The 121896-nt window shown below is 39.7% G+C and overlaps 1 protein-coding gene across 4 annotated transcripts; it reads right to left on the reverse strand.

Annotated features, from left to right (window-relative positions):
• Positions 1-27649: 27649 nt before the first annotated feature.
• On the reverse strand, positions 27650-120523 carry Atp6v1h (ATPase H+ transporting V1 subunit H). 4 transcript variants are annotated; one of them, XM_060385914.1, is made up of 15 exons: positions 120382-120516; positions 119320-119463; positions 119004-119151; positions 114362-114464; positions 112969-113058; positions 105774-105887; positions 102385-102489; positions 99619-99672; positions 88746-88843; positions 85353-85545; positions 65939-66117; positions 65154-65279; positions 57475-57576; positions 53794-53907; positions 27650-27979 (listed from the first exon to the last, which is right to left on the reverse strand). In XM_060385914.1, the coding sequence occupies exons 3-15, from the start codon at positions 119114-119116 to the stop codon at positions 27919-27921; spliced, it is 1452 nt and encodes a 483-aa protein (XP_060241897.1). In that variant the 5' UTR covers positions 119117-119151; positions 119320-119463; positions 120382-120516; the 3' UTR covers positions 27650-27918. The 4 variants fall into 4 exon arrangements, with proteins under 4 accessions (XP_060241897.1, XP_060241896.1, XP_060241898.1 ...); XM_060385913.1 differs by lacking the exon at positions 119320-119463 and having other exon boundaries at positions 120382-120523; XM_060385915.1 differs by lacking the exons at positions 119320-119463; positions 120382-120516 and adding an exon at positions 120066-120206.
• Positions 120524-121896: the final 1373 nt, after the last annotated feature.

A 121896-nucleotide genomic window follows, 5' to 3' on the forward strand; every position in this document is an offset into this window, starting at 1 on the left:
TTGGTCTCCTTGTGGATGAATTCTTATTATTTTCCCATGTCACTGGTCTTCCAAGCTGTCTCATATGACAGAGAACAAAGAAATTCTTGAGAAAAGAAAGGATTTATAACCAAGATGATCCTGGTGGCTCTCTACAGGATTGGAATGTTTTACTATAGTGGTGACTGTAGCACTCAGAACATGAACTACAGGTCAGCATGACTGGGTTTTCACTGTGTGCAGGAAAAGGACTGTACCACTGCCTGGGGCAACACATTTTCTCAAGTGAATGTGGCAAAACCTGTCTCCTGGGTCCAGGGAGGATTTTTCAGTCTGGTTTGTCTTTTCATGTTCATTTTTTTCCCCTTGGGATTTGGGGGGAAAAAAATCTTTTTCCCTTTGTTCCTTGAGGCTGTTGAATCTATAGTAGAGTCCTTCTACTCTTTCCTGCCTTCCTTACCTCCCAGAATATGTGCCCACCCAAAGCCGCCTCCATACTCTTCTTTCTTCCTTCTCATGCCTTGAACAGTTTCTACTGGTGTCTTTAGGAATGACATTCTCCTGTGCAATGTCTAATCTGTTCTCAATATACTCAGGTATGTGTCCCATTTCTAAGAACATCTCTTTTACCTCTGAAAGCCACATTTTTTACTTCCCACTATCATATTGAGCTTTTTCCCTATATTCTTGAGTTCATGCATTTGAAACATATTACAATTTTTAAAATATTGTTGTTTATAAATATTCTCATTTTGTCATTTCTAGGTTTATTTATCATGGGTCATTTTCTTCTCCATAGTGGAAATTTGGATGCTGAGGGCCAGGGAGGTGGCTCAGAGGATAGAAGTTGCCAAGCGGAAAAAGGAACTGATTAGTAGTATGTATCCATCCCTCTTTGCTTCCTGATTGTGAATATGATGTGATCAGCTGCTTCAAGCTCCTGCTGCCTTGACCTCCCACCTGAGATGATCTGAACCTTGCCACTGTGAGCTCAAGTAAATCTTTTCTCCCTTAAGTTGCTTTTATCAGAGTATTTCCCACAGCAACAAGATAAGAAACTAAAATATAACAGAATTTGGCAAAGGTGAAACACTGCACCATGTTAGCTAAGACGATGATGCCCATCTAGGAAGGAGCTACTCTCCCTCCCTGACTGACTTTGGATAAAACAAGGTACCAGCTACCAAAAACATGAGATACCAGCTGCAGGCAGACAACATGAGCCTCCTGTCCTTCTTTCACTTTATTACAAACAACTGGCCCCTTGATATTATTCTACCACTCATTGAACTCTGATCATAATCTTCAAGAAACATAATCAATCACTCAAGCCAAATTATGTGAAAATAGATTCCACCCCAAACTCCAGATGAGACCACACTTCTTTGGCTTGCCAAGTTCATGAGAAAATTAAAATCAAAGGCTGGCTGAGGTCTTTCAAGAGACTAGGCCATGAGGACATGAGAGACCTGGCTTCAGCCATTTCCACCTCTGACACGCTTTTGACCTGAGCAGCCCACCCTTACTCCCCTACTTGTTTGCTCCACTAGGCTCTGAGTTCCTCCTGTGTACATGACCTTAATAAAGTTACTCTCTTGTTTTCTACTCTTCTTTGCATTCTAGGTATTTGAACAACATAACCACATGTCACCCCCATGATCAGCCAAATTTGCTCTCTTCCGGTGCAAAGCTTTAGTTAGAGAAGTATGGCTGATCTGATGAGCAACAGGAGGGCACAGTCAAGAATACTGCATCACGTATTTCGAGATTGCTGAGTGGGGAGGTTTGAAACACTTGACTGCAAAAGCGGTGAAAAGGCGAGGGTCCCTGTAGTGAAGGGCATAACTGCTGATAGCTGCCTCTCCTCGCACGAAGCCTCCCATCCCCTTGCTGCTAGAGGAGAAGCTGCATGCTTCAGCTTCTGTTGAGTCTGCTTGGTTGTAAGTGCTGAACTGTTACAGAAGCAAGAACATTGTGAGTGTGACGCTGTGGCTGCACTTTGATTAATTACGGCTGTCTGAAGTTGACCATGTCGTACTCCGTCGTACACTAGCCACCGAACTCCACACATGCCCAAGCAGTGCACTGCAAGTTCTGGTGTCCTTTTCAGCTGTCCCAGCAACCCCACAGCATCATGCACAAAACCTCAGACATGATCACTTACTTCCCCCGTACTGGTGCTATCTCCAGGAAACCTGCATGCAGCCCTTTGTCTAGGTCACAGGTTCTCACCCTGAGGGGGAACTCGTTCCACTTCCTACTTGTCTAGTGAATGCTGTAGCCTCCAGTACCCAATTTCTGAGCTTGTGAACAAGTCTAGACCTCTTGTTCTGTTTGATTCACTTTCTTTCACAGAATCCCATCTAGTTCATCAAGGTAGACAGCTTATGCACCTTTGGTTTACATGTAACCTCTTCATTGCGAAGGGGCTCAGTGTCCCAAGATGCACCATTCTAGCCTCTGTTGATGAGAAGACCCAGACCCTGGGAAGCACAGAAAAAGTTAAGCATGTGAGATCCAGAGAAATGAGTGGAACAAGGAAAGCATGGATGTTGGGCACCTTCAAAGCCTTCATCATCATTGAAGCACTCTGCTTTACCTGCCTACTGTGATGTCACTTCATGGCAGAAAAAAACCAACAAATGGTTGTTTCCTGACATTCCCATCAGAGACTAATCCTGCTTGCCATTCATTAAAAGCAAGCAAACAAACAAACAAACAAAAAATCAAGTCCTTTCATTTTTCTTAATCCATGCTTTTCACACACCCCTGGGATTCTACCACCAAGGAAATAAATACCTGATGTCATTTCCTGAGTAGTTTAGTTTCCAGAGTGAGTTGGGCAAAGCCTTACAGCGCATCTTTGCTGTTACTAGAGAATTGGGGTTCCTTTTTGTGGAGTCTTAGTTTTGTTAATAGAATAGTTTAAAAAGAGTCTTAGAAGAAAGCCTGAGGTCCCCAGAGAAAAACAACAGAGCGAGCAGGTTGTAAATATCAGCAGTTTTTGAGAGGAGAGAGATGGATTAGAGGAAGAGAGACAACCATGCTTTATGCATTAGGGAAAGCAGGCAGCTTGGGCAATGGGGGTTGGCAAGCAGCTTCTTTGGGAAAGAGAGGAGGGACTTCAGAGAAAGAAGAGAATGTCCAAAGCACTGAGGATATCCTCCAAAGTACTGAGGATATCATGCTTAGACCTGGGCCTGTATCTAAAGAAGAAATGGGAAGAAGGAAGGTGAAAAGTGATACTTTTTGAGTTGGAAGTCAGAAAACAGTCAGCTCTAGCAGTAAAGATCTGCAAGCAACTCAGGAAGAAGCTTCTAGAAGCTGTAAGCATGTTATCCTACTAAGGACATAACTGTGCCTCCCATCTTCTTAGCATAAATTCAGGTTGAGAAGCTTTCCTCCTGGGTGGTCTCCTCGACAGGTAACTGACAAGCCTAATTGGACAAAATTTTCAGGGACAGGAAGATAATATATAATGTTCTAAACCATTTGGAATGTTCGTTCTAATGTTCATTCACCCAGATCAGTAGCAGAACTCAGATCCTATTCTTTTGACCAGAAGAAAGTAGCTTTCTCTTAATGGGTCTAAACAAAGCCCTCAAACACCCTCCATTTCATAAGGTTTTCAGTCTTAAGAAGGGACAAAACTCAGCCTGGAGAGATGGCTCAGCCGTTAAAGGCTAGGCTCACGACCAAAAATAAAAGAAGGGACAAAACTGATAATGAGGTAAGGGTCTGGCCTCAGTGGACTCCAGTTCTGCTAACACCTGTCTACCATTAAAGATGGCAATGCCACTAAGGTTTTGATCATTGCCCAATATGGATCAAAGACAGTCCCTAAGTCCAGAAGTCATAGGAATGGTTATTTTGCACCTACATGTTAGTAAGGTTATTAAGTTCTCTTGCCTGAGAAGTTAGGTGAGACTGAGGTTCACTGGGAGAAAGTAGGCCATAGAGATCTAGAGGCACAAGGTGATAAATGAGTCAGAGCTGAGAATTCTGAGATAATGGGCCTTGATGTCCCTTATCATAGAGAGAATCAAGAGCTGGGCTCTGACAGAGCCTTCCACTGCAGTCTATTACCAAGCATGCACGTAAGGCAACCACGGCTCTGAGCAGCGGCAAGGAACACAGCCTCAGTAGCGGCCTCTGGACAACATGGGAACATACAGAGAGACCATTGTGTTAGCCTCTATTCACAGCAAATATTTGAGATAATCACTTTGTAAAGAGGAAATGTTTATTTTGCTTAATAATTTCCAAGGGTTCATCCAAGGATTGTACAGCTCTGTGGCAAGGCAGCATGCTGTGGAAGGCAAACTATGGCAGAACAAAGCCCCTCTCCACGTGGCTAGGAAACAAGAAGAAGACAAAGAAGTACACAGCGCATGCCTCACAGTCCACTCCAAGGACACTAATACCTCCGTAAGGCCCCACCCCTTACATGCTCCACAACCACCCAGCAGCAGCACCTGGAGGACTGTTTGCCACACAGGCTTTGGAGAGAGTATTCCTGTAGCATCCGTTGAAAAGATACTTAGCTACCTGAGGATACTGCCCCCATGATGCCAATGATTCCATTCAGAGATGAGTCATTCAATAGGGAGCATTCCTTTCTTTTGCAGTCAATGTACTTAATCGATACCTGCTTGGGGCTTTTTCAGTGTTTCCAATGATATCGTAACAAAAGCTTCAGCATGTTTTAATGATTAGGAAAGATAGCTACAATTTTGAGGGGTTGTTTTGTTATTAAATAGGGTTGTCAAGATGTCTCAGCAGGTAAAGGTTCTTGCCTCTAAGCCTGATGACCTGGGCTCTGTCCCCAGAACCTATATGGCAGAACAAGAGAACAGATTTCCCCAAATTTTCCTCTACCTTCTATACATGTGCTGTGACATGCACAAATCCACACAAATAATAAGCTGTTATTATTATTATTATTATTATTATTATTATTATTATTATAAACATTTAAAATAAGTTAATTTTTTTTGAAATTAGAGCACAGTTACATTATTTCAAGCTTTCTTTTCGTCTCTGCAAACTCTCCCAAACCCTTCCTGCCTCTTTTTCAAATTCATGACATCTTTTTATTATTATTTTTGTGGTTTGAGTAAGAATGGCCAGGATAGACTTGTATGTTTAAATGCTGGCCCCAAAGTTGGTGGAACTATTTGGGAAGGATTAGGGGGTGTGGCCTTATCAGAGGAGGTGTGACTGGACATGGGTTTTGAGAGTCAAAAAAGTTCATGTCATTCCCAGTAAGTTCTCTCTGCCTCATGCTTGTTAATCAAGATATAATCTCTCAGGTACTTCAGAGTACCTGAAGCAGGTGTCTGCTTGCCACCATGCTCCTGGCCATGATGGTCATGGATTTACCCTCTGAACTGTAAACGCCCAATAAATTCTTCTATTTGTTGCCTTGGTCATAATGTCATATCATACACAGCAGCAATAGAAAAGTAACTAAGACAATTGTTGTTGCTGGTGGTGGAGGTGGTGGTGGTGGTGGTGGTGTGTGTGTGTGTGTGTGTGTAAATAAAATATAAGCTGCTCACTTGTATGTATATGCTTTCATGGCTGGTAAAACCAATTCGTGTGCTCTTCCCTGGGGAAGACCACCTGTCCTGTTTGCAGCATTCCTTAGCTGCCTGTAGTCTTTGTGTAGGAATCAGGCTTACTGAGTTTTTTTCCCTATCCACTATTTGGCATGGATAGTGGTGTCATTCTCATTCAACTCACATTTGGGCAGTCACATTAGTGTGACCTTATGGATGGAACTTCTGATGTTACCAAGAGACAGAATCTCACAGAAAACTCCCTGATCCTCTGGCTCTTACACTCTTCCTGCCTCTTCTTCTGCAATGTTCCCTGAGCCTTAGGTGCAAGAGTAATTATATAGATGTATGCATTGGGACTGGGCTCCATAACTCTGCATTTTGATCAGTTATGGTTTTCTGTAGTGGTCTCTGTCTGTAGCAAAGAGAAGTTTCCTTGATGAAGGGTGGGGACTACACCTTTCTGTGGATATGAGGACATCCTTAGAATGTAGTTAGGGATTATGCTGCTTAGTGAAGTGATGGTTGTGATTTTCCTCCAACATCTGTGACTTCACCTGCCTTAGTTTTGTTTGATTGTTTATTTGTTTGTATGTTTTTGTTTTCTATTTTCAGCAAGTAGAAGTCCATGACAAGTTTGACTTTTATTCTACTGCCCTGTTGCTTCAGCTGTAGCTTGTTTTTCCTTAGCTAGATTATTATTAAATGCCGCCTTCCAGGATCAGTAACTGCGATTAAAAATGAAGCCTATGATTCAGCCTTTGTGATTTAAATGCAAAGGAAGCACTAGAAATACTTAGGACCACTTAGAGAAGAAGAAAAGGCTAGAAAGAAAGAGTATGGGGCACTACAGAACTTCAGTAATCAGCATTGTTTTTATGTTTCCGTAGTAAAGATCAGGAACAAGACCAAGATAGGTTAAAATAAACTCTTAACACCAAACTAATCCAGAAAAGGACTTACTGTAGTCTCAAATAATAGTATCTCTGTGCTTAAATTGAGGGTATAGTCAAGTTCCTAATTTCTGGATATTTGCCTTGAGTTCTCCAAATAATAAGAAATTAGGGTTTCCGCTTTGGGTTCTTAGACTTAGTAATAAAAAAAAAAAAGAATAGATTCAAAAGGAAGCTTGAGGACAATTTTATTAGAGCTAAAAAAAAATCAAGAGGGCAGAAAAGCTGTAAATTTCAGCAGTTGCTGGATTAAAAGATGTGGAGAGAAGGAAGGCAGAAAGCCATGCCTTTTAGGGTTAGTGCCCAATAAAGTCAGCATGTTCAGCAACGGAGGCTGTCAAACAGTTACATGGCAGAAACTAGGAGAGGAGACCGCAGAGAAAGTGAAAAGGCCCAGAGTGTCAGTCAAGGAAAACATGCTTACATTTGGGCTGGTATCTGCAAAAGAGATAAATAACACAAAAGGCCTTCTGAGAACATGCAGTCAGTCCTGATGAGACCTGACAGGCTAGGGTCAGATGGAAGGGAAGGAGGAGGGGAAGGGACATGGGAGGGGAAAAGGAAGGGTGGGTAGGATTGGGAGGGGATAAGGGAGGAGGCTACAGCCGGGATACAAAATGAATAAAGTGTAATAAATTTTAAAATAAAAAAAAACTACTACTTTGGAAGCTTTCTAAAATAAAAACACGTACATGTATAAAAATAGTTAAAATGGTGTTACCCCTAATAGACACACCAAGGTTAACAAATAAAAGTTGAAATATCAGGGTTGGGTTACCTCTATTGGAGTTTTTGACCAGTGAGGTCCCATATACCCCAAACATTACAGGATATTGCATTGCTCCTAGTTACCTTGGAGAACTTCATAATAAGACTCTAGTTCCAAAGATATTACATACTTGATTGAGACTTAGAACACGGAACAATCACAATTGAATTGGCCTCAAAAAATTGGCCAATCTTTCATCCTGACTACCTAGCTTTCTTAGTTCTGGAAATTTCTATGCATGCTTCCAAAGGAGAAAAGTAATCACCAGTCTTATCTAGCTGGGAACCCTGGAAGCTAATATAACAACCTTCTTGGCAAGATAGGCCCACTGGTACAATAGTGACATAAATGTCACAGGAGTAACCAACTATATTTTGATTGGATTTAAGGAGGCTTCACAAGATTAAACTCATGCCTGACACAGCCATCAGGGCCAATAACCTGTAGCTAGAATGGTCATATCGTCTGGAGAAGAAACTATTACCATTACTCTGCTAATGGGACACAGTATTAAGCCAACTCCTACGGTTTCTTCTTATACATATAGATTTACGCATCTCTTAACTTGCATCAGAGAAGCTTCTTTTTGCAGGAGATGGAAGCTAACACAGAGACCTGCAACTGGTCAAGGTACAGAGAATATGTGACTGGAAAGTGTTTCACTCTGAGTGGGAAATCTGTACCCTCCCCTCCCCTCTCAAGGCTCAGGGATCCTTTTGGAAAGGGTGGTGGAAAGACTTTAAGAGCCAGACGTAGTGGATGACTAAAAGGAAAGTGTTTTCCAGGCACAATAGGACAGTTGCACATATGAAATTACAGTGAGGTGCTTTCCTCATGAGGCTGTGCTTAGCGGATAAGACCCATAGGCCTTCTGCCACGGAATGGGGTTCAGGTACTTTTCTCGCCTTAGTCTTCTATCTGTGTACTTAGCCCTGGTTCTCTTGAGTTGGGAAGTGTAGGGGCAAGCTCAAGCCAGACGAAATCCTACTATGGAGTAAGGAAAGCAAAAAGTCCCACCTCTAGCTGAGGAGCAGCTTGAAATTGATAGCTGCTAGAATAAGAGTTAGGTTTCATTTTTTTCTCAGTTTTTTAAAATTATTATTATTTATTACAATTTGTTCACTTTGTATCCCAGCTGTAGCTCCCTCCCTCATCACTTCCCAATCCTACCCTCCCTTCTTCTTCCCCACCCATGCCCCTCCCCTAGTTCTCTGATAGGGGAGGTCCTCCTCCCCTTCCAACAGGTCTTATCAGGACTGGCTGCATTGTCTTGCTCTGTGGCCTGGCAAGGCTGCACCCTCCAGCAAGAGGTGACCAGAGAACCTGCCACTGAGTTCATGCCAAAGACAGCCCCTGCTCCCCTCACTAGGAAACCCACTTGGAGACTGATTCTATAGGCTACATCTGAGCAGGGGGTTTTGATTCTCTCCATCCATGTTCCTTGGTTGGGATATCAGTCTCTGCAGGGTCCCCAAGGCCCAGTTTTTTTGGTTCTGTTGTTCTCCTTTTGGAGCTCCTGTCCCCTCCAGGTCCCAGTTTTTTTGGTTCTGTTGTTCTCCTTTTGGAGCTCCTGTCCCCTCCAGGTCTTTCTATCTTCCCCTTCTTTCATAAAATTCCATGCATTCTGCCCAAAGTTTGGCTAGGAGGTTCAGCAAGAGTACATTTTCTTTAATGGGGGTATCTTCTCTTAGGTCTAACAAGCTCCTGTGGATGGACATATGCCCAGAAGTATGTAGGCAGCACAAATTGAACTCAATGGGATTTTTTAAAATAATGAGAATATAACAAAAGAAATTTAAAATAAAAACAATCAAAAGAAAAAGTTATACTTTCTTTTTAGTTGGAATTAAAAAAAAAAGTAGGCTTGGCTTGGCCATGCTGCATGGGGCAAGGGCATCTGGCAAGTATCAATATAATTATCTCGAGGCAGAGATTATTCCTCCCAGCACATTAGCCCGTTTTCATGTGAGTCAACTTTCATGTGAGATCAGTTTGGGTGGTCTTCTGGACAGGTGATTGTCAGGCCCAGCTAGATTCAATCTCACAGGAGGCAATATTAATATATAATGTTCTAACCTTTGGAGCAGATCAGAATGTCATGCCTCCATGGAGCCAGGGAAAGAACTCAGATTCTATTTTTCTAATCAAGTTTAAACATAGACCTTCTTACAGGATATTTTATATACTAAAGAGCAGCAATGGAACTGATTCTCTTTCTAGTATTGCTGGAAAAATCAGGATGGAGGGCTTGAAAACCAACTATGAGGAAAGGATTCATCCTCAATGTCTTCCAAGGCTACTAATCCCTACCTAGCAACCCAAGAGAACCAAGGTTAAATACACAGATAAGAGAACAAGGCAAAAAAAAAAAAATACTCAAACCCTATTCTGTGGCACAAAGTCACAAGGCTCTTATCAGCTAAGCACAGCCTCATGCGGAAAGTACCTCACTCTAAAATTACCTGGCAATTTGGACCGGATAGTGCAATAAGCCCATCATTCAAAGTCATATGCTGAAATCTTTCTCTTCCTACATTTATGATAAAAGAAAATAAATCAGAACTTCAATACCTGCCAAAATTTTCCAGATGCAGAAAGACCTTATTTAAGATAATAATCATGACCTAGCCTTAGAGGATGAGGAGTGACAAGCCGAAGGATCTGATGCTTCTTCATTAACTCAGTCCTGCTAGAACAGTGCTACTGGAAGGTAGCGGGGTCCATTTATAAGTATGAAATATAAGGACCCCTTTGTTACTCTGCAAATAAACAATGCTGTCCCTGAGTGTAGACTGAGGTGGACTGCTCACGCGGAGTCTTATGCTACATCCTGAGCCTGGATACTGCAACACCAGCCAGGGCCCCTCAAGCGTGAGGAGCCTTCCTGTATGTGGGGCATCTCTTAGTATAATGTTCTTCTGGAATGTATACAATTTACCCTTGTTCATTCAAATGGTGATTTCTCTCCCCTACTATCTGGTTTCAATCCAGACAATGCCTTGTGGTACTTATTCTAAGCATCACCTGTCTCAAGTTTGTGTAAACATGCCACCAGTTGTTCTCTATATTGTCAATTAAAACAACCAGCCAATGCTGAGCAATGGAGAGAATAAGGTGGGACATCCTTGTCTGGAGTGGGAGGAAGAGGAAGAAAGCAGGAGAAGGGATAAGGAGAATTGGAAGGAGAGGTCTTAGAACCACGTGGAGAAATGAACCGGACCTAAGACATGACTAAAAGCAAGTATAATTGGTGAAATCTGAAAGGTAGAAAACTAAGCAGGCTTGGAGGTTTAGGATGGAGTAACTATTGCCCAGCATTGTGCTCTAGGTTAATTAAATAAATCCTAGTTTTTGTGTGGTGATTTGATTATACAGCTGTTTATGAATAACCACTGCTTAACTAAAAGATATATTAATAGTAAATATTTAATATACCACAACAGGCATCCCTACCTCTCCCAACACTGCAAAGAGAAAAGCGAAGCCTGGATGACTGCCTACCTTTCTGAATAAGCAGCTGACTTCATGACAGGCTGGGAAAAGTAATTATTCCCTATGATTGAGACTTCCAGAAACCAACTTTGAGCTGTTACTGTTAGCTATCTCATATTTGTTGGAGCTCCTCATCTACTTCTTTCACCATCTCACCATCATCTAGATGCCAAAGACTCCACTCTTGCATCTCATCCACTTCTCTTAGATCTATGAGCATCTTTTCTCCCCCGAACTGATTTTGATGAAGACAGCCTCTTCTGGCTCTTTCTCTGGGTTTGTATTTCCCAGATTCTCATTCCAAGCTCTGTTAAAGAAACCACACCACCTCTCCCTTCCAATTCTAATATACAATGCATGTATCCCAGAAAAACAAAGCTCAAAACCTTGACATCCCCTTCCCCAAATCATCTGATCAGTCCCCAGTTCTATAGGTTCTCTCTAAAGCATCTAAATGGTTTAAAGCAGTGGTGTTCAACTTGTGGATCCTGACCTCTTTGGGGATTGAATAACCCTTTTGAAGGGGTTACCTAGGACTATCAGAAAATATAGATATTTACACTACAATTCTTTTTATTTTTATTTTATTTTTATTAATTACAGTTTATTCACTTGTATCCCAGCTGTAGCCCCCTCCCAATCCCACCCTCCCTCCCTCTTCTTCTCCTATGCCCCTCCCCCAGTCCAATGATAGGGGAGGTCCTCCTCCTCTTCCATCTGACCCTAGTCTATCAGGTCTCATCAGGACTGGCTGCATTGTCTTTCTCTCTGGCCTTGTAAGGATGCTTCCCACTCAGGTGGAGGTGATCAAAGAGCCAGCCTATGAGTTCATGTCAGAGACAGCCCCTATTCCTATTACTGGGTAATCCTTTTAGACACTGAGCTGCCATGGGCTACATCTGTGCAGGGGTTCTAGGTTATCTCCATGCATGGTCCTTGGCTGGAGTATCAGTCTCAGAAAAGACCCCGGGGCCTAGGTTTTTTGGTTCTGTTGCTCTCCTTGTGGAGCTTCTGTCCTCTCCAGGTCTATCTATCTCCCACTTCTTTCATAAGATCCCCTGCACTCTGCCCAAAGTTTGGCTATGAATCTCAGCATATATTTTGATACCCTGCTGGATAGAGTCTTTCAGAGGGCCTCTGTGATAGGCTTCTGTCCTGTTCCATTTTCTCCCTCTTCCAAAGTCCGTCCCATTTGCCTTTCTGAATGAAGATTGAGCATCTTACCCAGAGTCCTCCTTGATTAGGTTCCTTAGGTGTACAGATTTTAGTATGATTATCCTATATTACATGTCTAATATCCACTTATAAGTGAGTTTATACCCTGTGTGTCTTTCTGCTTCTGGGATACCTCACTCAGGATGATCTTTTCTAGATCTCCCCATTTGCCTCCCCATTTCATGATTTCCTTGTTTTTAATTGCTGAGAAGTATTCCATTGTGTAAATGTACCACAATTTCTGTATCCATTCCTCAACAGCACAGGCTCTAAAATCAACAATCAATAAATGGGACCTCATGAAACTGAAAAACTTCTGTAAAGCAAAGGACTCTGTTGTCAGAACAAAATGCCTACCTACAGATTGGGAAAGGATCTTCACCAACCCTATATCTGACAAAGGGCTAATATCCAGAATATATAAAGAACTTAGGAAGTTAAATAGCAACAAATCAAGTAATCCAATTAAAAAATGGGGTACAGAGCTAAACAGAGAATTCTCAATAGAGGAACATCGAATGGTAGAGAAACTCCTAAAGAAATGTTCAACATCCTTAGTCATCAGGAAAATGCAAATCAAAACAACCCTGAGATTTCACTTTACACCTATCAGAATGGCTAACATCAAAAACTCAAGTGACAACACATACTGGAGAGGATGTGGAGAAAGAGGAACCCTCCTCCATTGCTGGTGGGGAATGTAAACTTGTACAACCACTTTGGAAATCAATATGGTGCTTTTTCAGACAATTCGGAATAGTGCTACCTCAAGATCCAGCTAGATCGCTCCTAGGCATATATCCAAAAGATGCTCAAGTATACAGCAAGGACATTTGTTCAACCATGTTTGTAGCATCTTTATTTGTAACAGCCAGAAGCTGGATACACTATGATTCTTAACAGTAATAAAATTACATTTATGAAGTAGCAACAAAATAATCTTTATGGTTGGGCCTCAGCATTAAGAAAATTGAGAACCACTAGTCTAAACTTATCTCTTTAGGGGCAAGACAGTGAACAAGTAATTTAAGAGAATGATTTTTCCCATATATAAAATGAGATACATAGTGTTAAGTATAGGGTATTGTGAAGAAGAGCTGAGTTACAAAATGTGATGATTAACCTTGATTAGTTACTTGATGGATTTATAATCACCAAGAACACACAGCTCTGAATGCATATTTGAGAATATTTCCAGAGGGTTTTAACTGAGCAGGGAAGCCCCAACATGAATGTGGGTGACCCCATCCCATGGGATGAGCTTAACAAAAGAAAAAGAGCAGAGCAGAACACCAGCATTCTTCTTCCTGTTTTCTGGCTGTAGATGTGACCTTTGTCTCCAGCTCCTGCCACCATTTTTCCTTCCTATTGTCCAAGGGACATATAGTCCTCTTAGAAGTCTTAACTGTGCCTTGTGTTCTGTTGTTTTGTTTTGACTTTTCTTTTTTGACACTATGAAGTGGCTTTCTGATGCTAACACCCCATTTCTAGAACCCCATTTGAGGCTGGAGCTAGCCTCAAATATCAAAGCACAAGATGGAGAAACAGCATGGTTGGAAGCTGTTCACTGGCCTCACAACCACCTTGTCTATAGGCAAATGGACTGCCCCCGACTCAACAGCCCTGTCTTGGGTCCAGGAGGCAGCACTATGCAACTCCATGAACTTAACTAAACAAATTAACTCATCAGGAAGCCATTTAAAAGGCAGCTAGTACTCATGAGATCTCTCTCTCTCTCTCTCTCTATTTCTGTGTGTTTGTGTGTATGGTAAAGGGGTATAACAATACTCTTTGAGGAAAGCTGTGGAGTTAATGGAGTATTTTTAGTGTGTAGAGCTATTTCAGCTATAGTCCTCTTACAAAGAACAGTTTTATTATAGTAGTATTTGGTCTAAATATCTATATTCTGAGAGTGTGTTAAAATACTGTTTCATTCATATTGTCTGATATGAAAGACCACAGCACCTGAAATTAAGAGGAGTCATTTGTGTTCCCATCTGCTGTACCTTTCCCCCATCTGAACTCACAGTGGCTCAACATCATCTCAGAATAGGGCCCAGACTTATAAAGAAGAAATGATTTTTAAAATAACAAAAAAATCAAAATTGTACTCACCAAAGGCATTATATGTACTTTTTGCATTTGAAGATGTGAAGAACCCAAGTCAAGAAAAATCTCTCAACATGTATGAGTTTTACTCTCCTATCCTGAAATGCACCATGGAGTTCATTCCCAGAATAGATTTCTTCCAATATAAGAGTACTGCCATGTACAAAATGTTTTAGAAGCTAAAAATAATTTGACATGTGCACAGGCCCCAGCCTTGAAAGCACAATGACCTGCCTTGCCTTGTCAGCAGTGGTCTAAGGATGCCATGCACTGCACAGATGCCAGAAAAGGAAGAACAGGGTCCTGGGGCATTGACTTCCAGTCTGCCTGAACTTACATAAGGACTCAGTGCTGCAGAAGCCATCCTTGGACATTTTAATCATATTCAGGCCCTGTCTCCTGGGCTGAGTATGTGGGCTTGTCTCTGGGTAAGCCATCCAGGCAGAAAAGAATGAGAGTACTCCAAAAAAAAAAAAAAAAAAAAAAAAAAAAGCCCAAGGCAAATGGGTTCTGGACAATTTGCTATGACCATATATGATTTATTCAAAACCACAAAGATATATCATAGATTAATTTGAATTCACCATAGGAGATCAGAGAAATGGGACAAACATGAACTTCTTTCATATAATTCCAATAGATATCACAGAACGTTGAAACTTCAAATTTCCCACTTACTGGCGAAAAATTTAGAGTAAACCATGAGCTGTTGTGTTCCCCTTCTGATGTCACAAGCCAACAACTCTGTTTTACACAAACAATGTAGCTCTAGGAGCAATGAACGTCCTATCAAAGAGCAAATTTCCATGAGTTCTAACCAACAGAGTAATTAGTAAGAGGCAACTTGAGTGTTTATTGCTTAGTCTTTCCACATTTCAGGGGGTTCTGTCATGTTTCTATTTTATCAACAATGAAGTCCAAAGAAATTTGATAGTGACTGGTAAATAAGGCAGAATTTACAGTTAACTTAATTTCTCTATTAAAGTTTAAACTCAAAATAAAAGATAAAGTCTTCAGATAAAGTCTATTAGAAGGAAGGAAATAGAAGTGTCATCACTTTAAAGATAAGTGATTGTAGACCAAGAAAAAGACCAGAAATCTATTCCCCCAGAAACAGAAACACAACTAGCATCTTCGCAAAAAGTGAAGTCTGAGAACTGGCCAAGGCGTGATGTTTTACCACTCTTTAGACAAAGAACGTACATTTGTGATGGAATGACATGACACATGGACATCCAAACTAGAGCAGCACAGGCTGGGGATATTGCCAAGAGATATATGTGTAGTCTAAGCTAGGAAAACAAGGCTTGCTCAAGAGTTTGTCACATAGACTCACTGAGCTCTAATTACCAGTCTGTAGTAATGAAGGCCATGTTCCAGTCATGGGATATAAGAAGTGCATCTCTTCCCAAAAGAATCTTTATGTGTCTGTGTATGTAGTAAAGTCAGGCCAAATGGCCCTTTCTGAAATACAGTTCCTCAAGTGATTTCACCTAGAAATAATCAGCGTATCAGGTGTGGTTTACTCCGAGATCTTATATCCTTAATTTCTTCAAATAATAATATGAAAGCTTCCCAAACCAGTGTATAGATCACATAAATCAATGCAGAAATCTTTTGAAACCTGAAAAGTTATTCAAGTTTCTTCTATAAAGCTCCCCTTTCCCCCCCCCCAAAAAAAAAGTCTAGGGAAAAAGGGACTATCACATATTTAGATAAATTATAAATACCAACAATTAAGCCAGTGCTGACCCAAGTGGAGGTATATGGTACCCTCTTGTGTTTATTTTTATATTGTTTAATTTGCAGAATTATATCAAAATAAAAAATAATATTGTATCAAAGCAACTTAGCCTATACACTGCAAAGACTAAGGAAATAAATAGACTAGATCTCAACCACTGGACACTGAAAGATCCTGCTGCACAGCAGCCCAGTCACCACTTGGAAGCCAGAGTTCTGTGGATATTATTGTTAGAAATCACTGTTATATTTATACAGGGGGACGTGGGGACTGAAGAGGTAGGGCACAGATGCCACCTTTTGGGCCACATGAGGAAAGAGGCCAAGTATATTTTCACAATTTCCAGAATATCCCCTAAACCAGTGGCAAGGAAAAAAACTATGATAAGATAACCCAAATATAGCTGCAAAGCACATTAACAAGGATAAAAGCCTACGTAGGTGGCCCGAAAGGACTGCGAGCTCTTTCTACTCAGACTTCTTTAGGATCCCTTATGTTCAGCATCAACCTGACCTCCCATATGCATGGAACCCTATCTGGTGTTTCCAAGACAACTTCTTCCGTCTTACAGACTCGGTTGCTGCACTTTCTCATCCTCCCAGTGTGGGTCAAGGCCACACTAGGGCACTCTGTGTCTTTCGGCATGTTTTGGGCTCCTTCAGGTGAGCCCAGGCAGTGAAAACGGGTAAAATCAGCGCACGAAGGCGGGAGGGCAGGAGAGGTCCTCTGCAGAAGCAGGGACCTCTTGGTCAGAGCCAAAGAGCAGCAGCGTGATTCTCAAACGCTGCGGTGTTCTGGGACACACAGAGTGTCAAAAGGCAGCAAGGGCAAAGCGTCAGTACAGAGTCTAGACAAGGCCGCTCTTGGGCGGCACAGAGATGGTCTTCGCGTGGTTTGTTGCAGTTTTGTGGAATCCTGCTTACAGCTTCGCTTGTGAAATAATTTCATCAAGGAGCCCAGGAGGAGCGTCACTGCCCACGTGGTTTGACCGCTAGCACGTGACACAGTTTTGTCTCGCCTTTGTATGTCCAAAGGTGATCTAAACTTTGAAGTAGAAACATTTCAAATGACAAACAAACAAACAAAAAAAATAGTTTTGTTTTGTTTCTTTCGGTTGAAGTTTTTGTGGGTGGGTTGGTGTTCCCGTCCCTCTGCTAGGAGACTAGTCTAGTTAGAGGGTGTCCTCTTCAGTCTCTACGGCCTCTGCTACTAGGGGTCTTTGCTTGAGTCCTCCTCATAACCTCGCAGGAGCCTACCCTGACTTAGGTCTCCAGCTTGTCACAGAGACAACTCTGTGATAGAGAGATAGAGCAGATAGAGCAGAGACTGAGGGAATGCCCAACCAGTGCCTGGCCCAACCAAAGACCCACGCTATGGGAGACTGCCAACCCCTGACACTATGAATGATACTCTGCTAACCTTGCAAGCAGGAGCCTGTCAGAGTTGTCCTCTGAGAGGCTCTACCCAGCAGCGCCTCAAAACAGATGCCAAGACTCACTGCCAAATATTGGGCAATGTGCAGGAAGTCTTGTGGAAAAGTGGGAGGAAAAAGAAAAGGACCTGGAAGTGACAGGAGCTCCACAAGGAGACCAACAGAGCTAACTAACCAGGGCTCATAGGGGCTTGCTGAGACTGAAGCATCAACCAAGGACCATGCATGAACTGGACCTAGGCCTCTACAAAGATGTAGCAGCTGGACAGCTTTGGCTTCATATGGGTCCTCTAGAAACGGAAGTGGGACTGTATTGGACAGGAAATCCGTTGCAAGCTATTTATCACTTCTCCCTGGAAAGACCTTGCCAGGCCATAGGGAAAAAGGAAATGCTCAGTCCTGATGCAACTTGATGAGTTGGGGAAATGGAGCTCCTCTTTTCTGAGGAAAAGGGGAGGGATGAAGAGGAAGAAAGGAAGGTGGGACTAGGAGGGGAGGAGGGATGGGGCTACAACAAGGAAGTAAAGTGAATAAAAAAATAAACCTTAGCTAACTAAATGGAGATATCAGAGTGAAAAAAAACTTCATAATAAATGTTTAAAAAGAAAGACAAGATTTTAGACTGAAACTTTTTCTATTTTATTCCATAAACTTGAGCAGCCAAATGAAAACCATAAGAAACTAACACAAGATTCAATCAAAGAGCTTTCGAACCTGAACTGTTTACAATAAAATAAGGTACCTGCCACTGGTATATGCCAATTAGAAGATATGCACCCCTGCCACACTGCAGGAAATAATTACTGGACCCACATCTCATAAAGATTTCAATCTCCTTGCAGCCTTCTGAAGACATGCTAACTTTAATTCTCCCAACTCGAGAAGCGAAAAATTGTTAGAATGTGTAGACTTGGACATCTTTCCAACTCGACACCCATATTCTGGTACATCTGCCTCCTTGTTTTCAATTTAAGCTAGGCTTATAGTTACTGGACCCCACACAACAACACTGACCAGAAAACTCCACCTTCAAGATTCAGCTGGAACATAAACTGAACACATATGCTTGTTTCTGCTCCTCTAAAACTTCCCTTGAAAGACTAGAAATAGTTAAAAGAGTAGACACAAAATAAACACAAAAACAAAGATAATACACGTGCTGTGCTATCAGCACGAGAGTCCAAGGACAACAGTGACAGAAAGGTTTCTGCTTCTTCGCTCTGTTAGTAGCCTGCAAAGAGGCAGGTGAGACTTTAGCAACTCAGCACTCCCAAAGAGCTGCAATAACAGTTCTTGAAAACTGGAGATGTGTTCTTCTTGTTTTGTTTCTGAGGTGGTCCCACTGAAAAAGCCAGCCCTAGAGTGAGAGGGAGACCTGGTGCCCACATGCTGCTGCCACCATTGTTTTCTCCCTCTCTTCCAGTACTGGGGATTGAAGCTAGGACCTTGTGCCTGCCGGGCAAGCGCTCTGCCATTGAGCCACAGCGCCAGCACTGTCACCATCATTATTGTGGGAGTTAGGTCTACGTCCAGTTCTTTCCTGGGCTTTCCCTCAAGTACTTTCAGCATTCCGTTTTGTCACTACTAGAGTCTCTTTAGCTTCACTCCCAGGTTTGGGTTCACTGGGTTAATGATGAATTCAGTCGTTAAATATGCAACCTGAACTCACTGCAGTCTACTTTATAGTAATGTTATGCCACTTCAGGTAGAACATAAGCCTGTCTCTTTAAAACCATGGTCACTGTTAAAAAGCCAGATCCCACAGCCTGAAGAGATCAGGATACAGGCCCTGTATCTCCCTCCCTGGGACAAAGAAGCTATGCTGTAGCTCATAGCTCCTAAATACCATCCTCAGCAGTAACTGGCTCCTCCATCCTATTATGCATGCTTTGTTAAACCACAAAGTGTAAACTTTTCACCATCCCTTGAAAGGTCAGATGCTCCCTGTGTTGGGGAAGATTTATCTGACTTGCATTCCTCTGTGCCCCCACCATCCCTCAACCAACTGCTTTCTCTGTTTCTCTTATTACTTCTTTTTCACACTTTATTCATTATATATCCCGATTGAAGCCTCCTCTCTCAACTCCCCCAAAACCCACTCACCCTCACTCTTCCCCTCACCCCCTTCCCCTAGTCCACTGAAAGGGGGAATTCTTCTCTGCCATCTGCCCATAGCTTATCAAGTCTCATCAGGACTGCCTGCATCCTCTTCTTCTGTGGCCTGGCAAGGCTGCAAGTGATCAAAGAGCAGGAAATGGAGTTTATGAGAGGCAGCCCCTGCTCCCCTTACTCGGAAACCCACATGGAGACTGAGGTACCTATCAGCTACTTCTGAGCAGGGGGTCTAGGTCTCTTTATACATGATCCTTGGTTGGTACATCAGTCTCTTCAGGACCCCTTGGGCCTGATTTTTTGGCTCTGTTGGTCTCCTTGTGGAGCTCCTGTCCCCTCCAGGTTCTTTTAGCCACCTACTCTTCCATAAGACCACTGCCTTCTGCCCAAAGTTTAGCTGTGAGCCTCAGCATCTGCTTCAATTCCCTGCTGGGGTGGAGTCTTTCAGAGGACATCTATGTTAGGCTCCTGTCCTGTTTTATCTCTTCAACCACTGCTGGTGCCTATTCTATTTGCCCTTCTGAATGAGATTTAAGCATCCTCCCTAGTGTCCTCCTTAGTGTTTAGCTCTGTAGAAATTGTGGCACATTTACACAATGGAATATTACTCAGCTACTAAAAACAAGGAAATCATGAAATTTGCAAGCAGATGGATGGAACTAGAAGAAATCACCCTGAGTGAGGTAACCCAGAAAGACAGGCACTTATAAGTGGATACTAGCCATATAATATACAATAGCCATACTAAAATCTACAGACCTCAAGACGCTAAACATTATTACTCTTAATGAAGCTCCTCTCCAAGTTTTCAAAAAAAGCCTCTCCTTCCCTTTAGGCTCGGTTATCTCAAGGCCCTTCTCCTAATAAACTTTATTCCTGGTGGCAATTAAGTGACTTTCTTTCACTGAATATCCAAACAATGGGTCTTTTTCTCTTTCTATATTTAACAACTTGGCATCAAATTTAAGAACCTTATGAAAAAACAAGACCATGGACTGGCGCCCCCCATCCTCCTCCATCTTTGTATCACGCTGAAAAGATATCAATTCTACAAGTTATCTTGTTATTCAGTATTCCTTGTACACTGAACAAGCAAGCCACTGGACATTCCTTCTTCCTTGGATGGATGAGACATTTGAAAGTACAGCAGTTTGTTCAGTTATTGCTTCCATCCAAGAAGGGATTTTTTTCCCTCCTTGTATGTGAGAGGGTGAAGTAAAGAAACTGCCAACAAGAGCACTCCATTATTAAGGGAAAGGTTTTTATTGTGATTATGAGAGAGAAAATACACAAAGGCATCTGGAAGAGTCCAGAACAGACAGAAAAAAGTAGGCTGGACATGACCAGGGCTGGGAAACATGGCAGGAGAGCCACGGAGAACCATGAAAATAGCTCTCTCCATCCTTGCTACAAGGGATAAAGAATAACATGAGCCTAGTCTACAAAGTGAGTCCAGGTAAGCCAAGGCTACACAGAAACCTTTTTATTTTTTTTATTTATTTTTGTCTCGAAACAAAACAACAACAACAAAATAGCAAGAGTAACTGGGTTTACTGTAAGGAGGATGAGTAGTTGGGGAGGGAAGCATGGACTAAGCACTTGTGACTAGGGACTAAGGGAGCCAGGAGGCTTGCATGAGCTTTGATATGTTGACAGGTGCCATAGATAGGCCATATGCCCCTTCTACCAGAGGTAAGAGAAAGGATTCTCTTTAGCAGGTGGGAATTATTTTCACAAGTTCCTAAGGAATGCTGGCTTTTTATCTTACTGCCAGAAATCCTCCTATAGTCCAGCTTGAGCTCATTTCTGGATATATACTGCCTGAGACCTAACACCCACTTTTATCCTGTTTTTGAAAGAATAATCAACATTCTTTGAAGAGCTGAAAGACAAGGTGAACTTGTTATAATTTTTGCATACAATGTTAAAAAAAAAAACAACCCACAAAAACATTCACAGTTCTTTCATCTTTCCAACTGACTTTGCAACTGGCAGCTGGTTTAGGAAGTTAAAGAAGACCTCCTCATCAGAACAGAACATGATGAGGACAAAATGAGAGAAATTTCAAACTAAAAAGATTTCATCACCAGTTCAAGCAACTTTGTCACCTACTTACAGTCACTTCAAATTTTAGTCTCAAATATTCTTTATTATTAAAGGCAAACAGTGAGAACAGAGAACCTTTTAAGTAATTTTCACACAGATCAAAAGTATTAATAATTGACATTGTGCTTTCCAAGATTTGATGGCTCGAGGTTGCAAAATTATTGAAATTTTAATTATATGAGAGTTAACACCAATAAAAGTAGATAAATAAGAAGAAAAGGAGAGGAATTTTAAGTGGAGGCCTTCTGTACTCTAATACTCATGATGACCAGTTACAGTAAGGGGGAGAAATGCCAATGCATGCATCTTTTAAGGTAGGAAGGTCAACAAGCCCTAGCAGGAAGCAAGGGCTCTCACTTTCCCTTCTATGTGATTGTTTGCCTCTCAGATTCTTAACTTCTCAAGTTTTCTTTCTGGAAAATGACCACGGATCCATGCTCAGGATAATTTCATTATAAATGATTGACAACATTTTAGAAACTGGCTTTTCTTAGATTTCCTGTCAGACTTTAGAGGACCTATTATGCCTTCAACAAGAAACAATAAAATGCCTAAATTCTTCTGTGAATGTGGTGTACATATGCAAAGGCCATACATTGACTTTAAGTGTCTTTTTCTATCACAATCCATCATATATCTTACATAATTTTATTGTAATAATCTCCAGAACATTTTAAAGGCAGGGTCTCTCTACTGCACTTGAGGCCCACTGTTTCAACTACACTGGCTAGCCAACAAGGTCAGAAACCACCAGCCCCAAAGCTGGGATTACAGGCCAACTATTGAAATGTGTTTCTATGTAGATGCAGGAGATAGAAAGTTAAGCTTTCCTGCATAGAAACACCTTACCCATTCAACCATCTCTCCAGCCTCCAAATACCTACCTCTGTACTTGTTTTTGTTTTCCAATTGAGACAGATGGTCAGAAACACAAAAGGATTTAAAGATACAGAAGGGGAAAATGTCTCCTAAAAACATAAATCACATAATCCAGGGCAAAAATATCATGGAGATGGATGATGCCTAATTACTTGAAAAAGGCTGTAAAAGTTATTTCCTCTGATAAGGGGCCAAGAGCCATTTCCAAGCCTTTCTAGCTCTTTCTGCATTGGTTCAACTGAGCTGTTCTGGGCCAAACTCTTCTCCAGGCAGACAGATTCAAACTGACTTCTCTTGGCTTCTGACAGAATTGCTCTGCCTAGCCTCAAACCAATTCCGGCAATATTTTAATCTTCTGGCTTCTTCTCATTCTGTCTTCATGCTTGTTCTCTCTACAACCTGTCTTTGTAAAACTTCCATAGTAAACAAAACAAAACAACTCTTGGTAAAAAAAAAAAAAAAAAAAAAAAAAAATTCTCCTCTCTCCTTGCACTGCTCATAAGTAGTCTCTCTTTCCTGTCCTGGTCTCCTGAGGGTTGGGTGTAGCCTATTCTGACTCACTGGGAATCTTTCTCTGATTTGTCGCTTTGTTTGCCCCTCAATAAGATATCATTTTCAAACATGGCTGCTTCATTCTATAAACTAACCTTATCTTCATGGTCTTATTCCAACCAGACCATAGTGTAATCCAGAAAGTGCCTGCATTCAACCGGATAACACAGACCTTTGGATGCAATCTCTTACCAAAGCAGCCACGTTGCTGGATTAGACTTCCTCTTTAAAAGCCCTTCAAATACTAGATTGCAAAAGGGGGAACATTTTAGGTTCTGATTAGAGCCCAACTATAATGTATGAATTTTAAAATCCAGTTTTAAGAGTTCGGGAGGACTGTGAGAGTGTCTTCTGAACATATCAAGACTGTTACACCTATGAACTCACAGCACTTGTGGTAGCCTGCATAAAACCAAGCCAGTCAACATTCCAGGATTGATGAGGGAAGGACACATAAGTCCCCACTCCTAGCTGAGAAGCTAGTGGCAGTTGATGGCTACTAGAGGAGTCAGCTTTATTTAGGATGTAGCCAAAGTAGGACGGACTGTACTCCTGTATATAGCCCCACAGTATGTGTGTATGTGCAGCACTAACTGGACTTGTGTGTTTGTCTGTTTACTTCTCTTTTTAAAGAGCGTTGGGAGGGTAGAATGGCAAGCAGAATCCAGAAGATGGAGGGGTAAAAGTTTAGGAAATAAAAAAAAAAAAGAAAGAAAGAAAAGAAAAAGGAAAAGAAAATGACATGACTGCTCCTTAATATAATGAAGAAAGTTTATTAGAAATAATGTGGGAAACAGTACTTTAAAGAAGGCCTAATAGCAATATTCCTCAAACTATTCCACAAAATAGAAATATTGCCAAACTCATTCTATGAGGCCACAGTCACCCTGATACCTAAACCACACAAGACCAAACAAACAAACAAACAAACAAGACCAATTTCCTTTATGAACCTCTGCCCTGCAGACTATCAATGCAGATGCTGAGACTTATGGGCAACCTTTGGGCAGAGTGCAGGGAATCTTAGGAAAGAAGTGGGAAACAGTAAGATCTGGAAAGGATGGGAACTCCACAAGGAGAGAAACAAAACCAACAAATCTGAGCACAGGGGTCTTTCCTGAGACTGATACTCCAACCAAGGGACATGCATGGAGATAACCTAAGACCCCTGCACAGATGTAGCCCATGGCAGTTCAGTATCCAAGTGGGTTCCATTGTAATAGGAACAGGGACTGTCTCTGACATGAACTGATTGGCCTGCTCTTTAATTACCTCCCCCTGAGGGGGAAACAGCATTACCAAGCTACAGAAGAAGACAATGCAGCCACTCTTGATGAGACCTAATTGACTAGGATCAGAAAAAAGGAAAAGAAGACCTCCCTTATCAGGACTTGAGGAGGGGCATGCATACAGAGGGTGGAGGAATGGGAGGAGGGAGGGAACCACAGGGGGGAAACAAAGTGAATAAAGAATTTTTTAAAAAATGAAAAATTAATAAAGAATTTTTTAAAAAATGAAAAAATATTCACAAACGGAGTTCAAGAACACATCAAAAAGGTCACCCAACATGATCAAAAAGGCTTCATCCAAGGCATGCAAGGGGTGATTCAAGATAGGGAAATCCATCAATACAATCTGCCACATAAACAAACTAAAGGAAAGAAAAAAAACTACAAGAGCATATCAGTAGACATTGAGAAAGCCTCTGGCAAAAACACACCCCTTTATGTTAAAAGCCTTGGAGAGAACAGGGATATCTAACGTACCTAAACATGATAAAGGCTACAAACAGCAAGCCTGTAGCCAACATCAAACTAAACAGAAAGAAACTTAAAGCAAATCCACTGAAATCAGGGACAAGACAAAGACTCTTTCCCTATTTTTTCAATATAGTACTTGAAGTCCTAACTAGAGGAATGAGACAACTACAGGAAATTAGAGTAATTAAAAAAAAAAAAAAACCGGGAAGGAAGAAGTCAAAGTATCAGTATTCATGGATGATATGACAGTATATATAAGTGAGCCCAAAATCCTACTAGGAAACTGCTGATCAACACCTTCAGCAAAGTGGCTGGATACAAAATTAACTCAAAAAACAAAACAAAAGAAAACAAAACAAAAAGAATCAGTAGCACTCCTGTATACAAAAGACAAATGGGCTGAGAAAGAAATTAGAGAAACAACACCCTTCAGAATAGCCACAAATAATAGAAAGTATCTTGGTGTAACTCTATCCAATCAACTCAAAGACCTGTATGATAAGAACCTCAAGTCTCTGAAGAAAGAAACTGAAGAAGATATCAGAAGATGGAAAGATCTCCCATGCCCATGGATCGGTAGGATTAACATAGTAAAAAATGGCCATCTTACCAAAAGCAATATAGATTCAATGCAATTCCCATTAAAATACCAACACAATTTCTTTATGGACTTTGAAAGAACCATTCTCAACTTCATATGGAAAAACAGAACAACAACAACAACAAAACACACACACACACAAAAAAACCCAAGAACCCAGAATAGCTAAAACAATCCTATACAATAAAAGAACTTCTTGGGGTATCTTCTTCACCCTTGATCTCAATCTGTATGAGCAACAGTAATAAAAACTGCATGGTACTGGCATAGAAACAGATTGGTTAATCAACAAAATTGAATCAAAGACCCAGAAATAAACTCACATACCTACGGACACTTGATTTTTGACAAAGAAGCCAAAACCACACAACGGAAATATAATAGCATCTTCAACAAATGGTGCTGATCTAATTGGATATCTACATGTAGAAAAATGCAAATATATCCGAATTTTCCACCCTGCACAAAACTAAAGTCCAAGTGAATCAAAGACCTCAACATAAAACCAGACACACTATTAAAAGAGAAAGTGGGGATCAACCTTGAATTCACTGGCACAGGAGACAACTTCCTAATCAGACCACCAACAGCTCCAGCTCTAAGATCAACAACTGATAAATAGGACCTCATGAAGCTGAACAGCTTTTGTAAAGCAAATGAGACTGTAAACAGAACAAAACATCACCCTACAGAATAGGAAGATCTTCACCAACCTTCATCTGGCAGGGGCTAATAGCCATAATCTATAAAGAACTCAAGAAATCAGACACCAACAAACCAAATAACTAAATTTAAAACATTGGGTACAGAGCTAAACAGAGAATTCTCAACAGAGGAATCTCTAATGGCTGAGAAACACTTAAGAAAATGTTTACGGGGGGCTGGAGAGATGGCTCAGAGGTTAAGAGCACTGTCTGTTCTTCCAGAGGTCCTGAGTTCAATTCCCAGCATCCACATGGTGGCTCACAACCATCTGTAATGAGATCTGGTGCCCTCTGCTGGTGTGCAGACACACATGCAGGCAGAACATTGTACACATAAAAATAGCTTTAAAAAAATGTTTACCATTTAAGTCATCATGGAAATGCAAATCAAAATGACGCAGAGGTATCTTGTACCTGTCAGATTAGGTAAGATAAAAAGCTCAAGTGACAGCATATGCTGGAGAAGATGTGGAGCAAGGGGCACACTCCTCCACTGCTAATGCAAACTTGTACAACAACTGTGAAAATCAACCTGGAGGTTTCTTAGAAAACTGGGAATAGACTGACCTCAAGACCCAGCTCTACAACTCCTGGGCATATACCCAAATGATGCCCCACCATACCAAGGACACTTGCTCAACTATGTTCATAGCAGCTTTATTCATAATAGCCAGAAACCTAGATGTCCCTCAACTGAAGAATGGATAGAGAAAATGTACATTTACATAATGGAATACTACTCAGCTATTAAAAACAAAGAAATCATGCACTTTGTAGGCAAATAGATGGAACTAGAAAAGATCATCCTGAATGAGGTAACCCAAATCCAGAAAAACATGCACGGTATGTACTCACAAGTGGATATTAGCCATAAAGTACAGGATAACCATGCTACAATCCACAGACCCAAAGAAGCTAAGGAAGGCCCAAGGGAAGATGTTGAATCTCTCAAAAGGAAATAAAATAAGACATGTGAGTAGAAAAAATAAAATTATACAAAGTCTAATAAAATTCATTCAAGGTTTACATTTTTTCTAATTACATAGTTATTCACTGTATAACAGACTACATATACGATAATCCCATAAAATCACAATGGAGCAAAATGTCCTAAGCATAGCAATGTTGTACTGCAGAGCTTGGCCTTGCCCACCTCTGTGATGCTGCTCACAACAGAATGAAGTGCTGACTCACAGTGTAAGAATGCAACACAAAATTACGTGCAGTACACAACACTTAATGACAACAAACAGCCATGTTATCTCTGTATTTACTACTTCTGTCATTAGAGTATGATCATATTTATCAAAAAAGTTTACTGTAAAACAGTCTCCCATACTGCACTAGCAGAAGCCTTATCCACCTTCTACTGTCTTCATTGCATCAGGAGGCCAAGTCAAGAGCGGGTATGAACATGTACTCTGTAATATTTGCAAAAAGACTAAATTGCCTACAGATGTATTTCTCAGGGCATACCTGTGATTAAGTGATTAATACTGTATAGGTGTAGAATGTATAAGAGTGTGTGTATGTACGAGAGAGAGAGAGAGATATCAGTATTCCTTTCAAAACTTTTACTTCCCATCATCACTTGGGAATAATTCTTCCAACTTTGGAAATACTGTAAATAGTGACTTTCATTCACAGTCTACAACAGGAATAAGCAAAATGAAAGAACATGTTTGGAGCGAGAAACCTTTAATTATATTCATTCCAGAGAACAATAAATACAGAAATAAGCAATATAAGTAACAGTACTATTTCCCTAGATGCAGACAGCACCTACTTTTATACAACTTAACAAGCAAACACTTTTATTCCTCTAGGAGTTACCACTGGGAAAAGCTATACAACAGAAACAGCATTAAAAATTATTCATTTTTGACACTAAGGACTGAGGTTCTCACTCCAGTGGTCCACTGGATGTGCAGAGAAGCTGAAGGTGTGCGCTCAGCTACGGGCGGCAGCAGTCTGAGGCTGCTCCGACTGGAGCTGTTTACCAAGATATTCCCTGGAAAACAAGAACACAGAACATGACATATTAGGATTTCAATACAGAGAATCACCGTCAAGACTCAAAACTTATTAATAAAATAATCCCTGGAACCTACATTTTTCCAACTTTGAAAAGCCCCCATGCTACAGGAATGCTTCACATACAAACAGGCCATGGAGCACACAGATGGTAGGTCTTCATGCAATGGGACTGGAGGGTTAACTCCCTGTTCACATAAAGGACTTGTTACCACTTCTGCAGTCTGAATTTAGCAACGAACTTATGACTCTAAGAGACTTCCTCATACATGAAAATTAAAGTCTCGTAGTGTTAGAAAATGCTCACATGGACAGCCTGGAGTGAACCCAGGGCAATGAAAACAACCTCATGACAACAAAATCAAAAGACAGAACTCTAACAGGAGCTACTGTTGTAACCTCTTGCTATGCACTAGAACATCCTTAAACCTACACAAAGACCACAGTATTGAACACACAGCTAAAACAGGCTAAGGAGCAGTTTTCTCATTCTACATATGGGCCAAATGACTCAGAGTGATAGTCTCCAAACTGTTTAGATCCTTCAAGAATAAAACTGGTTATAGAGCTGGTCATAGAGGGACAAGCCTACAATCATAGCACTCAGTAGGCAAAGGCAGAAAAATTGTTAGTTCAAAACTAGCTTGAGCTACATAGTCACTTTTAGTTTAAGCTGACCTGTGAGAAAAGGAATTAAACATGCACCTTCCATATGTGTATCCTAGCTTGAAGACCACACATCACGCGTGAGAAGCACTGCAACAGAGGGTGTGGGTATGTTCTTCACTCCTCCCGCCCCCAACCATCCACTGAGAAGGGCCCAACTTTTTTTTTTCACAATCAACAAATAAGGAAAAGAAACTATTTTTAAAGACTCCTAAATTTTTATTTCCTCCAGTAAAAAAGAAAACAGCTTCAGTTTGGAATCGAGAGATTGGTTTGCACTAGAGCTCTCTCCTATCGCAATCATTCTGAGGCCATAGAGTACATCTTTCCACAAGGACTAGCGCAGACATTGTGTGTGAAGCACACTGCCTGACAAGGGAACAGGAGGCACATTCTTCCTGGCCCTACTACATCAACCACTGCTTGAGTGAGTACCACCAGGAAACCATCTTTGAGTGACACATAAAAGTGCTTTGTTGTCGATTGTTGTCCTTAATTCTTAAAATTGACTCATTGATTTTTGGGTGTTAAAGCATGTACTATTATTCTTGTGATCTGAGGAACTACTCTGACATATGTATACAATGAGGTTATTATTTCCAGCAAAGTATTCATGTCTAATATAAATAAAGGGATGATTTTGAAAGAGCTTATGCTGAGATCTTCGTGATCACAAGTATCATTGTAATCTACAAGACTCTTTAATCATGTCCACCCAGGTCAAAGAGAAAATATATCCCCTGATGGCCCACTGGTGGTCTAATGTGACTAACAGCCACAAGAGACTTCGTTGTAACAAGTATGAACAGCCTTTCATTTATTTACACAAAGGTCTTCTCTAGTTGATACAAATACTTTTTTGACTATAAGGCTGTTGGATCACCTTAGCAGTGGCATCTTACTAGCTACACTGGTGGTAGAATATTAGGCTCAATAATTCTCTCAAGTGACCTATTCTCTACTTTTGATCTCTTTAGTGGTGTGAGCTTAGCTACTGATACGATGTGAAAGAAGGGTACTACAGCAGCAGAAGTAACTGCAAAATTTTGTAAAATTGACAGATAGTGACCCAGCAATGACAGAAACAACTAAGAAGAGCAGAAGTAAAAAGGCAAGAGAGGGTTGGGAATTGTAGCTAAGGAACAGAAGGCTCTTAATAGTGGCCCCAGTGGATAAAGAAGAGCTTAGTCCTGATGTGACTTGATGTGCTGGGGTGAATTGGGGGAGGGGGCTCTCCTTTTCTGAGGAAAAGGGGAGAAGGGATAGGGTTAAGTAGGTGGGAGGGAGTCACTAGGAGGAGAGAAGGGAGAAAGCTATAACTGGGATGTAAAGTATATAAATAAAAAAAAAGTTTTAAAAAGAGGGGGAAGAAAGGCAAGAAATGGAAGGCCCTGGGTGTTGGCAGAGTTCCAGAGAGCTACCAGGCTTTATAAGTCAAAGATCTCAGATACTCATGATCCAGGAGCTGAAACATTAGTCATTGTCAGGGGCTAGAGATAAGTTTGGTATCATTTTAAAGATATTTAACTACATTGATTAAAGTTGTATAATTAGCTTTCATAACTCTAAAGTCAAGTGACATAACAATCAAAGTGATTTAATGAGCCAGAAATCACTCACACTTGAAAAAGTCTAGGCTAACATCTATATTTACCTGACTAATGTACTCACAATTCATATCCTGCTTACTTCTAAAAACATCTGGAAAGGTGCTTAACTCTTGCAGAGTTCATATTTCCCTAGAAATCTTTTGTTTATCACAGAGAAGGCCAGGTTACTTTCCTTTTGGAGGTGACAAAGCCATTATCCTAAAGCTAAAGTCACACCAGGAAATGGGGATAGAAAGGCATCTCTTTCCATCAACAAAGAGCAGAGAGAAGCAGGCAATGATTTAAAACAAGATAGAAGGCCAGGCTATCAACCTACTGGGGCTGACCATTAAACAGCATTAGTTCAGGCCTTACGAAAGCAGCTGATTGCTGAGCAAGACCTGCACACAGTCAACCTTCTTCACAAAAACAAGGTGTAGAAGGAGACAAATGGAGAGAGGGGCAAAATAACACCACCACCACCACAATGATGATGATAATAGAAATAAAAATGGCAAGGGTGTGTGGAAGGGAATGGAGATGTAGGGAATAAACAGTCACGGTGATGACAACATGAGAGAGCTCCACAACCATAGCCACCTGCACTAAAGGGCACTTGGGTTAGGGTGGGTACAAGCAACGCACATCCATGAGTTCCAGGAATCTTACTAAAGATGCGAAGCACATCCAGAACTTGGGATACACAGATCTAGGTTCTAAGCTAAGACCCATAAGTCAGAGAATTTGGGTAACATTCTAACCATCCTTATGGCCAGGCTTCCTGTCAAAGAACATGAGAAGGGCATATATTATGCCCCAGGCAGTTATATCTCATTTATGCTAATCTTATCCTTCCCAAGGCCTTGAATTGGACTGCCCACTCCATCCACACAGTAAGAAACAGGGAGTGAAGAATACGCTGTGTATCCATAGAGAACTATTGCTTACTACTCATTATTTGGTATCATTTCCAACCCCCAAGTTGCAAGTTTGAACACAAAAAGTTAAAATGTTTAGTTATGAAGAAAACAACATGTGGTGTGGACTGGACACTCCATCTACCCAACCTCAATTTATCAATACATTTTAATAAATATTTTCTAAAACTTAGCCCAGACAGATGTTTCATCTATTAATATTACTGGAAAAGAAACTTCTCATTTACTGGTAGAGGATGCCCACCTTGTGTCTTTTCCTGTTTAAGAATCCCACTGCCACACTTGGACTTTCCATTTTTTAATTACCTGGCCTTGAATTCTTCCACTTCTCCCATTCTAAATCACTTCTGCACACTTAAACGTCTAACTTAAAATAAATGATAACACAATTCCAGCATCTACCAGAAGAATCCTCCTCTCACTACCTCAATGCTCTAATGAAGAAATGCCCACCATGAGTGCCCTGACTGGTCTAAGTCATTCATGCTTCCATGGACCTCCCTTTCTTGTTTCCTCAGCTTTCTTTTAACATTGCTCACTTCAAAGTCCTTCCTCAAATATACTTTTTCTTTGCTTCTCTAATATCACATTACTGGTTTTACTCCAAATTTCCTGACACTTCTTTTGAGCGCTCACTGTTATTCCCATGTAACACTGTGCTAGTTGGTCTGCGAAGTTGGCACAAACTAGATTTATCTGGGAAAAGGAACCTCAGTTAAGACAGGGCCTCCATCAGATTGACCTCAGTTAAGACAGTGCCTCCATCAGATTGACCTATACACAAATATGCAGGGGTATTTCCCCAGCAATGATTGAGACTGTGAGTGCTGCCTCCCCTGCGCAGGTGGTCCTGAGTTGTGTAAGAAAGCAGTAAGCCACGGAGAACAAGCCAGGAAGCACCATTCCTCGTGGCCTCTGGTTTACTTCCTGCCTCTGGATTCCCGCCCTGACTTTCCTCAGCCATTGAGTATGAGTGACCTGAGAGTCCTAAGATTATTTAATAAACCCTCTCCACCCAAAGTGCTTTTAGTCATGGTGTTTCAGAACAGCAACAGAACTAAAACAAAAACTGATATCAGAGTGGGTACTATGACAGACTTGACCATGTTTTTTAGGGGGACAACTGTTGAAGGATATTAAAATTCTGAGCCAGAAAAAGCCATTCATCAGAGCTTACAGGGCTTTTTGCGGGAACTTGAGATATAATGATGAGAGCAGTGCACGTGACAAGAGGCCTAGCTTGTGAAGTTTTAGGGGAAGTTTGAGAGTCTTGCAGCTATTCAATATTTTGAAATAATAAATTGCAATTCTGGTTAGCTTGGGCTAAAAATTTGGCTGTGATTAATAAGAAATAACAACCAAACTGTCCTGGGACAATCAATCTGGTTAGCTAATGCTGAAGCTCAGCTCTAATTAAGAAGAGACAAGGGGCAGCCTTGCCAGGCCATAGAAGAGGTCATTGCAGCCAGTCCTGATGAGACCTGATAAGCTAGGGTCAGATGGAAGGGGAGGAGGACCTCCTCTATCAGTGGACTTGGAGAGGGGCAGGGGAGGAGATGAGGTAGGGAGGATACGATTGGGAGGGGATAGGGGACAGGGCTACAGCGGGGATACAAAGCAAATAAAATGTAATTAATGTAAAAAAAATAAAAATTTAATTAAAAAAACAAACTAGCAGTGGTATAGCTGGGTCTGGAGGAAGCACTATTCCTATTTGTCTTAGAAAGCGCCAGATAGCTTTCCAGAGTGGTTGTATCAGTTTACATTCCCACCAGCAGTGGAGCAGGGTTCCCCTTTCTCCACAACCTCTCCAGCATGTGTTATCGCTTGAGTTTTTCATCTTGGCCATTCTGATGGGTGTAAGGTGATATCTCAGGGTCGTTTTGATTTGCATGGGTATATACCCAAAGTTTGTTCAAGTACACAAAAAGGACACTTGCTCAACCATGTTTATAGCAGCTCTATTTGTAATAGCCAGAACCTGGAAACAACCCAGATGTCCATCAACGGTGGAATGGGTACAGAAATTGTGGTATTTTTATACAATGGAATACTACTCAGCAATCAAAAAGGAGGAAATCATGAAATTTGCAGGCAAATGGTGGGATCTAGAAAAGATCATTCTGAGTGAAATATCCCAGAAGGAGAAAGACAAACATGGGATATACTCACTTATATAGACCTATAAGATATGATAAACACAATGAAATCTATACACCTAAAAAAGATAATCAATTGAGCGGACATGGGGTAAGATGATCAATCCTCGTTTAGAAAGACAGATGGGATGTGCATTGAACGTATGACAGGAGTCTACTGAGCGCATCTGAAAGACTCTAACTAGCAGTGTTTTCAAAGCAAAGACTCATGACCAAACCTTTGGCAGAGTACAGGGAATCATAAGAAAGAAGGGGAGTTAGTCTGATGGGGAAAGGATAGGAGCTCCACAAGGACCAAATATATCTGGGCACAGGGTCTTTTCTGAGACTGACATTCAACCAAGGACCATGTATGGATATAACCTAGAACCTCCACTCAGATGTAGCCTGTGGTAGCTCAGTAACCAATTGGTTTCCCAAAGTGAGGGGAACAGGGACTATTTCTAACAGGAACTCGATGACTGGCTCTTTGGTCTCCCCACCCCCGAAGGGAAGAGCAGTCCTGTTAGGCCACAGAGGAGGGCTTTGCAGCCAGTCCTGAAGATACCTGATAAAACAGGATCAGATGAATGGGGAGGAGGTCCCCCCCATCAGTGGACTTGGAAAGGGGCACGGTGGAGATGAGGGAGGGAGGGAGGGAGGGACTGGGAGGGAATGAGGGATCGGGACACGGCTGGGATACAGAGTTAATAAAATGTAACTGATAAAAAAAAATAAAAGAAAAAAAATAAGAAAAAAAAAAAAAAAACTAAAAGTAAAAAAAATAAATAAATAAACTAAAAGAAGAGACAGGCACCAATGAGGCAAAAAGAAACTCCTGGAAGTGTTTCCTCAGCTCAGTACACAGAAACTGTGGGAGAGAAGGGGCCAACACTGCACTTTGTACAGCAGCCAAGCTTGGTAATGTGTCAGTCTCCCCGCTGGTTCTTGTTCTGAAAGCATAGAAAGGGCTCTTGGGGAGCAGCTGAAGCTCTGACACTAGCAGACAGCTAGGAGAGATTGTCAGTAAAGCCCCACAACTAAAGACGTCATGGAGAGAAGATGAGGCTTATACCACGTGGCAGACTGAGAGTCCCTGAAGAAAGCCCAGAGGAGGATACCAGTTCAAGTACAGGCCAGTTGCAGTGAAAACCCCGGTGGAGATACTAACATTATGGGATGACCACCTAGAACAGCAGCCACTATGGAGTGGAGTGGAGCCAGCCTGAGCCATTAGACACACTATTTGTGCTATGTATGGCAGAGCCAGGGAGCTAGAGCTGCTCAAGTCTTTTGGAACCCAAGAAGATCAACATGTCTGATACTAAGCTTTCACACTTTTGGACTTTGGTTTTAGTTATGTGACTAGGTCCACCGACTGATTCTTCCTTCCTGGAGTAAGAAAGTATTAAACTATTTATTTTACAGGAACCTAGAGTTAAGAAACTGTATATTTCAGTTACTTTTTTTTTTTTAATTTTTTTTTTAATTTTTGGTCTTTTTGTTATTTTGTCTTTTTTTTTTTTTCCCCCAGAGCTGAGGACCGAACCCAGGGCCTTGCGCTTGAAGCACTCTACCATTGAGCTAAATCCCCAACCCCAAGAAGGTTGGCCTGGATTTTTTCTAGAGGAAAGCAGGCTGAGCAAACCATGAGAAGCAAGCCAGTAAGCAGCACCATCCTCAGCATCAGCTCCCCTCTAAGTTCCTGCCCTCACCTCCTTCCATGAGGAACAGGGATGTGGAAGCTTAAGGCAAACAAAGCTTCTCCTTCCCGAGTTGCTTTTGGGCAAGGTGTTTCATCATAACAATAGAAACCCTAAGTCACCACCCCCACCCCATGTGCACACACAAAACTTCATTGGCTCAAGTAATGATCTAATCCTGGGTTCAATTTCTGGAGTGAGTAGACCTGCTTGGCAAGAGACACACTGTTACAATGTTTAATCTTAAAACTATTTGGGTGGCTGACTTGAATTTCACACAAAAATAAATGAATGACAATTAAAATGAGTTGTGGCTATATTTAAAACAGAATTTCCAACAGCTCCTAAAATGGCCCTAAATATATACATCGGCCACTCTGTGTACGCATTTATGAGATGTGGTAATCTCAGCACTGATGCTTATGAAACAAAAATATTCATCATTCTGAAAAATGTTGGACACTCTTCATGCCCCAGAGTGCCAACTATTTAGCCAAGATTTATTCCATTTTATGTGAAAATTTAAAAGTATGCCAAACTCTTTAGTATGAAAATGTTCCATCTTTATTAAAAGGTAAAACCATTTATTTGCCAAATAATTGTTTTGAAAGAAACTTCTTTATGGCTTATTATCAGTAAATGTTTGGCTGTACATGTACTTCATAAGCTATATGTCTAGATCACTGAAATCTGCTTGAAGAAAACAGTGTCATCAGTGTGTAATTTAAGAAACTATGGTCTAATAGAAGGAAGCTGATGTAACAAGTGTTCAATGTTAGCAAACAACAATTCTTTATTAGTAGCTGTCATTCCTCTTTCACTGTGAACAACTGAAACTTTGGGAGTGGGGGCTTAAAACCTTTTGGAGAGGGCAGATGCCCTCTTCAAACCCTTCCCCACACAGAGGCAGACACAGTTTAAGCTCATAGTTTGCATCTTTAGCATGATTACTACAGAGACTGATATTTCAGGAAACCGGAAGAACATCTGGACAGTCTACTAAACACTACGCATTGACTTAGCTGAAAGCAGTAGCAACCAACCAACCAACCAACCCAGTAAGAAGCATGGCAACAAAATGCAATGTATGATTCTGGGCTACATAATAAATACTTGCCAGAGAATTTGAGTATGATCTATATGTCACATTACCATATCACAGTATGAAAGGGTATCTGAACATTTTCAACCTTGAAGTATTTAGAGTTGGCAGATCATACTGTGTGCTACTCTCAAACAGTTCAGAAAGAGACAAGACATACAAATACGGTCAAATGGCTACCGTTAGTGACTCTAGGTGAAAGGTGTTTTAGTTCACCAGACTATTCTTGCATCTCTTTTACAGCTGAAATTAAGAACACTTTTCTCTTTCATATATTCCTTACTATTGTAATCATGAGCATAGAAGCTCCCTCCACCTTGCAGCTGAGAGTAGGAAGGTTGAAGGATCCTGGTTCTCTCAAAAGCTCACAGAACTGCAGAAGTTCAGGATTTGACAAACCAAACTCTACATATGAAAAAGAGAAATTGCTTACTTATTAAAAAGTCCAAAAAATACTGTGACATTCAGATGACTGTAGTTACAGTCATCTTTAATCTTTCTGACCTGAGACACCAGTTTTTGAGTCAGGATCTTTCATTCAACCTGCAAGTCACCAATTTGGGTACACTGGTTTGCTGGCTAGCAAAATCCAGGACCCACTACTGAAACCCTGGACTTATAGGTGGCCCATGCCAGCTGTCACATGAGTTCTGGGAATCCAAACGAAGATCCTTAAGCTTATGTGACAAACAAGAGGTGAGCCATTTTCCTAGTACTGTATTTATCTTAAACGTATGTATTTTTTAAATCACAAAATACTATACTGAAGACATTTCAAATATTCTACCACTGAAAATGTCATAAAGATAACATAAAAGAGAGGGGATCCAAGATGGTGGCGTCAAGAGGACACCGTATCTGAGGAACAAGACAGCAGTGACTGCACAGTGACCAACAGACTGAAATCTGGGCCCTAAAACACCAGCGATCATGTTTCCCAGGTGAGAGGAGACCCCAGTTTTGGGTTACCCAGCTAAACCCTGGAAGAGTTTCTGGGTCCCAGGAGGTACCCAGTCGCCAGCCCAGAGCCACTTGCCTGCATGCTCTGATCACCTTCCCAGACTGAACTCTGGGACCCACAACAACAGAAACTGGGAGTCCCAGATGAGAAAAAAACCCCACAGTGAAGAAAACAATCAGGACCAACCTCAGATCACCCAGACAATCCTTGGAAAAGGACCCGGGGTCCAGAGGGTGCTCAGCCACCAGCCCAGACTGGGGTGATCAGCTGCCAGCCCAGGGACCTGCCTGCGCACCTCAGGGCACCAGAGACTGGGTATCTCTGTCAGACAATAATTCAACAGTGAGGGAAACAGCAGGTTCAAGCTCAGGGCACTCAGCCAAATCCCACCCCACCCCCCTCGAAAAGTTCTTGGGAAAAGTTCCTGGGTTCCTACAGGTGCCCAGCTGCCAGCGCAGAGCTACGCACCTGCATGCTCTACTCACAAAACCAGACTGAACTGTGAACCTCAAAACACCACAGACTGGGACTCCTGTAGGGAGGAAACCCCACGGAGGGGTAAATATCAAGTCCAACTTCAGGACACCCAGCTCTGGAAGTTTCTAGGCTCCCACAGGCTCCAGACTCTAGCCTCCTGCTACATGCAGGACTGTGGCACTCACCTCCCACTGACTGCCACTTGGGTGCTGGGGCAGAGAGCTCCAACTTCAGACCTACAAAAGCCTGGGATAAACGGTTCCAGCCCCAGATACTGCACCAAGGCACAACCTGACTGCCTAACTAAACTGACCAAACTGGCTCCCTGCCCCTTCAAGTGGGTTGCGCCCAGCAAAGTATAAGAGCAGCAAAAGCAACCCACTAAATTCAGAGCAAGGAACCCAACAGCAGGGCAGCTGTCTCCAGGACCTCTCCTGGTAAGAAGAAAGCCTCCTTGACTACCGACCACAGTTACGAAAAAGGTCCATATCCCTGAGGTGAGTGGAGACAATTCCTGAGAAGCACGTGCCATTCAGTGACCATACCCAAAAAGCTGAGGAAGCCTCCTTCAGGAACAATAATCTTCCTGCCAAGGGGATTCTCCCCACCCCAGGATACCAGGAGGTACCAGAAACTAACAGCCAACATGTGAGACAGCCAGATGGGTAGAGGCCAGCATAAAAGCACATCCAACAAAAGCCAAAAAAATATAGCATCTCCAGAACCCAGTTATCCAGGGGCAAGCAGCCCTGGACACGTTATCATAAGTAAAATTCAGGAAGATGACATTACGTCTATGAAGAGGTTAATGGAAGAAATAAATGAGTCAAGAATTAGAGGAAGATAAAGTCAAACAGATTATGGCCATCCATAAAAAATTAGAGGAAAGATAAAGTCAAACAGGTTATGGACATCCGCAAAGAAATAGAAGAAGATAAAGTCAAATAGATTGTGGCCATCAGTGAAGAAATGGAGGAAGATAAAGTCAAACAGAGTATGATCAAACGTAAAGAAATACAGGAAGATACAGACAAACATGCTGTGGTCTTCAGAGAAGAAATAATTAAATCACTGAAACAAATAAAACAAACAGAGGAATTTTCAAACAAAAGGGTGAAGGAACTGAAGGAAAAACAGGAAAATACAGTCAGACAGGTGAAGGATATCAACAAACAGTTCAAGACCTTAAGATAGCATTGAAAAAATTAAAAAAAAAAAAAAACAACAACAACAACACAACGGAGGAAATCATGGAGAGAAAGAACCTAGGGAAGAAAACAGGAACTACAGAGGTAAGCATAACCAATAGACTAAAAGAAATGGGAGAAAGAATCTCAGGTGTGAAAGATACAATGAAAGAAATTGATTGATGTATCCGTCAAAGAAAACAATAAATCTAAAAAATTCCTGACAGAAACCATCCATGAAATCCAAGACAACATGAAAAGACAAAAACAAAGAATAATAGGAACAAAAAAAAAGATTTACGTCTCCAAGGCCCAGAAAATGTTTTCAACAAAATCATAGGAGAAAATTTCCCCAACTTAAAGGAGAGGCCAATAAGCATACAAGAGGCCTACAGAACATCTAATCATACCAGAAAAGAAATTGTTCCTGCCACATAATAATAGAGAGAGTTATACAGAACAACAACAACAACAAAAATACTGAAAGCTGCAAGGGAAAAAGGCCAAGTAAGATATAATGACAAACCCATCACAATCACACCTGATTTCTCAACAGAGACTATAAAAGCCAGAAGGGCCTGGACAGATATCATGCAGACCTTAAGAGAACACAGATGTCAGCCCAGGCTACTATACCCAGTAAAACTCTCAGTCCTCATAGACGGAGAAAACAAGATATTCAATGACAAAAACAAAGTTAAACAATACTTACCCACAAATCCAGCGTTACAGAAGTTAATAGAAGGAAACAAACCAAGAAAACTACACTACAGTCAGGTAAACACAGGAAATAAATAACCTCTCTACAGCAAAACTAAAAGCAACCAAGCACACAAACACACTACCATAACCAATGTCAAAATCAAAGAATCTAACAGCCACTGAACATTAATCTTGCTCAACAGCATTGGACTCAACTCTCCAATAAAAAGACACAGACTAACAGAATGGATACATAAACAAAATTCAAAAGTCTGTTGCATATAAAAAGCAGACCTAAGTCACAAAGATAAAAATTACCTAAGAGCAAAGGGATGTAAGATGGTTTTCCAAGCAAATGGACCCAAGAAGCAAGCAGGAGTAACAATTCTAATATCTAATAAAATAGACTTTCAACCAAAAATAATCAAAAGAAATGGGGAAGGCCACTTCATACTCATCAAAGGAAACTTCTACCAAGAAGACATCACAATTCTGAACATCTACGCCTCAAATATAAGGGCACCCACATTTGTAAAAGAAACATTAATAAAACTTAAACAACACATACATCACCACACACTAATAGTGGGAGACTTAAACATCCCACTCTCAACAAAAGAAAGCTCAACAAAACAGAAATTAAACAAAGAAACAATGACTCTAACAGAGGTCATGAATCAAATGGACCTAACAGATATTTACAGAACTTTCACCCAAACACAAAATAATTTACCTTCTCAGCATCACATGGAACCTTCTCCAAAATAGATCATATAGTTGGTCACAAAGCAAGCCTCAACAGATACAAGAAGATTGAAATAATACCTCTCTGACCACCATGAACTAAAGCTGGATCTCAACAACAACAGAAATAGCAAAAAGCCTACACACACACACATGGAAACTGAACAACTAACTACTCAATGACAGCAGAGTGAGGGAAGAAATAAAGGAATTAAAGACTTCCTAGAATTCAAAGAAAATGAAGACACAACATACCCAAACTATTGGGACACAATGAAAGTGCCATGAAAGTTCATTGCACTACTAAGTGCCTTCAAGAAGAAATTCAAAACACCTTATACAAGTAACTTAACAGCTCACCTGAAAGCCCTAGGGGGAAAAAAAAAAAAAAGGAAGCAAACACACACAAGAGTAGTAGATAGCTGGAAATCATCAAACTCAGGGCTGAAATCAATCAATTAGAAACAAATAAAACACTTGAAAGAATCAATGACACCAAGAGGTGGTTCTTTGAGAAAATCAACAAGATGGACAAACAGCCCTTAGCCAAAACAATTAAAAGGCAGAGAGACACTATCCAAATCAACAAAATCAGAAATGAAAAGGGGAACATAACAACAGAAACTGAGGAAATCCAATCATTAGGTCTTACTTCAAAAGCCTACACAATACAAAATTTGAAAATCTAAATGAAATGGACAATTTTCTCAATCAATTCCACTTACCAAGGCTGAATCAAGACCAGGTAAATGAATTAAACAGTCCTATATCCCTTTAGGAAAAAGAAGCTGTCATCAAAAGTCTCCCTTCCAAAAAAAAGCCCAGGGCCAGATGGTTTCAGCACAGAATTCTAGGAGACTTTCAAAGAAGAGCTATCACCAATACTCTTCAAACTATTCCACAAAATAGAAACAGAAGGAACACTACCAAACTCATTCCATGAGGCCACAGTCACCTTAGTACCTAAACCTCACAAAAGGAAAGAGAATTTTAGGCCAATCTCCCTATGAACATTGATGCAAAAAAACCTCAACAAAATACTTGCAAACCAAATCCAAGAACATATCAAAGATATCATCCAGTATAACCAAGTAGGCTTTATCCCAGGTAGGCAGGGGTGGTTCAATATACGAAAATCCATGAATGTAATCCACCATATAAACTAAAAGGAAAACAAAACAAAACAAAACAAAACACATGATCATCTCCTTAGATGCCATAAAAGCATTTGACAAAATCCAACACCCATTCGTATTTAAAGTCCTAGAGAGATCAGGGATGAAAGGCACTTATCTAAACATAGTAAAGGCAATATACAGCAAGCTTATAGCCAACATCAACCTAAATGGACAGAAACTTAAATCAATCCCACTGAAATCAGAGACAAGGCAAGGCTGCTCACTCTCTCCATATCTCTTCAACGTAGTACTTGAAGTCCTTGACAGAGAAATAAGACAAATAAAGGAGATCAAGGGGATTCAGTTTGGAAAGGAAGAAGTCAAAGTATCCTATTTGAAGATAATATGATAGTATACATGAGTGACCCTAAAAATTCTACCACGGAACTCCTACAGCTGATAAACACCTTCAGCAACCTAGCTGGATACAAAATTAACTCAAAAAAATCAGTAGACCTCCTGTACACAGAGGACAAATGGCTGAGAAAGAAATTAGGGATACAACACACCCTTCACAATAGCCACAAAGGACATAAAGTACCTTGCTGTAACTCTAACCAAGGAAGTCAAAGCCTTGTATCAAAAAAAAAGTCAAGTCTCTGAAGAAAGAAATAGAAGATATCAGAAGGTGGAAAGATCTCTTGTGCTCATGGCTTAGCAGGATAAACATAGTAAAAATGGCCATTTTACCAAAAGCAATCTACGGATTCAATTAAATTCACATCAAGTTACCAACATAATTCTTTACAGACCTTGAAAGAAAAATTCACAACTTTATATGGAATAACAAATAACCCAGAATTGCTAAAACAGTCCTATAAAATAAAAGATCTTCTGGAGGTATCTCCATCCCTGATCTCAAGCTATACTATAGAGCAACAGTAGTAAAAACTGTATGGTACTGGCATAGAAACCGACTGGTGGATCAATGGAATCAAGCAGAAGACCCAAAAATAAACCCACACACTTACTGACACCTGATCTTTGACAAAGAAGCCAAAACCATACCATGGAAAAAAGAAAGCATCTTCAACAAATCGTGCTGGACTTAGAAGAAAAAGTGGAGAAGAGCCTTGAGCTCATCTGTACAGGAGACAACTTCCTGAACAGAACACCAATAGCACAGGCTCTAAGAACAACAATCAATAAATGGGACCTCATGAAACTGAAAAGCTTCTGTAAAGCAAAGGACAGGGTCATCAGAACCAAATAACAGCCTACAGACTGGGAAAGGCTCTTCACTAACCCTATATCTGACAGAGGGCTAATATCCAGAATATATAAAGTACTAACGAAGTTAAACAGTAACAAATCAAGTAATCCAAATAAAAAGTGAGGTACGGAGCTACACAGAGAATTCTCAATAGAGGAGTATCAAATGGCAGAGAAACTCTTAAAGAAATGTTCAACGTCTTTAGTCATAAGGGAAATGCAAATCAAAATGACCCTGAGATTTCACCTTATACCCATAAGAATGGCTAAGATCAAGAACTCAAGTGAAACATGCTGGAGAGGATTTGGACAAAGGAGAACCCTCCTCCAATGCTGGTGGGAATGTAAACTTGTACAACCACTTTGGAAATCAATCTGGCACTTTCTCAGACAATTAGGAATACTGCTACCTCAAGATCCAGCTATACCACTCCTAGGCATATATCCAAAATATGCTCACGTATAGAAAAAGGACACTTGCTCAACCATGGTCATAGCAGCTTTATTTGTAATAGCCAGAATCTGGAAACAACTCAGATGTCAGTCAGTTGAGGAATGGATACAGAAACTATGGTACACTTACACAATGGAATACTACTCAGCAATTAAAAACAAGGAAATCATTAAATTTGCAGGCAAATGGTGGGAACTAGAAAAGAACATCCTGAGTGAGCTATCCCAAAAGCAGAATGACACATAGGGTATATACTCACTTAGAAGTGATACTAGACATATAATATAGGGTAAACCAACAAAATTCTGTGCCCCTAAAGAAGCTAAGCAAGGAGGAGGACCCTGGGTAAGATTCTCAATGTTCATTCAGAAAGGCAAAGGGGATAGACATTGGAAGAAGGTGAAAATAAGGAACAAGACAGGAGCCTACCCACAGAGGACCTCTGAAAGACTCTATCCCGCAAGGTATCAAAACATGCTGAGACTCATAGCCAAACTTTGGGCAGAGTCCAAGGAATCTTATGAAAGCAGGGGTAGATAGAAAGACCTAGAAGAGTCTGGAACTCCACAAGGAGAACAACAGAACCAAAAAATCTGGGCCTAGGGGTCTTTTCTGAGACTGATACTCCAACCAAGGACTCATGGAGATAACCTGAACCCCCTGCACAGAGGTAGCCGGTGGCAGCTCAGTCTCCAAATGGTTACCCTAATAAGGGGAATAGGGGCTGTTTCTGACATGAACTCAGTGGCTGGTTCTTTGATCACCTTCCCCTGGGGAGGGGAACAGCCTGACCAGGCCACAGAGAAAGATTATGAAAGAGAGTCCTGATGAGACCTCATAAGCTAGGGTCAGATGGAAGGGGAGGAGGTCCTCCACTGTCAGTGAACTGGGGAAGGGGCATGAAAGGAGATGAGGGAGGGAGACAGGAAGGGTGGGTTTGGGAGGGAATGCGGGTGGGGCTACAGGTGGGATACAAAGTGAAAAAATTGTAATAAATAAAAAATTTTTTTTAAAAAGGTAACATAGAAAACTCTAGGTACCCAAAAAGAGCAGATAGTTTCTAAATTAATTCTAAAAATTGTTAAATCTGGAAGTGTTTCAATATTTTTACTAAAAGTCACATGGGTGTGTCAGGAAAAAGAATGATTTCAGAAGAAGTGGATGGGAAATAAAAAAGGAGAATGCAAGGATGAATACAATTAAAATACGTCATACATATACATAAATTATCAAAGAATAAATATTTATTCCTAAAGATATCCTATGGAATCCTTTGGTAATGTGATTCAAGTATCTAAAGATTTCTCCCTTTTCAGTTCATATGCACCCATTCTACCCACTATCTTTATGGCTATACACTTAGATAATAACTTAAAATGTTCTAACAACATAATCATAGGAAAATAAAGGCCTTGGCTTGGTGAATTTTTGTTATATTAATCTTCCTACATGTATAAATTATCTAAAATGGGGAACAACTCAGAATTTATTCTGCTTGACCCAAGACTAGAAGATAATCTAGAAACACATACAGAAAATTCTACAGGAGATCCTCTACCTTCAAATTCAGTGTTTCTTCCCTGAAGCCCTGAGCTGTCCACATGCACACACTGTTGCTTCTGAATTAGAGGAGTACACTTAAAATCATTCTGTAGGAGAAAAACGATGACATTTTATGATGTTAAACTGGAAGTATTAACAGCAGTACATCCTAAAATTCCCTAGAATCAATGTTTATCCTTTATGTATTTCTGCCACATCTCTGTAACTCACCACTACTGAAAAGAACAAAGTGGGCATCAAGAATGCAACTGTGGAGAACTGCCAAGTCAGTTCTGGCAGAGAATGCGGCAAGCTTCAGAATGTAGCCTCCTGCCTCCCGACCCCCAAAGGCCTCTGGCCTATTCTGGATGAGTAGACTCAGTCCTAGTCCAGCGTACACCGGGAGTCCAAGACCACTGACATGGCCAAGCCTCCATCCTTCGGCAACCCTTTCCCAGCCAAGGGAAGTGCAACGATTGTGGTGACCTGAGTGAAGCCTCCTGGACTCCATTGGGACCATGAAGAAGCCCCAAACAGGCCTTTGAGAACATCTCGGGGTGGCGGCAGGCATGGCATGGCGAAAAGAATGGCGGCCACTGGAAGACCAAGGTTGGCCCTTCGGGCCCTCTGCAGCCTGAGCTGGAGGGTCTGCAAAGGAACATCAGGAACACTGGGCCACTGCTGGGAGGGCACTGCCCCATGGATGAGCCCTCAGACCCGAGGGAAAAGAGGCCTCGGAGGCCTGGAGTAAGGTGGGCAGAGACCCATATAGCAGCGGGGGAAACTATCCTAGGGCCTCAGGGTCCTCCTTCCACCTTGGAGAAGCCAGGATGGGACAGCCACATGCGGCCAGTGGGAAACACTGGGGAAGATTTACCCACCGCCATAGAAGGGCAGTGTATAACATAAAAAAGCTGCTCTCAACCTTCCTCTGACATTTTTATAAAGACTTTTGGCTAAATCTGGACATCTAGCTGTGCAGATTGCCGACACAGGGTAAAATACACTTAGGAAATCAAGAGTGGATCCAGTCATCCAGTCATCTTTAAAATAAATAAATACATAAATAAAATAGTAGGCATGTCTTCTAGAAGTGACTTTGAATGACTGAAATGGAATTGTTTAGGCCGCCTCTACTAAGACCACAGGAGCGACACTCTGCCATGTTTGTTCAGTAGGTTAGGGGACCCAGCAGGAGGAGGAAGAGGTCCGGAGCCTTTTTTTTTTTTTATTCTAACTATTGTATTGTGTATGCATTTTATTCCTCCTTTCTTAACCACACCCTGTGTTTGTGTTTGAAATGCCAAGTATTTTTTTTTTTTTGGAAATGTCTTCCTAGAAGCTTTGAAGTGCCTGACATATTTTATAAGTAGTAGTAAAACATTATGTAAATATGTTTTTTTGGTTAGGATTCATTTGAAATAGTTGTTTAGGGAGGCATTAACTAAACCTCTCCTGAGTTGACATTGTGTTTGTGCCCTGGTTCCCAGAAAAAGGAAATGCAGAGCTCTAAGCCACTGTGCTCTTATGTGTGGAGAACGTACCATTTCCCATTTTGTTTGACTTTGCTCTGTACATAGTATATATAAAGGACAAAGAAGTCCTAATTTACAGCATCTAGCCACCCTACATGTTAAAGAGGTTGCCAGTGTATGACAAAGTAGGGTTAGTAGAACAAAACATTTTGTACTTCTTGTGCTAATTTTTTTTAATTACTCTTGTTCCAAGTGTGCCGTTTACTGGACTGCTATGTACATAGTGGACAACAGTCCTTACTTGGGCTATCTAGATGTTTATAAGTGCCCAACCTATGTTAAATGAATATCACTTTGTAAATATCTTTTTGCTAAAATTCATGAAGGACTGTCTTCTGGGAGTGGAACTATGAGCCCTCTGAGCAGTGGTTTGGAGGAGGAGCTGGGAGGTAGCAAAGGTCATGTAGCAGCGTGTTTATATGGGACCTTGTCAGATGCCATTTCTGTATATTTGCATTTCGTTTTGCTGTGTGTGTAGTGTATATAATGGACAAATAGGTCTAAAATTTTCAACATCTAGCCTCTAGATGTTAAAGAGGTTGCCAATGTATGACAAAGTAGTAAAATTAGCACATGGTGTCCATTGTTAAAATTCCCAGAAAACATTATTCTGTAAATGACTTGGGGATAGGAATTTGTTCAGCTATTTCTAAGCATTACATATACCTATATTTGTCTACTGGTTTCATGGCAGAGAGAAGGGGGAAGAATGTGGGTCAAAGCCCAAATGGTTATATTTAGAAGATAGCTCAGATAATAACCATTGCTTTGCATATAGTTTTATTTACCAGTGCCATGTGCTAAGTTCTTACATGAAACACCTAGTCTTTCTAGATATTTGAAAGTGCTTGATACATTTAAGGGTAGAAGTAGTAGAATAATAATATTTGTGCAGTTTTGTTTTTTTTTTTAATTAGAAAAATACTGTGTTTGGAAATAGAAATGTTAGCCCACCTCTGAGAACAGTGTGCCAGCTGTGCTTGCTCAGTGGACTGAGGAGGTGGGCGGGAAGAAACTGCAAGAGTCCATCAGTGTGCTAGACTGTTCAGCTTACCTACCACCCTGTACGCTGTATGCATCTCACTTAATTTAGCTATTCTGTATATATTGTACATACTGGACGGAGTCCTCTGATATACAGTCTCTAGCTATTAAAAAGGTTGCCAATATATAACAAAAGTAGAGTTAGTAAACTCACACATACTGCATACTCTTGTGTTAAAATTCATAGCAAGGTTGTCTTCTGAAGAGTTGTAAAAGTGTATCATCCAAGTGGCAGGTGCCTGTGTCACGTGATGCAGGAGAGGGGCTGAAGAAAAGGAGATTGGAGACCAGAATGCTCTCATGAGAAGACACTTTGAGATGTAACCATTGTTACATGTATGTGGTTTCAACACTACTATGTATATAGGGGACAAATTTATGTCCTCATCTGAAACATCTAGTCCTCCTAGGTGTTTAGAAGTGCACAAAGTATGTTAAAGGTAGGCATAATAAATGGTACATGTCATAGGTTCTTTGTTAAACTCATGGTAAGTGCTATCTCTTAAAAACAGAATGATAAAACCACTTCTGAACAATACAGTCTTGCACTGGTTTGGGAGTCAGGAAGAAAGAAATGTATGAAGGGCCTAACACTAATGTGAACTTGGTAACACAAGATTAGCCACTGCTCCTTATATCTGTGCATCTTATTCTGCAGTGTATAGTGTATACAAAAGACAGACAAGTCCAAGTATGCAGCACCTAGTCTTCCTAGATGAAGAGGCTGCTGGTGTGGAACAAAGTAGAATTAGTGAAAAGACATGTTTTTAAATTGTGTTAAAGTTTGTAGGAAAAGTACTCTTCTTAAAAACACTTGGGTCAGCCAAGGCTACACAGAGAAACCCTGTCTTGAAAAAACAAAACAAACAAACAAAAAACCGCTTAGGAAGTGGAATTGTTAATATTTCCACAAAAACATGAGTTTCATAACCTGACCATTGGGTTGAGAGAAACGGAAGGGTGTCTAGACCAGAATGTTGCTGTTTAGAAGCAGTTTCTAACTAAGCCTTTGTCTGTGGGCAGCTTATTCACTGCACTGTACATATACTGGGGAAACGAAGTGTTTGTTGGAAGCATGTCATGCTTACACTTTAAGTATAAAACAGACTCTGGTAACACATGGCTTTAATTCTAGGCTGAGGAAGGTGGATCTCTGAGTTCCAGGCCAGCCAGGGCTACATAGGCTTTGTCTCAAAACAGTAGGAAAATGTGCATGATGAACTGGTAGGGTGGCTTAGCAGGTAAAGGCGCTCGCCCACAAGCTCGTGACCAGAGTGTGATCTCCATGATCCACATGATAGGAGAAAACCGATTCATAAACCTTTTAGCCTCCACACTAGTACAGTGGCATACAAGTGCTCACATGCCCACACTAACTCATAAATGTAAAAAATGCACAACATGGTAAAAATAGAGGCTAACATCTCCTTAAAGTTGTGTTGTTATTTCATAGGAATGGTTACACTGGGGAAATGGAGTTGTTAAACTTGGTGAGCATATGCTTTTAGCGGGTGGTGGTGATAGGCAAGGGGAGAGAACAGTGCTCAGCAAAAGACACTGTTCCTGTTGGTCCAGGTCGGCTAGCCATTGCTTAGGTTTGCATCTCAGCTAATGTTGCCAGGTGTTAGGGGGTAAGCCCCAGTGCCCAAAGGATGTCAGAAGAATCAAAACAATCACTGAATAACCTGCTAGCCTTTTGGGCAGGCTGTCTTCTGGCCTTTTTTAATCCCCTTACCACGTCCAGAGGACGTTCTGTAGCTGAACCTAGGGGTCCACGTGTGCATTTCTGGTAAAATACTTGTGGTTTTTGTGCATGGAGTTTATTCCACATCTGAACTTTTTAAGTGTCCTAAAGGAGGGCATACGGTTAAAAGTATAGCTAGTGAATATGGAAGAATTGACAGAAAAGGTTGCTCTTCAACACAGAATTGCTAAGCCATGTCTGGACAGTGTGAGGTAATTCAGGTTGCTACACTGACTGGAGAGGCAGAGGGAGGCTCACGGGCGAGAGCTGCAGTGCTGTGCTGAGACAGGCCTCCAGAGAGCCCCTGCCATAGGTGCGTCTTCCAGCTGCTCCACGGGAATACATGTATTGAGCAGGAACACCCCTTCTTCCTCGTACGTTAGTATATAGATCTGATGATGAATTTAGGAATGCTCAACTTAGTGTGCGCTATTGCTTTGTGTTTCCTCGTAAGCTGAGCAGTGAGGAATGCAGTAACCTCACCAGTACATCTAGCTAAAGGCCTGCTGCCATTTTTGTCGCCTCTGAATTTTTTTATAGCCAAGGAAGCCAGGATTATAATTTTGTCTTGACAGATTGAGATGGCGTGGTGTATTCTTGGTTATCAAAATACTCGTGTAGTGTCATAGTTTTAGTTGTTGAATTTTCATGATGTGGGGGAAGCACGGTACTGCCTGTATAATCTCAGTTACCTAAGTGTATGTACACTTGCATGATCTAGCAGTACACACCGAGCTGAGCTGCTTGTGATTGGGTGACTTAGTTCTTGCATTCTTGTGTTTTGTTTCCTGTAATGCACATATTAAAAATAAAAGATTCTTTTAAAAGCTTTGAAAAAAAGAAGGCAACTGTGGAGAGGGAATAATGAGGCGCTAGGTCTCAGCTAGGAGAACGGCCTGTACCAGACCTCCTGAGCCGAGGCTTCATGTACACCAACCACCTTCTCCTCAGCCAAGGACACATCCTCCTTACCCCACCTACACTGGGGTCCTGGAACGCATTACTCCACTCCATACAGATGTCAGATGGAAGGAGAAAAATAATAGCCTTTCTAAGACTTTCAAAGAGATAACTGTGAAGTGAATTAAAACATTGAAAAACATTAAGTATTTTCACATGGTGTATAATTCTAGACTCCATCTTATATAAACTCAAATCTAAATCTATATTTTTAAAAGACTTATAGTTTAACTTCTTAAAACAGACTAAATCAATACTCATGATCGGCCTATTCCTATGATTTTATAAATATCTAATCTACACTTTAATTTAAAGCTTGAAATTATACTTCAAAAATTTAAATTTATTATAGAAACAAAGTTTTTCCTTGGTATAAATGTAAACAATTCCCAGAGAATATCACAATATGAAATTAATAAGCACATATAGAACCCCAGGGCCTATTTCAGTGAAGTTTTTTAAAGAAAGAAAGAGAGAGAAAAAAAAAGGAAGAAAGGAAGAGAGAAAGAAAGAAAGAAAGAAAGAAAGAAAGAAAGAAAGAAAGAAAGAAAGAAAGCAAAACCAAACACACACCCCAAAAAACCTACCCGCCATGAGAGCTTATACCTGCAATCCTAGTACTTGGAAATGGAACCAGAACAGCAGTTAAGTGCATGGCTAACTTGCCTGGGCTACATACTAAGTTTCAGACTATCCTGAATTACAGAGTGAAATTCTGACTCAAAAAACACCAAAGCAGCCCTTTACTCCTTTTTAGGTAAACAGAAAGGCAGCCAACACCAGCAGCTATAACCATGTTGCATACAGACAAGCAACACGGGCATCCAGACTGCTCTTCCCCTGAAGAGAGGCTTGCAGAAGGCTCACATTTCATGTGATACTCTAGTAATAAATTTATTACTCTAGTAATAAATACAGAGTAATAAATTACCATTGTATAATTTTCATTTTCTGGTACAAATATCTGTGAAAATGAAAAAGCTGCATCAAAACATAAAGGTCACAACTGAATTCTAATCTTCCTATAAAAATCAGTTTATAAAGAAGGTAAAGGAGGTACTGGAGAGATGGCGCAGAAGTTAAGAGCACTGGCTGTTCTTCCAAAGGTCCTGAGTTCAATTCCCAACAACCACATGGTGGCTCATAACCATCTATAATGAGATATGGTGCCCTCTGCTGCCTTGCAGGTACACATGCAGGCAGAATACTGTATAAATAAATAAATCTTAAAAAAAAAAAAAAGGTAAAGGAAAATACTAACACTAACCTCCGAGTTACCAAAGTAAAAATAAACTGTCATATACTAGGGAAGGAGAAAAAAGGAGGTATTCCCACCAGCTAGTTTATGAGATACAAGCCACTGTCTATCTAGAGTCACAAATATAAATCAGGCATGAATGGCATACAGGACACAAGGGAGAAAATACCTTCAACGTATGATCATGTAACCACAGAAATCCTCAACCCAAATTTTTTCCCACTAGCAAAGAATAACATCGACATCCAGTTGCATATACTTTTCTTTAAATGATGCCAGGAATAAACACTTACACAAACAGCACCCTGCCCCCACCCCAAAACAGAAAAACCCACTGTGTCTGAGCACATTTAATGGGAAGACAATTTTTTTAAAGTTGTTTTGTTTAATTAATAAAATGGGAGTTGCACTATGACACAGTTTCTAAAAGGGGAAAAATTAAAACTTATTTTTACAGAAACTTTAGAAAAACATGTAGAAAATAAATTTAAGTTCACAGTCACAATAGCCTCCAACTGTATTAAATGTGAACATTTGTCAAACTAATTCCTTACGAGATACAACAAACTAGCCACAAGATATTAAACTCTCAAACTACTGACTTACGTTGAAAACCATAACTCAAAAAAAAACAGTGTTTCTAGGAGAGGAAACCTGTGACAGTGTCTGCATTTCTGTGACACCCAAAGTTTTGTCCAGCTACTGTTTGGATCCAAAGCCACTCTAAAGGGCTCTGTGCTTTGCTCACATTCTTCTTGCGCAAGTCAGGAAACAGACATTTCAGAACACTGTCCACTGCTGGCACTGGATCTAGTAGCTAAAGAAATCCAAACAACCTTCTTGCTCTCAAACTTAGACTGGTAAGATCCACTGTCCACAAAAGAGTCAAAGAGATTTTTTTTTTTTTTTAATAAAGTCAATCATGCCATTCCCCAATTTAAAAACCTTTCAATGAGGTCAGGTGTGGTAACACATGCTTTTAATCCCAGCACCTGTGAAGCAAGGTAGATCTCTGTAAGTTCAAAGTCAGCCTGATTTACAAACTGAGCACCAGGCCAGCCAGGGTTACCTATTGAGGCCTGTCTCGGGAAAACAAACAGGCTCTAGAAATGGTTCCCCAGTGAAAGGGCACGGGATCCTGTTCCAGAGGACTCAAGCTGGGTTCCCAGGACCCACACAGCAGTTCACAACCCTCTGAAGCTCCAGCTCTGATACCCTGTTCTGAACTCTACGGGCACTGCATACACATATGTACAGGCAAAACACTCATACATAAAATGAATTAACCTTTAAAGAAAAACACTTTTCAATGGCTTTAATTCATGCAAGCCTCAAAAAACAGCACACACTACAAGGTACTCTGCACTGTACCCTAGATGGATACTCGTTGGCACTTACTATGTACCTTCAAGTCACTTCCTCAGTCAGCCTTAACAAAACATAAAGCACCACAGTTTTCTATTGCAGGAGCTGTCTGTGCCCGGAGGAATATTTTCAGCACCCAGTATCTCCCCCCAATATCTCAGTACCATCCAGGTCCTAAACCTTTCTCTATGTGTTGCTTTTAAAAAAACATTATCATTTCTTCTTCCTCTATTTCCTCTTATTCCTTACTTCTGAAATACTAACTAACCCTCAAAATCAGGCTGCACAGCTGGCTCCTTACCACTGTCACCTCAACATGTTTTGGCCTATTCAGAGAACTTGTCTAATTGATCTATGTAAAGTACACCCACTTCTATTCTATCTTCAGCCCAGCACTTAACTGGAACAAGGCAAACACTCAAAAAGACATTGTTTTAGGCATGCATAGATGTATCTATGAGAAAACTGCTTACTAACAGGACTGTATACACAAGGTATACACAGCAGCATACCTGTAAAGTATTTGACCCATTCTAAAGTACCATTAATTCTTTCCTTTGGAAATACTGATCACGTTCCTGTCAGGTATAGGAAATTTATATTTATTCCTTGTACTTTAACAAAAATAGTCTCAAGCTAAAACACTCTTCAATATGGTACAACCATGTGATCTGTCCCAAGTGTTGAACAGCCAACCCAGAGCTGAAACTAGCTGTTCCAAAAGGGAGTCTTCACTTATTCTATATAGTAAACCAAGGGCTCACCATTATGCTCAGTCTTTAGAGAGAATACAAAAAGACCAATAATCTCAGTTTTAAAAAAATAAAAGGACAGGAAAAAAGTATGACTCTGGTTACTTCAAAAGCAAAACACTGCAATAAGTGAACCATGACCATAGAACTGAAGTCAGTCAACAAACTTCCAGTGACTTCCTGTGAGCTGGTACAAGGGAGTCTGGTTAACTTTAACACTTTACACACCCTTCAGACCTGGAGTGGACTCCGCAGTCCAGCTGTGTCCACACAACTCCAAGGAACCTGCATTTGTTTTTGTCACAATGGTCTTTTCAATTACAGCTGAAGTAATTTTTTGGTATAATAGTCTGTACCTTTCCAAAGACTATTAATACAGCACATCTATTTAAAATAAGCCTTTGACCTATATCTGCAATATGTGTGTAGACTTTTTTCTAAAATCATCAATAACTGACTGGAGTATTTGCATAAGAGCTCTTAGGATAAGCACGTGAGAGCTAGTAGAGCAATGTGCAGGGCAGAGATGCCAAGGCATACCAGTTGTGAACCATGAGCTTCTGCACAGCCAGGAGAGCATTGTAGCGGACCTGCTGGTCTTCATGGTGCATATGGTTCATCACCAGCTGCTTCCCACCAAGCTGCTCAATAACCCTGCAGAACAGAAAAGACTTGGTGAAGATGTCATTTCTTTCAAATTGATGCTGGTTACAAGTGAAAAAAATTCCAAATACCCAAACGCCCAAAGGATTTCCAAAACAAAAGTTGTAGCTAACTCAAGTATGTTAGCATTAAATCTTTACACCACTCTCACTGAATTACAGACTGTAGTGGCTGAGTGAGAATAGTCTCCACAGGTTCATGAATCCGCAGCTGATGAAACTATCTGGGAAAATTAGAAGATGTGTCACTGGGGGCAGGAGTAAGGTTTCAAAAGACCCGTGCCATTTCCAGTGTACTCTGCCTCCAGCTTGTGAATGTGAGGTCTCAGCTGGTGCCTGCCTTCCCTATGCCATCACCAACTCTAATTCTCTGAAACACTGCATCCAATTAAATGTTTTATAAGTTGCTTTGGTCATGGTGTTTTATCATCATACAAAAGTAACAAACAGATCTAAACGATTTGAATATGTTTTCTTTAAATTCCTAGTGTTCAATCTGACTGATACTGATTCTGAACCTATCATCTATGCAGGTACATCACAGAATTCTAGGTAGTTGAGTATAACTTACTACCAGTACTTCTGGCATGCAATCAATGCAGAATTCCAATTCATTTTCATAAGATCAATATCAGGTCCACTGGTGTTTGCATTATCTCATAGACAGAGGTTTACAAGCAGATAGCAAAGGACAGAGTTAGATAAAGAGCACTTGTGTCAATTTCCTGGAAAACCTAATTTTAAGAAAGTTCTTTTCTCATAAAGTTAGGACACATCAACTTCAGGATCTAGAAGACAGCTTACAACAATCACACTGCTTTCTCTTCTAACAACATATCCCCAACAACCTAAGGTCCACTTAGTAGAGACACAAACATTACATGAAAGTGGCCACTTGCTTTGGAACTCTGTTATCTACAACAATATCATTATAAATAGAGCTTTGCAGTCTCTTAACTCCAGCCCAAGAGTATAGCTTTCTCTGTCCATTCTTCATCTACAAGTACTGTCCAGTGGGTTAAGCCTACTACTTCCTAGTGTCATGTGACATCTTAATGCAATAAGGCATTTGGTGCTTTAAGATAACCTCACAGGCTTCTTGCGTCAGTCAGGAATGGATAGGTAAAAGTACAACAAAACAAACACTGAGTGCTTACAATATGTCAGCCACTGCACTTGGAAATGTTATTATGTCAGTTCAGCTCAGCTATTAGTCAGACATATTACATTAAGCAGGTAATTTACAGTAATTGCCAAATACAGAGAACAAGTATAAATCCATTACAGAGTCATTGGTGATGATCCAAAGACACAAAGCCTATGTCCTTTAGTGTGTTAAGCCATGCTGCTTGGCCAATAATGGTAGAGGCTGTTCCTGCTCAATCCGCTCTCCTCCTTGTCATTAAAGCAATCTTTGCAAAATCCTGAATATCACTTTCCCCATTTAAAGAAGTTCAGTGACTCTGCTGTTTAACAAAGGTACCAAGAACCTTAACATTGCCTATAAGGCCCCTTTATCACATACTTTGAGAAGCTGTTCTCTGGGCTTGCTCTGGGCTCTGAGCACATAACCAACAGTAAGTGCTGTTATTCTAGCCTGAAAGCAGCTCACCTGACACATGCACTTTCTCCAAGTGTCACAGTCTCCTGAGCTTAGAAACCGACACAGCACTTCAGCACCATACTGGTGAGCTATCTTAAACAGCAAAAATCAGAAACAAGAAACAGACACAAGATGCAAGCATGGCACCAAACAGACAATGTAAACAACACTTGTTTCAAGTAGAAAAGGGAGCACAAGAAGGCAGAACTCAGCCTTGTTTTACCTTGGCTAGGAATGGGTCCATCAAGGACTCAATATTTTTCCATGGCTCATGGAAAACATGAAAAAATATATATGCTCATAAATGACTGCAGAAGTGCCGTAATTAGTTAAATGAACTTTAAAATGACGTAATTTTTGCAAGTAAGCGAATTACCTACTTTGGAATCCACGCATAATGAAAATGATCATATACTTGGGAAAGCTGTCACGTTACATGTACAACAAGCATAATGAGCACGGTATAAGGCACTGCACTACGCGCTGCTTTTGTATTTCGCAAGCCTCACAGAAGATACACTTTCGAGGATTGTTCTGCCTCTCTTATAACTAGAAAAAGGATCATTATATTATAAAATAACTTAAGAGATTTTAACAAGTCTCTAACAGAAAGCTTCTTCTGAGGACAAAAGTAGAAAAAACACTTCATGTAGGTTTTGGAAAAGAGCTCCATGAAGCAGTGCCAGAGACTAGGACAAAACCAGTCCTCAAGAGGATAACCACGACTTAACAGCTTTCTCTACTACTAACTGATGTATGATAAAAAGTAATGGAAGTATAGTTTGACATAATGTCAACAGCAAGCTTTACCAGTGTTTATTTTAAATGTAACAGTCAACATTCCTAAACTATGTTAAATAACCAAAATATAAGATAAAAGATGGTGAATGATGTTTGAAGGGAAATATGAAACTGGACCTTCATGATCAAATATGTGACCAACTCTCTCGCTCTCTCCTTCCTTTTGTTTCTTCTGAATTGGAAACCTCATAAATTCAAGCTCTTTGCTTGGAATCTTTGCATTAAACCAGCAAAAAATGCCCATTGCTTATTTTTTATGGGTCCCCAATACATAAGACAGCGTATTTCTTTGATAATGACTCTTAAAACGAATCCCACCATTTTATGATGACATGTCTTAGCAGCTGTGATTATCTTAATAAGTTAAGCCTAACATCCATCTAGCATCATCAAATATGAGATAGCAAAGCAATTTTCTTTTCTAAGATTGCAGTGAAATAGATGTAACATGAAAGATTATTCCACATCTTGGAAAATTATTTGTGAGGAAAAGAATGCAGACAACAGAAAAAAAGTGCAGAAGCTGCATCTGAGATAAGAAAGTACTTCTATTGCTGAATGCAAACAGAAAGCTGGAGAACTTTCTGCTGACATCCTACACCAGAGACATTCCATGTTTCTGCTTCTGTTGGAAACATGCTGGTTAACTGTGTGCCTAGTAAGGTACCAAAACCTTCAGATTCTACTCTGGCAAGTAAATACATCCCATTTTGTTGTTGATTTATCTAAGTGCATTTAATTGTATAACCACACCTCAATATTTTGAAATGCGGAATTATTATAATTAAGTATCTGCTGCAACTTTCCCTTACAGACTCGGTATTTAATTCTATGCTTTATAACCAAAGTCAATAATGACCTCTAATTCATTTCCTTAACTATGAGTAAAGGGGGGAGGGAAGTGTTCACAAAATGGCTATAGAATTAAAGTTTGAAAACAAAGAAAACTGTTAATGATAAATTTCTAATAATCTCCACTGACAATTACACAAAAGTATTAATGCAGGTGTATTTATATTTTTATAGTACTCATTTATAATTGAGTTCATATTCTTCATTAGTTTCTCTACTGATCTACTCTGGTTTGGAAAAGAACATTACTTTAGAAGATTTCAAGGGAGCAAAATGAAACATAGATTTGTCTTTGTCTTTTACCGTTTGCCCCGGGGATAATGCCGGACATATTCTCCAACATCATGAGCAGCAACAGCTAAGACTTGTGGATCATCTGATACCTCCAGAAGTTTTGTCAAGATTCTGAAATAAATTGAATCAAGAAATATCAACCTGTGTATTTTTCTACAGAGTACAATATAACATAGGTGTGTTACAGACATCTCACTCAAAGCAGGTATTTCTAGAGATTTTACCATTATGTCTATGTTGGTACTTTTTAAGCCCTTGTATGTATATACATGTTACCCAAAGCTTTATAAGCAGGAACATTTACATACACTTCCAAAAACATAACCTAAGATTAGATAGGTCACAGGCCTAGGGGAAAATCTACTATTATTGTTCTGCTGAAGGTATATGGCAATAATAAAATGATTCCTAATAAGATACTACTATACTCATAAATCAGTGTCTCACGCAACCCACATCAGAGAAGCTTCTTTTAACAATAGATAAAAATTAATACAGAGACCCATAACTGGACAGTGTGCAGAGAGAGAGTCTTCAGTCCACTAAGTGGGGTATCTTCATCAAATCCTTTTCCTCAAGGCTCAGAAATCTATAAGGAAGGGGAGGCAGAAAGACTGAAAAAAACCAGAGGTGATGTATGACTCCAAGAAAAACCGTATCTTCCAGATATAGCAGTACTGGTATACATAAGAACTCACAGAGGCTCTAGCAACACACATTAAAATCTGCACAGATTCAAGCAAGACAGGGTATTAACAATGAGAGGTGGAAATAGACATAAGGTCTCAACCTTAACCAAAAAGCTATTTACAACTGATATAGCCTGGTAAAGGGAAAAATCTACTCCCAACATGTTTTAGATCATGGTCATCACCACAGATAGAAACTTAAGACAGACAGACCGACAGTCAGACAGACACACAGTTTTTAAAAGTCATCTAATTTCCTAAGATGATCAAATAGTATTGTCCCTTAAAATTGCTACTTAAAGGAGAGCTCAAACTATATCTCAATGGAAGCGTTGATCCTCCCTTAGGAAGAGCAAATTAATAGGTTGTCCAATGACAGTCAGCCCTGAAAACAAACATGCAAGTAACAATATCAAAACTGAAGGTATTGTATTTTTAAAATATCTATATGCTTATACATATTTGCATGCATAGCAATTTGTTTAAAAAGAAGCCATGTATTTGAAGAAATGTAGGAATAAGCCTATGGGAGGTTTTGGAGGGAAGGGTCAGGAAACATGATTATATCATAATCTCAAAAAAAAATTTTTAAGAATTGGCTCAGTGATTAAGAGCACTTACTGCTAATAAGTGAGTATATATTCTATGTGTCTTTCTGCTTCTGGGATACCTCACTCAGGATGATCTTTTTTAGTTCCAACCATTTGCCTACAAATTCATGATTTCCTTGTTTTTAATTGCTGAGTAGTATTCCATTATATAAATGCACAACACTTTCTGTGTCTGCTCCTCTGTTGAGGGACATCTAGTTTGTTTCCAGATTCTGGCTATTACGAATAGAGCTGCTATAGCTGCTCAGTCTCCAAGTGGGTTCCCTAGTAAGGGGTACAGGGGCTGACTCTGACATGAACTCAGTGGCAGGCTCTTTGATCACCTTCCCCTGAAGGGTTGCTGCCTTGCCAGGCCACAGAGGAAGATGATGCAGCCAGCCTTGATGAGACCTAATAAGCTAGGGTCACATAGAAAGGGAAGAGGACCTCCTCTCTCAGAGGACTAGAGAAAGGGCATGGGGGAGAAGAGGGAAGGTGGTGGTACTGGGAGGAGATAAGAGAGGGGGCTGCAGTGGTGAAACAAAGTGAATAAATTGTAATGAGTAAATATATAAATGAAATTAATTTTTTTAAAAGAGTGCACTTAACTGCTTTTGCAGAGCACTGGGGTTTAGCTCCCAGCACCCACCCACATAGTAGCTTACAACTATCTAACATTACTTTTCCGGGATCTGACACCTAACCTCCACAGGCTCCTACATGCATAAGGCTACACAATCACGTAGGCACACAAATATGCAAATGAAATTAAATATTAAATAGAAAACAAAACCATTTCGTTATTTGTTCACATATAAACTATGTGTTCACAAAATATAAGCCTTCTAAAGAGGTTTACTAGAAAACAACTTAAATCACACTCTATTTATGTAATTTGCATTAAAATGCTTACTTGTAATAAAACTCTTCAGTCTTGTAAAATTTTCTATGACTCTAAACTTGGTGGGATGCCCCATCCCTATAATTCTATCACTTGGAGGGAGAAATCAGGATTAGGAACTCAGGAGTGCTAAGGCGGCCTGTGTCAAAAAAACAAAAATAACCCCAAACATGTCTAAATCTACAAAAGCTGCTCTGTTTCCAAATCACATTTATCTGATGTTGCCTAGTACTAAAACTTAAAGTCTACCCACAAACCTTCTTCTGCCACCATCTCAACCTGACATCTGAAATATATAAATGACAGGAAGTACAAATGAAGATACTGTCAACCTGAGGATCATTTTGTTAAGCAGTAATTAAACACCTATCTTCTGGATTCCCAGATCACCAAGGAAAAAAAGCATGGTAATTATACACATTCATTTTCATACTGATATAAATGTAGTCTTCACAACCCATTTATAATAAAAATGAAACCAAAGTTAAGTAATGTATCTCGAGACATAACAAATGTTGAAAATGAATCAATTATCTGCTGCCTGCCTATCAATATACTACACATAACAGCACCTTGACAATAACACCTTCATTGTAAATACATGAATATCTAGAAGATAAAAACAAAATACACATTCAGCCTTCCAAATATGTATTTATATTCTGCATACTCCAAAATTTCCGTGTTCTTTTAAAACTTATTTTATTTATTTTCATTTTATGTATATGGATGTTTTATCTACAAGTATATGTACCACATGAGTGCACTACCTGTGGAGGCCAGAAGAGGGCATCCAAACCCCTGTAACTAGAATTATAGATAGTTGTGAGTTGCTCCCAAGAGGTCATCATCAATGATGGTGGGACTCCACAGTGATGTAGTTGTTTTAGAGTTACTCACTCTCCTGGAAGCAACTGCTAACCCATACTCGGTAAGCGAGCCAAATTAACCATCAGTTCACTAAGCTAGACTTTGGTGGAATCCTACTTTGCACTGTCACTAGAGCATTATTTGGAGTAAATGCTTGTTTGTGTCTCAACCAGGAAAGGTTAGCACAAGTCTACACCCAACACATGGTGTGATAATACTTTCAGGTGAATCTGGGAGAAACAACTGCATGACCCTTGCTTTGGACTGCTACACACCAAGCAGTCTCAGCATGGGTGTAGTCTCTCCCTGTGTGGTATTTGCTATCTTGTTGTTATAGTAGCCTTGGGAAGCAAACCATATAACTAATGCTGAGTTATCTAAGGTTGGAGTGTCTACTGCAGGAACCTAACATGGCTGTCTTTTACATATATGTAGTAGTGTGTCTAGTGTGTCTGCTTGATGATTATGGTCTGTTCATGAATACGGGGACATTCTAACAGCTGTTCGAGGTCTAGAACATCTGCAACATTCTTTGAAAATATCAAATATGAGACAAAACTGCCAGCAAGCAGTTACCCATGGCAATTGTACAGCTGCTGCTATGTATAATAAAACATGCAAGTGAGGCTGGCTTAGCTACCCCGCAGAAACTAATTTGTAGAAGGAAGAAATTACGATGGGGAAAAGACATATGGCTACCATCCTCTACTTCAGCCTCTGATTTTACGGATAAATTATATAAAAGAAAGGATGCCACAGAGGTACTAGTTTGCCATTTCCTATAGCTGAAGACTTCTGAGGGACCAAAAAGGAAAGGGTACACATCAGATCTGTGTTCAAGAACTCCCAGGCTAGGATCCAAAAATTGTGGAACACACTGGAAGAACTGAATAGAGAAGGGAAGAAAACAAACTAGAAGTAATAAAAGATAACCTTCAGGTCCAACCTTTAGTACAGAAGAAGAAAAAAAAAAGTCCTGATTCTGCTGCAGGTGAAGGCGCTAACAATGAGCACGTGTGGGAAAGCATGATAGAGAAGATTTCTGCCTCTGAACTGCTTGATTTGATCAAGACTGTGAAGCAAGAATGGACAGAACTACTCAGACCTGGCTAGTGAGACTGGGACATGGCAATGAATGATAGCTTTCATCTGTGAAAGCAGAGAAAATAAGAATTATAACTACTCATCCTTCCCTGAGACAAAGGTTCACTGACGGTAATACACATCCACATTAATGCAAAATTGTAAATTAACTGGGTGAGGTGGCACATACCTGTAATCCTAGCATTGTGAGGCTAAGGGAAGAAGCGCTCAAGTTCAAGGCTAGTCAGAACTATAAAACAAAACCCTGTATTAAAACTACAAAACACGAGAGCAGAAATGGTGTGCTGAGGGTAAAGAGAATATATGAAAACATACATTCTTTGTGCTCAATGTTTTGTAATTTAAAGCTATTTTAAAGTTTTAAGTCAATTTTAAGTCTATGTCTTATACAGTGACACTGCACACACGGCATGTGTGAATGTGTTGTGTGTGTGTGCATAAAAGGGGAAAAAGGAAAGGAAAAAAGGAAATTCTTGGGTATATTTTCATAACCTGAGTTTGACAATAAATTCTTTGTTATAATACCAAAAGTAGAAGGAACCAAAGAAAAGTTAAAAGTAAACTTGATTTTTAAACTTTTATGCTTCAAAGGGCAGTATCGAGACAATAAAAAGGCAGCATACAAAATTAGACAAATATTCCCAAACCAATACGAGAGGGATTTGCATCCATGAAGTACAGATGACCCACCCACCCACCCCCCCCAAAAAAAACCCTCACAAGGATAAACTCATAATTTCAGCTCTTAATTACAGCCTTTGACAGGTTATCAGCTTCTCTACTGTGTTCTGTGAAATGGGGCAGCCATGGAACCATAGGATCCACGACTGCACGGACAGTCAACTGTGTACTGTGTTAGTAAGCTATGATGCCTGGGGAGTTAAGTGTTTAAATGAATTTCAGGATACAGTGAGGTTTCTAAATATGTAACCCCATCATAAGTTAAGGAGCACCCACATAAAGAACCCTTACAGCAAAATACCAAAAAGGCAACCCAATTAAAAAACAAAAACAAAAAAATAGAAACCAAAATCTTAACAGGTATTTTCTTTAAAGATTGTCTAAAAGATCAGTAAGCATGTGTGTGGGAGGGAATAGCAATGAAATATAACTACATACCCTAAGATAACAGAAATCAAAAGGCCCATATCCAAATAATTAAAAGTCTTGGACTGGCTCAGTAGTACAGTGCTTGCCTAGTATGGATGAAACCCTGGTTCAATCCCCAATTTTGGTTAAAAGGTACAGATATCAGAACCCTCATACAATGATGGCAGGAACATAAAACTGTACAGCTACTTTGAAAACAAGTTTGGCAATTCTACAAAGAGTTAAACAGTCACCACTACAAGGCTGGAATTCTAGACTGCAGAAAAAGGAGAAAGTAGGTTAAATGCTTTTATCCCTCTCTGCCTGTGTATGGGCGTTTTTTCTACATGAAGGCTTAGTGTCTGCAGAAGCCAGAAGAGAATAGTCAGTCCTCCAGAACTGGAGTTACGGATGGTGTGAGCCACTTTGTGGGTGCTGGGAATCAAATCTGGGTCCTCTGGAAAAGCAGCAAACGCTCTTAACCACTGAGTCACCTCTTTATGATCCCAGCCCCCTCCTACTTCTTGACTGTAGATGCAGTGTGATAGCTGTCTCAAGCAAAAGATATGAAAAAGATATGCTTCCATAGCAGCTTGTACAATAAGCACTACTGGTAGAATCACCGTGCATAGTCAAAGGCAGAAAGAACTCAACTGTCCATAAGCTTGTGAATTAAAACAGCAAGTAGTCTTGTGTATATACTGGAAAACAACTCATCCATGTGAAGAAATATAGTATCCACTACAGTGTGGATGAATCCCAAATACATGGCTAAATGTCAAAAGGACAAAAAAGACATGATGGGGGAAAGGGGCTTATACAAAGCAGATCGGTAAGATAGAGATGAAAGTAAAAAGAGTAAGAGTGAGCAATCAAAATACACTAAATATGTACAAAATGTCAAAAATAGAAGATTTTAAAGACAGATTATTATACTTATAGGTAAGATTTCTGTATGGACAAATTCATAAACATGTAAAGCAGATTAGGATACTTAAGGTCAAACAAATGAGCTGTATAGAGAGGTAACAGCTAAGGGGCATTGAAATTTCTTTTCAAAGTGATGAAAATGTTTCAATATTAAAAGTACTTGTAATTGTACTACTGTAAATATATTAAAAATCACTAATTGTATTTTTAAACAGACTAATTATATGGTATACAAATACTTCACAACAAATGGAAAGTGCACACATTTAGTCATCATGACAAAAACACAGCTTCAGAACACAAAGGGAATTGCTATTTTTGTTTGTTTGTTTTTAATTTTGTGTACAGGCATGCACTGAGACCAGAGACAGTCATCCAGTGACCTTCTATTCATTCATTCATTCATTCATTCATTCATTCATTCATTTATGGTTAGGCCGGCTGGTGGTAAGCTCTCGGGAATCTCCCTGTCTGTCCACCCTGCCATCCCCGATCACACCACACTGGAGGTTATAGGTACATGAGACCACACCCAGCTTTTTACATATGTGCTAGGGATCCTAATGATTGTGTAACAAGCATCATTCTTACCCACTGAGAAACATCCCCAACCTAGTAAGTACTAAGTTCAATTAGATATTATGTAAAGAAGGGAAAGTAAATTTTGACTATTTCACAACCATAATTCAACTCCACATATATTGACGACCTAAATATAAGCTTAAACAACAAAGCTTCTATGAAAAAATAGCATAAAAAGATATCTTCATACTATAAAAAGCAATTAATAGGTTGTTTCAATGTAAAAACTGTTACACACTTGAGAGCTGCTAATTGCTATAGCAGACTTGGAAATACTATTTAGTGAAGATCTTCCAAAAAAAGAAAGAAAGGGCGGGCAGGCAGAGAGCAATAACACATACCTATAATATTCCCAGAATGTGGGAGGCTGAGTCAGGAGAATTATTCTGAGTTCCAGGTCAGACCTGAGCTACAAAGTAAGTGGCATCTCAAAAAAGGGGGATTGAGAAGAAATGAAAGAGAAAAACTTAAATACACACACACACACACACACACACACACACACAAAGATGGAATATAGCCTATTGAGTAAAGTACTTACCACATATGCAATAGGCCCTAGGTTTAATCTCAGTACCACATAAAAAGATAAAGTAAAAGCTTGTGTTTATTGAGGACATAGTTATAGAGCAAAATAGCATGAAACCAAATAGGGTAAAATAGTCTCAATGAATACATAACAAAAATCAGGTTCAGAATACTAAATTCCCATTTTAAAAAAAAAGAAGAAAAAAAAAGCTCATTAAATTGAGCAGGCACTCCTCCAAGAGAAGATGACATCTAACTGATCAAAAGCATAAATGTCATTTAGCACATTATTTAGCAGGAAAACATAAGCTAAAACCACAGAACGCCAAATACTTAGAGAATAACAAAGCTAAATGTTGATGAGATCTGAGTAAGTACAGAGCACAACATGGCATCCAAACTTACTTCAAGAGTTCGTAGTTCTTCTCATTTAATCTCACAGCATTCTCCCTCCAAAATTTCTCAGACTTGTGCACGGGACTCCATTCCAACCTTCCAGATTTAAGCTCTGAACTGTATTCATCAAATGAGCTATAAAATTATTTTAAAATTCCAGTTAAATCATGTAACCATTAGTGTTGACAGACAATTCAGCATAACTAGGATACAGAGGGTAAGTTGACCAGAATGTCCTGTTTGGATGGTTACTTAATGTAGGAGTATAAGTAAACTAGCATTTTCATATTAATATCCTAAGTCTAATACTAAAAGCAAATGTCAGCTATATTCATTACCCAACTAGTGCTCTGTAAAGAAAATGATGGGAATCTCTCCAAATAATAGCCAAATGTTCTAAGCTACAGTTAACAATGTAGAGTGTTTCAGCAGAAAACAGTATATCATAAGGAAATTTTCATACTTTTAGGATTTTCATACTTTGCAATCAATTCAAATTGTCTTTAAAAGTTATATGACCCACCACGCACCGCCACTCAGAAGACTGAGCAGGATCCCTTCTGTCCAGGTGTTCAAGGTCAAACAAATCTCAACAAATTTAATATATAGTAATTTTTAAAAGAATGTTAATATCAGGCATGGTGGAACAAACCTTTAATCCCCGCAGATGTAAGCAGATCTCTGTGAGTTTGAGGCCAGTCTGGTCTATATAGTGAGTTCCAGGACAGGAAGGGCTACATAATGAAACCCTATCTCAAGTAATTATGATGGCAATGATGAAGATAATAACACACCTAAGGTCCTGGACACTCTCACCAAGTTTTTCCAAAAGAAATTTGATGTCTTCACTGATATCTTCATCATCATACTTCTGCTGCTCCAAATTCTCCAACTGTTTCAGGACTTTGCATTGAATCATAGCCAGAGCATATTCTTGGCGAGTTTCTCTTTCAGTTGATTTTTCTAAGAAATTCTGAGTTAGACAAAGGAACATGGAGAAAGTACATGATGTTTGCAGACAACCATACTTCTTCACACCTTCTTTCAAGTTTCCCATTTAACCAGTACTTTTAAAAGGTGACTCTACTTATAATTATTCTTTTCTGCGTTCTAATCAGAAGCCTACTTTTGAATATGAAATGGTTCTAGTTTAAATCTGAAATGTCCTCCAAAGGTCATTATTATAAAAGTTTAGCTGCCAGCCTATAGTATTTTTGTGACATGGTGGAACTTTTAAGAGATGCAATCTCCTTGAAGAAGTCAGATCAGTCACTGTCCCCACTATACCAGAGTTCCTGTATCATCTTCCAGATCTACCCTGGTGGGTCCTCTTGACCTCCCTATACATGCCTTTTCCTCAACCATCTAGATCTATCCAAGTCCAACAACCTGTGTGCGAGGCAAGTCTGATATTTCCAGCCAGTGCCACAGCCAACTAGCAGGCCACCTCCAGGATACACCCTACTTGTAACCACCTACAGATCTCTTCTGCATTGCCTCCAACCATCCTAACTCAGTAGCCAGACATCCCATATCCTCACATTGTCCTCATTTGCCTGCACAGCAAAGAAGCTCTAGGCTCCAGCCAAGATCCTCCCTGCCTATGCCCCAAGTCTCAGGAATCTTCTACACCACAGCCAACATTTCTACTCAGCAATATCTACCTCTCCATACTCCAAGCTTGTAACAGGAAGCACATCCTGTACACAGGCCCAGTACCCTCTGTCACCCAACTTCATTCCATTCTATCCAATTCATTTCCACCCTTTCTTCTGCCCCAACCTGCTCTGTCGATAAGAAACTCAGAACAAAGGAGGTCCACATGCCTACAGTTGATTCTAAAAAACCAGAAATATGAAAGAGCAAGCAAATATCTTCTTTCCAAAACTTATCAGTCCCATAGAAATGTTTGTCAATAATAATTACCTAGATGACTCCAGGACACAGAATTAAAAGATCATAAAGCTCCTCAAAGAATTCAAAGAGATTAAAGAAGTCACAAGTAGTTCAATGAATTTGAAGAGAAAAAAAAACAAACAAACAAACAAAAAAAAAAACTTGAGTATAATCACCTGAGTGGTGCCCAAGAAAACACAAACATAAGTCTGATAGAAATGATAAAGACTAATAAAAGACTTGAGAATCGACTTCAATCAGAAGATAGAAACACTGAAGATGACTGAAGCTTAAATGAAGATGGAACTCAAAAACCCAACAGTTCGACTAGATAATTCAAAAGCCTTATAAACAGAATGAATCAAACAGAAGATAGACTATCAGGACTAAAAGACAAAGAAGGATATTTAGAGCAAATAAACAAAAATATAAAGAATACCTTAAAAAAAAACAGGAAAGAACAGATAAAAAATGTGGGACCCCAGGAAAACAAAGCAAATCTCTAAATTATAGACACAGATGAGGGAAAAGAATCCCAAGACAGTTGCATGAATCTTCAATGAGATCATACAAGCAAACTTTCCCAAACTAAGAAAAAACATACCCATACAGATACAAAAAGCACAGCGAACACCAAATAGGTAAGAGTACACAAGAAAATCCCCAGTACATATCACAATTAAAACATTAAGTATATTTAACAAAGAATACTGTGTACTGAAAGCTACAAGAGGAAAAAAAAAAAAAAAACACGAGTCATATATAAAGGAATATCCATCAGAATTAACAGTTGACTTTTCCATTGAAACTTTGAAATCCAGAGATCCTGGAATAAGGCATTCCAAATCCCAAAACACTATGATGACTAACCTTGACTACTATACCCAGCAAAACTATCTGCCATGATTGAAGGAGAAAGAAAAACTTCCCATAACATAAACAGCCTTTAAAAAATTATAACAAAACATACCTAAAGAAAATACGGGAAGCATTATGTCAGGCTATAACGAGGAAAAACCACAGCACAGATACCGTGGAAAGAAATACAAAGCCATAGGTATCATTAAAACTCAAAATATGACGGAGAACACAAATACTACCACCAAAAAAAAAAAAAAATCAACAGTATAATGGCCACAATTAATATATTTCACTAATAACCTGAAATATCAATGGCCTCAAGTCTTCAATGAAAAGTCAAAGACTATCAGAAAAGATCAAAAACAAAATCTATATATCTGTCATATGCAGAAAACATGTCTTAGTTTTTAAGGATAGGTAGCACCTTAGAGTAAAATGATAAACAAAATTATCCCAATCACATAGAAGAGGAAGCAAGTAGGTGTCAATATCCTAATATCTGACAAAATAGACTTCAAACTAAACTAGTCAGAAGAGACAGAGGAAACTTCATTCTAATTGAGGGAACAGTTAGCGAAGAAGATTATTATTATTCTAAACATATATGCACCACACTCTGGAGTGGCCAGTTTCATTAAAAGTCTACCACTAAATTTAAAGACATAGATTAACAACAACATATTGATAGGAACTTTACAACACCACACTTTCTCTAATAGACAGGTGATCTGAAGAAAAAAAAGTGAGAAATATTAGAATAAACTGACATCATACTTACCAGGTATCTATAGAATATTCCACCCAAAACCAAAGACTATATACATTATGCTCAGCACACAAAAGGTTTTCTAAAATAGACCACGTACTGAGACACAAAACAAATCTTTATGAATTCAGAGATTGAAATAATAGTTCCTTGTATATCAAAAAAGAATACAATAAAAATTAAAACTCTCAGCAAACAATTTCTAGAAAACACACAAACTCAGCTAGGTGGTGGTAGCACATGCATTTAATTCCAGCACTTAGAAGGGATATCTGTGAGGTCAGCCAAGGCTTGTACACAATGAAACTGTGCCCCACATAACCAAAAGGGAAAGAAAGAAAAAGAGAGAGACAGAAAGAAAGCAAGAAAGAAAGAGAGGGAGGGAGGGAGGGAGGGAGGGAGGGAGAGAGGGAGGGAATACATAAACTCATGGATAGTAACAGATCAACAACTATTATAGAATGATGATGAATGGGCCAAAGTGGGGGAGGAATCAAATAAATTTTTTTAAACTTCCTAGAACTAAATGAAAATGAAAACAAGAAAATCTCTCAGACATATCAAAAAACAATCCTATAAGAGAAATTTATAGTTCCGTGCCTATATTAAAAAAAAATATATCACAAATAAATAGCTTAATAATACAGATCAAAAAGCTGAGGAGGAAAAAATACATCAAATCCAAACACAGTCAATGGCAAGAAATAATAAAATCAAAAGAAAAAAATGAAATATAAAGAAGAAAAATAATCAGTAAATCTATGAGCTGGTTCTTTGAGAAGAAAAACAAGACAGAACCTTTGCCTAATAAACCAAAAGAAAGAGGGGTCCCCAAATAAGCTGATCAGAAACGAACAGCAAAACATTATAGCATATACAAAAGCTATTTAGAATATTATAAGGGAATGTTTTAAAAAAACCTATACTCCATTTAGAAAAACCTAAAAGAAATAGACAAAATTTAAATATAAAAAAGTTAACAACTTAAATAGAACCATGATATTATGAGGAGACTGAAATAGGAATAAAACCTTTCCAGCTTAAAAAAAAAAAAGTGCAGGGTTAGATGAATTCACAGCAAACTTCTATCAGATATTCAAAGATGATCTACAACAAATCCTTCATAAAGTAGTCCAAAAAATAAAAAAATAGAAACATAAGGTGCATGCTCAAACTCCTACAAAGTCAGTATCATTCCAATAACCCAACCAGGTAAAGACGTAACAAAAAAGTGAAAACTATAAGCCAATGTCCCTAATGAACAGACTCAAAATACTGCAAAAATGACCATTCTACCAAAAGATATTTACAGGTTCAATTAAATTCAAATAAAAAACAATAACCCATCTCATTCTTCATAGAAATGGGAAAAAAACAAGAACAATAACAACAAACCTATCTTAAAATGCATATGGGGGATGCAAGATGGTGGCGATCAGCACACACCGTACATGAGAGGAAAAGGATCTTAAACTCCAAAATTGGTGAGTGGAGGGGCAGCTGAAGCCAGAACATCAACATTGAGGCTTCCTGGGTGAGAGGGGACAACATGGTAGCTGAAACCATTTAGATCCAGGTCACCCGGGGGCTTCTCTGGGGACTGAGAGTGGCGAACATTCACTCCCTGCACTTCCCCTTGGCAGGCCTCCCTCCTCCTGGGCGGAGACAGCCCACAGTGCCCAAGGATCATACCACCTGCATGGTGACTGACACAGCAGAAGCGGGCCTCCCAATTCCTCAGATGAGGCTGCCTTCCGGTCCCGGTCCCAGAGCAGCTAAACAGCCCTACAGGGCCAACCAGCCAGGGACTGGACTGGCCAACCAGTCCCTCAGTGGCAAGCAGCCGGCTGGACAGGCCACCCAGGTCTGCCCACCCAGGTCTGAGGACCGCTGTACGGGATCCCCAGGGTTTCCCAGCAGGCACCTGTACAGGCCTCCCAGCAGGCCTTCTACTGCTACGGCTAGACTGCAAGTGGACCGCTATACCTGCAGCCCCACTGACCTGATGGAACTCCTACATCCGCATTTGCCCTGGCAGGCCCAAATCTGAGAGTAGAGAACAGGGTAACCCCTGTGCATTCCGATTAGACCTGCTAGAGAGTCGCCTTCAAGTGAGTGTGTGCAGAGCCCCAGATCCAGGCTCCCTCTATGCTAGCAGGGAGACCCACCCACCCACAGCCTCACTGTGGGCAACGTAGGGATTCTTGGGACAGCGTTCTCAACACTGAAGCCCCTGTTCTGTGGGTCTAAAAGTGGGGTCCAGGCAAACAACTCCTGAAGCCCAGAAAGAGCTAAATACCAGGACAGTATGACAGGCTGATCTTGTGCTTAAGAATCCGCAATTCTCAACTTCATATGGAAAAACAAAAAACCCAGAATTGCCAAAATGATCCTGCACAACAACAGATCATCTGGAGGTATCTCCATCCCTGATCTCAAGCTGTACTACAGAGGAATAGTATTAAAAACTGCATGGTAGTGGCACAAAAACAGAACGGTGGGTCAATGGGACCAAATAGAACACCCAGAAATAAACTCATACACATACAGATATTTGATTCTTGACAAAGAAGCCAAAACCATACAATGGAAAAAAAGATAGCATCTTCAACAAATGGTGCTGGTCTAACTGGATGTCTACATGTAGAAAAATGAAAATAGATCCATATTTATCATCCTGTACTAAACTAAAGTCCAAATCAAAGACCTCAACATAAAACCAGACACATTTAGAAGAAAAACCTCTTAGAAGAAACAGTGGGGAAGTACCTACTACTAGAACTCATTGACACAGGAGACAAGTTCCTGAACAGAACACCAACAGTGCAGGCTCTGAGAGCAACAATCAGTAAATGGGACCTCATGAAACTGATAAGATTCTGTAAAGCATAGGACGCTGTCATCAGAACAAAACAACAGCCTACAGACTGGAAAGGGATCTTCACCAACCCTAGATCTAACAGATGGCTAATATCCAGTATATATAAAGAACAAGAATTTAAACAGCAACAAATCAAGTAATCCAATTAAAAAATGGGGTATAGAGCTAAACAGTGAATTCTCTGTAGAGGAATATAGAATGGCAGAGAAACACTTAAAGACATGTCCAATGTCCTTAGTCATCAGAAGATGCATATCAAAATGACCCTGAGTTTTCATCTTATACCCATCAGAAAGGCTAGGATCAAAAGCTTAAGTGACAAGACATGCTAGAGAGGATGTGGAGAAAGGGGAACCCTCCTCCATTGCTGGTGGGAATGTAAACTTGTACAACCGCTTTGGAAATCAATCTGGTGCTTTCTCAGAAATTAGGAATAGTGCTACCTCAAGATCTAGCTAGAGCACTCCTAGGCATATATCCAAAATATGCTCAAGTACACAACAAGGACATTTGCTCAACCATGTCCATAGCAGCTTTATTTGTAATAGCCAGAACCTGGAAACAACCCAGATGTCCCTAAGTTGAGGAATGGATACAGAAATTGTGATACATTTACACAATGGAATACTACTCAGCAATTAAAAACAAGGAAATCATGAAATCTTCAGGCAAATGGTGGGATCTAGAAAAGATCATCATGAGTGAGGTATCCCAGAAGCAGAAAGACACACATGGTATATACTCACTTATAAGTGGATACTAGACATATAATATAGGATAAACATACTAAAATCTGTACACATAAAGCTGAACAAGAAGGAGGACCCTGGGTAAGATGCTCAATCCTCATTCAGAAAGGCAAATGGGATAGACATTGGAAGGAGAAAACAGGAAACAGGACAGGACTCTACCACAGAGGGCCTCTGAAAGACTCTAACCAACAGTATATCAAAGCAGATGCTGAGACTTATAACCAAACTTTGGGTAGAGGGCAGGAAATCATAGGAAAGAAGGGGGAAACAGTAAGACCTGGAGAGGACAGGAGCTCCACAAGAACCAAAATATCTGGTCACAGGGGTCTTTTCTGTGACTGATACTCCAATCAAGGACAATTCATGGATATAACCTAGAACCCCTGCTCAGATGTAGCCCCTGGCAGCTCAGTGTCCAAGTGGGTCCCCCAGTAAGGAGAACAGGGACTGTCTCGGACATGAACTCAGTGGCTGGCTCTTTGACCACCACCCTGAAGGGGGGAGCAGCCTTACCAGGCCACAGAGAAAGACAATGCAGCCAGTCCTGATGAGACCTGATAAGCTAGGGTCATATGGAAGGGAAGGAGCATCTCTCCTATCAGTGGACTTGGAGAGAGGCATGGGAGGAGATGAGGGAGGGAGGATCGGAATGGGAGGGAATGAGGAAGGGGGCTATAGCTAGGATACAAAGTGAATAAACTGTAATTAATATAAAAAAGTAAAAATTTAATTTAAAAAATTCATATGGAACCACAATAGTCAAACAAATCTTGAACAAAAAGAACATGCTGAAGGGACTATGATTTCAGGCCTTAGTATAAAAACAGTAGTAAAAACAATATGGCAATGGCACCAAAACAGACATGTAGAACAATGGAACAAAATCAAAGGCACAAACATGAATTCATGTCACTTCAGCCATTTAATATTTGACAATGATGCCAAAAACATAAGCTGGGGAAAAGAAAAACCATCTTCAATAAATGGTGTTGGGAATAAAACTACTAGAAAAGGGGAAAAAAAAAACCCACAGGCAATGCCCTATATAATATATGTACACAAAAGTACTTCCTGAATATGATTACATTTGCCCAAGAATTAAGCCCAATTCTTTACAAGCAGAATTTCATAAAACTGAAATGGTTCCATACAGCTAATTTAACAACCAACCAAAGAATGAGAATCTTTGTGATATACACATCTGAAAGAGGATTAATATCCAGAATATACAAAGAACTCAAAAAGCAAAGATTAACAAATAGCTCATTTGAAAAACAGGCCTGGGATCTCAACAGAGAATTCTCAAAAGAGTAAAAAATAGCTAAGAAACACCTCAAAAAAAAAAAAAATGTTCATAATCCCTACCAATCACAAAAATGCAAATCAAAACAATTTTTCGATTTCACAGTCAGAATGACAAAAATCAATTGAACAACTGACAGCAAATGCTGGAGGTCCCATGGAGAAAAGAGAACCTTATTCACTGCTGGTAGGATCTGCGAAATGGTACAGCACTGTGGAAATCAGTGTAGAAATTTTTCAAAAAACTAAAAATATATCTACCATATAACACAGCTATATTACTCCTTGGCATAAAACCAAAGGACTCAATATCCTACTCCACAGATACTTAACTTGGCCCTGTTCACTGCTGCTCTACTCACAATAGGTAGGTAATATAAACAACCTAAATGTCTGTCAATTGAATAATGGTTAATAAAAATACTGTACACATATAAGCTATGCAGTGCTATTCATCTATGAAGAAAAATGAAAACATGAACTTTACAAGTAAATAAATAGAACCAGAAAACATAATATTGAGTGAGTTAACCCAGACCCAGAAAAACAAACCTATGTTCTCTCTCACTGAATTTCTAGTTCCAATAATCAGATGTGAGTATACAGTCTGTGGTAACTACAGAAACCACTAAAATAAAATAGGACCATTGCCTTGATGCAGGGTTTATGGAACTAGAGAAGGGAATAGTGGAGAATATGTGATCTGATCAGGGCAATAGGAAAAGGGGGACTCTTGAAGAAGGAAAGGGAGAAAGCGCCAGATTGATTTCTAGAGTGGTTGTAGAAGTTTACATTCCCACCAGCAGTGGAGGAGGGTTCCCCTTTCTCCACATCCTCCCCAGCATGTGTTGTCTCTTGAGTTTTTCATCTTGGCCATTCTGATGGGTGTAAGGTGAAATCTCAGGGTCCTTTTGATTTGCATTTCCCTAATGGCTAATGCTGTTGAGCATTTCTTTAAGTGCTTCTCTGCCATTTGATATTCTTCTACAGAGAGTTCTCTGTTTAGCTTTGTTCCCCATTTTTTCATTGGATTACTTGGTTTGCTACTTTTCAGCTTCTTTAGTTCTTTATATATACTGGATATTAGCCCTCTGTCAGATAAAGGGTTGGTGAAGATTCTTTCCCAATCTGTAGGCAGTTGTTTTGTTTTGATGATGGTGTCCTTTGCTTTACAGAAGCTTTTCAATTTCATGAGGTCCCATTTATTGATTGTTGCTTAGAACCTGTGTTGTTGGTGTTCTGTTCAGGAACCTCTGCAAGGCTCTGCCCTGTAGACTATCAATGCAGATGCTGAGACTTATGGGCAACCTTTGGGCAGAGTGCAGGGAATCTTAGGAAAGAGGTGGGAAACAGTAAGATCTGGAGAGGACATGAACACAACAAGGAGAACAACAAAACCAAAAAATCTGAGCACAGGGGTCTTTCCTGAGACTGATACTCCAACCAAGGACTATGCACGGAGATAAGCTAAGACCCCTGCACAGATGTAGCCCATGGCAGTTCAGTGTCCAAGTGGGTTCCATTGTAATAGGAACAGGGACTGTCTCTGACATGAACTGATTGGCCTGCTCTTTGATCACCTCCCCCTGAGGGGAAAGCAGCATTACCAGGCCACAGAAGAAGACAATGCAGCCACTCCAGATGAGACCTAATTGACTAGGATCAGAAGGAAGGAAAAGACCTCCCCTATCAGTGGACTTGGGAAGGGGCATGCATGCAGAGGGTGGAGGAAGGGAGGGATTGGGACAGGAGGTGGGAAGGAACCACAGGGGGGATACAAAGTGAATAAACTGTAATTAATAAAGAATTTAAAAAAAAAAGAAGGAAGGGGAGAGGTAAATACAAAAGAAAAAGGGGTAAAGGAGAATAACAGGGTGTAGGTGTTCTGAGAGATCAATACCTATGGGTATAGGTCTCCCATAGGCTCACATATTTGAATGTTTGGTCCAAGTTAGAACCACTTGGGAAAGATTAGAAGGTGTGGCCTTGTTGACTCCAACAAGTGGTCTTGTCAGAAAAGAAATGTCACAGAATGTATTTTGTGTGTGTGTTGCTCACATACTATATACATGAAATCATGTGCCCATGACTGTACCTGTGAAGACCAGAGATCATTGTCCAAATGTTTTCCTCTCTGAAGTCCATTGAGACAGCACTCTAGAATCTTCCTGTCTCCACTCCTGTGCACTGGGGTTTCAGGCACTCGCAGCCACAACTAGGTTTCAGAGCTTGGGTCCTCATGCTTGCAGGGCGAGCACTTTATCCACTAAGCCATTTGCTAATCCCCCTGTGCTTTTCTATTTTAAAAAAATGCTTTTGAAAACAGCAAAAGAATCCACAATCTCTTTGCCAATATTTTCTTTATTATTACACCAGACTAACTGCTCTAAAAGTGCAACTCTATCACTCTAGTTACAGCTTCTGCTCCTTTTCCACTGGCAATTACTTAGAAATTCACTGTTACAGTACTGACCACAGCTTCTCTCTGGATGAAAAAGTATTACCATTCCCAGTGTCACAGGGAACACAAATGAACAGAAGGATTCAGCAGAAGGATAATGGAGAGAATTGGTACAAATTTCAGCCAGAAAATCCAATAAAGGGCACAGAAAAAGAACCGCAGATAGGACTTCTCTTTCTCTTGCAGCTGCCTATCATGCAGGTCACACTGGCCCTGGTGTCCCTGTCTCTGCAACAGTACTGTAACCATAACCATGTTACAACTCACCCTACCTGAAGCCAGTGGAATCCAAGTAAGTGAAGCAATGTCTCAAGTTTGGAAAAAATGGGTGATTTGGACAAGCTGATTATTCACTCACCCACGTAGAGGTGTTAGGCTTAGTACCCATGTTAGGCAGAGTACCCAAGAGAACACTGGGATTAAAATTCTACCTAATGAAGAACACTTTGCCCTAACTGACACAGGGTCAACATATTTTTTTCTTAAGAAAAAACTGTCAGGTTAGGGAGATGGTACAGAACGTAAAGCATCAGCCATGTAACCATGAGGACAAGAGTGTGAATCCCAAGAATCTGCATGCAAGCAGGACATGGTAGCACTCCTACATTGAGATGGGAGGCAAAAACCAAATTCCTGGAAGCTCAAGAGCCAGCTAGCCTGGCATATGAAGTGGCAAACAAGAAGACTCTACCTTAAACAAGACACCAGTCCAAGTCCATCACCACAGCTGTATTCTAACCTCCTCACATGTATCATGGAATAAACATGCATACAGAGAGAGAGAGAAAGAGAGGGAAAGAGAAAGAGGGAAAGAGAGAAAGGGAAGGAAGGAGAGAGAGGCAGGGGGAAAGAGAGAGATAAGAGTGACTGTTAACAAAAAGAAAGGGGGAGAAGGCTCTGTGAGACTAATAGTGGGCCAAACTTGGAATTCAATGATAGATATTCAAGAGCCTTGAGAAAGCTGAAGACTCTCCCAGTCTCAATAAGAGGTCTTTCAAATACTGCTGAATTAGCTGGGCATGATGAAGTATGCTTTTAAGTCCAGCACTCAGAAGAAAGCAGAGGTAAGTAGATCTCTGACTTCTAGAACTGCCTGGTCTACACAGTGAATTCCAGGACTGCCCAGGCTATGTAGAGAAACCCTATCTCAAAATAACAAATATTCTGAAATTAAGCACGCATTGAACAGGTATTTACAGATGCTTGGACAAGTTCTGTTCTGTGTTAGCACTGTGTTTACAAATTGGCCAAGGAACACAGAAGGTAGAGTTTGGGAAGAATGAGAAATATAATAGGGCAGAAACAATCATTTGTAATCCAAAGTCTGGGTGGTATAAATAAAGATGGTTAATAAAGAGTTGAGTATGAGGAACAGATAAGAGCTCTGGTAAAATAAGGATCAAGAGCAGAAGAAGGAAAGTGTAGTCTAATTTGCCTAACAGAAGTTGCTCTCTAGGAAGCAAAATAAAACTTGCATGTATACCCTTAATTGACTTCTCCAATGTATATGCACCAGTTGCCACACACCCCTGTGTACTCACTTAGAGGCTAAAGCATATCACTGCTACGTGACAGCAGTTTGAGTTTTATCATAGTACAACTGCAGCATATTCAAAACCAAACTATAATTTCTAATACAAGTTTTGTTGTATTTTTCTCCTAATGCTGTCAACCAAACTCAGATCCTGCCACACACTAGGCAAATGCTATAGCAATGAGCTACACTTCCCAACTATGTCATACTTTGACATACCTGGTGCTGGGTATATGGCTATGTGACAGAAACACTTCCCTAGCACGTACAGTAGGTTTGCTCTTTAGCATTTCAAAAAAAAAAAAGCAAACATCTGTACTTTTTATTTAAGAAATGTAACTTATAAAGCAATTGTTAAACCTGAAAATGTCAAATGAAAGAAGTTAAACTGTTCAGAGGAACAAAAAAGACAAAAGAGAAAGATATGGGCAGGAGGGTATGTGGAAAAATATGCTCAAAGCCCATTATGGGACTTGGATGTAATTCACTTATGTAACCCAATACCACGTGCATGAAAAATAGAGCAACAGCAAAATAGAATAGCAACTGTCAAGTATTATAATAACCAAGAGGAAGAGAAGAACTCTAGAAAAAAAAAAGAAACTCGAGATTTTGAAAAAAATGAGGTTTTTTGGTTTTTTTTTAAGGCAAAACTATTCTTAAAATAACTAACTACCCATTAGGCCTGACAGAGCCTTACACCTATGGGCACGGTACATACTAGGCCTGACATAGGTTTACTCGTGAGTGCACGACATATATACTCACATGTGGCCATAACAACTAGGATGATTCCAAAGGACATCTCTTTGGAATTTTTCTGGCAATGAGCAGACAAACATGAAGGTCTCCTAGATGAGTCACACCTCCAGAGGCAGTCTTTACCTCTTGGCAGCCAACACAGTTCCTGTTTTTGCCTGAGCTCTTCACAACCATCTGCATTCAGTCCCCATGGGGACCTTGGGTCTTAGGGCTCTTGGCCCTTGACAATAGCCAGTCTTAATCTCTCAGTCTGGTCTACAGTTCTTGGTCCTAAAGACTTGACAGCTCCTAGGAATTACTTTAATGACCACGGCCTTCAGGTTCTCTTCTTTGACTCATTGACTCATAATGGATGTTCATCAGTTCTTGCCATCTACCCTCTTCATCCTCACATCTGCTACCATTGCTGTGGTTATTTCTACTAGTTCTTTCTTGATATTAACAGTGTGATGCAAACTACTTAAAGTAAGCAAGAAAAAAAACCACTTGGGCAAGAATAGCCTTTATTGGACCTATGGCTACAATACCACAGAGGCAGCATAGGGGCTGCAGGCCAGCCCTCTCACTGATCCCAAATAGCCTGCTCATTAAGTTCCAGTTCATTTAGTTTGGTGGACTCTTCTGCACCAAACAGTCACTTGCTTGAACCAAGCACAGCCTTGCTTCTGAGCAACAATCACAGTAGCCCTTCCACCAGAATTACTCCCACTCTCATCAAGACAGAAATCTGTTCATCTGGGCTGATGAGTACACAGTACCAATTGCTTCCAACAGCCCTTGCTGAAGCTGTACCTTCAGGTCCAATTCAATAAACTGGGATCTTTGCCTACTTGTCTTAAGACAATCATGGTATATTTTAAGTGGCTGCTACTGGCATAAAGGTAATCCAACTGTGTTGGCTATTTTTGTCAACTTAACTCAAACCTGAACATTTCTGGGAAAAGGAAACCTTAACTGAGAAAATGATGGCTTCAGAATACTGGCCTGTAGACAAGTCTGTGGGCCATTTTCTTGATTAATGATTTCTATGGAAGCTCCACCCATGAGGGTGAGGCCATCCCTGGGCAGGTAGTCCTGAATGGAATGAAAAAGCAAGCTAAACCTGGGAAGACAATACCCACCTTTAATCCCAACACTTGAGAGGCAGAGGAAAGTAGATCTTTGTGAGTTCGAGGCCAACCTAGTCTACTTATCAAGTCCTGGACCAGCCAGAGCTATAGAGGGACCCTGTCTTAACCTGGCCTCCTAAAATAAACAAGTTGAGAAGGCCATGAGAAGCAAGCCAGTAAGAAGCACTCTTTCATAGCCTCTACTTGAGTTCCAGTGTCTAGGTTCCTGCCTTGGTTGAGTTCCTGCCCTGATTTCTAAGTAATGGAGTATGACCTGAGAGTTGTAAGCTGAAATAAACCCTTTTGTCCCTACACTGCTTTTGGTCATGGTGCTTTCACAGTAATAAAAACTTTAACAGAGGACGGGCTTCTTCTATAAGAACAAATTACCAACAATTCCAGAAGATTCTTCATTTGTTAGTGTTTATCAACCTCTCCCAAGCTTTGAACTTCTCAACAGCTAATCACTCTTCAAAGGGTTTTCAAACCCTCCATCTTTTCCGTAACTTTCATTCCTGCACACGACTTATCACTGTATGACAACAACACTTATTTACATAGTCTTCAGACTATGTAACTACTGGGACCTCAATGGCAAACTGCATTTTCATCTGTATTCTCCAACAATTAGCAAAGTGTCTGACATAAAAGCAACTCAAAAAAAGTCATCTTTTAAGATAAGAGACTAAAGAAGACTACTTCTGTAATTTTTCATCTTCTCTGAATACAGAAAATGATCCCTTAAGAAAAACAGTAAGATTAGTTATTGAATTATTTCAAAGTAAGGCCTTGTTAACACAACTTACTGATTTTAAGAATTAACTATCATTTCACCTGGACTACAATTAAAAATGTACCTTGACAACTCATGTAGACTGAACTTGCTAGAAACACAAATGTTAGCTACCCTCTGAGGGAGAGAAATAAGGAAGTACAGCATTTGCCTATTTGCTTTTTAAATTTTATTAATTACTGTTGCGTGTTCATGACTGTGTGTGTGCTGCGGGCACAAGCATGCTACAACACTGGTGTTATGATATATACGAAGGAATCAGGGGACAACTTGAAAGAATTGGTGGGGATCAAAATCAGGTCATCAGACTTGGCCAGGCACCTTCACCTACTGGGTCACTTTATGAGCTCATTTGCCAAAATTTCAGAAGAACTACTTAAGGATAATAGGACAATTTTTATATAAAAAGGGATATCTTTTTGTAAAACAATAACTGAAATTAAACATAATGCTCATAACAGTTAGCCAAGAGTTGGTTAGTATTACAGATCTTCAGCAAGTCACCCTTAGGTTTCACTATCTACCTCTCTAACAGTAAATGCTATACTGAAAGTCCCTCCCACTCACCCTCAATCAGCCCCTCAATTTTTCTTATACAGCTTGGAAAGGCTCTGGATTTAACACATATAGTGAGCATGTTAAACAAAAAAGTTGCCCTTTCATTTACCTTTGATTTTTCTTTCCATGAGCACTTCCATGCACCCATTTTAAAGTTACCAAAAGAAGAAAAAGGAGATGGTGAACTAGTTAAGAAGGTTTTATGTAGCCATTAAGCAAAATTTACACCAAACCATTTTTTAAGAAAGTAATTTGGGGGCTGACACATGAAAATGACTTAAAAAATAATAATAGTGGTTAAGTGTATGAATTCCACTGCTTGAGTTAAATCCCTGTTCTGTGCTTCTAGGATATTAGGGAAAATCAATTAACTTACAATGAAGTTCATAAATGTGACATATTTAAAGTGATGAGGTCAGTATCTGATATAGAAAACAAAATCAAAAATAAAGTATAGTTCTTACTAACTCCAGACTTCCAGGAAGGAAGTCCTAAACCAAGCTTTAAATTTTTAAGACTGACAAATACTATGAATAGGTACTTTATGCAATACATGAATAAATGGTGAATATAAATATTAACAGATGCTCAACCTCTTTTCTTTTTGTACCTTCGCCACCTACCTAAAGACATGTGTCTAGGGCATGGCTTCTTACACTCCTTCTGGACCTTCCCCCAGGTAGGGAAAACAGACTTGATTTGCTACCCCATTCATCCTTGCCACCCCCAACTCTATGCAGAGAGCCTCGCATACATGTACCCCACCAACTCTACCCATCCCTCCCTTGAACTCTTCTCCATATAGAAATACTAGACTTGCTTTGCAAACTCCACTTATCCTTATGACCCAAGGACCAACCTACTATAAAGAGGGACAACAGACCAGACCCACACCTGTACCTCCACAGACCCCCCCCCCAATGTGTCCAAGGATGAAAATTCCCAGGTGCCTGCCTTCTGTCCCATTCCCACTCCTCTTCCTCAGAAAGGGTCCTAGATTCAAATCACCAATACTATTAGTACATGTTGCACATTCTCCACCTCCCTGAAAATTAGCTGTGGGAATCTCTAACACTACAAAAGGTCTTCCACTCGGGGTTAGAAACCTCACTTAACTCAAGCTGACCCAGAAATTCTTTTGATCCTCCATTCAAACTTCAAAACTAAACTGCACAAAAACTGAACTCTATCCCTCCTGAACGTGATAATAAGACCCCATTGCTTAATACACCATATAATTTTGAGTTATAGAGTATGTCAAAATCAAGCTGGTACAGACCTTAAGTTTCATCTCTACTGGCTAGCTTTCATAATGCTGGAAAGTGCTATGCAGGCTACCAGGAGAAAGTAAGTAACCACCAGTCTTATTCAGGTATGAACCGAACCCTATGAGCTACAATAAAAATCAGCCTCCCTAGGCATGCTCACAGGTACAATAGTGGCATAAATGTTATTGGAGTAACCAATAACTTTCTGGTTGGATTTAAGACTCACTCCACAAGATAAAACCCATACTTGACACCAATATCAGGCCAAGAACCACTGGCTAAACAGAACATAGGTCTTAGGGGAAAACATAGCATTGGGCCAAATGGACATAGTACAAACTAACAAATGATGTCCTATTATTACATCCATAGATTATGACATCTCTCAACCCTCTGCTTCCAATAGAAGACAACATAGCCAAAGTGAAGAGAATAAGACTCTTCAGAATGTTCGTCCCTAAATGGAACACATACACTGAACTCCCTCTTCCAAAGACTCATGGATCATCATGAAAGAGGGAGTTAATCCCATTGTCTGAGAAGATATTAACAACTATGAGCTGCTGGGAAGAGAAAGGGTCAGTTTTCACAGCAGTATAGCACCAGATAAGTTGACTATGCTTCAGTGGAAAGCCATACATCTAAGAATATAGGAACATCAATTCAAATTAGCCTTGGTGGGAAAAACAAAACAAGACAAAACAAAACAAAAAAACAGGACACACAATTGGGTGGAAAAGAAAGGGGAGGTGGATCTTGGAAGTGTTGAAGGGGGTTAAATATGATCAAAACACTTATATGTAATTCTAAAAGAACTAATAAAAGAAAACATCATGAAATTTGCAGGCAAATGGTGGGATCTAGAAAAAGAGTATCCTGAGTGAGGTATCCCAGAAGCAGAAAGACACACATGGTATATAATCATAAGTGGATATTAGACATATAAGATAATCATGCTAAAATCTGTACACCTAAGGAAGCTAAGCAAGAAGGAGGACCTTGGGTAAGATGCTCAATCCCCATTCAGAAAGGCAAATTGGATAGACAGCGGAAGAGGGAGAAAACAGGGAACAGGACAGGAGCCTATCACAGAGGGCCTCTGAAAGACTTCACCCAGCAGGGTATCAAAACATATGCTGAGATTCATAGCCAAACGTTGGGCGGAGTTCAGGGTATCTTATGAAAGAAGGGGGAGACAGAAAGACCTGTAAAGGACAGCAGCTCAACAAGGAGAGCAACAGAACCAAAAAATCTGGGCACAGGGGTCTTTTCTGAGACTGATACTCCAAACAAGGGCCATGCATGGAGATAACTTAGAACCCCTGAATAGAAGTAGCCCAAGGCAGCTCAGTATCCAAGAGGGTTCCCCAATAATAGGACCAGGGACCATCTCTGACATGAACCCATGGGCTAGCTCTTGGATCACCTCCACCTAAGGGGGGAGCAGCCTTACCAGTCCACAGAGGAAGACAAACCAGTCCTGATGAGACCTGATAGATTATTGTCAGATGGATGGGGAGGAAGACCTCCCCTATCATTGGACTGGGAGAGGGGCATAGGAGAAGAGGGAGGGTGGGATTGGGGGAAGAGGGGGTACATCTGGGATACAAAGTGAATAAACTGTAATTAATAAAAGAAAAATAAATAAATAAAGCAAATAGGGGGCTGCAGAGATGGTTCAGAGGTTAAGAGCACCAGCTGCTCTTCCAGGGGTCCTGAGTTCAATTCCCAGAAAATACAGGGCAGCTCACAACCATCTATAGTGAAATCTGGTGCCCTCTTCTGGCATGCAGGTGTACATGCAGACAGAATAGTGTATAAATAATAAATAAATCTTAAAAACAATAGAAGAAAACAAATAAAAAGATGTTTCACTTCATTACTAACAAAATGAAACTTAAAACAATGGCTTCACTTCTCATCCAAAATTATATAAAAACCAAGATTGATTATATTAATTTTTAGTAAGACAAAAGAACAACAAATTCAGTAGAAAGCAGATGGAAATGTAGGCTGGCACATTTTTGAGAGATCATTTGGTATTAGCTATAAAAAAACTTCCTAAAAAAAGTATATTCCTTTGACTCAGTAGAACCATCTACAAAACTATTCATAGAAGTATAAAATAAATTGTATACCTCATGTCCTCACCAATAGGACAATGGCAAACACTCAGAGCAACACAGTAGAATGTAACATGACTAAAGAAATACTGAAGATCTACAAAGAAAGAAATCAAAGCATCTATATTATATACTGTTAAGAATAAAGTTGTAAACTGGGCATGGTGGCACATGCCTTTAATCCCAGCACTCTGGGAGGCAGAGGCAGGCAGATATCTGTGAATTTGAGGCCAGCCTGGTCTACAAAGCAAGTCCAAGACAGCCAAGGCTACACAGAGAAACCCTGTCTCAGAAGAAAAAAAACAGAAGAAAAAGAAAAGCAAAAGAAGAAAGAAGGAGGAGAAGGAAAAGGAAGAAAAGGAGGAGGAGGCGAGGAGGAGAAAAAGAAGAAAGGAAGAAGAGAAGGAGGAGGAAAAGGAACACAAAAACAAATCGTTCAAAACACAGATTCTGAAGGAAACTACCTGTATTTGCAAATAGGACGCCTACTGGGAATGCCACCTCTCTCTTCAGCATTCCCATTTGCAAATCAAAGACCAACCCAAATACCAACATCCTCATATATTAACAATAACATTATACTAGGGCTCTGGTGACCACCAGTTAAGAAATGGAATTTCTGAGAATAATACCTGCCAGAGTAATAAGCACTACATGAAACATGTTCAGGAATATATCACTTGGGTACACATCTCCCAGAAACCCATCTGAATCCTAAGACAACCAACAAAATGACCAAGCAGACAACTGATTCACAGAAGACAAAGGCTTTGGGGAAACATTTCACAATAATACCTTCCATGATATAACAAAGCTCCTTTCTTGTCCTCAAACTTCATCTTTAAGCTCATTTTTATAAATGACAAAATTCTAGTATCTTGACAACATAATTATAATGTTTATAATAATTAGAAGTCTCTACAGTTGACTCAGAAGCATGCTGCCAGTCAGAAGAGCCAGGATCTGAAACACAACTCCAGACTAAAATATGGGCCCTAAGGGAAAAGCTTCTATAATAATTGTCCTGTAGCAGGCGCATTGTACAATTCCTGTATTTCATCCTACCTTTCAAAGACACATCACAGAAAAAAATCCTACAAACATACATACACCAATAACAATCTCCCTCACTGAGTACTTACACGGAATGCTGCAAGAATGATTCTTGTCACTTTTTCTTTGACAGATTCTTGAAGGATGTCTGACAGAACTGGAATGATATTATAGCGGCGAAGGTGTTCACACATTTGAGGACTAAATGCCAGGAGCCATATTGAAAAAATCATTTGATATTGTAGTTGAAAACCACACTTGTTACTCAAAACACCCATTATACTGAAAAAGAACGGAGAAAACATTTCACACAACAGCACAACAAAAAATGATATGAGTGTACACAGGAAGAGCAAGTCTCTGAACTATGTCTTCAATTCATTTTCTAGCTGCCTATAACAGTCACATAGCACCCAGCTAACACATAGCTAGATTACATTCACAAAGATTGTAATCGTCTCTGGAAGGCATGGAAACTTGGGAAGCAGGAGCACTGCTACAGGATAACAATGAGAAAAGGAACTAGTATTTGAAGAAGGAATTGAACAAAGAATGTAGCAAACAAAAATCAACAGGGAGTAATGACAAAACATTTGAACATCTTTTAAGTAATTTTTATATCATGGCTTTAAGTTTAGAAAACCAAAAGAAGATTTTTAAAATAGGTACAGAAAAAAAAAAGTCAATAATTTTGGAGGAATATAGCCTGTCACAGAAATTTGGGGATCAAAAAATGTCAGAAACATCAGAAAACTAACAAACTGAGAACATTCCCTTGACATGAAAGGGGCTGTCCCATTATTGTGAAGGAGAGAATATATAAAAGGAAACAGAGCTAAGAAAATATCCCTGAGGAATATGTACATTCAACAAAGGGCAGAAATCACCAGATAAGACAAACAAAATGAGCAGTGGAACAAAGGAAGCATAAAATCAATATAATGTCCAACACAGTGCCTCCCAATATAAATTATAGCTTTTAGAAAATTTATCAACACTGATTCATCAGTTTGAAAACGTAAATTATACTAACCCAAGATATTAAAATAGAAAAAATGAGGGGAAGACATTTGTACTTTGATCTTTTCTTTTAATCTAATGTTATTCTAATAAAATTCTGAAGTTTTTAACAACTATTAACTTAGATGACAGTATAAATCTGTGACAATTCTATATTTTTGTGATTTGTATTTACTTCTGACTTTATTGTATTATTCCTAAATTTCTCATGCATTGTTTCTTCTGCCTAGAATAGTTCTTTTCAGTTTAGGCACTTGCTTTTATTAAATACTATGAGTATTTCAACTGCTGTAAAATTTTGTGTTTTTACACTATCGACACCCTAATGCCTGATTTCTTTGCTCTCTTCCAGTAACAAAGTCAAGCCTCCTACACATGGCTTTTCTGATGCCCTGGATACCAGCTGGTTAGATGCTAGATTCCAGAAGAGGGAGCTAGATGCTGACTGTAAGAACAGACAAAAGGCACCCACGGTGAGTATTTGCCTTTTAACCTGGCAAATACTTCCCGACAAGGGAGCACATCTTTCCCATGGCAGTAGCCAATTCAGCTGCAACTGTTCCAGGTTTAACAGAGTAAGTTTCCCTGCACAGCCTCAGAGGCACCATCACCAGCCATCTGTGCCTCCACCCAAGAGGCTGAGTCCTTGCATAAGGTTCTTCCTCAGAAATCACAGACACCAACATCAGAGAAGAGCCTCTCCTCAAAGGTTTAAATTTCAACTTTACTCAGTTTTTCAAGCATGTGAATTTCTGTGATCCAAACCCAGACCTACAGATTATCACCTTTTACTTCAGGGAAAAAAAATAAAAACTGTAGTAAATATATATCAAGTTAATTCTAAGATTTTTTTTAAACTGTCACCACAGGAGTTGTAGGGAGCATAGAGAAAGGACACAGCTGCTGAAACCAAGGAGATAGGCATCAACAATGATGGCTCCTTCAGAATTTGGGGGGAATTTAAAATTAACAGGCAAAACAATCAATGCTAACCTTCAGATGGCTAGTACATTCAATGCACAACATAAGGAAAAGGATTGTTCTCTTACATAAATATTCAGAAAATACTGTATCATATATGCAAGAGGTTTTTAACCAGAACATTCAATATGCTGATTAAAATGTACAGTAGTTTTTAGTAATCAGTGACCAGTTGTTTGAACAGGCAACACTTGAAATTTTTTCTCCTCACATCTTTTCTGATTATGATTTGAACAGCATCAAAAAGAAACAGAAAGTCACATTGCAAAGTACATTTCCTTTCTGAGAAAAAAATCTACAGATACTTAACTTTGTCAACTGTCCTTCAAAGTTTTTAATACTAGCAATGACGACAACAAGATCTGATTCAAAGCAACAAGTTTCATATTTTATTTTTTGGAATTAAAAAATATATATGTATTATCTATAGACAGGTTGCCATTTTGCAACTCTTAATTCATTCTTATAGGTCCCCTGATTTGAAGAAGGTATCTGCTTTTAAAATTAGTAAAATTAGGCTTAGTAATATACCATACTATGGGATTATAGTGACGTTGTGCTATTTCATCTTAATAGATATTATTTTAGTAATTACATTAACTTTACTAATTGTAACTAATGTGCCATTATAATAAATGAAAGCTGCAGTCACAGGAAATTCTTTACAAAGATGATATAATGAAATCATTATCCTTTCTATTATACTGCCCCAAATACTGTAGCATCTCTTAGAATGGTAAAAGATAAAATAACATCTTTGGGTTCTGTACTGAAAAGAACATCACACCCATAAGATTGCTAGTCTTAGGTAAATGTGGCTCATAATACTATACAGTTTGCACAAACCATATAGTTTATGCTAGACAGCTACAGCTATGGTTTGAAAGTCTGTCCCTCCAAAATTCCTAAGTTAAAATCAGTCCCCAAATTCTGTGTGGTAACAATGAATGAAGACTGAATAATCTGTGAAAGCAACGCTCTAGAAACTCATGCACCTGTCTGTCCAAGGAATTTAGAAAAAGAATCTGATTCAATCAACTCTCACTTTAAATCCTCGCTTACCAAACTAATGTTGATTCTGAGCATCCTATATAGATTTTATAAGAGACAATGGCCTTCTCTTAACTGAAGAGTACCTGTTTCAAATCCACTTAGACCCTTATTAAGTCGTGACACAGAATCTCCATTCTTTCGATATTTTATTTTCATTATTGATTTATACCTGAATTTGCCACAAAATCCTTTTATAATTATCTAATACTCTCAGTGCCAGTTTGTTTTGCCCAACATTAGGTTCTTAAGAGACCTTAACCTCTTATAAAATATTAGCCAACCAAGGGATGGGGACAGTATGATAGATACAGACATGAAAATAATAAACTACCTCTTTTAAATGATTAAACTATTAACTTATCTTAAAATGTCAAGGAGAAATGTTTTTAAATGTCATTCTGCAGTAAAAGCAAAGGGCATTCACTCACCAGTTCACCCCATCTGCTTCCACCCAGGCGAAACGATACTCATTGACCCTGAGCATCAGCTGCAGACAGCCAGCAACACACTGAACATACTGAGAACTCTGCAAGGAAGAACAGCCAGTGTTAGACTAAAACTCATTCTAAGTCATGAGACCAGCCACATATATTTCTAGAAGAGTCTACTCTATAATTTTTACTACAATTTGTTACCTTTTAGAGTACCCAAAGTCTAATACTTTTTCCAAAAGTCGATTCTTGTGTCTGTTTTTATCTTTAGCCTCTTAGAAATTAAGGTGACTGTTGTCTCTCAAATTAAATCTACACAATTAAGGATGACATAATACATTTAAAGAAATTAATTAACAAAGTAACTGCACCTTTGATATAGTTTGATAAATAAATATTTCACTTTGCCATTTATATACCTTGGAGAGAGGATCTACAAACAGAGAATGTTGTTCTACACAAATATGAAAAAAAAATTAAACAACGAAAAGACAGGCCTATACTTGAGTAACTTTGAGCAATTCATAACTCTTTACTGTTGTCCTGAGTGTCTTCACTCCTGGTGAGAACACTACTATCAAGAGGACAACAGCTACAGGTGCACTCAACACACAACTAGAAATATGAAGAAACTTGGCCTCTGGATGTCAATAATATCTAATTAAAGCTGTACATGATGATACATGCCTTTAATCCCAGACTCAGGAAGCAGAGACTAACCTGGTCTACAAAACAAGTTCCAGGCCTTAGTTAAATCAAGTCCAACCAATCTTACCTTTAATCCTACTCCTTTAATCCTGGCACTGGGGAGGCAGAGCCACATGGATCTCTGTGAGTTCAAGGTCATCCTGGTCTACAGAACAAGTTCTAGGACAGTCAGGGCTACACAGAGAAACCTTGGAGGGTGGGTGTGGGTGGGGAAGGAAGGGATTCCTACAGAAAGGCAATTCAATTAATACTACTTGGGAAAAATTACATCACCATGAAAAACCATAATGATTCTTTTCTCATCTGTTCTTTCTGTCATTCTCCACAGGAGCTTTCCTCCTGGTCTACTCTTCCACTCAGCAGGTCAAATCAAAGCACCACTCAGAATCCTATCCTAAAGACATACCCTCACCTTCCTCATGCTTTTGCAGGGCAGCCTCTCCATGTGATCATTTAGTGTATCCTGACAAATGGACAGCCTGTGCCTGTCTCTTATAGCAGTGTACAAGTTTACTGAAATAACTATAAAATTCTTGTTTAATCTAATCTCCTCTAATACAATATGGCCCCCTGAAGCAGAAATCAGAGGAACTTTCAGACCCACCCGAGAAGGCACTCAATAAAAAAAACCTCTTAAATGTAACATAGGGTGATGCACATAAACTCTTAAACTAATTCCAAATAAATGGTGCCATAACAGAGATGGCTCAATGGTCTAAAATTTTAATCAGACAACTTTTCTAAGTAAATATTAGTTGGAGCTACGGAATCAGAATTTCAAGGATATGGGATAACTTCTCAAGTCCACACAGATGGTAAACACCTAAGAAAGAAAGCCCAACACAGCTCCTTTCATTGCTGCATCTAATATCTGATTACTTCAGCAGTGCTGATTGAACATGTGACCACAGACTTAAGTGACCATCAGGATTGCTCATGCTGATAATATTCACATTTCCTACATGCAGACACAGAATTTATAAAAATAGACATTTTCCTAAGAAACACTTTCTCTCTAGGTTTTAAAAATAAAGGTATCTTCAAAAACCCTAAAAAAAATACAATAGTAGCACGCATACATACCCATGGCATGCGTGACAGTTAGTAATCAACAGCTCTCTAATTGGTAAAAAAAAAAAAAAAAAAAAAAAGGGAGAGGAAATCATTGCCAACTACCCAGGACTAGTGAAGTTGTGGATCTTGGAAGAGAACCTATAATTGCCTCTTTACTAAATAAGCATAACCCTTAACCAAACTCTAAATACTTGTTCTTACGTCCACAGATAAGTATAGACATCATCTTTGTAATTTTTTGTTTTCTGTTTTTGTTTGTTTGTTTGGTCAGTTTTTCAAGACAGAGTTTCTCTGTGTAGCCTTGGCTGACCTGAACTCGCTTGTAGACCAGGATGGCCTCAAACTCAATTTGCCTTCCTCTGCTTCCCTAAGTGCTGGGATTAAATGCATATGTCACCACACCCTGCTATACAGTCCTTATCTTTCATCAGGGAAACGTCTCTTTGCAAGACATAGAGACTATTACAGAAAACCATAACCAATCAATCAGCCGCAGAGCCCAGTCCCAACTGATGAATCTACAAAATATTCCTATACCTACAGCTCAGGGAACATTGCTCAAGAGGTTACAGAAAAGACTGTATGAACCAGAAGAACAGAAAGTTTGTTGTAAGACTGTGACCCCCAGAAATGTCAGAAGTTATGTCTCACCAACATGGATACCCAAACATGCAAAATAAACTCTTACACTAATTCCAAAAACAGAAAGAAAAGAAAAAGAAAAATGGTACAATAACAGAGATTGTTCAATGGTCTAAAAATTTAAGGAGAGCTAAACAAGAACAACAATAGGTTTCCTATTGTGCAAGGGAGAAGGACCATGTGACCTCAATCCTACACAAAAGAAAAACCTAGAGGCAACTAAGGAATGCTGAAAGTGGGAGAAATAGTCTTCCATAAGAAAGAACACAAACCACTTGGTTATCCAATACCAAATGGACAGCCCTGAAAACATGCAAGTAACATAATATGGCCAGAGTGGCTTATATTTAAGGAATATACATATACCTTCATATATGCATGCTATAACAACAAATGGAAAAAAGATGCCATGAATTTGAAAGAGAACAAAGGTTATTCAGGAGGATTTGGAAAAAGAAAAAAGTGGGGGGGGGTAAAAATGATATAATTATATTAGAATTTCAAAAGATAAAAGAAATTAAAATTAAAATTAAGGTATCTTTACCTTTTTTTTTTAAATACTGGCTTTCAAAATATACCTGGTCTTGCTTATGCCTACTATTTTAATATGAAAGTTCAAAGTTAACAATTATTCATTATTATTGTTTAAAAAGCAAAAGTCACTGAGTCTGTACTGAGTTGACACTGGAGGTCAACTCCAAAATGTTGTTTGTCCTGCACACACAGTAGACTGAAAACTTGCCATACTTTGCATACACTATATGAAAAACTTCAGGGATTTAAAATATTTTTAAATGCCTTTTTTAAAATTTCAACATATTTAGGAGGACATTATTAAAATAAATTTCCAATGTTCCTAACAAAATACAATCTTTCATTACAACAAAATAATCACAGCCCAGGGAAACAACCACTGACAGAATACATCTGTAAATACGGGCTTAAGGGTACACTTTCTGAAGAATTTCAAAGTAATTCAAGAATTAAGGAACAAATATAACTATAAACAAATACACTTATTAAGATGAACATTAAAAAGTCAGTGACACTGTACTAAAAACAAACTAATGTTTCTAAATTGTAGACAAAGTTTAATAGTCCCTTTGATAATGCTATGATTTAAATGCAAGCTACACTTTTATCACTTTATAAAGGAGTAAAACATGACGGTATTCATATAAATTTTGGAGTTGTAACTCTAGACAAAACAAATCTGCATTATGGTACAAGCCTCCCACAAATTCGGAATAAAAATGCTTTGTATTCTGGTATTAGTGAAACAAAGGTATATTGTAGAAATATATAACTACGTAAGAATAAGCACCAGAAACTAGTTTTGTCAGAAACAGAATGCTAACTAACAGGTCCAGAAGTATTTAATATTCCATAGTTACAAAGTAACTATTTTCTCTCAGAACCAAAGGTTATAATGAGGATGATTTTATTTTATGCTGGAGCCTGCTGACAGAGTTGAACAGTTCCTGAGTGGCAAGAAAATGTTAAAAAACCAACACACTACACATGGAATCAACTCGAGAGGGCTGCCAGTAAAAACTGTCACACCGGTTTAATCCACAATCCCTTTTTATAGTCAGAGCAAAGCACCTCAATACAATGAAGAGGTTCATCAAGAACCTCCACTACTTGTTTGTGTGATCCTCACACAAACAAAAGGAAATGAAACTAGGCAAAACATCCTGCCTATAGCTGTCTCCAGGTGAAGGCCAGGGTGAAAACATCTTTTTCATTGAAAGTTCAATAACAAAGCAGCCTGACAAACAAGCGGCTCTCCACAATTTTATTTACTTATTTAACTTCTATCAGATATTCACTTAAAAATAACACAGAAGCCAGGTGTCATAATATATGTCTGTAATCCCAAGACTTGGGAAGATGAACAAAAAGTTCTCAAGTTCTAGGCAAGGCCTGTCTCAAAACAAAACATAATAAGCCAAACAGCAACAACAAAATCACAGGAGTTATCAGTAGGAAACTAGAACAAATGAAATTCTTGTACCTTGAAGGGTCATAAAGTGGCTTAGAAAACTGACTGACAACATCTACTAATGGTAAATTTGCATAACCCCATTACGCACAATTCTACTCCGGATATAAAAAAAAAAGACATGCAGATTGCTCAGCACTAAATTATTCACAATAATCAAAAATTTAAAGTAACCCAATACCCATCAATAATAAATCATGTGACCAAAAACTACAGCAAAAATAAGAAATATTGATAAATGTATCATGATACAATGTTGAACAAATGAATTCAGATTCCTTTACGTGAAGCTCAAGATTAGACCATACCAAACCTACATTAACAGATCTCATAGTAACAAGGAAATGTAGTGAAAAGACGTTTGTGGGAGAAACCATTAAATATAAACTCACGCATGCACACACACACACATTTTAATGATCCCAATGCTTGAAAGTGTTAACTTTGTGGTAAGTTAAAAGAATGAAATGCCGTTAATAATTACCCTGGGTAAGAACACTGCTCTTTAAGCCTACAGAGTAAGGCAAATATAGTTGCCTCCATTCCACCATGCTCCCAGACCCCAGACAGATCCCAAGAATACACAGCCCTGAACCCTTTGGATACAGGTTTTATTTCTTCCTATATACAGATGCCTATGATAATTTAATTAATAATTCAGGCATAGTAAGCAATTAACACAATGAAAGTAGTTATAAAAAGAATAAATAAAAGTTATTAAAAACTTATGCATTGTATATTTCTGAATTTTCTATTTAATGTGTTTAGACCATCATCATCTCTTAATAACTAGTGACCTGATGTGTGTAGGCATAAGGTTATTGTGTAATTCAAATGCTGATTTCTATATCCCACATACCTGGTTGCAAGCCTTGTTCTGAGAGTCTCCTGTCTTAATGTTGTGTAAGCTCTGCTCCCCAATGGTTCCCTGATATGTCAATAAAGCAGCTAATACCCAATCACTGAGCAGGGGAGAGAAAATAGGGTTTGGACTTCCTGCCAGTTAGGGGAGGAGGAAAGTTAGGGATTCAGTAGGGGATTCAGCCATGGGAGAGGTAAGGGTAACATCAGGAGAGAAGAGCTGGAGGAAGAAAGCTACACAGTGCAAGTATTCTGGGATGTACACTAGGAAGAAATAAAATAGTATAGAGAGTTAAGACTAAGTAATATCTGCTCAGTTATTGTGCTGTGAGGCTTTATTATTAAACAAATATTAATGGGTTAATTATTTATATGATAGCTGGATTAAGAGAGAAACTGAGAAACAACACAGCTATATAAAAATAACCATAACAAATGGCACCCAAAGTGGGGCAGAATTTACAAGAATCTAGCAAGAATTTACATAGAAAATAAAACTACTAGTAGTTTCTTGCTTCTCTTAGTTGGTAAGAGAACTACAGTTTCTAAAATAGGAGCTCACAGGTTCCTAATTAAGACCCCCTGCAGAGCAACAAGGCCTCCAGCTGGCTGCAGAAAAACAAAAACTGAGACAAACCCCAGAGAGGTAGGAACTTTAGCCCTAAAAGGGGGGAAAGTGGCTCTTTAACACAAGCAAACTTCTCAGAGCCAGACTTTCTAGCCAAGACAGGAAGCTAAATCCCTTTGAGAAGGGTTTCTTGCAGGTCAGAGCAGCAAACCTTTGTGGACCCAATAACTTTCCAGAGCGAGGGAGGGGTCAGGATCCCTTGAGGGAGGCCAAAAGAAAGCCTCTCCCTGCAAACAGGAGCCAAAGACAGAATAAGAAGCCTCAAGCATCTAAACTAGTAAGGTCTAGAAGGGAAGCTGATACTTTAAAAGAAAGTCAAGTCCTTAGGAAGAGATTTTGAGAGCAAAAGGTTATTTTCTACATTGAATACGGAGGAAGACACCATGACACAGTGCTTCTGGATTCCATTTTAGTTTGATACAAATATTTTTTTTCTATAATTTTTATAGACCCACTTTGGGAGAGATCAGGATAAGACTGACTTGGCAAGGAAGAGACTGAGAAATTAGATTAAAGGCCATAGAACAGAGGTTGGAGGAATGTTTGTATCAAAATAGGGAACCTTTGGAGAAGATATATACAGGGTAGTTTCTTGTTGCCAGAAAACCAGCCTGGATGGTCTTGCTCCTGGAGATAATCAGCCCCTCTCCAGCAGCAGTCTAGTAGTCCAGGACAGGACTAAAACCTAAGGCCAACACAGGATAGGACTGAAGCCCAAGGTCAACCGTTTACCCTCATCACCAGGCAAAAGTGAACAAAGAAAGCCATTTGTTCATAGTCCTGGCACTTTCCCATAGCAAACAGTTTATGAAATGTAGCCTCCCCTTTTTCTGTATTAACCAATCCAAGCTTGCCAGGCTAGAATCCCCTGCTTTGGGCGCGCTGGGAAGGACTGGGACCTATAAATCACCCACAATCCAGAGCTGGAGCTCTCAGCTGGATGCCAATGCTTTGGTGTCTATGGGAGTCCAGCTCCAGCTGTAAATAAAGATCGTCGTGTGTTTTGCAAAAGACTGGACTCCTGGTAGGCTTTGGGAGATCTCATGAATCCGGCACAATACTAGTTTAGTTAATTACAAAAATGTTTCTTAGACTGACAGATCTGTCAGTAGACAGTTTTCAAAAACCTCAGAGATCTACAGAACATGGCATTTAAAGACTTTATTAACTTAAGGCTTTTTTGACAATGAGACACTTCTGCTCTTGGCAGCACCCCTGTTCTACTTCAAAGAACATCAAAGGCTTCATATGTGGCAACCTGGCTGCTGGGTGAGAAAATGCCTTTACATCAATATAGACAAAATACTGTCCAAACCGGACAAATGGGATGCAGGAAAGTCCACTGCTGAGCTTTTCAAGGACAAGGTAGGCAAGTCCTTTATAATACTTCAAAGAAAAGAAAAGTGTGTCTAATATTCTGAGCCAGAAGGCTAAAGATGATGCTAAAATGTTATAGAAGAATTTTGTATAACTGTCCAGGCAGCCAAGTATCTGTCATTTCTATACTTTTGGAAGCTACTTGCCTGTACTTCCTACATAGCAGGTAACATTTACTCCTTAAGTCTCTGATGGAGTTGAAAACTAAACTTACATTGTTTAGGATGATAGAAATTGAGAGATAATAAAATTCTTTATCCAAGGATGTTAAAGACATACAAATGTCAATCTTACCTAATAATTTTCATAATTGTTATCATTACATATAGTTTATTATTGTAAGAGAAAAAGCCGTTATTAGACTAAAAGGGGGGATATGTAGTATAAGGTTATTGTGTAACTCAAATCATAATTTCTGTATTCCCCATATCTGGTTGCAAGCCTTGTTCTGAGACTCTCCTGTCTTACTATTGTATAAAACTCTGCTCCCCAATGGGTCCCATGATACGTCAATAAAGCAGCTTAGAGCCAATCATTGAGCAGGGGAGAAAATAGGGCTGGACTTCCTGCCAGCTAGGGGAGGAGGAGTTAGAGGAGAGGAGTGGGGAATTCAGCAAGGGGATTCAGGCATGGGAACAACAGGAAAGAAAAGCTGAAGCAAGAAAGCTACAAAGTGAAAGTATTCTGGGATGTATGCTGGGAGGAAACCAAATTAGCATAGAGGGTTAAGAATAGAGGACTATCCGCTCAGTTACTGTGTTGTGAAACTTACTATTAAACAAACATAAAAAGTCTCAATTATATATATGATAGCCAGGTTAAGAAACTGAGAAACAAACAGTTTTATAAAAATAACAATCACAGATGTAAGTTCTCTGGGTTCCTGCAGGCCACCAGCAAACACAGCCTACAATTTAAGAGCAGGCCTGTGCTGTGTGAATAACTGAGGCAGACAGCCCACTGATCTGCATAATGGGTAGCACCTCTGATGGATTTATCAACAAAGTGGTAGAGAACTACATCAAGGATAGCTTCCACCTCTCTAGAAGACTGCAGGGGCCAGAGGATTCAATCAAAAACAAAGCCAAGCAGCAAGATCAGTCCCCACTTTCAAGGACATGAGAGCTATCACAGAAATCACTGAAGGAATGTGGCTGAAAAACAAGGAAACTCAACTTTCTAGGTTTTTCTGTTTCTCATTTCTGTGTGCTCAAACATGCATGAACCTTAAACATACTACGCTAGATGATGGGGGCTGTCTATAGAGTTTTATTCACATCACAAGCCACAAGAGGTGAATCCAGAACCAGAAAATAGATTAGTGGCTACCAGGGGTTTGAAAGAAGAGTAGGATTGAGGAAACAGTTCACGGGTATATACAGGGTAGCTCTTGGTTTCTGGAATTCTGCAAATACTATAAACTTAGATTACAGTAATGGTTGCACAATTCCATAAATATAAAACACTGAACTGCAAATGCATGAGTTTTAGAGTACATGAAATATATTTTAGGATCTCAATCACACTAGTCACATGTAGCGAGTGGCTACCTCTGTGGACAGGCCGGATAGACAGAAAATTTATAAGAAGTCCTGTTAGTACCACTCCAGAGCACTGAGAAGCAAGTCAGAACAAGGAGGAAGGAAAACCTACCCACTGGACCCATGAAACAGCATCCATCTTCAAACTAATGGTGGACAGAGTCCACAACAAGAAGAGCCAGGAAACAGGACACATGATGTGAGATACCATCTTCTACACTCAGATATCAGTGGAAAGAGGACAAGGAAAAAGTAAAGAGAGAAGGAAGCAAACAAATTCCCTGTCTTTCTGAGAAAGAAATTACAGCTTGGAGATCACAATACTGGAAAAGGCCATAGCCCTCGTTGGTCAGGGCCTTAGCCCAGAAGTCCACTTCCAAGGTAATGCTGCTCCTCAGACGAGACGAGACGGTGTATAATTTGCATTAAAACCAATAAAGAACTGGCAAGGTAAAGAAACATAATCAGATACTTCCAGTTATTTTCATAACTGTGTGAAAACAATGTCAATAGATTTTAAGCAAACTTCACTTACGTATTACTAACTGAAATCATCTGTATCAATCAACCCCTCATTTGCTGATGATGGGAAACCTCTGAAACAGTCTCTGGATCATTTTGCAGTGTCAGCTGCTGCTTTGTACTGCCCTCAAGTGGCAATATTACATAATGCAGCTTATCAAACTGCTTTTCACACTGCTTTTCACATTTAAGGGCCTAATAAGGATATAACCAAAGTCATAGTATACAATGGATTTGCGCAATGCCTAAATACTCAATTCCAGTTCAGGTGCCTCTAGAAACAATTCTCTCAATTAGCAATTTATTGCATTAATGTTTCCAACACTCATTAGCTATATGATATTTGGCAAGATTATGTGATTTCGTGCTCAGCCTCATTGCTTTTGCAAAAGATATGACTAACATTATAACCTACACACATATACATATAGCTACACAAGAAAATGTAAATGAGTAACAATGGTATTACACAGTAAGTACTCAAATACTAGCTAAGATTTGCCCTTTAAAATAGGATCAAAGAAAAGGCTGGCAACATTCTCAACTTGAGGTCTGCTTTTGAAATTAGTATCTACCTGAAGAAGAAAAGCCCTCGAAAAAAAAGAGAGTATGCCCAGGGCTGAGGAGCACTAAAAACAAGGTGTGAAATCTTACACTTACTATTTAGGGGGTGTGTGTATGGATCTACTAGATAAACCATTTATACTAATCCAATACCAGCTCAACCAATTCTGCCTAATACAATGAACAAACCGAGACTCTCAAAGAGCTCAGTTTACCTCTCTTTATATAGGGTTTAATTTACAGCAAACATCAAACAAAAACAGGCTTATAAAACAAATTATTCTAAAAAACTAAGATACAATATAATCAAATTTTCTGAATGTCCTAGAAACTCCACAAGAAAGAAAATGCCAGAAGTGAGCAGTAGTGGTAAGTGACTCAGTAGTTAAGAGTAGTGGCTACTCTTTGAGAACACTGGGCTTTTCCCAGCACCAACATGGTAGCTAACAAAGGTCTGTTAACTACAGACCCAGGAGATACAATCCCGTTTTCTAGCCTCCACTGTGTAGACAGAGTATAAAGACATACATGCACACAAAACTGCCAGACACAAAATAAAATTTTTTAAAGAAATAGAGATGCCAATTTACGCATAGGTTAGACAGATACCAGACAGTTCACAAACTACTGAACTGTGACACAAATGGCATAATTAGTCTCTTGTGCAGTGAACTGCCATTCTAACTCTTGCAGTGATTTGGAGATCTCAAGTAGGATGTCCTGCAAAGACAGCAGGACAAAGAAGAGTAGGATTTGTGTCTCCCATTTAAAAAACAAAAAATACAACAATTAGCCTCACCGCAGAGCCTCACCGCATGTAGGTGACACATCAGATCCAAGAATTTACATTTGGGAAACTAGTTAACATCTTTAATTAAATGCCTGTGAGTCAAAACAATCTATTTTCAGGGCGTCAAGAAACCAGTCAATTAGAAGGTACATACTTACATCACTTGAAGAGATTGTTCCTGTTTCAACAGCAACACCGCTACCACGAAGTTTCTATTACAAAATAAATGACTTATTACTTAGTTTTGTTTTTTATTTTATCCTAACTTATCTTACAAAAGGAGTTGGATGAATTTTATCATTTTCCCTAATCCTACTTTACAAAGAACGTGAAGATGATATAAAAGTTATTATCCTCCACCAGATAATCGAAAGACTACAAGCTCAACAGTAGTAGTCTGATAAAGACAAGTTTCAGAGATGAAGCTAGCAAAAACATCCGCTTCATGTTTACTAACTGAATGGTATTATCACTCAGATGACTGCCTACCCTACCACTCTCAATCTCTTTGGCAAAGCTTTTTAAAATAGGTGCTTAAGAAGAAGATAGCAATGCCATCAAGTGATCTAAATATTCACCGTCACAAATGTTACACAAAAATTATAAAACAAAATGTCATGTAACAAAACAAGAAAAAAATTAATAATAAGTTGCAACCTAGCAACTGACTTGGGCATTTGATAATTCACTAGAATTATGAAATTATGAACCTTTTATAAAGGAGAAGATATTCTTGGTGGGGAAAAAGACTTTTCACATACTATTAAAGACATTTGAGGAAGCCAGCAAGTAAAATTTCAAATAATCCTACCTTTCTTTAGACAAGAAATTTACAATTTAATTCTGATAAAAAGAATTTTCTGCCAGTAGCAAGAAAGCCAGTGTGATCAGAACCAAGCAGAGGCAGTGCCCAGACTCTTTGCTGAGAAGCAAAGCCAGGCTGTACTTGGGACCTTCAGTAGGTGCCCTATAGCAGAAGGACTTGCAGAGAATAGGTTTCAAGCCACATCAGAAAGCCAAAGAAGACAGCAGAGACAGCACACTGGAAAGATACAGAAAAGTCTTGAAGAACAGCCACTCGACACTATGAAGTACAAATTTAATGAAAACTGTCCTAGTCTCTGAAATACTTCATACACTAGTGATAAGAGACTTCCCAGAATTGCAGGACATGGTTACAACTATGTAAGCATTAAATGGATGTTAATCCTTTCAGGCCATTCATCTCTGAGGCACAATATAAATGATCCTGCTGGGAACAAATGTCAAAGGTAAACTGCCCAAAGAGGAGATACGAAACTGTAGGAGTATGCAGTTCTTTTGTATCATGTTTCACTTTGTGAATTCAGGTACACTGGCACCTTACAAGAATGCTAGCATTAAAGTAGAATGGGATTCATTTAAAAGTTCACTGAATTTTTAAATGTAGGATAAGGGGAAAGGGGGTGTTTCCTGTCTACTGAATAAAGTATTCTGATTCTAAATGGTCTCCCTTTAGAAACTTAAAATTTCATCTTCATACACCCATTTTCATGTTTTAAGTATCTTACAAACTCAGTAAAACCTACATCTTTTTTTTAATTCTTTATTAATTACACTTTATTCACTTTATATCCCCCCCTGTGGTTCCCTCCCACCTACATCTTGATGCTGACACAAAGAATACTTTCATTTGAAACATTCTCTATCAAAGTACAAAGGGAAATTAGTCCCCGAAAGCCAGGCAATAAGACAAAAAAGTAAATCTAAGCAGAATACCAGGTGTCTCTCATGGCTTACGTTAAAATCTACTAAAGTAACATGTATTTGTAGTCTACAGTTGACAATACAGTAACTCTCAACATTATTTTCCCTGGTTTAGTTCCTTCACAGCACAGATGCTTATGCCAAGTTCGGCCTTTTCTTCTCCAGAATACTCTTACCCAAGGCAACTTTTACTTCTTTCCTTTTATGAGTATCAGTTCTACCCAACTTCCAATGGAAGCGTAAAAGAAACATTTCAAAAAGCATCATAAATATCCTATTTTTTTGTCCCATTCTAAAGATGCACGAAGAAAACTGACATTTTTTCAGCAAGCTCTCTTCTCCGTGGAGACTCAGAGCTAGAGAAACCTGAACCCAGATGACCTTAAGTAAGCAGGATGTCTCAATTTGTACTTAAGTGCTTAATCCCACAGTTTTGTATGATGCTGTGGATTGAGCCACTGGGTAACACAGGACTGTGTGACAGCTGGATTGGGCAGCCCCAGACTTCTCCAAAGACACCTGGAAGCCTGGTACAAAATCGTGGCCAAAGTAAGGACAAACAGAATAACTAATGATCTATAATGCCCTACTTGCCATCTGAAACTCCCCTGGCAGCACAAAGACCAGTTTGTTTATTGTGTCACCAGTTAAACAAAACAATTTAGTTACACAATCAAAAGAAGGGCATAAAAGACACACTAGAAAACCTCTGAAGACCCCTTCCCCAAACCAAGATTTCTCAAACAAATTTGGTGGTTCAAATACGTAGGCCAAGGCAGACCCTCCACCTGGAAGTCTCTGACCCCAGAGCTTATTCACGTTTGTTTTCCTCTGTGGAAGCTTTCTGTGAGCACTCACTGAACTGCTTCCTGCAGGTCCTTTCAGTTCTCCAAGCTGTGTAATCCTGGTAGCTGCCTAGAAGGAATATAAGTCTGACTGCTCAAAAGCAAGAACAGAAAATCACAAGTGGCAGAGAAAACAGAAAGTCTGAATTGTAGCCAGAGAAAGAACAAACAGTGAAGCATGCCATCACATCAGCAGTAGCTGGGCTTACTTAACAAGGTAAAGAGGAGTTACTTCAATAAAGCACCTTTTATAATTTAATGTGTTTCCCATAAATAACACGAGGACATAGATATTCATACCACATTCTGTATACCAAAGAAAACTTCTGTTACCTGTGAACTCAGCTGAGTTTTTATCCAATTGAAATAGTAATTTAAGTCACTGCCTTCCATCAATTCTTTCCCCCACGCTGCTAACTTGGCAATAATTCTTGCTGCCTGAAAATGAATAAGACATACACCTGAATGCCAATCACATTCCATACCTTAAGAGCCAGCTCTTGTAAATCACATTGCTGAGTGGTTTTTATAATACCCAATTCCTGGGGTGGGGAGGGATATGATTCATTCTGTTTCATTCAAACTGTTTTAAAATGTTTCCTTTAAAAGGAACAAAAATTAGCTATGCTTTAAGAAATTACACAGCATTCTCTAGATTATTTTGCATTTAAAAATAAGATTTGGACCAAAAATACATCTATAACCCCAGTACTTCAGTACTGGGGAGTCTGAGACAGGAAAATCAAGTATTTGGGACCACAATGGACTACATAGTGAAAAACCAGTCATTAAAAAGAAAAAAAAAAATTAAGAGAGAAAATTCATCTTAATACCAACACATCTTACCCAAAGCATAGCTCAAGGTAATGGTGCTTACTAACAAGCCTTACAATCTGAATCTCCAGGACTCATATGGCAAGAGAGAACCAACTGCCACAAGTTATCCTCTAACTTTGATTTGCGCTATGGCACATGAGCCATAAAGTACTACTCAACTGATTCAAAAGGATTCCTATTTGGAACCCATAGGCTAAAAATACATTAGCAGGACATGCACAACAAAAAGAAAATGACCAGGAGCAACACCTGACTTAAGATGGAGGTCATCAGCTGGGTGTGATGGCATATGCCTTTAACCCCACCAATTGGATGACAAGAGGCAGGTGGATCTCTATGAGTTCAAGGCCAGCCTGATTCACAGTATAAGTTCCAGGACAGCCAAGGCTACACAGAAAAAAACCCTGTCTTGAAAAACCAAGTGGGGGTAATCACAACAATAAATGATCCAACAACAAACTGACCCTCCACTTGAGAAGTTAACCAAAAGCAATTTAAATTAAGACGATAACTTAGGGACCCAATGAACACAGTTCAGTTCAGAGAGTACTTGGCAAGCATTCAGGAAGCCCTGGGTCTAGCATCACGAAATGGGTGTGGGAGCAAGCTTCAGGTTCTGGAGGGGATTAGTTATTCAAGGGTGGCCAGCCTGGGTCACAAGAGACTAGATTTAAATTAAAAAAAAAAAAAAAAAGTGTTATCTGGGGTCTGGGAAAATAGCTCAGTGGCAAAGCACTTCCCTAACAGGTCCCAGGCCCCAGAAATATAATATCCAAAAAGTTCTTCTAGCTATGTCTTCATTTTTAATAATGGTCCTCTAATGAATTTGTAACAGCATGAGGATGTTTCAACCAGACAACCAGACAATGGAAACAAACCTCTACAACTGGAAGGAGGAAAATGAAAATCATGGGAGATATTTTGGGTTTTCGTCGTTTATTTGTTTGGTTGATTGGTTGGCTGGCTGGTTGGTTGGTTTTCGGTTTTTGAGACAGGGTTTCTCTGTGTAGTCCTGGCTGTCCTGGACCTACTTTGTAGACCAGGCTGGTCTTGAACTGACAGAGATCCACCTGCCTCTGCCTCACAGAGCGCAGGAATTACAGGTGTGCATCACTATGCCAGGTTTACTGATTTTAAAAACATGATTCAAAAAAAAAAAAAAGGGTAACTTTCTTATGACTCTGCTTTTTTTTTTTTCCTTTTGGAACTTTTAAAGAAAAATGTCAACTTTTCCCGAAAAAATGTCTACAGCACATAAAGTGAGAGTAGGCAAGCATACTAATCTAGGTGCATGCGAAAGAAGTGGATAGGGAAAAACACATTTGCACAGCAATGTTTCACCAACAGTGGTCCTTGACTTCAGAGTTGAAGACAATGACTTAAGCTCCTGCTGCCCACTGTGCAGTGGGAACAGGTGGCTTGGATTTGCAAAGACCCATTCTCTCAGCCTTCCTACTCCTCTTTTCACTAATACCATGGAAGGCTCTTCAGTGCTCTAACCGTAACTTTTTTTTATTTTTTATTTAACTTTTATTAATTACACTTTATTCACTTTGTATCCCCCCATAAGCCCCTCCCTCCTCCCCTCCTAATCCCACCCTCCCTCCCCCTTCTTCACACATGCCCCTCCCCAAGTCCACTGATAGGGGAGGTCCTCCTCTCCTTCTGATCTTAGTCTATCAGATCTCATCAGGAGTGGCTGCACTGTCATCTTCTGTGGCCTGGTAAGGCTGCTCCCCCCTTAGGGGGAGGTGGTCAAAGAGCAGGCCAATCAGATTATGTCAGAGGCAGTCCCTCTTCCCATTACTATGTAACCCACTTGGACACTGAACTGCCATGGGCTACATCTGTGCAGGGGTTCTAGGTTATCTCTATGAATAGTCCTTGGTTGGAGTATGAGTCTCTGGGAAGACCCCTGTGTTCAAATTCTCTGGTTCTGTTGCTCTCCTTGTGTGGTTCCCGTCCTCTCCAGCTCTTACTATTTCCCACTTCTTACGTAAGATTCCATTCACTCTGCCCAACAGTTGGCCATCAAGCTCAGCATCTGCTTTGATAGTCCGCAGGGCAGAGGCTTTCAGAGGCCCTATGTGGCAGGTTCCTAGGTTGTTTCCTGTTTTCTTCTTCTGGCTTTCAGAGGCCCTCTGTAGCACTAACCGTAGCTCTTAAAGCTAAGTTTAAAGCAAGAGTTTCTAGATATTAAAAAATAACCAATTAAAATAAAACTCAATAGTTATTTCAAAACAAAATGTAATTTCTACATAGTAAAATGTGTTTTTTTTTCTTGCTGTAAGCAATCTTGAGATGCTTGCCCATGTAAATGCACCATGTACATTGAAGCTAATGAATGCTTTCAGCTAGGAAACTTTATGACATATCAACACAAGTTCCTTCACTCTCTATGAACCCTTCTTTATTAGCACCATAAGGAAAGTGGTCCGTCCTCTGCGATCAGGCAAATTATCAAGTCACAATAACCTAGGACCAGGTTTGTTTCTTATGTTTGTCAGTTTAAAAAAATAAAACTACCTTCTTAAATGGTGTATGTGTGTTGTGGTTTGAGTCTGAAATGATCCCCACAGGCTCGTGTTTCCAGTATGTGGTCCCGTTAGGTGTACTGTTCAGGAAGTTCTGAAACCTTTAGGAATGGCGTCTCATTGGAGGAAGTAAGTCACTGAGGGTAGAGCATCAAGTTTTATAATATGGCCTACTTCCTTTTCCTACGACTTGAGAGCCACCTGCTTTGACCATTATGGTGGGTTTAATTCCTTTGAACTCTAAGCTGAAATCTCTCTGATGCTGCTTCTTGTCAGTTATTTTGTCATAGTAATAAGAAAAAGATAAACTATAAATAATACGATCAATTCAAATGATCATATGAACAGTACCATATGAACAGTAAAGGGATCTTGGCGATTCAACATTGGCAGAAAGTATGGCCAGGCAGTACTCTTGCTTCGTTTTGCATAGTCAAAGAAAATGCTGACACGCTGGTGATTTTCCTAAGGGGGGAAAAAGAACATAATGATTATACACTGCTTCTCATCTGCTCATTGTATATCCATTAACATGTATGTTCTTTTTCTACTCTATGTATATAATTTGTCTCTGTCATAATTATTTGGAATAATAATAATTTTGGAGGGTAAGGATAGCACAGAGAAATTTCACAAAATCATTTAATGTCTTGATGGACTTGATGGATCAGCCTGACTCCATCTTAAGATTAAAAGACGTCACGTTACAAAGTCAAAATAAGTTTGTTCCTCTTTTCTGTAAAACTTGAATTTGACCCATTTTCTAGAATTTAACATGTTAAACACCCTATACTCCAATTTTTCACTCTGATGAAATGTTCTACCAAATGATTCTGAAATGTTCAGCCAAGTTTCTATGTAACTAATATTCCTCTAGAAATTCCCCAACCCTTGAAAAACCTTTAGACTTGCTGTTTTGGGACTGTATAAACACCACTGTCTTCTAGGTTTGATGCTATTTTTCAAACCCCACTTTAGGGAAAGAGCCCTGCCCTGGCCGCAGTGGATGAGGATAAGCTCAGTTTCAATGTTACCTGATATGCTGGAGTACGTGGGTTGGGAGGGCTACCTTTTTCTGAGGGAGAAAAGGGGAGGAGAGGACGGAAGAGGCTATAATCGGGATGTAAAATGAATATATAAATTTATAATGGAAAGAAAATAAAACACCCAAAGTGAAGTACAAACTCAGAAATTCAAGACCAGCTTGTGAAATAGATACTATGTAAGGCCTCCTAGCCCCAAGAAGGGACAAGTTGGAGCCCACCCAGCCTTTCTCTTTCCTGCCAGAGAACACAGGCAGCAGAGCTTTATAACTTTCCCTCTGGAGGAGGCCTGCAAGCCCCAGAAAGCTAGATATGAGCCTGCCTAGCTTTCCTCCTGCCTGCCAGGGGACACAGATAGCAAAGTTCCATATTATCTCTCCCCTGGAGGAGGCCTGCACAACTCCAGGAACATCCAGGTTAGAGCCTATCCAGCCTTTTTTCTGCCCACCTGGGACACAGCCAGCCGAAGAAAGCCCAGGCCTCAGGTTCCAAGGAACACCCAGCCAACAGATGTGAGCAGTCTGCTATTCCCACAGCTCCACTATCAGCCTCAGACTCTGCCTGCCTCCCCAAGGAGTCCTGTCAGCATCAGGAATATCCCGCCAACATCAGGGACAACCAGATGGCTTAAAAGCCAGCATAAGGAACACAATCAACAAAAGCCAGGGCAATATGGCATCACCAAAACCCAGCTATCCTACTAAAGCAAGTCCTGGACAGCCTGATATAGCTAAAGCAAAAACAGGTGACCTTAAATCCAATGTTATTAAGATTTAAAAAAAAAAAGGGGGGGGGTTTAAAGGGAAATATGAATAAATCCATTAAGGAATAAATTGAATCCAAAATTCAATCAGCAGGTAAAGGAAATAAATAAATCCCTTAATGAAATACAGTAAAATACAAGTAGACAAGTGAAGGAAATGAATAAAACTGTCTAAGACCTAGAAATTGAAATAGAAGCAATAAAGAAAACACAAAATGAGGCAATCCTGGAGATGGAAAACCTAAGGAAGAGACCAGAAACTACAGACAAAAGCATCACCAACAGAATACAAAAGATGTAAGAGAGAATCTCAGGCACAGAAGATAAGATTGAAGAAATGGATATATCAGTCAAAGAAAATGTTAAATCTAAAAAGTTCCTGGTACAAAATATCCAAGGAATGTGAGATACTATGAAAAGACCAACCCTAAGAATAACAGGAATAGAAGAAAAAGAAGACTTTAAACTCCAAAGCTCAGAAAATATGTTCAACAAAGTCATAGAAGAAAACTTCCCCAACCTAAAGAGATGCCTATAAAGTTACAAAAGTTTACACAACACCAATTAGATTGGACCAGAAAAGAAAATCCTCCTGCCATATAATAATCAAAACACTAAATGTACAGAACAAAAAAAGAATATTAAAAGCTGCAAGAGGAAAAGGCCAAGTCATATATAAAAGCAGACCTATCAGAATTACACCTGACTTCTCAAGAGATTCTAAAGGCCAGAAGGGCCTAGGCAGCTATCTTACAAACAGACACTAAGAAACCACAGATGTCAAACCACGACTACTATACCCAGCAAAACAAGATATTCCATAACAACAACAACAACAAATTAATATCTATCCACAAATCCAGCCATATAGAAGATACTAGAAGGAAAACTCCAAACCAAGAAGGCTAACTACATCCAAGAAAACACAGGAAATAAATAACTTATCAGAGAAACACACTTCCAAAAGAAGAAAACACACACACTCTGTACTACCAATAACACAAAATAACAGGAATTAACAATCATTGGTCATTAATATCTCTCGACATCAACAGACTCAATTCTATTGACACAGGCTAATTCCAAAAGACACGGGCTAACGGAATGGATGCAAAAAAAGAATTCATCATTCTTCTGCATACAAGAAACATACCACAGCAACAACGGTAGACATTATCTCAGAGCAAAGAGCTGGAAAAAGGTTTTCCAAGCAAATGGACCGAAGAAGCAAGCTGGAGTAGCCATTCTACTATCTAATAAAATACACTTCCAGCCAAAATTAATCAAAAATGATAGGGAAAAAATCCACCAAGATGACATCTCAATTCTGAACATCCATGCCACATGTAAGGGCACCCACATTTATAAAAGAAACATTACTTAAATCACACACTGAACCCCACTTTAATAGTGGGTCAATACCCCACTCTCACTAACGGACACATCATCAAGACAGAAACTAAACAAAGAAAAAATAAAACTAACAAACCATAAATCAAATGGACTTAACATATCTACAGAACATTTCACCCAAACACAAAAGAATAGACATTCTTTTCTGACCCTCACAAAACCTTCTCCATAGTTGACCATATACTTGGCCACAAAGCAAGACTCAGCCAATACAAAAAAATTGAAATAACCCCTTATAGCTTATCAGACCACCATGAATTGAAGCTACATTTCAACAACTACAGAAACAAGACAAAACCTACAAACTCATAAAAACTGAACATTACTCAATGACAACTGGGTCACAGAAGAAATAAAGAATATAAAGACTTTCTAGAATTCAATGAAAATGAACATAAAACATACTCAAACTTATAGAACACAATGAAAGCATTGCTAAGGGGAAAGTTCATAGCACTCAGTGACTTCATAAAGAAATCGGACTGGCTGCATTGTCAAAGGACACTGTTGTCAGAACAAAACAACAAACTACAGACTGGGAAACGATCTTCACCAACCCTATATCTGACAGAGGGCCAATATCCAGAATATATAAAGAACTCAAGAAGTTAAAAAGCAACAAATCAAGTAATCCAATTAAAAAATGGGGTACAGAGCTAAACAGAGAAGTCTCTGTAGAGGAATATCAAATGGCCGAAAACACTTAAAGAAATGCTCAACATCCTTAGTCATCAGGGCAATGCAAATCAACACAACCCTGAGATTTCACCTGACACCCATCAGAATAGCTAAGATCAAAAACTCAAGTGACAATAAATTGCTGGAGAGGAAGTGGAGAAAGGGGAACCCACCTCCATTGCTGGTGGGAAGGTAAAGTTGTACAACCACTTTGGCAATCAATCTGGCACTTTCTCAGACAATTAGGAATAGCGCTTCCTCAAGATCCAGCTATACCACTCCTAGGCATACATCCAAATTATGCGCAAGTACACAAAAGAACATTTGCTCAACCAAGTTCGTAGCAGCTATATTCATAATAGCCAGAATCTGGAAACAACCCAGATGTCCCTCAGTTGAGGAATGTATACAGAAAGGGTGGTATATTTGCACAAGGAATACTACTCAGCAATTAAAAACAAGGAAATCTTGAAATTTGCAGGCAAATGGTGGGATCTAGAAAAGATCATTCTGAGTGAGGTATCCCAGAAGCAGAAAGACACAGATGATATATACTCACTTATAAGTTGGTATTAGACATATACTGTAGGATAATTATACTAAAATCTGTACACCTGAAGAAGCTAAACAAAAAGAGGACCCTTGGTAAGATCAATCCTCACTCAGAAAGACAAACAGGATGGACATTTCAAGGAGAAAACAGGAAATAGGACAGGAGCCTACCACAGAGGGCCTCTGAAAGACTCTATCTGGCAGGGTATCAAAGCAGATGCTGACTAAGGACACTGAGCATTTCTTTAAGTGTTTGTCTGCCATTCTATATTCCTCTGTTTAGCTCTGTACCCCATTTTTTAATTGGATTACTTGATTTGTTGCTTTTTAACTTCTTTATATATTCTGGCTATTAGCCCTCTGTCAGATATAGGGTTGGTGAAGATCCTTTCCCAATCTGTAGGCAGTCGTTTTGTTTTGACGACAGTGTCCTTTGCTTTATAGAAGCTTTTCAGTTTCATGAGGTCCTATTTAATGATTGTTGCTCTCAGAGCCTGTGCTGTTGGTGTTCTGTTCAGGAAGTTGTCTCCTGTGCCAGTGAGTTCAAGGCTCTTCCCCACTTTTTCTTCTAACAGGTTTAGTGTGTCTGGTTTTATATTGAGGTCTTTGATCCACTTGATCTTTAGTTTTGTGCAAAGTGATAAGTATGGATCTATTTGCATTTTTCTACATGTAGACATCCAGTTAAACAAGCACTATTTGTTGAACATGCTATTTTTCTTCCATTGTATGGTTTTGGCATCTTTGTCTAAGATCAGGTGTCCATAGTGTGTGGGTTTACTTCAAGGTCTTCTATTCGATTCCATTGATCCGCCAATCAGTTTCTATGTCAGTAATCATGCAGTTTTTAGTATTGTTGCTCTATAGTACAGCTTGGGAAAGGGATGGAGATACCTCCAGAAGATCTTTTATTGTAGAGGATTATTTTAGAAATTCTGAGTTTCTTGTTATTCCATATGAAGTTGAGATTTTTTCTTTCAAGGTCTGTAAAGAATTGTGTTGGTAATCTGATGGGAATTGCATTGAATCTAAACAACCCTGAGATGTCACCTTACACCCATCAGAATAGCGAAGATCAAAAACTCAAGTGACAACACATGCTGCAGAGGAAGTGGAAAAAGGGGAACCCTCCTCCACTGCTGGTGGGAATGTAAACTTGTACAAACACTCTGGAAAACAATCTGGTGCTTTCTCAGACAATTAGGAATGGCACTTCCTCTAGATCCAGCTATACGACTCCTAGGCATATATCCAAAAGATTCTCACATATTCAACAAGGACATTTTCTTAACCATGTTTGTGACACCTTTATCTATAATAGCAGGAAACAACCTAGATGCCCCTCAACTGAGGAATGGATACAGAAATTGTGGTACATCCACACAATGGAATATTACTCAGTGATAAAAAAAAAAAACAAGGAAATCATGAAATTCCTGGGTAAATGGTGGGAACTGGAAAAGATCATCCTAAGTGAGGTATCCCAGAAGTAAAAAGAGACACAGGGTGTATACTCATTCATCAGTAGATATTAGAAATATAATATAGGATAAACATACTAAAATCTGTACAGCTAAAGAAACGAATAAAGACGGAGGACCTTGGGTAAGATGTTCAATCCCCATTCAGAAAGGCAAAGAGGATGGACATCAGAAGAGGAAGAAAAGAGGGAACAGGACAGGAACCCACCACAGAGGGCCTCTGAAAGCATCTACCCTGCAGGGTATCAAAGCAGATGCTGAGACTGATGGCCAACCTTTGGGCAGAGTGCAAGAAATCTTATGAAAGAAGTGGGAAACAGTAAGACCTGGAGAGGACAGGAGCTCCACAAGGAGAGCAACAGAACCAAAAAATCTGGGCACAGTGGTCTTTTCTGAGACTGATACTCCATCCAAGGACCATGCATGGAGATAACCTCGAACCCCTGCATAGATGTAGCCCATGGCAGTTCAGAGTCCAAGTGGGTTCCATAGTAATGGGAACGGGGACTGTCTCTGACATGAACTCAGTGGCTGGCTCTTTGATCACCTTCCCCTGAGGGGGGAGCAGCCTTACCAGGACACAGAGGAAGACAACGCAGCCACTCCTGATGAGACCTGATAAACTAGGATCAGAAGGAAGGGAAGGAAGACCTCCCCTATCAGTGGACTGAGGGAGGGGCATGGGTGGAAAAGGTGGAGGCAGGGTGGCATTGCTAGGGGAGGAAGGTAGGAGCTACAAGGGGTATACAAAGTGAATAAATTGTAATTAATAAAAATTAAAATTAACAAAAAAAAAAAGCAGATGCTGAGACTCATAACCAAACTTTGGTCAGAGTGCAGGGAATCTTATGAAAGAAGCGGGAGATAATAAGACCTGGAGAGGACAGGAGTTCCACATGGAGAGCAACAGAACCAAACAATCTGGGCACAAGGGGTCTTTTTTGAGACTGATACTCCAACCAAGGACCATTCATAGAGATAACCTAGAACCCCTGCTCAGATGTCGCCCATGGCAGCTTAGTATCCAAGTGAGTTCCCCAGTAAGGGGAACAGGGACTGTCTCTGACATGAACTCATTTGCTGGCTCTTTAATCACCTCCCCCTTAGTGGGAGTAGCCTTGCCAGGCCACAGAGGACAATGTAGCCAGTCCTGACGAGACCTGATAAGCTAGGGTCAGATGGAAGGAGAGGAGGACCTCCCCTATCAGTGGACTTGGATAGGGGCATTGGGAGGAGATGAAGGAGGCAGGGGAGGACTGGGAGGGATTGAGGGAAGGGGCTTACAGCTGGGATACAAAGTGAATAAACTGTAATTAATATTAAAAAATAAAAATTTAATAAAAAATAAAGAAATAAAAAAGAAAAGAACTAATAGAAAAAATAAAACAAACAAGAAAAATGGAAAGAAAACTGCTATTTCAGGGGAAATATTAATTATTTGGTAATATGAAAACGGAAATCAGCTTTATTTAGGTACTTCCACCATTAGCACTACTAGTGAAGTAAGAAAATGTGTCATGCTCTAGAAGAGAATCACTAAGCGAAGTCTTTCTCAACTGCTGTTACTGTAAAGCATAAAGCAGCAAAGTCCCCAAAGGTATTAGGAATATACCTACCTGCAGCATATCATCAACCATGGTTAGTATATACTGCACAGTCTGCTCTTTGGAGATGTGTGTCATCAAATTTATAAATGTTTTAGCACACTGCAAAACATGAAATTAATGTTATTATTCTCTTCCATTTTTTTGTTTTAAATTTTGAAACAGTGTCTCACTATGTAGCCCTGGCTATGCTGGTCTTTACTATGTACAACAAGCTGGCCACAAGCTCACAGAGATTCCCTGCCTCTGTCTCCTGGGGACTGGGATTAAAGGCCTGCACCACCGCACCAGCACATTATCTCCATTTCACAATTTTAATGGAACTTCTACAAAATATTATTTCTCTTTTATGAAACAAGACAGAAATGCTATTGGATAACAAATTATAGAAAATGTATACTTTTTACAAACATCATTATGATGAGACCTGAAGATTTTACCATGCCTAATGTCAGATATTTACTATTTCTAGTGATAAGCTCTAAAATAGTTACTGTTTTTAAGTATACACAACTAGCCATTATCACTCTTGATTACTCAGGAAAGCATAACATCTTATAGACAATTAAAGACTAAAAGTGATTCTAAAATATTATTTAGCCATTATTTTTGAGATTAATTTGGACACAGAACACTCAAGAGTGCTACAGATTACAATCAGAAAGCCTTAGTCTATCTACACTCTACAGCATATCAACCATATGGATCTCTCTAGAATGCAAGAAAAACCAGGATCAAAAACATGGTGTCTACCCATTCCTCAAGACCACCCGGAACCACATAGCAGCTCACAACTGTTTGTAACTCCAGGGAAGCCAAAATCCTCTTTGGCCTCTGTGGGCACCAAGCACACATGTAGTATATTTACAATGTGGCACAACACCCATACATAAAATAAATATTTTTTAATAAAGTTATAAAATATAGCATGATTATAGAACACTTGCACAGACATGTTTAAATCCCAGTACTGCGAAACAAAAAAGAAAAATTAAAAACTGTAATAAAGAGATTGTTACAATGGCATTGAATTGCAGTTCCAGGTATTTTATATGAGGATCACAAATTATCCTCATATAAAGGCCAACTGAACAGAATCTTGCTTCCTAATAAGGGTTAGGATGTAGCTGACTGGTAGAGTGCTTGCCTAGCAAGCAAAAAACCCATGGGTTTTATCCCTACCATGGCAAAAAGTACTGTTAGTACCAAATATTAATGACCGCATAGTCACTAAAGGTTTTCTAGCATTTTAATTTGTATGTTGCAGTTTGAAACTAAAGGTTGAATCCATGGTCTTACTGGTGGATATTAAGTAGATGCTCTTCCACTTGAGCTTTACCCCAGTCCTTTCCAGATTTTTAATGATAAGGAAATAGTGCTCATTATAAAATAAATGTAGGATCACCTGGCTGCCTTCAGTCTGAAGCATCTCTTGCTTCTCCTCAGAACTTCTTTTCATTTCAAACCTTTGAATAAATTCACAATCTTCAGCAGAAATCATCTGCCCCCTAGAAAGTAATAATGAATTATTCTGTTCAGTAAGTGCAAAGCAGCCACTGTGAGTGACACAGGAATTCGTCATTCTTTTCCTTCCTCTTTGGTATGTTCAAGAAAATTACAGGAGGCCACTGTTTGTACTAGGTCCCTGCACATGTGCCCCACAGAACTAACTAGAGAGTCTAACATAGCCAGAAAAGACAGCAGACTAATTTCCCAAGCCCTGTAGTTTCAATGGGCATGGTAAGGAGAATGCTGTGCGTAAATCCTCAACAAAACGCCACACCCGACTAGCCTGACTATTCTGGCTCTCCCAGGCCCACCTCTTAAGACAGTAGCCTGGAAATGAAGAATGAACTTTCTGACCTTCGTTTCTGCTTATCTTGCCTGTCTATTAAACTAGCCTCCTCTGGTCAGCCCATCAGAAAACACTCCATTTTATGGAGTAGTGTTGCCTAACTGTAGAAACACAAACGGAAACTAATTAACATCCGTTAACTTGTTGACATTTGTCTTTTGATGGCTATAAATGACAAGTGCTTATAAACTAAGAGTCTTGTCATCATTCAAAAATCACTTAGTGACTGCGTGACCGACCACTGTGTAATCTGGATTAATTTACCTAAGCAAAATAGGAACAACAACCACCTTTCAAAGGGTTTGTACAGAGGACAGAATTATATAATCAAGACACAATTAATACAGCACCTGGTCCACTCTAAGGATTCAATACAATGTCACCTCTTACATTTATTCAAAGTCTCACCCTTAATTCCTCCCTAGGTCAAGCACAATGTATTTGCTTGGCCTTCAAATTCATTACACCCAAAGCCACTTCACAGCGAAGTTCTACAGTAATTTCTTGACAACATTATTTTATCTTCCAGTTCAGAATACGGTCTTCCTCCCTCTCTTTGAAAAATAACCTCTCCTTAGCCTCCCTAGTGGCATGCAGCATGCACCTTTAATCCCAGCACTGGGAGGCAGAGGCAGAGGCAAATTTTATATATATATATATATATATATATATATATATATATATATATATATGGAGTTTCAGGACATGCAGAGCTGCATAGAGACCATGTCTTGAAAAAGAACCAAAATAAAGAATCTCTCCATTCCCCTGTCCTCCCCAATGCCAACCTACATCCCATTTTCCTCCCAGTGGAATTCTTTCACCAGCGGCATTTTGTTCTTCACAGGTTGTACCCAAGGGTGAACCGTTAAAAACTTGTGCTTTTCATCCTCAACTCCTTCCTAGAGATTCAAGTCAAGAGAGTCCAACCTTCTCTCCACCAAATCATCTCCAGCTATCTTATTTCCAAGTAGAAGAAACTCAGCATTATCACCAATGAGCCTGTCATCTTCAATATCAAGCTGACTTAACCTTCCAAGGCCTCAGACATGACATGTCACAATAACCACCCCCCCACCCCAAATCCTAACGTCTAAATCCAGGCCCTCCTTCATAGGACATGATAGCAAAACATGCAAGCAAAACCCTGCAAGTCTCCATCTGACTCACTTCAGGACACATACTTCACCTAAAAGAAACTGAACCACCTAAGTTACTTAAAGCCCCAAATCACCACACATTCAAGCATGAGCTTTCTTTCCTGGGCTCCCTGCACTGCAGTCCCCATTCCTTCTGCTTAGATAACTACCATGAGAGTCTTCATATGCTGTGTGAAGACATCCACAATGCTCTTACACAGTTACTTATTCCTTCTGTGTTATATCCCTCCTTTTGTTTATATCTACGTATGTGTGCATGTGTCGCATTTCTTCATTTAATTTTTATTAATTTATTCATTATTTAATTTGTAAAGGTCTGTTTCTTCATTAGAAGTTCAAGAGCAAAGTTACTGTATTATGATTCTTGTATCCTTAACATATGCTTTTGCTGGATTCCTTTTTGATTAGCACAAACCCATCCCTACTTGTGTTTTTGTACTCCCTAGTTAAGTAAACACTTAATCAAATAAAAGCTTAATCAAATACAAATATATTTTTAAATACTGTATTTTCATAGCATGTTATTAATTCATGAAGTCAAAAACATTTTGGCTTTTGGCACAAGATAACTCTCCCACGGGTTTTAGATCATCAGTAGATGTTGTGGTATAATATTCACTGGTTATGTATGTCATGTCCAGCCTGTAACTGTTCTTTCAGAGGAGATTTCATACCCACTAGTGTCCCCACATCAGAATGTTCAAGAACAAACATGTGGTTATATTTGGCTAACATTTGCACATAAAAATGCAGAACAGAGAGGGCTTATGAAAAGAATCTATAACACAGACAACAAAATAAAGGTCAAAAGTAGGGAAAAGGAAAATGAGATGTATGTAGCACAAGGCTTCAGGAATGGAAAAGTACACAACTGAAAACACTTCAAAACCAGGGAAAGGTCTGCTGCTCTGCTTGTGCTTTATGATCAACACTCCTCTGTTTGCATCACAAACAGAGTCAGGCTCGAGCAACTCCATGTCCTCTCATCTAAAAGCTGCCTGGACTAAAGGAATCAGGAGTTCAGAGGACTTAAATAATTACACATCAATCAATGGGGAATATACAGTCTTTCCTCCACCAGTCCTTGGCTGGCCCCACAATAACCTAGGTCCTTAAAACAGGAATCTAGCATAGCCAAATTTTTGCAGAGTGCAGGGAATCTTAGGAAAGAAGGGGGAGAAAGACCTGGAGGGGACAGGAGCTCCACAGGAGAGCAACAGAACCAAAATATCTGGGCACAGGGGTCTTTTCTGAGACTGATACTCCAACCAAGGACCAGGCATGGAGATAACCAAAAACCCCTGCATAAATGTAGCCTTTGGCAGCTCAGTGTCTAAGAGGATTCCCCAATAATAGGACCAGGGACCATCTCTGATATGATCTCTGGCTCTTTGATCACCTCCACCTGAGGGGGGGAGCAGTCTTACCAGGCCACAGAGGAAGACAATGCAGCCAGTCCTGATGAGACCTGATAGACTAGGGTCAGATGGAATGGGAGGAGGACCTCCCCTATCATTGGACTGGCAAAGGGGCATAGCAGAAGAGGAGGGAGGGAGGGCGGGATTGGGAGGGCATGGGGGAGGGGCTACAGCTGGGATACAAATTGAATAAACTGTAATTAATAAAAATAAAATAAAAAAATTACAAACACAGGAGTCTAGAAGTCATCCTAGATATCTTTCACCCACACACATCAACTTGCTCACTATTTTTCTCAAATCTGTTCAGTTCCGACCATTCTAACAACCTTAACACTACCAGTATAACTTCTCCCTATGACTAAGCTAGTTCCCACAAACCCTCCTCTTATACTGAATGCAGACAATTCACCAAGTAGTGAATGGGGTCATCTACTGCAGGCTAAGAACCTCAGCAGCCTTGCAGTGACTTTCAGGAGACAGGGCATGTGGGTTCTTGTGGTGGTACAGCGTATCCTTCATTCACACTCACTGTGCAGGCACTCTCCAGCTGAGCTCCTCAAGCTCCAAGAGTAACAACAGTCTGTTCCTTGTACCCCCATGAGGATAGTGACTGTTTTGAAAAAGAAACAGCAGAACACAAACTGCCACCTACAACTGACCATCACTTTCATGTGTTGCACATGTTGACCTTCTTATACTGTACATTTCAGAACTTAAGAATCATCTTGAAGAGCACCAAGTGGCAGGAACAGACCCAACTCCTCCCAAGGGCACCTAGGGACCCCAATTGTCACAATCAGCCCCTGCCTTGCTGTGAGCTTCAGCTCTCATCACTGCTTGCCTCCAAACCATAAATAACTTCCAGCACAATTATCAATTATTACCTTTATCACAGTATCTGTTGTATTTGGACAGATCCTCTTTTTTGCCACATGGTCAAATAATACTCATCCTTGAAAACTCAACTGAAGGATCATCACTTCAGGTCACTTCTGATGGTAGAAGCTATCCCTTTCTGGCACACCCATACACCCCTAAACATCTTCCTATCATCACAATTAACAACGAAATAAAGGACTGTTTGATACTGTGAGATGCTACTCTATATAACCTTTCTGCAAGCAAGTAAAAAAAAAAAAAATAAGCAGCAGATTCCTCAGCTGGTTTTTCAATGTGCGTATCCCAATCTAATCCTCAGTAACTCAGCTACAAACTGAGTATAACTCAGTAACTCAGCTATACTTTACCAAAATAAAACTGCATAAAATAAAATAATAAAATATTATCAAGAATAAATGAGGGCTGATGAGCTGGCTCAGGGGGTAAGGGCACCCGCCACTCAAGCCTAGCAACCAGAGTTTGATCTCCAGTATGTAATGGTAGAGAGAACCAGCTCTCCCTCCCACAAGTTATCCTCTGACCTGCAAACGCTTGGCATGCAGCACACACACGATGTTCTACAACCCTCTGTAACTCCAGTGCCAGCGCATCTGAGACCCACTTCCATATTTATTAGTATTTTTCCAGCATTTCTCTCATAGAAGTGTGACCATGAAAAAGCCTGATGCAAAGGCACATGACACCCATGACTCACAAGAAGCCAGTACGTACTGAAGATAAGACTGCCAGTTCACTTTGTTGGCACGAACTTCGGCAGCCTTGGCCGCAATGATGTTAGTTGGGACAGCAGCATCCACCGCACCTCGAATGTCCATTTTGGTCATCTAAATCTTATGATCTTGAATGTGTCTCCACAGATCTTTAATTTAGGGTCAAGATAAAAACAGAATAGCAGGCATCATTTTTTTTTAATCACTAGTATTAATACACCCACATTCACTTCATTTAACTTAAATACTAAATATCCTAAGACTGGATGGCATTAACATATTTGAAATCGTGTCCACCACTCCATAAACAGGCTTACTATTGGCTTGTTATTTTCCAAGGAAGAGTTTTCAATTGTTAGCCTTAGCTGCAGGCTAAGAACCTCAGCAGCCTTGCAGTGACTTTCAGGAGACAGGACATTTGGGTTCTTGTGATGGTACAGCGTATCCTTCATTCACACTCACTGTGCAGGTGAGAAGTTTAAAACATGACCATTTAAAAGATTGACAGCAAAATTAGAAATTAAACAGAATATTAAACAGGACTCTTTGACCATCTTTGGTGCAAAGGACTTTGAATATGCTTTAAAAAAATGCACTTAGTTCAAATCTATTCAATTACGTTCCAATTTCTTCTACAGAAAATAAAATACAAAAATTAAAAATAAAAAATGAAAAGACCACTTATGGTAGTTTATTTGGTCTCTGTCTTAATTTGCAGAAACATATTAACTTCTTTCTTAAAACTTACTGATTCAAAACAGAATACACCAAGTGGCATTGTAGATTTTCAAAAACCAATGCCTTTCTTTCCAACAGAAATTGAGAACATATTTTCAAAATCCATACCGAGAGAAATTTCTGGAACAACTTAGGTAAAGCCAACAACGGGAGCGTAGTCTCACAAGAAAAAAAAAAAAAAATACGATAATGAGCATTTTAAAAAATCCTCAGCCCTCAACTTACAGATAAAAGTTACACCTCATCTGACTACGATACAAAAACCTGACTTCCCATTCCCAAAATTTATGCTGTTGCCACGACCATAAGAAGGCAAAAATCATACCCAAGTTCTATTCCGTGTTCCCAATGTGCTTAGTCAGTGTGGAACTTAATTCCTCTGCGTGGGGGACCTGCTGTCTAAACAAGCAAGGTCTGCGCAGACGGCCGCTCCCCGCTCGAACCGGCTCCATCCGGGAAAGGCTGGAACCTGGGGCACAGAGCCGCCTTCCCGGGAGGCCCAGGCCCCAGCCTGCCCACCCCCGCGCGCTCTCCGGTCCCCCCGCCTGGAAGGCCCCGGGGTTCCGCAGACCCTGGCGGAGCCCGCGGGGAAAGCAGCCTCCCGTCCTCCGGAGCCGGGGAGGGGCCCCGGGCCGCCTCACCTGGATAGCCGCGGGGACGCGAGGGCCGCACGGGCGGGCAGGCGCTGGTCGAGCTCCCAGGCCTCAGCAGCCGCCGGACACCCCGGAGCAAAGCGTCGGCGACTCCGCGGGAGACGTTAGGAACCTCAACCGGAGAGAGCCGGAAGAGCGGCAGAGTGACAGCGGCGTCTGGCACATGACCACGGGCACGTGACCGCGGCGGAGGGCGGAAGGCGAGAAGGCCCAAAACTGCTGGGAGCGTGCGCGCTGAGCCTGTCCTGCTCAGCTCACTACACTGGGTACTTGAGGCCTCGGAGCTCCTGACCCTGCAGGCCAGCAGTGCCAAAGAAGCCAAAACTCCCAACATCAGTCTTTGGAGAAGTTTGGATGGAACATCTCAGTGAACCAGGCATTCAGAATCAGATTTTAAGCATACAACTGAGCTTAATGGAGGTTGCATCGAATCTGTAGATTGCTTTTAGCAGGATGGCCATTTCACTCTATTATGCTTTTTATAATAGCAAGGCAAAAATAGGAAACAAACTGCAATAGTAACCTTGAGTTGTCATGACAAAATACTGTAAACTAAGCAGAGCAATCAAGCAAAAAAAAAAAAAAAAAACGGTGTGCATACCGGCAACGCCAGTACTTGGGAGGCTGAGGCAGGAGGATCTCCAATCCCCAACTATCCTGATCTGCACAGGGAGATCCTGGAGTATGTTTTGTTCTTTTGTTTCGTTTTTGTTTTTTAAGAAGGAGGGAAATGTGTTAATTTCTCAAAGACCTGGAAACTGGAAGTCTAATACATTAATTTGAATTCTTGGGTTCCGACTTCTCTCTGTGCACTACAAGGTGAGGAAAAATCGGCATCCTCTTGTCCTTCATGATGAGGGTTAATTGTTCTAGGGGATCAAGCCTTTTTAAACATCCTTTGAACTTGATTACATGCATAAAGCCCCAAATGCACTCACATTAAGGGCTGGAAACATGAACTGAGGAAGAGAGACTATAATATAATTTTATACATTGACAGGCAACAGCAGGTATTCCAAGAAAGTTTAGGTAACACTGAAGTGGAATTATACCCACCAGAATGTTCTCTTTTTACTTCTGTTCACAGTGCTAGACTTTGAAAAATAGAACCACAACTGAGTTACATCCCAGCCCTTTGGAATGTTTCTTCAAATGGGTTAATTCTGGAAAATACAATATTACCTGTTTATTTTCACTTTTTACTTTAAACACTTCCTATAATTCCATGCATTTTCATCAGCAATGATTAATTTCATTTTCTGTTTTTTATTTATTCTTTGATGCATATGTATCTTGGTCATATTCCTCCCCCATTACTCCCTCTTATTCCCCTTTCACGTCAGGAAGGCTTTTTCTCAATATATCCAACCTGCTTTCATGTCTTTTTTACTTTCTATAACCCACTGAGCTTTCTCCTCCTCTTCCTCCTCCTTCTCCATTTTCTTCTTCTTCTTTATATTTTTCACAACAGGATTTCTCTGTGTAAACTTTGCTGTCCTAGAC

Source organism: Meriones unguiculatus, chromosome 6 (assembly GCF_030254825.1).
Source record: "Meriones unguiculatus strain TT.TT164.6M chromosome 6, Bangor_MerUng_6.1, whole genome shotgun sequence".
Taxonomy (NCBI): Eukaryota; Metazoa; Chordata; class Mammalia; order Rodentia; family Muridae; genus Meriones; species Meriones unguiculatus.

Bases quoted from the DNA above. Each gene is read 5' to 3' on its own strand.
- Atp6v1h (XM_060385913.1), bottom strand. From the start codon at position 119,116: ATGACCAAAATGGACATTCGAGGTGCGGTGGATGCTGCTGTCCCAACT. The intron at 114,465-119,003 runs GTACGTACTGGC...ATTACTTTCTAG, and splicing joins AACTGGCAGTCTTATCTTCA to GGGGCAGATGATTTCTGCTG. The intron at 85,546-88,745 runs GTGAGTGAATGC...GTTCTTTTTCAG, and splicing joins GAAGCAGATGGGGTGAACTG to TATAATGGGTGTTTTGAGTA.